Source organism: Leptodactylus fuscus, chromosome 9, assembly GCF_031893055.1.
Source record: "Leptodactylus fuscus isolate aLepFus1 chromosome 9, aLepFus1.hap2, whole genome shotgun sequence".
In the NCBI taxonomy this organism is placed as follows: Eukaryota; Metazoa; Chordata; class Amphibia; order Anura; family Leptodactylidae; genus Leptodactylus; species Leptodactylus fuscus.
The window spans coordinates 46614814-46758992 of record NC_134273.1 but is presented as its reverse complement, the minus strand read 5'-3'; the positions used below and the strand labels follow the sequence as shown (position 1 = coordinate 46758992).

The window sequence follows — 144179 nt, the reverse complement described above, 5'->3', positions numbered from 1 at the left end:
CATCTAATTACCTAATTACAGGCCTATAAAGCCTCTCAAGACTTCAGTCCTGGGCAGTTCCTGGGGGAGAGTGGTGGAGCCAGGTGTTATGTCAGTCCAGGTAGCTGCAACGGGGCTAAGGGATAGCAGTAGGGAATCTCGCCCTGCACTACTCCCACTAGCTATCCCGGTCCCTGCCTCACGGGTGTGGGTCGGCTGTACTCAGGCTAAGCCTGACCCCGACAGCTCCTCTCTCACTGATTCCGTAGGCCTAGAGGGAAGTGGGAGAAGGAATGCCCTATAAGACCTCTAGGGACTGGAGACTAAAGGGGGTCACCCCTAACGAACAAGTGAAGCTGCTACTGACAGGGACTGACAAGGGTGTGCACTGACTAACAACACAAGCAGCACACAGGAAACATGTGAGAAAGGATTCCCCCAAACCAATATGGGAAGGAACCTTACACTAGGAAACAAACACAGGGAAACTGAGTAGAAATCAAAGGATAAGGCAATTCACTCACACAGTCAATTATACACAGAGGGAGGATTGGTGAACACAGAAGGGAAAACACACAAACCAACTCGTTCACCCAAACCTCCCAAAAACCAACCACGGAACTTCCTCTGTCCCAGAACACCACCTACTCCTCCTGCTAAGGCCTAGCTCTGTAAAAGCGACACTCAGCACAGAACCATGGGAGGCATGGGTTTAAATACAGCGTAGAGACCACTCCTCCCAGGTGCAAATGGGAGGACAGACTAATCAACCAGGAGATAAAGCTGCCTACCATCAGTGCACACGTGCAAGTCAGAAGGTGTGCACCAATACTCACGACAGGACAACCCCGCAGCGCCAGGATGCCACCCCAGACACTGCGCAGCCAAAAACTCCCCAGGTAAGAAAAATAGAAATTAAAGAACCTAAATACTCCTAACACCAGGTCCTGTCCATCCAAACTGATATCTGGTGAGACCAGTGGGTGCTCCACAGCTTCTGTTTCGTTGGTTCTTGTCCGTGGGACTGAAGCAAGCCACACGTATAGGTAGAGTTCCTTTGTGTAGTTAGTCGCCCAGCCGGGCAGGTATTTGTGTTTCCTATTTTGCCTGAAGGAAAAGCCTGTTTATTTTGTTTGCCAACACCTTTAAATTATTTTGTTGCAAAATAAACACACAGGGCTAAACCCTGTTGAACCTGATTTTTGGTTTCTGTCTCTGACTGTCTGGGTCCGCTGCTGCTACCGCTAAGCCTACCTCCCCCACAATGGCTATCTTAAAGGGGTTTTCTGGGCACATTTTTTTTTAAAGGTTTGTTAGTGCTATTAATACGTTAATAAATGCACCCGTATATCTTTAGTAGTGTTTTGAGTGATTTCTGGGTGTCTCTGGGAGCTCATGTCATCTGCTGCATTTGTTTATTTGGTTCAGCTTCCTGCTATGTAACTTCCACACTACCTCCCTCTCACCTAACTCCCCCCTTCCTATCTCCCTCCCTCCCATACATTCCCTCCCTGTCTATCTAGCTATCCCATCTACTACTAGACCTTCTCTACCAACTCAGCCCAACCCCGACCCCATTAAATCATTACCTCTCTTCCCTTCAGTCTTCCTCCTGCAAGATGGCCCCTCCTTCTTTTTTGAGTCTTCCATTGCAGGCTATTTTCACAGCGCTGCTCTGTGCTCTGCAGCCGACGATCCACCTCTGCGGACCAGTGCAAGAGAGGTGGATTATCAGACACAGAGCAGCACTGGGTCTATAACAAGTGTCGGCAGTAAAAAAAAACAGGAGGAGCCATCCCACAGGAAGAAGCCTGGAAGGAAGAGAGGTAAGTACAATGGGGTGGATGAGGAAGGGGGATAGTAGTGACGTTCTGTTTGCAGAAATGGGGAAACGGATCATTACCGGATAACCAGTAAATGTCATGTGATTGCCTCAGGGATATGGTTAAGTATAAATTTTTTGATAAAGTATGTTATTTAGAAAGTAGGAGGGGGGAGGGTGTTTAGATTCGTGTAGGAATTAGCTTTTATCCCAGACAGCCCATTTTACCATTTTCTATGGCTCATTGCTGAATACATTTTTGAGTTTTTTAGTTTGTGCGCTTTTGAAAGTGGTGACAATTTTTTAGTTCAGGGTATTCATATAATCTTTGTGTCATTTAAATTTTTGCTTTTCTTTTTTATATCCAGGTAAATGTTAAAAGGATGGTGGGGTATGTCTGTTTTTAATACACTGCTAGAAGTAGTAATTATTATTTATCTATATTTGGTAAAATGTGATGATAATCTGATAGCTGTGGTGGTCATACACATCAGATTTAACAGTGGATGCTATTAAGATGTATCTTCACGTTTCTTCATTTATTTATTTATTTTCAGTGGACATATTCTGGTACACATTATAGCTAGCGTTATCAGTTAAACTGTATACACTTCTATTTAACTTTTTAATATACTGGTGTTTTATTCTTGTGCTAGGCAATTAGAGAGATTTCCTGTAACATATGTTCACCTTGCTATAACACGAGTCAGTTACATGTTTCCAAAAGTAATATACATCAGACCTGTGCAAGCAAATCAAACAAAACATAGTAGTTAAAGCAAATGACACAGTAAAACAGGATAAGATAAAATATATTGAGCTCTGCCAATTTGATAAGATACAAACATAATGTCAAAGTGCCAACATATTATAAATCTCAAACATATTAGGATTATCACCTTTATGAAATATTTAACTGCAACTTCTTTTTTAAGGCATACGTTAAAGTGAATGGCTAACCATAAAACACATGAACTGGTCAGGTCAACCAAAGTGAGAGATGCTCATAGTAAACAGTAGACATGAGTGAACCTCTGAAAATTCATTTAGTTTCAGAGTTCAGGTGGATCAATCCAAAGATTAGTTTCAGGTCTAATAACACCACCGAGCAACTGTGACACCAAAATGGTGTTGGTATTGAAGGAAATAATGGCATGTATTCTTGTGTTATATATTTATTATGCCAACATAAGTGGTATTACAGTAAGGAATAATGTGATGGACAAGACCGCAGGACATGTCTGGCTGAGTGGTGATAGCTGTGACAACATGAGTGGCAGTACAGTATGGAGTAATGTGATGGATCAGGCCGCAAGACATGTCTAGATGAGTGGTGGCAATGGTGGTATCTGTGGAAACATGAGTGGCAACACAGTATGGAATAAACATTTTCTTAGGTCCAGATACTGTACTGGCTTCTAACGCTGCTTCCTTCCTCCTGCTACCTGTAGCTGTGGCACTAGTTGAGGTGGTGGAGTACTGAGTGAGTGAGGACTCCTGGGAAGATATGTGACTGGCACTGGCAATGACCTACTAAAAGCTGCAATATGCTAGGTTTAGAAATTACCCTAATATAGCAATTTTGCCTCCCTTTGGGAGTCAGGGAAGAATTTCCCCATTTTGGTTATATAGTGATTTTCTGAAAGCATGGTGATCCAGTACTCACCCCTCTGCTTCATACTAATAATGCGGCATTGATTCTTGCACCTTGACCTGTCACGAAGTCCACAATGACACCCCAGGAAATGATGCCAACACCTCTGTAATGCAACTGGGAAAGCAGGGGAAGCATGCCTGGGGGCATCTAACACGCCCAAGTCCCAGGATTACCCCACTATCACAGCCTATCAACTAGACACTTTCCAAACTCAATAGAACATCTATGAAAGTGGAAAAATACTTGGAAACCTTCTTTCCTCTACATTTATATGGACAGAAACACAAATTGAAACCTAAAGAAACATTAGCATGCGCTCATCACAATCCCTGACTTGATAGCTGCGTTAAGCAGGGTGCAGGATACAACGCAGACCAGGCCCGAGCACCAGGAACAGGTGTTACAAGGGCTAGTGGATATTGCTTCCAGCTGCTTTTCCACCAGCCAGTCAGCCACTAACCGCAGTCGTGTTCATAGCCAAGAGTCTGCCCCTCCTTCCTCCCAACATGCCCAATCTTCCCAGCAGAGTCATCCCACCCTTAATAATAATAAATAATTGTTATTTATATAGCGCCAACATATTCCATAGTGCTGTACAATTTGTAGGGTTCAAATACAGACAGAAAGATACATTACAAATAAAATCATTTCACACAATGGGACTGAGGGCCCTGCTCGCAAGAGCTTACAATCTATGAGGTAGAGGGGGTGACACAAGAGGTAGCAGGGGCGGCATTGCTTATACAGAGGTCAGACCCTTTTGTAATTGAGGTGACTATAATTACACAAACATAAGACTTTATGAGCCGTCGACAGTCGTGTCCTTTAACATGTGGATGGAGCTTGGACCTATGGAGTTAGCATGAGATGACATCATATCATGTGGGGAAATGTGGGAGCGGGGACAGAGGAGGATTAAGGGTTTACGTTAAAGAAAAAATATATCCTTGTACCGTGTTAGCCAGTGGATATGAAATGAAAGAAATTTTTTGAGAGAAGTCCTCAGTAGTTGATACCTTTTTTAATGGCTAACTTAAAAAGTTTTTTGATGACATATCCAGCTTTCGAGACTCTATAGAGGTCTCTTCATCAGGATGGTATAACACAATTTCTGAAGGTAGGCATATATATATACACAGAGAAATGGAGTGTTTGATGCAAAATAGATGGAGAACAGAACACAATGTAAAAAAAACAGTAAAAAAACATACATATCAGTTCACAGGAAAGTTCTCTGGGTTTATAGCTTCTTTGATCAGTGATGTGTTGTCTAGTGGTTGTAAAACGTCATAAAACCCTGGGCCGTCATATACCCTGGTCATAAAACCACTTTCCAGATCCCCCTCTCCTGTGCTACAGACAGCCACCAAACCTCAGGAATATGATTATTATCAGCTCACTGTCACCTCCAACTAACAAAGAAACATTTCCATGTGGAAATAAGAGGTGCAAGACCTGCCCGCACATACTGACTACGGACAAAATAAAGATACAGGCCTATCTTAACATATGTTTGGTAGCTCTCTCTTACTAACTTTGGACCTTCAATTATTCTGTACTCTGGCTATACTGATAGCTCTACCTGTGTTACATATCTTGTATATGTCAATAACTTTATCCCATACAGTGTTTCTATTTCGGTCAGCTTTGTTTATGACCTGGTATATGTATTGGCACTTGCCATCTATCCATTCATCTTCCTGTATGGTTCACATATATATACTGCATTGCCTATGCACATAGGTGGTTCACCTCTCCACACCTTCAAATTTGTTTGACTTGTTGCTAGAATAATGATATTATAGCTTCTAGTAGGGAAGAGAGAGAGAGATATACATTTATATTCTTGCTATGTGTGTCTCTTTAGTACCTCTTTAGACTGTATATGCCAATATTTATAACATTCTTATTATGTTTGGTGTATGTCCTTATACGTGAGGAAGATGACTTATATTAGGCCAATTTTTGATGTTTACCTATCCATTGTACTCTATTTACCCTGGCTTAGCCGACTCCCCCTTTGTCTGATGGTATGGTGACTATTCACTGTTATTTTATATTGTCCTATTGTCCTATGTGTATGTATTTATTAATACATTAATTTATATTTTGTGGCAATCCTGTATTAGAGTATTCTTTTTCCGTTCATTTTGTTTATTTGTTCTAATATGGATTTAAGAATACAAGTATTGACTTGACCTTACAGAGGGAACTATACGACACTACTATGTTTTCGTTCCTTTGATACCATGTTTGTTGTTTATGTATTCATTCTTACTGTGATCTTCACAGAATCACATGGATCTGGTCCCATGGATCTGAAAGCAAGAGAGCGTTCGTGGTTAACGTGTTTGGATACCTTGTTTGGTGATAGCTCTTCTGCCATCAGTAATGTTGGATCAGGTAGTACACAGGAGCTACAAACTAAGATTAAAAATAGTCTCCATAAACACACCAAAATTTGGTGGAATAAGGCATTTTTGGAAAAGTATCTTAAGAAAAATCTAATCCCTAGAGGACTTAGGGTCCAGGTGTTCCCTTCATTCCCCATCGAGAGTACTGATTTTACCACCAAATGGGAATTGGCATACAATGAATGTTCCTTTAAATTCATGCAGCTTCTGTGCTAGTCTCATGTCGCTGGGCCAGTTATCAGACGTGGTGATTAAGCCCGCTGATAAAGGTGGAAATGTGGTGATCTGGCCCAGCGACATGTACGAGGCGGAAGCTTTTAGACAATTGAAGTTACCAGGACATTATAGACGTTTAACTTTCAATCCTTTGATTTCATATAGTATGGAACTCCCAAAATAAATTATCACGAGAGAACTTTATAAGTCCCTATTGGTAGAAGAACCAACTATTCCAACTCTGTACCTGCTTCCAAAATTTCACAAGAACACGGAGATGCCACCTGGTCGCCCTATAAATGCAGGTACTAATGGCCTGTTTGATAACGTTTGTAAATTTATTGATTTCCACCTCAAAACACTTCTAGAGACATTGCCGTCATATCTTAGGGACACGGGGGATCTGTTGAGGCATATCGATGATCTGCCGCTGAATGATGACTCCACGTTAGTCACTTGCGACGTGGAGTCATTATATACCAGCATTAGACATGAAGATGAACTTAGGGCCGTCAAATTTTTCCTCGACACTAGTAGCTTACCATCCTCTATGGGACAGCTACTGTTCACGCTCTTGGAATTTATTTTAACTAAATTATTAATAATTTTTTCGTTTTCAAAGGGTCCTTCTACCTATAGCTTGCGCCCCCTCGTATGCTAATCTGTTCCTGGGGCTGTGGGAGAGGGACCCCGCCCTGGACGATCGGGGGTCGGAGATGGGCCGCATCCTCTTTTGGATGTGGTACATTGACGACATCCTGATCATCTGGCGTGGTACTGAGCAGCAGCTGTCCCTATTCATAGAGGATCTTAATCACAATGATAGGAACATTCATCTGATATTTAAGCATAGCCATTCACACATCAACTTTCTCGATGTTGGTATATATTGTAACTCTAATCATGTCTTACAGAGCGAGGTATATCGTAAGGACATGTCTGTTAACTCCCTCCTCCATGCGACATCCTCACATCTGACACAGACCATTAATTCCATCTCCGTGGGTCAACTCTTACGAATTAGGCGTATCTGCTCGTCTGATGAAATATTTGATCATCATGCACGGGATCTAAAAGATCGGTTTCATTCCAGGAATTATAGTCGCCGTACTATTAACAAGGCATACACCAGGGCCAAATCAACACCTAGACAATTCCTGATTCATCTGACGGATTGCCCAACTCGAAAAATGAGCCAACAAGATACGGTACGTTTTATAACCACTTATTATTCACATTGGCAACTAATGTGTAGTGCCTTAAATAAGTTCTGGCCCATTTTACTTGGTGATCCAGGAATTGAGCGATGTATTACTCCTTCTGCGAGTATTGGTGCTCGCAGGGGTAGAAATTTGTGTGATTGCCTAGTTAGAAGTTTGTAAGACCCTAAAAGACCTGGGTTATTCGGGTCATATGAACCTAAATGGGGATGTTTCACCTGTAATAGGTGTGTGGCATGTCCTAATATCCTTAGAACAACACATTTCGTCTCGGCTGATGGTAAAAGGACGTTTCAAATTCGCCAACATATAACATGCACATCAAGATATGTGGTATACTACGCCACATGTCCCTGTTCCCTCATTTACCTTGGCCTTACGTCAAGGGAATTGAAAGTCAGGGTGAGGGAGCATAGTAGGGACATTAGAGCGACAGTAGACACTCACCCTGAATTTCTTGACTCCTCAAAGCCGATTGCTAAGCATTTCGCCCTTTACCACAATAGTGACCCTACGGGGTCCCTAGTGAGAGGTATTGATCTGATTCCATCTAATATACGGGGAGGGAATATGAAACGCCGTTTGGCACATTGTAAGGCCCGTTGGATCTGGACCCTGGGTACTCTTTCCCCCCAGGGCCTCAATGAGTCCCTTAATTATGGGGTATTTCTTTAGCTCCTGTGTTACTTCCTGATCTTAGTAACTCCTGTGTGGTGTTGGGTTTTGTGTCTGACGGAGTTATTTTAATGGGTCGTTGTGATTGTGTTTATTTTGCTGTTCTGTCATTTCTAATTTGTTTTGTATTTTTCTAGCCTCCCTGTTGAGTAACCACCTATATTTTTAAGAGATCATGGGCTGCCCTCCCGGATTTTGTACTGTTGCAGCTCTATTCTATTGTTTAGGTGACATCCTGAAAGAAAGAAGTTGATGCCATGAAGCATAAAAGACGACAACTATGTCATTATCAATATTATCTTTATTCATTATGGCAATGAATTTCACTAAATGATCAGTGAATGTACTTATTACCAGCACCATTCCTATTGAACCAGTGAGCATTGATGTTGGTTTTGTATGTATTTATTGATACTATAAATCTTGATTCTTTAATAGGTACTTTTCACACACTCTTTTTTTTATTTTTTTTAAATTTATTTCAATACATATAGTGGTGCACTATGTACAATTATATATGCAATATATTCCTCTTTTTCTGTCTCCCCTTTTATTTCTTTCTCTTCTTCTTTCTATCAATTATTTATTAATGATCATTAATTATTATGTATTATCCTCACGATTTAGTTCTAATTATTCATTCCCTTTTTCCATGCACTTTTATGTATGTTTCTCATACTTATATATCTACACCTTTATGGTTTTCATTCATGTAACTTTATGATCTTAGGGAATTTTTCTATTCAGTCACATAATTAAAACTTTTCATTTGATTGCATCTGTTACTATAGTTCCTTATGTACATCCTAATTGGGTTTGGTTTCTATGCTCATGGTCCTGGCATACGTAGTTTCTGTTCGTGGTCATCATTCTATGTTGCGGCCGGTATACTCACTTTCTCTTGCACGTTCGTTGTTATTTGGTTACCTGGTGACTTAATGTCACCGTGATGCCGCGGACCGCGACACTAAGGCTGGAGCATCCTGTTGTATCGAGTTGCTTCAGTGCGTCTATTCATAGGGACGCTTCCTAATATATGACGTTGTACATTGTGGGCGGGCGGCCGGCCGGCAGGCACATCACATGTTGTTCCACATGTGATTTCGTGCTGGTTTTCCATTGGCGGGGAGTCCTGTTATTATGTCTCGTCATTGTTACTGACATCATCCCCGGAAGACGGTTTAAACGCGCTTCGGGAACAGGGGGATGCCAGTGACCGTAAGGGTATCACGCTGCAACTCTATTATGGGTAGGTTATACATGGATTAATCTCCTTATACTCTATTTATACAGGTCTATCTTTACATATGTTTGGTAGCTCTCTAACTTCAGACCTGCAGTTATTTTGTACTCTGGCTATATCTGATAGCTCTACCTGTGTGTTACGGTTCTGTGTATATATATAAAATAATATTTTTAACTACAGAACCGCTAGGCTGCAAAACACTGCAGTGAGGTCCACAGGCCTAGATGGGCGGCTGTATGTCTGAATGCAGACTACCAGTTAACTTCACTGGCAGAAATGTTAGTGCGGTTCAGGCTACCAAGGGTTAACCGTCACCATTGGTCAGCAACACAAAAAGACTCCCTTTAACACCCAGGAGCTACAACACAAATAGACAGATTACATAGGCTATTCTGATTCCCACTGGCTGAGCCAAGGAATCCTAACTAGATCCCTAAGCTGCTCCTGCCTTTCACTGGAACCTAGCCATAACCTCCTATCTCAAGTATCTTTGTCAAAGTGTGAGCATCGGGCGGGCGTCGGCTCACACTATATAAAGGCTAGTCCCTGCCCAACAGGGGCGGTGGCCATGACGTCACCGATCATGCTCAGTATGGGCAAAATGGGACTTAGCCTCTGAGCGGCTCCAAAATGTCTGAGCATGCTCAGTGGGCCGAAAGCTGGACTTAGACTCCAGACTCCCTGCTGCATGATGCCGAGGGTTGGATTGGCCTGCAGGTGGCGCTGTGCGCCGGAACGGAAACCTGCGGGACCCGATCCTAACAATGTGTTACATATCTTGTATATGTTAATAACTTTATCCCATACAGTGTTTCTATTTCGGTCAGCTTTGTTTATGACCTGGTATATGTATTGGCACTTGCCATCTATCCATTCATCTTCCTGTATGGTTCACATATATATACTGCATTACCTACGCACATAGGTGGTTCACCTCTCCACACCTTCAAATTTGTTTTTGTTGCTGGAATAATGATAATATTGCTCCTAGTAGGGATGAGAGAGATATATACATTTATATTCTTGCTATGTGTGTCTCTTTAGTACCTCTTTAGACTGTATATAACAATATTTACAACATTCTTATTATGCTTGGTGTATGTCCTTATACATGAAAAAGATGACTTACAGTGTTGGCCAAAAGTATTGGCACCCCTGCAGTTCTGTCAGATAATACTTTTTTTCTTCCAGAAAATGATTGCAAGCACAAACTCTTTGGTATTAATATCTTCATTTATTTTGCTTGCAATGAAAAAACACAAAAGAGAATGAAAAAAAGGTCAAATCATTGATCATTTTACACAAAATTCCAAAAATGGGCCGGACAAAAGTATTGGCACCCTCAGCCTAATACTTGGTAGCACAACCTTTAGACAAAATAACTGCGAACAACCGCTTCCGGTAATCAATGAGTTTCTTATAAGGCTCTGCTGGAATTTTAGACCATTCTTCTTTGGCAAACTGCTCCAGGTCCCTGAGATTTGAAGGGTGCCTTCTCCAAACTGCCATCAAGAGATCTTTCCACAGGTGTTCTATGGGATTCAGGTCTGGACTCATTGCTGCCACTTTAGAAGTCTCCAGTGCTTTCTCTCAGACCATTTTCTAGTGTTTTTTGAAGTGTGTTTTGGGTCATTGTCCTGCTGGAAGACCCATGACCTCTGAGGGAGTCCCAGCTTTCTCACACTGGGCCCTATATTATGCTGCAAAATTTGTTGGTAGTCTTCAGACTTCATAATGCCATGCACACAGTCAAGCAGTCCAGTGCCAGAGGCAGCAAAGTAACCCCAAAACATCAGGGAACCTCAGCCATGTTTGACTGTAGGAACTGTGTTCTTTTCTTTAAAGGCCTCTTTTTTTTTTTTTTTTCCCTGTAAACTCTAAGTTGATGCCTTTTCCCAAAAAGCTCTACTTTTGTCTCATCTGACCAGAGAACATTCCTCCAAAACGTTTTTGGCTTTCTCAGGTAAGTTTTGGCAAACTCCAGCCTGGCTTTTTCATGTCTCTGGGTAAGAAGTGGGGTCTTCCTGGGTATCCTACCATACAGTCCCTTTTCATTCAGACGCCGACGGATAGTACGGGTTGACACCGTTATACCCTCGGACTGCAGGGCAGCTTGAACTTGTTTGGATGTTAGTCGAGGTTCTTTACCCACCATCCGCACAATCTTACGATGAAATCTCTCGTAAATTTTTCTTTTCCGTCCACATCTAGGGAGGTTAGACACAGTGCCATGGGCTTTAAACTTCTTGATGACACTGCACACGGTAGACACAGGAACATTCAGGTCTTTGGAGATGGACTTGTAGCCTTGAGATTGCTCATGCATCCTCACAATTTTGCTTCTCAATTCCTCAGACAGTTCTTTGGTCTTCTTTCTTTTCTCCATGATCAATGTGGTACACACAAGGACACAGGACAGAGGTTGAATCAACTTTAATCCAGTTCAACTGGCTGCAAGTGTGATTTAGTTATTGCCACCACCTGTTAGGTGCCTCCGATAAGTAACAGGTGCTGTTAATTACACAAATTAGAGAAGCATCACATGATTTTTCAAACAGTGCCAATACTTTTGTCCACCCCCTTTTTTATGTTTCCTGTGGTATTATATCAAATTTGGCTTTTTGACAATTCTTTTTGTGGTTTTCCATTGAAGACAAATTAAATGAAGATAATAATACCAAAGAATTTGTGCTTGCAATTATTTTCTGGAAGAAAATGAGTATTATCTAACAGAATTGCAGGGGTGCCAATACTTTTGGCCAACACTGTATATTAGGCCAATTTTTGATGTTTACCTATCCATTGAACTCTATTTAACCCTGGATTAGCCGACTCCCGCTTTGTCTAATACATTAATTTATATTTTGTGGTAATCCTGTATTTGAGTATTCTTTTGCCATTCATTTTGTTTATTTGTTCTAATATGGATTTAAGAATACAAGTATTGACTTGACCTTACAGAAGGAACTATACGACACTACTATGTTTTTGTTCCTTTGATACCATGTTTGTTGTTTATGTATCTCATCTCCCTGCCCAAGATTCCTGGCAGGGGTTCTCACAAAGCCTCCTCCTCCGCCATAACATTGACCCCAGCTGTGAGCTGGAAACGCTGCAGTACTGGTGTGTGGAGTACTGGTGTGTGGAGACGTCAGCAAGTCGTGCTGAAGCTCATCAGCTTGGCCGACACAAAACACACTGCCCCCGATGTGAGGGATGCCATCCTAGAGGAGACTGCAATGTGTTGTTCGCTGATGCACCTGGGCTCAGGCTTGTTTGATTGTGATAATGGCCAAAACCTGGAAGCGGCTCTGGAGCTTGCCAGACTCAAACACGGTCCATGCCTGGCCCACGTTTTCAACTTGGTGGTGCCAACGTTTTTAAAAGCTTACACCAATGTTCACGAGCTACTGATGAAAGAGTGGCCACTTCTGTAAGTCTACAGTAGCTGCTGCTAGCCGGAAAACCCTCCAGCTACACCTACATCTGCCTGAAGCACCGGCTGTTGTGCGAGGTCACTACACGCTGAAACCCTAGATACCATATGTTGAGCAGGGTGTGTGAGCAGCAGAGACCATTAATGGAGTTACATCTCCAAAACCCAAGGATTCATCAAAGTCAGCTCCCTCAGTTTCTCAACCGTGAATGTCCATGGATGGCAGACTTATGTGAAATCCTCTATGAAAGTCTAAATACTTTGAAACCTTGTTTCCTCAACATTAGTATGGACAGAAACAAAAATTTAAAGTAAAAGAAACATTAGTATGAACCCCTTTAAATCACGTTGCCCATGACAACCACACATGGCATAGGAAATAAGAAATCCAAAAGCCCCCACCCTTAACTGTCATTGTGTGTGTGTGTGTGTGTGAGTGAGATGTGGTAAGACCTTAAAAAATTCACTTTTGTGGCCCTTAACGTGAGCCCGTCAAAATTAAGTTAGAGTCCTTTAAGCTGAGCTACCATCAGAGATTGAGGCACTTGAGGTGACTTCAGCCCTTTACCAGCACAAAATTGGTATACAATCCATCAGTTTGTGAAGTCACTCATTCCTGTATACTGTCATACGGAATATAGGACCTAATATACGCTCAATATATCTAGCCTCTGTGTATGCCAAAAAAACCCAAAACATTTGTATACATCACATAATGCGTAAGACTAGCTCTAAGGGACGTGGACGAGGACATGCCCAGGGGAAAGGAAATGCAGCTGGAGAGCAAGGTTGCGGTCAAGCTACAGCTAGAGGCATGTCCAGAGGCACGGGACAGTTGCTTCACAGAAGCCAGGTCAGAGCCAGCAAGGCCCAAGATTTTCCCTGTACTAGCCACTCATCCAAAACTTGCCCAATGTTGGCACCTCCCTCGATGTTGTGTAAATTTTGCAACGTATGCGTGGAGGACAAACTGAGTGCGTTTTGCACACTGAGCAACTCAAAACTAAATAGGGGCTCTGAGAAAAGCAACCTGACCACCTCAGCCATGCGCTGTCATTTGTAAGGCAAGCACTGGGCTCAGTGGGAGAGAGAAAACGCAGGACATCTTCGCCTGGCGTTGCCGACACTGTCTCTTCCACTGTATTCAGTGCTGGTGCTGCAGTCCAGAGCACCAGCCTGGACACCTCCATATCTGCCTCTGACACTTTGGGGAGTTCACCCTCATCCACCCCTTTTCCTGCCTCTGCTCCTTTTGCCTGCACCATCATGCGCCTCTTCCCAATAAATCTCCATCTCCCAGGTGTTTGATCACAGGCAGAAGTACAGCACAACCCACCCACATGCCCAAGCCTTCAACGGCCTCATCTCAAAACTGCTGGCCCTGGAGATGTTGGCGTTTATGCTAGTGGAGACTCAGGACATCCGTGACCTGATGGCAGCTGCGGCACCTCGCTATGCTGCCCCTAGCCGTCACTACTTCTCTTGGTGTTCCGTCCCCGCCTTGTGCCAGCACGTGTCCCATAACATCAGTCGGGCCCTGAGTTCCGTGCTTTGCTCTAAGGTCCACTTGACCACCAACGCATAGACAAGCGCATGCAGTCAGGGACACTGCTTCTCTATAATGACAGGCTCCTCTCCCAGCCCAAAATTCATGATACGGGTTCTCAGAAAGACTGCTGCTCCGCTGCAACATCGACCTCACTTGCGAGCTGTAAACGCTGCAGCACTGGCGTGTGGAGACGTTAGCAGGTCGTGCTGAATCTCAGCTTGGCTGACAGAAAAAACACTGCCCCTGAGGTGCGGAATGCCATCCTAGATGAAACGGCAATGTCTTTCTTGCCGATGCACCTGGGCCCAGGCATGGTCGTGTGTGATAATGGCCGGAACCTGGTAGCGGCTCTGGACCTTGCCAGACTCAAACACGGTCCACGTTTTCAACTTGTTGGTGCAAAAGTTTTTAAAAACCTACCCCATTGTGCCTGATATATTAGTGAAAGTGCAGCCATTTTCGTAAGTCTAAAGTAGCCGCTGCTAGCCAGAAAACATTCAGAGCACACTCCTGTCATCTTCTCACTGTTGGATGATGGAGGAAGAGGAGAAGGATGAAGTGGCATTTGATGTCACTTTCCCACATGAGGCTAGAGGGGAAAGTTCAGTGCATCCCATTGCTTCAGCGCGGATGGTGTGAAGGGGAGTTGAAAGTGGAGGAAATGAAGAGTGACCCTTCCAGTGGGGGCAGCAAAGTCATGCCAAGTAACACCCTGGCACACATGGCTGACTTCATGTTGGGCTGCTTTTCCAGAGACAAAGGCATTGTTCACATCAAGGAGAGTAACCAATACTGGATTTTTGCAATCCTCGACCACGGTATTAAAATAACACCTCGTCTTTTGTTCTGGTAGGGGAGAGGAACAATCGCATAAATGATGGTGCAGAATATGATGGAAATGTTTCAGTCAACCCTCGCTGGCGGCAGAGAGGCGATTTCCTCAAAGAGGCTAACAACTGCCATCCAGTCCACAACCACCTGGGCAACACTCTCCAAGGTGCGGGACACATTAATGTCCCCCCCCCCCCCCCCGGCCAAACTACTGCCAATGAGGGGCCTAGTGTCACCAGGAGGGAAAAGTATATGCGCATGTTGCGTGAGTACCTGGCCAATCACAGCCCTGTTCTCTCCGATTCCTCTGCGCCTTACACGTATTGGGTGTAGAAGTTGGACCTGTGGCCCTTGGGGTGAGTGGAGACTTCCCCCAGCTGAGGCGAGTACTCCCCCCAGTTAGCTTTTTTTTTTTTTTGGGGGGGGGGTGATCCAGTTAGCATTTTTGGTGGCATAGAGTGTACACAATGAACCCCAACTGTCACTTGCTGAGCCACTCTTCTACTTATAACTTCATGATAGAACCTGCGTGTCTATGCTTTCTATAATGTTCTTATTTTCTTTTCCCCGCATGTTATATTCTACTGTTGTTTTATTCCATTTAAAAATTCAATAAAACCTGATTACACTTATTTCATACGTATAATTTTCATCTTCTTTACGTTGCAATCAAACTTTAATTACCCTTTAATTTTTTTTTTCAGGTTTAAGGTTACAAGTCAAGCAGTCATTTTCCAAATTTTACAATTCCGAAGAGGTCTTGAAATGCCTCTCTAATAGAAACTCCATAAACCAAGCCCATTCTCAAAACTTCACTCCTGAAAGAATTCAAAGCAGCATTAAGAAAGTTTCTTAACCCTTTCAACATTTCACAGCAATTAATAAAATTGGAGGTAAAATTTGCACTTTTCAATTTCTGTTACTAATATATTCTTTTAACCCTAGAATTTGCACATTCATAAGGGGTTAATAGAGAAAATATATTCCAGAATCTGTTATGTAATTTCTCCCTAGCATGAAATGATCCCACATGTGGATGTAAATTGATGAATAGGGCACACTGTAGCGTCCAGAATGGAAGGAGCACTATTGGGATTCTGGGGGGGGGGGGGGGGTCAGATTTTGCTGGTTGCATTTGTAGAGCACTGCCCAGCCTAGGCTATATTTGACATCGTTCATGTGTGTATGAGTGTATATGGTGTGGTCTTAATTGACTGTTTGTTCTGGTTGGTGATTAGGGATAGTTATGGGGGATACAACTATCTTCCCTCAAGTTTAGTGGCTGTCTGGGATTATCTGCTCCTCATCCTGAGCAGCTTTGTGTGTGTGCATGCTTGCTGGTATGTGGGAATTGTCTAGTATTAAAACTCCGGGAGGTGGATTATGCAGTAGTTACTGTTTACCCTGGTGCTACATTCATTACCGTTTCCCAAATGGTCAATAACTTTGGATACATTGTTCAACTAGCTTACCAATCACCTTCCTAGTTTTTTGCCCTGTTTTAAAGGCTGGCCAGTATCAGTCTAGTCTTTTACTTTTTAAAGTATATCCATAAAAGGTATTTTTTAAGTGTACTATTTATTTTGGGAATTTTTTAGCTCCTTAGACTTCTATGGAGCTGCAAAATTCACAGCTTGGTGCACAAAGAAGTCTATGCAACCGCCAAATCCATGGCCCAGAGGCCCGTGAAAAATACTTTAGTGTGCAAGCAACCTTACTGAGCAGCATTTTTGGTCAGGTGAAAACTGCCTGATTGTCATTATTGCTGACTATATAGGGAGCTTTCATCACTGAAGCTGCTGAGGTAAAGTGAAAGTTGAGCTCTGATTGGTTACTGTGGGCAACTACACAAGTCTGCCTGTGAGGCGGTTTTCATTACTGAGGAGTCAGCTCCTTCAGGTCATAGTATAGTAGTCCATTCACACGGAGGAAAATGGTGAGGAATTTGGTGTGGAATTTCAGCACTGAAAAAAAAGCCTCCCATTGACTTCAATGGTTTCTTTTTCTGCTAGAACTGAGTTTTTGGTGAGGATTTTGGCAAGGAAAAAATCCGCTTCAGGAATTAAGAAATGTTTTTTTGAAGCGGTTTTTGGAGCATTTTTTGTTTTTTTGTTTTTTTTCCTTCAGCACAACGCATGGACCTTGAAAAAAAAACACTAGCGTTTTTTTCCGTGCGGTTTTTGCCAATTCTGCACCCAAATCTGCAACGTTTACGCCACCCATTGACTGCATTGGTTTTTGCACGTGGAATATGCCTGAAGGAAGCTTTTTTTTTCCGCAAGTGGAGAAATAAAGCAAGTGGTACCCATAGAACTCTATGGGGAGGCGTTTTTTTCATGTGGATTTTGACGCGGATTCAGTGTCAAAATCAGTGCCAAAAAAGGAATGGCACTGTATTTACCACTGAATTTTCAGCTAGTGGAAAATTACGCGAGTGGAAAAAAAACTAACCAAATCCATTGAAATCAACGGGAGGCTTTTTTTTCAGCTCTGAAAATTTAGCACCAAATACAGCGTCATTTTCCTCCGTGTGAATGGACCCTAATACTGTGTGAGGGCTGCTCTATATTTACTATTCATCCTATTATATCTCTTATCAGTGTCAGGTGTTGCTTTGAAGCAACATGCCCTTCAATTTTAAGTGTCTGCAATTCCCAATGCGTCTTGCATTTGCTATGACTTTAAAGGATGGGCCGAAAACGCAGCACTAAAGCGATGTGGGAACAACTGCGACGTGAACACATCACGGTTCTTCCCGCAGCACTTAGAACAGAAAGTTCACTGAGTTTTCCTCCACTGACTTTCTGTTACAATTATATCTACGTGAACGCCACTGGCGTTTCCATAGATATAACTGACATGCTGCAATTTTCAAAACTGCAACGGTTTTGGAAATCGCAGCTTTTTCTGTAAAGTGGGGATGGGATTCACATGGGGCCCCGGCCTAAGGGTAAGTTCACACTGGGTTTTTTGGTCAGGATTTTGAGGCCGTATCCGTCTCAAAATCCAGACCATAAAGACAGCACCCATTGAAATCAATGGGAGCCGGTCAGTTCCTTTTTTGGGAGCCGTTTTGTTCCGGCTCCCGGTGAAAGAAGTGAGATAGTCATTCTTCAGTCCGTTTCGCCTCGCAGCATCCGCCTGAAGACACTCCCTCCCAACTAGGTTCATTCATTTGGGCCTAATCTGGAGCGGAGTGCGCAACTGGATGCTGCTGCACTGCACCAGCATCCAGTCGCAGCTACCCGTATTTTGGACCGCCTCAGTTTCCGGTCCAAAAAACCCAGTATGAACTTATCCTAAACAAAGCACAAGGTCAATCACTTAAAGTAGCTGGCATTAATTTGGAGAGCCCATGTTTTTCACATGGACAGTTGTATGTTGCTTGCTCTTGACTGGATAACCCCAAAAATCTTTTCATATACAGGTATGCACCTGAAGGTAAAACCAGAAACATTGTTTACCAAAAAGCCCTACAATAGATACTTGTGTAACTGTAATTTAATGTTACTCTTTGTTACGGTTCTGTGTGTATATATAAAAATAATGTTTTTTCAGCTACAGAACCACCAGACTGCAGGACACTGCAGTAAGGTCCAGATCGGCGGCCACGTGCCAGTACCAGGCAGCAGTGTGTCTGAACAGGGAGTAACACACATGCACCAGTTAACTTTACTAAGTGAATGTGTTAGGGCAGCTACAATGTGAACAGGCTGCGACAAGGTTTGTACCAGTTGACTTCACTGGGACAATAGCTGTGTTTGTGCAGCTGCTGTGTGAACAGGCTGCAATGGAAATTACTCCAGTTAACCTCACTGCGTAAAAGGTTTGTGCAGCTACCATGTGAATAAACGGCAATGGAGATTTACACCAGTTGACCTCACTGGGTAAATGGGTTTGTGCAGCTACCATGTGAATAAACGGCAATGGAGATTTACACCAGTTGACCTCACTGGGTAAATGGGTTTGTGCAGCTACTGTGTGAATAGGCTGCAACAAAGGCTGTCAGGGGTTAAACGTCACCCCTGTCAGCAACACAAATGGCTCCGCACAGCTTGGAGCTACAACACAAGCAGACAGTGACAGATAGGCTAGCTAAGAGACCAAACCTGCTGGAAGCCCCACCGGCTGGTACAGAGTCCACTGCACCGAACCGTAGTGTACAGGTGCCAGTTCAGGACTTAAAGGTATAGACCTTTAAGTCCTGAACTGGCAGCTGTACACTACGGTTCGGTGCAGTGGACTCTGTACCAGCCGGTGGGGCTTCCAGCAGGTTTACTAACAGTGCCAGATGGCAGCTAAGGTAACCTCACACAGAGGCCTAACAACCTGCCTAGCTACTGTAAACAGCCTGGAACTTCTGTCATAACCTCCTGTCTCAAGTGTGTGTTTAAGAAAAAGTGTGAGCACTGGGCGGGCGTCGGCTCACACTATATAAAGGCTAGTCCCCGCCCAACAGGGCGGCGGTGGTCATGACCTCACCGATCATGCTCAGTGTAGGCAAAATGGGACTTAGCCTCTGAGCGGCTCCAAAAGGTCTGAGTGGGCCGAAAGCTGGACTTAGACTCCAGTCGCCTCACTGCATAAGGGCGAGAGTCAGACTGACCCGCAGGTGGCGCTGTGGGCCGGGACGGAAACCTGCGAGACCCGATCCTAACACTCTTTTATCTGTGAACTACTTATAGATTACACTGGAGGGAGGGGGGAAGGGTTGCACTATGTTGTTAATTGAGTGTAAATGTTTGTGTGAGGGGCATAAAATATAATTTTTGATAAAAAAACATTGTTCAAAAAATAGTTGTAATAGTTTATACTACATAATATGTATTGAATATGTAAAATCAATAAAAAGGTTGAAATTAAAGAAAAAGTTGTTCACATCAATGTTACGACAAATTAGTAAAATCCAAAAATAATAAAAATTTAAAGTGTAAGAAAAAGATTTACTGTAGCTCTGAAAATGTCAATTTCAGTGTGACACTGAAAGTTTTACTTTAGATAGCATAACCAAGTTAACATATTTTACGCAAGCGAAGCCGCGGGTATTCGACTAGTATTTCATATACAGTACAGACCAAAAGTTTGGACACACCTTCTCATTCAAAGAGTTTTCTGTATTTTCATGACTATGAAAATTGTAGATTCACACTGAAGGCATCAAAACTATGAATTAACACATGTGGAATTATATACTTAACAAAAAAGTGTGAAACAACTGAAAATATGTCTTATATTCTAGGTTCTTCAAAGTAGCCACCTTTTGCTTTGATTACTGCTTTGCACACTCTTGATGAGCTTCAAGAGGTAGCCACCTGAAATGGTCTTCCAACAGTCTTGAAGGAGTTCCCAGAGATTCTTAGCACTTGTTGGCCTTTTTGCCTTCACTCTGCGGTCCAGCTCACCCCAAACCATCTTGATTGGGTTCAGGTCTGGTGACTGTGGAGGCCAGAAAAATAAATGATGGTCCAACTAAATGAAAACCAGATGGAATAGCATGCCGCTGCAAGATGCTATGGTAGCCATGCTGGTTCAGTATGCCTTCAATTTTGAATAAATCCCCAACGGTGTCACCAGCAAAGCATCCCCACACCATCACACCTCCTCCTCCATGCTTCACGGTGGGAACCAGGCATGTAGAGTCCATCCGTTCACCTTTTCTGCATTGCACAAAGACACAGTGGTTGGAACCAAAGATCTCAAATTTGGACTCATCAGACCAAAGCACAGATTTCCACTGGTCTAATGTCCATTCCTTGTGTTCTTTAGCCCAAACAAGTCTCTTCTGCTTGTTGCCTGTCCTTAGCAGTGGTTTTCTAGCAGCTATTTTACCATGAAGGCCTGCTGCGCAAAGTCTCCTCTTAAAGGGGTATTCCCATCTACATAATTATTTTTTAATTTGTAGATGATTAAAAGTTAAACATTTTTGCAAATGTAACTAATGAAAAATTCTGCAGAGTTTTAAAGATTTTCTCTAACTTTCTTAGTGGTGAGAGTCTGTTATCTTGTTCGGTTGCCATGGATACGACCACCAATGCAGAAACTTTCTAAGGTCAGAAAATCAGCCATGATTTCTTTATTGTGGCCGGGATATCTTCTGATACATGTAGTGTCCCTGCCTGATAACCCGGGTACAATAAGAAAATCATAGCTGTGTTCCTGACAAGTCCCAGACCATAGAAAGTTTCTGCATTAGTGGTCGTAACCAATGGCAACCGATCGAGACAACTGACTGTCACCACTAAGAAAGTTAGAGAAAATCTTTACAACTCTGCAGAATTTTTACTTATATTTGCAAAAATGTTTAACTTTTAATTATCTACAAATATAGATATGATTATGTACATGGGAATACCCCTTTAACAGTTGTTGTAGAGATGTGTCTGCTGCTAGATCTCATTGTGTGGCATTGACCTGGTCTCTAATCTGAGCTGCTGTTAACCTGCGATTTCTGAGGCTGGTGACTCGGATGAACTTGTCCTCCGCAGCAGAGGTGTCTCTTGGTCTTCCTTTCCTGGGGCGGTCCTCATGTGAGCCAGTTTCTTTGTAGCGCTTGATGGTTTTTGCAACTGCACTTGGGGACACTTTCATAGTTTTCCCAATTTTTCGAACTGACTGACCTTCATTTCTTAAAGTAATGATGCCCTATCGTTTTTCTTTACTTAGCTGCTTTTTTCTTGCCATAATACAAATTCTAACAGTCTATTCAGTAGGACTATCAGCTGTGTATCCACCTGACTTCTGTACAACACAACTGATGGACCCAACCCCAATTATAAGGCAAGGAATCCCACTTATTAAACCTGACAGGGCACACCTGTGAAGTGAAAACCATTTCCGGTGACTACCTCTTGAAGCTCTAGCTTTGAAGAACCTAGAATATAAGACATATTTTCAGTTGTTTCACACTTTTTTTGTTAAGTATATAATTCCACATGTGTTAATCTACAATTTTCATAGTCATGAAAATACAGAAAACTCTTTGAATGAGAAGGTGTGTCCAAACTTTTGGTCTGTAATGTACTAAAACCAAATTAATTACTCATATATGAGTGCACTTTATGACGCAAATGTCCTGTGTACAACTAGGTAACAGTCTATCGTCATAACCCAATAAATTGTTTCCCACGGCCTGCATTCACTTCCTTAATTATCTGATAAAGAAGTTCCTCTCTTTTCTTATCACCACTGAGCAAATATAGAGCACTGGTGGCAGATATGTGAGACATAATAAAAGTAGGACATATCTGCTAAATTAACTCAAGTGATTTACTGATATATCTTGTTATGCCAGAGTCCTAACATTAAAAATAAATAGTCATAAACACCATTCATAGAACATATGCCACTCTTTCTTATCTACCCTGTACTAGATTAAAGAGTTTTCTCATGAGAATAACCACATTTAAATTTGCAGACAATAAAAAAAATATTGCAAATAGAATTAATTACAATTTTCACAGAGTTTTAAAGATTTTTATCTAACCATCTTAGTGATTGGTTGTTAATGGATATGACTATGAATACAGAAATCATCTTAGTAGTAACAGTCTTTTTTCTTGCTTGGTTTCCAGTGGATACAACTATGAATGCAGAATCTTTTTATTATCTGGTATTTCTCAGAAACCCAGACAGTACAAGCATGAAAAGATAACCTGGCCGCAATGGGAAAATTATGAGTTTCTGACTAACGCCAGACCATAGAAAGTTCCTACATTCATGATTGTATCCACTGGCAACCAAACAAGAAAAAAGACTACTAAGGGCTCGTTCACATCTCCGCCCGGGACTCCATTCTGCAGATTTCAGTTTCCTGCACAAAACAGGGCAGGAGACGGAAACCTGCAGGCATCTTTCAAACCCATTCATTTGAATGGGTTTGAAAAGTGTCTGGCTGTGAGCGCCGGTGAGCGTTTTATGCTCTCCGCAGCGAAACCGTTTTTTTAAACTGGATACAGAGTCGGACATGCAGTATTCTGTGTCCGGTAAAAAAAAAAAAAAAAACGGTTTTGCAGCGGAGCGCATAATACGCTCACCGGCGCTCACGGCCGGGCCCGGCATGACAGGTTTCTGTCTTCTGTCTGCAGAAGATGGAAACCTCAGAACGGAGACCAGACGCTGGTGTGAACCCAGCGTCAGATGGTTAGAGAAAATTTGATAACAAATTTCAAACAAATGTAACCCCTTATGATAATGTTTTGCATTTTACTTTTGCGTTCACTGTGCATTAAAAACTGTATGGCAGCTTCATTCAGCAGGTCATTACGATTATGGTGATACCATATTTATAATGGTGTTTATCATGTTGTACCGCTTTATAAAACATCACTTTTTGAAAATCATCCATTTTTCTGGAGTCAATGTATTCTGATGCCTATTACTTTTTTTTTACTGTACTGTTGACAAAGATATGTCAGGGTTTTTTATTTGCATGGCAAGTTGTACTTTTTATTGGTACCAATGTATGGTGTGTATGACTTTCTGATCACTTTTTATTATTATTGTTATTATTTGGGGAAAGCAAAATGACCAAAATATGTTAATTTAATTTGGTTTTATACATACAGGATAATTAATGCTATTTTTGGATAGTGCGGACTGTGAGAGAGTGAAGGGTGTAGTCTGGGAAGACAGGTATGTCCCAGCCAGGCAGCTAAAGGGGGTTTGGTAAAGACCCCCACCAGGGAGGTCAGCTGGGTAATCAAGGCCTGATACAGTCTGTGTGTGAAGACTGGGAAGTGTGGCACCACAGTGACAGAGCTGACCTGTTCAGACTGAACATACAAAGCAGGTACTGTGCCACCCGCTGTTGTTGCCAAGGTGGGAGTCTGGTAGCCAGGCTTCTGTATAGACAGGGAAAAGTTTGCTTGTGTTTAGTTCTCAGCTGAGAAGGTTTTTGTTTTGTTTATTTCTGCCTGCAAGTGAATAAAGCCTGAACCTGTGTGCAACTCAGTGTCTGTGTCCCTGTTTCCTGCACTGCTACCGAGCATCTACCTGAGCGGTTCCCCACAGGACTTACCGTATTTTACGGACTATAAGACGCACCCAGGTTTTAGAGGAGAAAAATAGGGAAAAAAAATTTTCAGGCAAAAAATGGTAAAATATTTAATATATGGGAGTTGTAGTTTTGGAACAGCTGCAAGGCCACATTGACAGGTGACCCTGCAGCTGTACAGGGATGTATAGGGCGTTTTTTTTGTGGGGCCAGGTGTAGACCGGGCATTTTCAGACACAGGGATACCTAATGTATATGTTTCACAGTAATGTTATACTTTTATATGTATTCTAGGGAAAGGAGGTGAACTTTTATTTATTTTATTTTTTATTATATTTTTTTTTAAGTGTTTTTTTTTTTTTTTTACTATTTTAATATCCCCCGCCTAGGGGGCTTGAACCTGCAATCATTTGATTGCAAGTCCCATAGACGGCAATACAAGTGTATTGCCGTCTATGGGAGATTCTATACATTACTATCGCGGAGGGTCATAGACCAGCCGCGATAGTAATATATATCTATGACAGGCCTGGGAGCCTTCATTAGGCTCCCGGCTGTCATCGGAACAGGTCGGCTCCTGCGGCCTCGCCGTGCAGGAGCCGGCCTGCATCACTAAAGGTATGAGGCCGGGGGGGGGGGGGGGGGGGGCTAACTAACTGTCGGGACCTGCGGAGGAGCAGTGGGTTTGCAGCATGGCCGTGCTACTGCCACCGCTGTTTTTCTTCAGCGGCAGTAGCGCGGCAATCCGCAGGCCCCGGCAGCTAAGACAGTCCCCGGCATCTGCTGTAATAGGCCGGCGGATGCCGGGGAGTGTCTTAGCTGCCGGGGCCTGCAGTATTGTCACACTCCTGCCGCTGAAGAAAACCAGCGGTGGCAGTAGCGCGGCAATCTGCAGGCCCCGGCAGCTAAGACACTCCCCGGCATCCGCCGGTCTATTACAGCAGATGCCGGGGACTGTCTTAGCTGCCGGGGCCTGCGGATTGCCGCGTTACTGCCGCTGAAGAAAACCAGCGGTGGCAGTAGCGCGGCCATGCTGCAAACCCACATTCAGACTATAAGACGCACCCTCATTTTCCTCCGAAATTTGGGGGGAAAAAAGTGCGTCTTATAGTCCGAAAAATACGGTATATGTTTGACAAATAGATAACATGAACAAAATAAATAAATGTAAAGGTGGACTTTTTATTATTTGTTTATTTTTTTGTGCTTTTACCATGTACTTGTGTGTTTTTTCACTTTTTACATGTCCCAGAAGGAGACTTGAAGCTAGGATCTCAGATCCCCAGTGCAATGTCCTTCAATACATAGTATTGCAGAACATTGCACAGGAGTTCCTTTTGGAGCTACGCTTAGGCAGTCAGGAGGCAATAGCCCAGCCTACTGGCTGCCATTGTAATCCCTTGTTGTTTCTGCAGGGCGTCCAATGCTGACACCCTGAAATTTCTGCCATAAATCCATAATATTTGAGCAGACATACGTTAGTGAGACCTTAAGGGATTTTCATGGCTGGGCCGTATTAATATCCTAAAAAATAAACATCCTGCATTGGCTCTCATATCCATTTCAGACCATTCCCATTGACCTCTCCACTTCCTTCTTCAAGATGCTGCAGAATATGTTCACTAGATTTGTATGGGCTTTCAAGCTGCCCAGGATTGCCAGGACTACTCAATTCTGATTTAAAGCCCAGGGAAGATAAGCGGTCCCAAGTAGCCATATTCTCTGTCCACATTTTGGCCTGGCATCACTTCAAACTTTTCAAACTATGGGTAATACTAGAATCCCATTTGTCCCAAAGCCCTCTTGACACCCTCCCATGGTTACTTAACCAACCTCTTCCTCTCTACATTAACTTACATCACCCAAGAGACATTAGGGACTTGCAAAACTTAATTTAAAAAAGTCAAACTTTTCACTCCAGACGGCCCATTAACACTGCTCTTCCCCAACCTGGATTTCTCCCCAGCCCCATTATCCCAATCCCAATTTACGAACCAGACACCCCACAACTTTTAACAACTGCTCTCCCAATTTACACTCAAATTATATAAAGATTTGATCTTACCATCATGCCACTCAGCGTCCACTAATTGGCAAAATCTCCAACTGACTCACCTCTACTGTACAATAAGATCAGGGACAAACATCACCTACATAGATCGCTATCTCCCTTTGAAATGCTGTACACCACTACCAGCCCTTCAACCAAAATGATATCCACAATCCCTTTTACTGCCGTCTTCACTAGGAGATGAGAGGAAGAACTGGGAACATCCTCCTCCACAGCCCAATGGTATGCAGCTTTTAAATTATGCCATAAGCTCTCCATCTCATATCAAGCACAAGAAACAAACTACAAAATACTCTCCAGAAGGTACAGAGTCCCAAAAAATCTCTACACTTCATGTTCCCGAACTCTACTGACCCAGGAGGGAGATGTAGCCAACTGAAGGGAACAATGTCCCATATTTGGTGGGGATACTCAGTTCTCCACCCTTTCTGATCTAATGTTATTGAGATCACGCATCAAATCACTGGTGTTCAACTAGACGACAACGCTGCCACCCTACTCCTCTTCCCTCGCAAAATAAACAAACACCTCTGCTGCCTCATTGCCTTCCTGCTGATTGCTGCCCGCCATAGGCGTAGCAGAGGGGAGGGGGCACTGACACTGGGTCTGCATGAAACTGATGCAGTTAAAATGCATAGTAGAGGAGGAAGCCTCTCACTTCCTTCTCTGCTAGTAAGTAGCTCATAAGCCACAATAGGCTTGTGGCCCATGAGCTGCCCTAAGATGTCTGCATCCTGCTGCAGACGTTGGCGCAATGACATCATTGTCCTGTGCCAGAACGTCCTGGTGCTCTCTAGTGAGCAGCAGCAGAAGTTCCTCCCCCGGGGATTGGAGGTAGGTGAATATCATGTCTGTTTATTTATTTTTACACACTTGGGGCATTATATAGAGGGTGGGATAATACATATAAGGGGGCATTCACACTGAGTAACGCCAGCGTGTATCACAGCCGTACACGCCGGCGTTACAGCAGGACTGCCGAACACTTCCCATTCATTTCTATGGGAGCCGGCAAGCGAGCGCTCCCCATAGAAATGAATGGGCTGCTTCTTTCACTGCGAGCAGTCCCATTGAAGTGAATGGGAAGTGCCGGCGTATACGGCAAGCTCTGCTCATGCCGAGCCGTACACGCCGGCACTTCCCATTCACTTCAATGGGACTGCTCGCAGTGAAAGAAGCAGCCCATTCATTTCTATGGGGAGCGCTCGTATGCCGGCTCCCATAGAAATGAGTGGAGCTGCTTTATACGCCGCTTATTCTGAATGTGTTTTACGTTCAGAATAAGCTTCAGGAAACGTAGTGTGAATGCACCCTAAGAGTGAAACTGGGGGCTTTATATAGAAAAAAGGGCCTTTTGGTATTAGGGGGCCTTAATAAAAGGGGGGTATATTTTTTTTAAAAAAGGGCAGTGGGGTCAGTATGAATTAAGGGGCATTGGGGCAGCATTAAAGGGGTTTCCCAGGATATAATAAATTTTATTGGTAAGCACTGCTAAGCTTTAAAGGGGTTCAGGCAAAAATGGAAAAACCCTTTTAAAGTTTAGATCTGCTGGGGGCAGTGAAAAAAAATGCATATTTATCTTTCTCCATGGCTCCAGCAGAGTATTCCAGCGTTGATTGGCCTCAGTGGTCACATGAAATAATAATAGTGCCCCTCAATGAATAATGACAATAATTAATAATGTCCTGTGTACCCCCTTAAATTATTAATGCCTGAGTGCCACCTAAAATTAAATGGGTTGTCCGGGATAACCACATTTTTAATATGAGAAGGTGAAAAGAAAAAAACATATTCATCTGTTCCAGGTGCTCCAGTGTTTTAGTCTAGTGCAGAGGTTCTCAAACTTATTTTGTCTACCGCCCACTTCGAGAATTAATTATTTTCTAGCGCCCCCCCCAAATTTTTTTACTTTACTACATCTTAAGAATCATAATCGCAGTCATTATGTTAATAATTAAATTATGTGTGTCATGTGAAAATAAGACTTTCTGATGAGGGTAATGTAAAACACCATTTTGTAATATTAGGAAAACTTTTATTCATGTTATTAAAACAAACATTTCAATTTTAATTTTAAAACTAAGATGGCGCTAGATGGCGTTACACGAGGAAACGTGCGTTAAGCGTAAAGGAGCGGTAAAGTTTGTGTTAAAAGCAAAAAAAACTATTTTAAATGGGTAGCCTCATGAAGCTTGATCTGCCTTCTAAGCTGCCTAAAAATCTTCTTTCTTCCTGTTTGCTTGCGTCAATTAGCCCCACCCCCAAATTAGCGTGTAGCTCCGCCCACCACATAGCGTGATCCTATGGGATGACTGAAGGGCCTGTGATGTCATCAAAAGGTCCTGTAGACTTGGATTTACCTTGTACGGAGTTTCCTAAAGGACCTGGCTCCTCTGCCCACTAGCAGCCTGCTCTATATAATAAAGCTTTATCCTAGTGAACAGAGAGACCAGGTCCTTTAGCCCAGTAGGATTTAGACTGCTTTATATAAGAAAGCAGCACTTATTCCACACACACCCCTCTATCTCACAGCAGGGAGCTAGGTGATGTGTATGTGATGTGTATGTGTGGTGCAGACACAGGCTGGCTCCGTACACTCAGCCCCCCCCCCTCTCTCCCCCCACACAGCAGGGAGCTACGTCATGTGGCTCCCTCAGCAATGAGCAGGGGGCCAGGTGCTAGTGTCCATAATGAAGTGAATAAAGTAAGATAGTGGACAAACAAAGCAGTTTTGCTGAAGCAGTGTATTTAGGAAAAGTCTTAAATCCACATTAACAAGCAGTATAGATATGATCCTTGTGATGGGACAACCCCTTTAAATTAGCCATCGCCCCCCTAAACCGCTTCAACGCCCCCCAATCTTCTCTGTGCCCTTTACTGCCCCCCTATAGGCCTCCAGCGCCCACAAGGGGGCGTTATCGCCCACTTTGAGAAAGACTGGTCTAGTGAAAGTCCCCACTGTACTGTGATGTCCTGCGTCTCTTTCCTTAAGCCGTTCAATGACCATAGCGGTCACGTGCAGCAGGGACATCCACGGGAAGAAAACCTGGAGTAGCAGGACCAGACCATGCTGGGAAACACCAAAGCATGGGGAACAGGTGAGTATGTTTTTTTTTTTTCACCTTCCCCAGCCTCATAATAAAAAGTGGTTATCCCACACAACCCTTTTAATTTTAGGTGGCACTAATGATTTCAGGGGGGTACACAGGATATTATGAATTCGGGTCATTATTCATAGAGGGGCACTATTATTTAAAGGTGGCATGCAGGGGTATTATTCATTTCATGGGGATTTTTAGATGACAAATTTTATAACTGGGGTAGCAGCATGATGGGGACTTTGTGTAGGTGAGAACAATATGGAAACTTTACAGAGAGAAGTCACAGCTGGAAGAAGTGGTCATGGCGGTGCAGATGGGAGATGAGGATTATGAATGATCACAGTGAATGACGTCACCTGTAAGTCACTACATGTTCTTGTACTGTATTTACTTAAATGGTCATTACAGATCAGTGTAGAGAGGGTATATATCACTATACAGTCATTGTATAATGATGATATCGGTATACCTGGGTTGGGGGCCCACTTAGACATGTTCATCCCCCACCGCTCCCTGTGTTGACCCCTTAGCTACACCTCTGCTGCCTGCAAAGTCATTCCTAGACTGTGGAAAAGTTCTTCCAATCCCACAATACGCAACTGGATCCAGGAGATCCTTATCATTCGTCATATGAATGTCCACACACATCAGACCTGGCAATTATGAAATGTGTTCCGAAACGCCTCAGTTTTTTATGCATTTCTCTAAAAACTCTCTTACACCACTGACAACCTCCCGATCCTACCCATCCCCTATATCTTGTACATACAGTACTTATGTGTTCATGTATTTCCTAGATTTGAGTGCTCCTGCTGCGTCACGACTGTTACTATTTGGCTTGTAAGATTTCATCATTACACCACTTTTTTTTCTTTTACTTAATGTATGAAAAAAACTTTCAATGAAGGCATAATGTAAAGAATGCTTTCAAAAATAGAAGTGTTATAGTTTATTTAAAATTTCCGTGGCCATTTTCTTGTGGCCGCTTACCCCATTTTACTGTTCAAGGAGCCATAAGAAAATGGCAGCTTACACCAGTTTACTATGTAAGTGGCCACAGGAAAATTACCGCAAGAATGCGCAGTTGGCTCTGCTCAAGGCCCAACGGCAAAGCCGACTGCGCACGCCTAGAAGTTTGAAGCCAGCGCCGGAAGAAGACACAGGGAGAGGCCGTTCCAGGTGAAGATAGAGGCGGCGCTGGAGAGTTCTCTCGCAGCATTGGGGACGCCTCCAGTGCTGCGAGATAACTTATTTGCATACAGAAGAAAAATGGGATTTCTATCGAACGGTGGCGCGAGGAAGACATCTAAACTTAGGACAAGAATAGCCTTTCTTAAGACTATTCCTACGTGTTAGGGAAAAGAAATAGCATTTTAATGATAGAATCCCTTTAACCCCTTAACGACCGGCCCATAGTAAAATTACGTCGGCACTTGCAGGTCCTTCCTGACTGCCCTATAGTAAAATTACGTCGGGCAGTCAGGGAAGGATTACCTGTCAGTGTCAACGTAATTGGATGGGATTTTAGCTGTATCTAACAGCTAATGCCCCATTCCATAACCCCCCATCAGAGGGGTCTCCGATCGGGGGGGTTTTAACCCCTTCAGTTCCGTGATCAAACATGATCACGGAACTGAAGCGGTTCCGTGACGGTGCCGGCCGAATCGGCACCCCCTGCGGCGAGATCGGGGGGTGCCGATGTCTCTAACATGGAGCCTGGGGTCTGGCCAGTGACCCCAAGCTCCAAGAGACTCCCAATACCTGGTTGATCCTGCCCGGATTAAGAGGAAGTCAGACGCAGGCAGCCCCTGCGTCTGACTTCCTCCAGACGCTGCAAGATACTGACAGCTGTGTCCTGCAGCGTCTAATAGAGAATTAGTGATGCTTTTATCAAAGCTAATTACTAATCCAAGTGTCCTAAAGTAAAAAGTGTAAAAGTAAAAAAAAAAAAAAAGTGAAAAATAAATAAAGTGTCTGATAAAAATGAATAAACTTATAAAGCCTCAAAATTCCCTTTTTTCTATAGAAAATCAATTATATTAAAAAAAACCTAAAAGTTAATAAAAACAATACATATTTGGTATCGTCGCGTCCGTAACAATCTGAACAATAAAACTGCAACAATATTTAATGTATACGGTGAATGTCAGAAAAAAAACCCGGAAAAAACCCGCCGGAAGTAGTGATTTTTCGCCATCTCACCTTACAAAATATGCTATAAAAAGTGATCAAAAAGTCATAATCACCGCACAACAGTACCAATAAAAAGCGCACATTGTCCCGCAAAAAATAAGCCCTCAACCAACACTGTCAACCAAAAAATAAAAATGTTACGCCTCTCAGAAGATGGCGATACAAAAAACACTGATTTATGTCCCTAAATGTGTTTTTATTCTACAGAATTAGTATCGCATAAAAAAATAATATAAATGAGGTATCACCGTAATCGCACCGACCCGCAGAATAAAGGTCACATGTTGCTTATAATGTACGCTACATGGCAAAAAATTTAAAAGGTAGAATGCAATGCCAGAATTGATTTTTCTTTAAAAAATCCAGCAAAAAAGAGTTAATAAAATGTATTCAATAAGTTGTAGGCACCCAAAAATGGTGTCATTACAAAATGCATCTCATCCCGCAAACAACAAGCCCTTATATGGCCACGTCACCAGAAAAATAAAGAAAATATACCATCTAGCAATGTGAAGACAAAACCCCCAAAAATCGCCAAATCATTAGAACACAACTGACTGCGGCAGGAAGAGAATATATAAGCTGTGCGAGCGGATATCAGGGGACACCCCAGATTTAGAGCTTACGAGGGAAAAGACACCAGAAGTGACCCCCAGAGTAACTCCCCCAATCATGGGACATAGTAGGGAATTTGGTGTTTGCAATGTCCTCCGCACAGCTTATATATTCCCCTTCGCCATCCGTTGTGCAGTCACGTCTGGGATACTAATACTCACTACACCCCCTGATACATTCTTTGAGGGGTGCAGTTTTCAAAATGGGGTCACTCCTTTGGGGAATCCAGTTTTCTGGTACGTTATAGGATCTACAAACATGACATGGCGTTCAGATACCAAACATCTGAATCTGTACTCTAAAAGTCGCATAGCGCTCCTTCCCTTCTGCTCCCTGCTGTATACCCCAACTGCAGATTATGCCCCATGTATGACACTGGTGTACCCGGGATAATGTATGTAATGTCATATGTGGGTATAAACTGATATTAGGGCACAGCCGGACACAGAAGGGAAGAAGGGTTATTGGGTTTTTGGAGCACAGACAGTTTGGTTTTTGGATGCCATGACACTTTTGCAGAGCTGAAGCGCCAGTAAAGTGGGATCCCCTGATATGAGACCTTATTTTGGAAACTACACCCCTGAAGGATTTCTCCAGGGGTACAGACAGCATTTTGACCCCCAAGTGTTGCTATAACTTATTATCCATAAATGAATACGAAGCTGATTGTGAAAGGTGAAAATGACAATTTTTCCAAGAATCCGTCATTTCAGTGCCTAATATGTTGTGCCCGACTTGTATCAGAGATGAATGCTCTGAAAGCTGTTGTGCCCAGGATACCCGCTTAACAGTTTTTGGAGTGTGTATCTCTGCTGACATAAGTTAGGCACAACATATCAGATACTGAAATGGCGAATCTCTGGAAAACTTCATTTTTAACTTCTCATTATCAGCTGCAATTTCATTTCTGGAAACCAAATAAATGCAACACTCAAGGGTTAAAAATGCTCGCTATGCCACTTGATAAATCCCATCAGTGGGCTAGTGTCCAAAATGGGGTGACATGTCTGCAGATTCCACTTTATTGGCAATTCAGGGGCTTTGCAAAAGTGGCATGACGTCCAAAAACCAAACTGTGCTCCAAAAACCAAAACAGCGCTCCTTCCCTTCTGTGCCTGGCTGTGCCCAAACAGCCTTTCTACCCACATATACTAGTGAAAATAGATTTTGCTGCACACACTGTTTTGTGATCAAAGGAATATAGAGATTTATTTTACAATATAGTTAACGCCTTTTGACACAATGCAAAATATTGGCATAGAAAGACAGGCTAGATCAATTGGATATGACGTTTCAGTCCTTAGACCTTCATCAGACGCGATCTAGTGTGGTAGCAGGATCAGTATAAGTGTCAAGGCATGCCTTGACACTTATACTGATCCTGCTACCACACTAGATCGCGTCTGATGAAGGTCTAAGGACTGAAACGTCATATCCAATTGATCTAGCCTGTCTTTCTATGCCAATATTTTGCATTGTGTCAAAAGGCGTTAACTATATTGTAAAATAAATCTCTATATTCCTTTGATCACAAAACAGTGTGTGCAGCAAAATCTATTTTCACTAGTATATTTGGGTCGAAGGACCTTTTTTCGCTAGCACCACATATAATTTTAGAGTGTGCGGTACCATTGACTTTTTTACTTTCTACCCACATATGGCATTAAGTCCGTTATCCGGGGTACACCAGTGTCATACATGTGGGCATACACCGCCATTTGGGTACACAGCAGGGCGCAGATGTGAAGGAGAGATATGTGCTTTTGGAGTGCAGATTTAGATCGTTGGTTTTTGGACACCATGTCATATTTGCTGAGACCCTAAAATTTCCCCTACAAAATGGGGTCACTTCTTGGCGAATTCCAGTTTACTGTCAACTCCAGGGCTCTGCAAAAACAACAAGGCGCCCCGAAAGTCCCTCTAACTCTGTACCCCAATAGCTAAAAAGCGCAGTGCTCCTTCCCTTCTGTGCCCTGCTGTGTGCCCAAGCAGCAGTTTACACCCACATATATAATTTTTTGCCCCTCGTGATGGCCCCTTAATAGTTTTAGGAGTGCAGGTCTCTGACAACACAAAGTGGGGGCAACGTATTGGGCACCGAAATGGCAGATTTCTTTAACCCCTTCCCGACATGCGCCGTAATAGTACGGCGCATGTCGGGTCTGTAACTATGGCGACCGCCCGGGAGCCGGGTGGCCGCCATAGCCGCCGGGTGTCTACTGCTTTAAGCAGTAGACAACCAGCTCTAATGCCTCCGATCGGTCCCCGGACCGATCGGAGGCATTAACCCCTCCGGCGCCGCGGGCAAAGGCGCTGGAGGCGCCATTTTCCCGGCGGCACATGGGCGCCGCCATTTTGGCCGGGATCGCCGGCTCCTGGAGCATGCTCCAGGGCTGACGTCCCGTTGCCATGACAGCCGGGAGCCTTGTACAGGCTCCCAGGCTTGTCTGCAAAGCCTCTCTTTTGCAGGCTGGTCTATGCAGCCTGCAAAAGAAAGGATGCTTTTTTGCAATTCATTGCAATGCATTAGCATTGTAATGCATTGCATTAGTGATCAGACCCCCTGGGGTTCAACACCCCTAGGGGGTCTAATAAATGCAAAAAAATAATTAACAAAAAAGGTAAAAAAAATATAAAAAAATATAAAAAGAATTAAAAGTTCAAATCACCCCCCTTTCCCTAGAACACATATAAAAGTAGTTAAAAACTGTGAAACATATACATGTTAGGTATCCCCGCATCCGAAATTGCCCGCTCTACAAATCTATAAAAATATTTTTCCTGTTCGGTAAACATCGTAGCGGGAAAAATAGTCGAAAGTGCCAAACCGCCGTTTTTTCACTGTTTTGATTCTGATAAAAATTTGAATAAAAAGTGATCAAAGCAATAACATTTCCCGAAAATGGTAGAACTAAAAAGTACACCCGACCCCGCAAAAAAAGACGCCCTATGCATCCCCGTAAACTTACGTATAAAAAAGTTACGGCTGTCGGAATATGGCGACTTTTAGAAAAAAAAAATTTTAACACCATTTTGGAATTTTTTTTAGGGGTCAAAATGTAAATAAAAGCAGACAAATTTGGTATCCCTGGAACCGTACCGAAACACAGAATATAGGGGACATGTCATTTTGGCTGCACAGTGAACGCCGTAAAACCAAAGCCTGTAACAAAGTCGCAGAAATGCATTTTTCCTTCAAATCCACCCCATTCTGAATTTTTTTCCTGCTTCCCAGTACATTATATAGAATAATTAATGGTAGCATCATGAAGAAAAATTTGTCCCGCAAAAATTAAGACCTCATATGGCTCTGGGAGCGGAGAAATAAAAAAGTTATGGGGTTTAGAAGGAGGGGAGTCAAAAACGAAAAACGAAAATCAAAAAATGCCATCGGCGGGAAGGGGTTAAAAATTTAAATTTTCATTTTGTACATTAATTTTTGGGAAGCATTTTTAGGCTCAAAATGATAATACCCCTTGATAAATTCCTTGATGGGTGTAGTTTTTAAAATGGGGTCACATTTGAGGGGTTTCCATTGTATTGGTACTTTAGGGGCTCTGCAAATACGACATGGCACCTGAAAACTATTCCAGTCACATCTGCCCTCCAAAAGCCAAATAGCGCTCTTCCCATTCTGAGCCCCACCATGTCCCCATACAGCAGATTATGGCCACATATGGGGTATTGCCGTGTTTAGGAGAAATTGTGTAACAAACTGTGGGGGGCTTTCTCTCCTTTAAACCTTATGAAAATGAAAACTTTGGGGATAAAGGGACATTTTAGTAATTTTTAACCTACACATCCCTAAAGTTAGTAAAATCTGTGAAACGGCTATAGGGTCAAAATGTTCACTATACCCCTCAATGAATACCTTAAGGGGTCTAGTTTATAAAATGGAGTCATTTATGGGGGTTTTCAATTGTTTTGGTATCTCAAATCTTGTTTGAATGTGCAATGGGCCTAAAATATCTGCAAGCAAAATTTGTGTCTTGAAATCCAGTTGGTGCTCCCTTCTTTTTGGGCCCTGCTGTGCGTCCGTACATAGGATTAAGGCCACAAAGTGTACATTTTTGAACACGGGAGAAATGGGGCCATCTATTTTGGGGTGTTTTTCTTCATTTTCATGTGTTATGTGCAAAAAAACCTGCCTTTAAAATTACTCTTTTGTGTAAAAAATATGAGAATTTTTTGTTTGACACAAATTCTTTTAAAACCTATGGGGTCAAAATACTCACTATACCCCTCAATGAATACCTCAAGGGGTCTAGTTTATAAAATGGTGTCATTTTTTGGGGTTTTCAATTATTTTGGTAAGTGAAATCTTGTTTGAATGTGCAATGGGCCTAAAATATCTGCAAGCAAAATTTGTGTTTTGAAATCCAATTGGCCCTCCCGACCTCTTGGGCCCTACTATATGTGCATACATAGGACTAAGGCCACAAAATGGACATTTTTTAACACGGGAGAAGTGGGGTGATATATTTTGGGGTGCGTTTCTTCTTTTTGATGTGTTGTGTGCAAAAAAACTGGCTTTAAAATGACACGTGAAGAAAATGAAAATAATTTTTTTCATCATTTGTAATAATTCTTGCAAAACAATATTTGTTTGATCAAAATACTCACTATACCCCTCAAAGAATACCTGAAGGGGTCTAGTTTTCCAAATTGGGTCATTTAATGGGAGGTTCTGTCATTATGCCACCTATTCCTGTCTGCAAACAGAGCTTGGTACAGGAAAAAATGACAAACTCAAAATTTCCAAAATTTGCTTATAAACTTGATAAACTTGTAAGTTGTCTAAGTTACTCAAATATGCTAAAATTATTTCAAATATGCTTGAAACACAAAAGGAACATTTTGAAATATATAACTACTAACTTTTTGCCCTGTGTTATTGTGCATATGTGAGATATCGCAGCTAAAAATGGAAAACATTGAAACCTTTTCAAAATTTTCAGCATTTGCGAGTTTTTAAATAAATTTACGCAAGTTATATCAGTCTAATTTTACCTTCTCAGTAAAGTACAACAGGTCACGAAAAAACAATATCAGAATCGCTTGGATGCGCTATACTGTTACAGAATTATTCACTGATAAAGTCACACAGGGCAAATCTCCAAAATTTGGCTTGGTCATTAAGATCCAAAACAGGCTGGTCACTAAGGGGTTAAAAGAATACCTGAGCATAGGGAAAACAATGTATCAAATATGACATTGTGGATATTCCACATCAGACTATAAAAGGATGCAAAAAGAACCTAGATTCAGAAATATAAAACTATCGCATGATAGAACCACGGCAGAGGGTACTAACAGTGATAGGCACCTATAAAGCCACCGTAAGGAAGGGAAGGAGGCAACTATGTATAGGAACCCATCATGCAGGTCCCACAAAAGGGGGTTACAAAGACAAACACACGGGGTGGCGGGAGGGAACGGAGACAAACAAGGACACAGAAAGTAGAAACAAAAAGGTATAAGGGGAATGGGGTGATTTTTTAATGTTGCAATTTAGGTTTGATTTGTCCATCTCAAAACTGTGAAAATTGCTCCGGCTATCGGAGGTGCTAAATTTCCGGAAATCCTTGGCAGTGAAAGGGTTAATATTCAATAAAAATATATATGGGAAAAATATTGACAAAGAATAAACAAAAGTATAAATGGGAAGACTTGGAAGGTCTATATACCGTATTTTTCGGACTATAAGACGCACTTTTTTCCCCCAAAATTTCGGAGGAAAATGAGGGTGCGTCTTATAGTCTGAATGTGGGTTTGCAGCATGGCCGCGCTACTGCCACCACTGGTTTTCTTCAGCGGCAGGAGCGTGACAATCTGCAGGCCCCGGCAGCTAAGACAGTCCCCGGCATCTGCTGTAATAGACCGGCGGATGCCGGGGAGTGTCTTAGCTGCCGGGGCCTGCAGATTGCCGCGCTACTGCCACCGCTGGTTTTCTTCAGCGGCAGGAGCGTGACAATCTGCAGGCCCCGGCAGCTAAGACACTCCCCGGCATCCGCCGGTCTATTACAGCAGATGCCGGGGACTGTCTTAGCTCCCGGGGCCTGCAGATTGCCACGCTCCTGCCGCTGAAGAAAACCAGCGGTGGCAGTAGCGCGGCCATGCTGCAAATCCGCTCCTCCTCCGCAGGTCCCAGCAGTTTAAAGTTAGCACCAGGGCCGGTCCCCACCGGCCCCATACCTTTAGTGATGCAGGCCGGCTCCTGCACGGCGAGGCTGCAGGAGCCGACCTGTTCCGATGACAGCCGGGAGCCTAATGAAGGCTCCCAGGCCTGTCATAGATATATATTACTATCGCGGCTGGTCTATGACCCTCCGCGATAGTAATCTATAGAATCTCCCATAGACGGCAATACACTTGTATTGCCGTCTATGGGACTTGCAATCAAATGATTGCAGGTTCAAGCCCCCTAGGCGGGGGATAATAAAATAGTAAAAAAAAAAAAACACTTAAAAAATATATAATAAAAAATAAAATAAATAAAAGTTCACCTCCTTTCCCTAGAATACATATAAAAGTATAACATTACTGTGAAACATACACATTAGGTATCCCTGTGTCTGAAAATGCCCAGTCTACTAATATTTTTATGTACAGTGAACGTCAAAATCAAAAGTGCTAAACCGCCGGGTTTTTCTCTCTGTTTTGCCTCTGAATTAAATAAAAGGTGATCTAAGCAATAATCATTTCCCAAAATGGTGTATCTAAAAAGTACAGCTGGCCCCGCAAAAAAAAACGCCCTATACATCCCCGTACAGCTGCAGGGTCACCTGTCAATGTGGCCTTGCAGCTGTTCCAAAACTACAACTCCCATATATTAAATATTTTACCATTTTTTGCCTGAAAATTTTTTTCCCCTATTTTTCTCCTCTAAAACCTGGGTGTGTCTTATAGTCCAGTGCGTCTTATAGTTCGAAAAATACGGTAAGTACCAATACGTGATAATCAAGGAAAAGGTATACAATAAATATCAAAGTATGCAAAATACATGTGTAGGTAAAATGAAGAAAGTGATACTGAGCTTCAGGAAAACATCTACCAACGTGTCTAGTAACACAAGGAATGCCATTGCCCCGGGGCAGGAGACAACTAGTAGTCCAGAATTAAAAGTATTGGTCATGCACCTGAATCAGGTACTCGGTCTCTATGGTGTTTTCTGGGTCTATGGTGGGGTCTGGACAGTTGGATCATCAGTAGAGCACCAGGCAGGGAGAATGCAATCCGGGATGGCTTCCAGGTGCAGCCCCAAGGCAGACAGGAAGGCCAGTATATGACTTGATGTGTCAGGGTGAGAAGGTGGGCCTCCCAGTGGACCTGTAGACGTGATTTTGAAAAAGGATGGGCCTATATGTAGCGACTACCGTTCCGCCAAGCTGTGTATATACTACCGTTCCGCCAAGACTGTGATGTAGCTGCCAGCGGACACCCAGGAGATGTAGCAGAGAAAGGCATGCCATTTTGGCATCTCTTTCTTATCGTCCCTGCATGCTGGAGCCACTGAGAAATTTGTGCAGGGACTGACAGTGAGACGCTGCTGGGGGAGCTGAAGAAGACATGAGGAGCCCCTTTTGCCCATCTTGGGGAGGCAGTGAAGATCTGAACAGCAGTGTCAAAAAAAGAGAAATCTAAGTGCAATAAGTAAAGCTGCTTACCGTCTATGTCTAATATCCAATCAGTAATAAAATAACCATCTATTTAGAAATAAATATAATTACTTTTACCTGTGAGAAAATTCTGTGCAGACCTTTCCTAGTAACAAGGTCTGAACAGCAAATTAGCTAGAAGGGAGACACCTAGTGGCAGGAACTTTAGAGAGGTTTCAGGCATAAAACAGCAACAAGTTATTAATTAACGTGAATTACATGTTGGCGCAGAGTCTCAAGCTTTATTGAAAGAGCCTACATAATTTTTGAAAAGTTAGTGACCATTGACGTTACCTAGTGTCCTGCAAAGGTGTCGCTATAGTTTTGCCCCTTCTTTGACTTCTATTTATGTTCCAGAATTTTGAAAAATATACTGTCCCTTTGATGCTATGCCCTGGCATCTCTTGACTTATCTGGCTTACCTGAATCACTGAATAAATACTACAGCAAGTAGTAACCCCATGTTTTTCTTGCAGCGAATCCCAGATTCCTGAGGGTTAAAAGGTGAATTCAAGGGAACCACTTAGACAACACTCATAGGAGTAGCCCCAAATAAATTCTGTTCATTGACAATGGGGAAGATTTACTAAAATAGTCTAAAAGCAAAACTACCAATAGCAACCAATGACAATGCAGCTTTCATTTTGTATTCTGCTCATGTGAACTGAACGCTGCATTGTGATTGGTTGCTATGGGTAGCTAAAAAAGCATTGCTTTTAAACCATTTTAATAAATCCACCCCATTGAGTCCACACTCACTGCATTACACATATCGCTACTTTACAATATATGTTTTATTACTTAGATTTATATAAAAATAAATATAAATATTGTGACTTACAAATTGTATTAAAATATCTGTACATCAAACTCTAATGTCATCTCAAGTAGTTTCAAAGGTCGAGATGGAAATCTAAAAGGTGAAAGTCTTCTTCCAATGGGATGCTATTTTCATCAAGCATAAACTGGCTTCTTATGGTGAAGACAAAAGATTCTCCAGTCTGTGCTAACAGTGAGTGACACAGATCTGCTACAATTGTCCCATATGTTACATCTGTACAGCTAGGGAAAACTTTGGGTAATAGGTTGGGAGCAATATTTAAAAACATTTTTTCCAAGATATCTGGTGTTACTTGGACGCATACACAACAGTCGTCACTCATAACCACCATTTGTGCTAACCTGTAAAAAAGTCTCACTTGGTTGAAGGGTAGGCACACATAACACTGCTCATACACATTGTTTTCATCAATATTCAGCTCTCGTTTGCATTTCCCACAACCTGGATATATAATATCAGACAGGGACTTTCGAATATCAGAAATCAAAGTCTCATGGCTAATTATTATTTTGCGCTTGTCTGGGATATGAAATTCCATCTGCAAAATTCTACCTTTAACTTCAATTTCACCTGAATACCTATTTTCAATCATGGCGAAAAGACTCATCTGCTTTACAGATGATATATTATACATCTTCCGAAAATCTATAGCTCTTTGGTCATCATGAAACAAGCATTCACAGGATGACCATGGGGTAGTGTGTAATTCCAGATCCCCTGAAATGAAGTTCTTCTTACAGAATAGGTATTTGAAGATCCAAATATGATCTATTTTATGTTGGATCTGATCGCACCATGAAACGCAACTTCCCCACAGTACTAATGCACTTGTTTGTCCTTTAAATTGTTCAACAGCCAGAATGATTTTATTTTGCTGCAGCCCCTTAAAGTTATATGTGGATTCCTTAAGAATTGAAATGCTGTTCACCTTCAAATATGAATGCACCAATAATTCTGGTTGAAGGTCAGAAAGGCTTGTGAACTGTATAAGGTCTAGCGTCTGGGGCCGTCGTGGAGCAAGTTCAACTAAGTAATAATGCTTTTTATGAATGTAGTCTAGTAACTCCTGTACAGCAGTACCCGCTACAGTATGAGAACAGTCTCTTGAGTGCAGTGTAGAACAGCTTCCAAGAGTAACTAATTTACTCCCAAAGCTAGACTGAAGCAACATGTCTCCCCTCCACCTATCTTCACAAACAGATACATTGGTCAGTACAATTATGTCACCAGGAAGCAAGGTTAAACTCCAAAATGCTGCCGCTCTCCACATCAACACTTCACGTTTAATCTCTGACTGGTCAATGACAACAATGGTTGCTAAAGGAAGAGTAGAGCCAATACTGAGCCCACTTTTGACTTTGATTTCTTTTATATGACAAGGCTGCAACACGACTACCATGATATTATATGCTTTCTTTTTGCCTGAACAATGCTTCAAAAGAGTCAACGACTTTTCAAGAGTTTGCTGCGGATGTTTAACCGATTCATTCATGGTACACTTCACTGGTGAATGTTTAGATTTTTTCGATTGCTGCTTATGTTTAAAAGATGGGGAGGAATTGGAGAAGGCTTTCTTTCTTTTGCTGCTTGAACTCTCAAGATAATCCTCAGTATCAGTTATTTCTGCAGCCGATTCACTTTTGATTCTTAACAAACCGCTTTCACTTTCTTGGGATTTGAGTGACGTTTTGTCAAGCACTTCATCTGGTGTGTCTGTGAAGAGATCAGAAGAGCAGCTAAAACCCTCCTGAGATGAAGATTCTGTGACGTCCAAGTGAGTTTGAAATTCTACTGTACCAAATGCAGGATGACAGGCGGCTTTCGTTCTATCATTCTCTGCACTTTGTACAGCAAGTTGACTAGATGTCAAAACAGTAAGAAACTCGGTTTCAGCAGATATGGAATCGCAGGCATCACTTATGATCACATCAGCATCTTGGGCCTCTCCGTTGTATTGGTTATCACTTATGATCACATCAGCATCTTGGGCCTCTCCGTTGTATTGGTTATCACTTATGATCACATCAGCATCTTGGGCCTCTCCGTTGTATTGGTTATGGTTATCACTTATGATCACATCAGCATCTTGGGCCTCTCCGTTGTATTGGTTATGATCAGCGCTCTCCCTTCCTATGGGCTCATGTGTTATATAGCAGAGTTCAGTGCTAGAAACCAACTCTGACATGACTCCTATTATATCAGTGCCCATTTTCTGACCAAACTCACTCTCTTGCCTGCAAGTTCTGCCAGATGAATAATGGCCATCACATACTGAGTCTCCATGCTTGGTATGTTCATTATGTCCTCCATCAGGTATTGGATGGTTTCTGTGGCTCTGAAGAGACGCACCTTGTGTATTAGGAGCAAAGAGAATGTCTTCCCAAAGTTCTGTGCGACATTCTGTAAGTGACCTGTCTATACCACAAGGCAGAGCTGGAGCTATAATGGGAGCTCCGATAAACACATGAATCACACCTTTACTGCACATCTCTTCCAACTGCATGGATAAACAACCGCTTATGTCCGCGGTCACAACTACTAGCTTCCAAAGCCGGTATGCGTACCAAGCCTCATTGTGAAAACAAGCCAAACCGGAAGTAAATCAGTCTTCCGGAACTGTTATTTTGCTAGTTTTATCGGGTGGAAAAAGCTTCCACTGAGAACAATCGCACTGTTTATTCATAACGGTGCCGGTAAAACGTCTCATAATGTAATATTAACATAATGTGCTGCGCTCCGCTGCGTCTGTCATGCGTTAGGAACGTGCCGAGCGCATGCGCAGTAGATCAGTGTCTGTTACCAGGGTAACAGAGTCGTTTCTGGCGTACGACGGGTTGTCTACAGCAGAAGCTCTTTAGCGGATTCTCCATAGTGCTGTCCTATCGGTTTCATCTCCGGGAGAGGCAAAATGGTGAGACATACCAGTAATGGGGGTGCTGTAGGTGCTAGGATCTGTCTGTGGATGTTACTAGATTGCAGGTTGTACTATAGCCTGCATTGTGGGGGATAAAACATGTAGTGTGGTGGGAACTGATAGTACAGTCTGCCCAGGTCTGGAGACCCCGGGTGTACTGTACCAGACAACATTGGACTTGGGGCTCCATGTAGTGTGCCCACCTCAGAAAGTTATCACATTATAAATGTACGTAAAAACCCCTGTATTATACGGAACTCCCCCTGTATTATACGGAACTCCCCCTGTATTATACGGAACTCCCCCTGTATTATACGGAACTCCCCCTGTATTATACGGAACTCCCCCTGTATTATACGGAACTCCCCTGTATTATACGGAACTCCCCCTGTATTATACGGAACTCCCCCTGTATTATACGGAACTCCCCCTGTATTATACGGAACTCCCCCTGTATTATACGGAACTCCCCCTGTATTATACGGAACTCCCCCTGTATTATACGGAACTCCCCCTGTATTATACGGAACTCCCCCTGTATTATATGGAACTCCCCCTGTATTATATGGAACTCCCACTGTATTATATGGAACTCCCACTGTATTATACGGAACTCCCCCTGTATTATACGGAACTCCCCCTGTATTATACGGAACTCCCCCTGTATTATACGGAACTCCCCCTGTATTATACGGAACTCCCCCTGTATTATACGGAACTCCCCCTGTATTATACGGAACTCCCCCTGTATTATACGGAACTCCCCCTGTATTATACGGAACTCCCTCTGTATTATACGGAACTCCCCCTGTATTATACGGAACTCCCCCTGTATTATACGGAACTCCCCCTGTATTATACGGAACTCCCCCTGTATTATATGGAACTCCTTTCTGTACATTTGTGATCAACTGATCAGTCCAGCTGTTCATATAAATCCCTGATCTTACTGAGGGAAGTTACAGACGGGATGCTAATAAGGCTTTGACTTTTCCTATATGAACTACCTTAGACTATTAATACTTTAAGGCCAGGGCCCCACTTGGCACTAATGCCGTGGTTTTTCCACTGTGGAAAAAACGCAGCATTTTACAGTCACAGCAAAGTGTTCAGATTTTCTCCAGTGTTTCTTCAGCATCAATGATGTATGTCTGCAAAAACACAGTGTGCCATCAGTGTGTGATCCTAGTTTGCGGATCCACCAAAAAAGAAAACCAAAACCCACATTGGAGACATCCTTAGCTTGTCAGCGAAAACATACGGCAGACTGATGACACACAGAGTATATCAGTGTGCCATCCTAGGTTTTTAGTCTCCAATAGGCTTCTATGGACGAATCTGAAACACCGAACACAGAATAGGACCTGTTCTATATTATGCGGCACAGACTCTCGGCCCACACACTGATCAGTGGAAATCACCGTCGTGTGCATGTGCCCATAGAACTTAATGGGTCTGTGTGTGTGTCGATGATCCCCCTCAGCTCCGCTTGAGGAGAACTCTGTTGACTTCTGGCTTCCTTCATAGTTCTCGTTGTTTGCGACAAATTAGATTTTCTTTTTCCCGACATGTTTAAAATTGGAAAACTGCCAATTTGGATTAACCCCTTAGAGACACAGCCCAAAAGTGACTTAAGGACCAGGCCTCTTTTTTCAAATCTGACATGTGTCACTTTAAATGGCGATAACTTTGAGACGCTTTAACTTACACAAGTGATTCTGAGATTGTTTTTTCGTAACACATTGTACTTCATGTCAGTAGTAAATTTTCGTCGATATGTTTTGTCTTTAATTATGAAAAAATAGGAAATTTGGTGAAAATTTTGAAAAAAATGCAGTTTTCAAACTTTGAAATTGCAAGCCTTTCAAATAGAAAGTCATACTACCCAAATTTTTTCATAAATATAATTAACCATGTCTCTGATTTATGTAGCAATCAAATTTTAAGCACCCTTTCATTTTTTTCAGATATTATAAGGCTTACAAGTCAAGCAGTAATTTTCCAAATTTTCAAGAAAATTTCTAAAACACATTTTTCAAGGGACCAGTTCAGTTCTGAAGGGAACTTGAAAGGCCTCTCTAATAAAACCCCCCAAAAGTCACCCCATTCTAAAAACTGCACTCCTGAAAGAATCCAAAACAGCAGTTAGAAAGTTTCTTAACCCTTTCAGCATTTCACAACAATTAAAACAAAATGGAGGTCAAATTTACATTTTTCAATTTCTGTCACTAATATATTCATTTAGCCCTAGAATTTACACATTTACTAAGGTTTAAAGGAGAAACTGCACCCCACATTTTGTTACACAATTTCTCCCGAACACGACAATACCCCATATGTGCTGGTACCCTAATGTACGGGCACACGGTCACTCTCAGAGCAGATGGAGCACTAATTGGATTTTGTAGGTCAGATTTTGCTAGAATATTTTTCAGGCGCCATGCCCCGATTGCAAAGCCCCCAAGGTGCCAAAACAGTGGAAAACCCCAAAATGTCACCCCATTTTGGAAACTAGACCCCTCAAGGAATTTATCAAGGGGTATAGTGAGCACTTGGACCCTACAGGTGTTTCACAGATTTTTTTACCATTGAGATGTGAAAATGAAAAATTACTTTTTTTTATAATAAAATGTCACTGTAGCCCCAAATTTTTCATCTTCACAAAGGGTTAAAGGAGAAACTGCACCCCACATTTTGTTACACAATTTCTCCTGAACACGACAATACCCCATATGTGCTGGTACCCTAATGTACGGGCACACGGTCGCTCTCAGAGCGGATGGAGCGCTAATTGGATTTTGTAGGCCAGATTTTACTAGAATACTTTTCAGGCACCATGTCCCTTTTGCAGAGCCCCCAATGTGCCAAAACAGTGGAAACCCCCAAAATGTCACCCCATTTTGGAAACTATACCCCTCAAGGAATTTACCAAGGGGTTTAGTGAGCCCTTTGACCCTACAGGAGTGTAACAGAATTGGCCCAACAAAAGGAAAAGTGACATTTTTTGCTATAAAATGTAGCTTTAACCCCAAATTATGCATTTCCACAACGGGTTAAAAAAGAAAATGCACCCCACAAATTGTCAAGCACTTTGCCCCAACTACAGAAATGCCCCTTATGTGGATGTAAAGTGATGTATGGGCATACTGTAAAGTCCAGAGCGGAAGGATCGCTATTGGGATTTTGGAGGGCAAATTTAGCTGAAATCTGTTTCAGGCACCATGTTGCATTTGGAGAGCCCCTGAAGTGCTAGAACAGTGGAACCCCCCCCCCCCCCCAAAACGACCCCATTTTGAAAAATAGACCCCTCAAGGAATTTATCAAGGGGTTTAGTGAGCACTTGGACCCTACAGGTGTTTCACAGATTTTTTTACCATTGAGATGTGAAAATGAAAAATTACTTTTTTTCCAATAAATCATCCATTTAGCGCCATATTTTTAATTTTTGCAAGTAGTTAGAGAATTAAGAGCCCCCCACAGTTTGTTACACAATTTCCCCTGAACACGGCAATACCCCATATGGGATCATAATCTGCTGTATGGGTACATGTTGGGGCTCAGAATGGAAAGAGCGCTATTTGGATTTTGGAGGGCATATATTGCTGGAATAGTTTTGAGGTGCCATGTCGCATTTGCTGAGCCCCTAAAGTATCAATACAGTGGAAACCCCTCAAAAGTGACCCCATTTTAGAATCTACACCCGTCAAGGAATGTATCAAGTGGTATTATGATTTTGAGACTAAAAATGCTTCCCAAAAATTGAAATTTTTAAAGAAATATGCCATTTTGGTATCCAATGCATTGCACCCACTTTGTGTTGTCAGAGACCTGCACTCCTAAAACTATTAAGTGGGCCTTCACGAGGGGCAAAAAAATTATATATGTGGGTATAAACTGCTGCTTGGGTGCACAGCAGGGCTCAGAAGCGAAGGAGCACTGCGCTTTTTAGCTTTTGGGGTACAGATTTAGAGGGACTTTCTGGGCGCCATGTTGTTTTTGCAGAGCCCTGGAGGTGCCAGTAAACTGGAATTCCCCAAGAAGTGACCCCATTTTGTAGGGGAAATTTTAGAGTCTCTGCAAAAGTGCCATGGCATCCAAAAACCAAACCGTCTAAGTCTGTGCTCCAAAAACCAAATAACCTTCTTCCCTTCTGTGTCTGGCTGGGCCCTAATATCAGTTTATACCCACATATGACATTACATATGTTATCCCGGGTACACCAGTGTCATATATGTGCCCTGATATCAGTTTATACTCACATATGACATTACCCCGGTTACACCAGTGTCATACATGTGGCATACACTGCAGTTTGGGCGCACAGCAGGGGGCAGAAGGGAAGGAGCGCGATGCGGCTTTTGGAGCACAGATTCAGATGTTTGGTATCTAGACGCCATGTCATGTTTGTAGAGCCTGTAAGGTACCAGAAAAGTGGATTCCCCAAAGGAGTGAGCGCAGTTTGAAAACTGCACCCCTAAAAGAATTTATCAGGGGGTGTAGTGAGTATTAGTATCCCGGACGTGACTGCACAGCGGATGGCGAAGAGGGAATGTATAAGCGGTGCGGAGGACATTGCAGACACTAAATTCCCTACTGTACCCCCAGTAGCTCCTATGATTGGGGAAGTCACACTGGGGTCACTTTGGGGGTCACTTTTGGTATATTTTCCCTCATAAGCTGTAAATCTGGGGTGTCCGCTGATATTCGCTCGCACAGCTTATACATTCCCTGCCTGCCGCACCCAGTTGTGTTCTAATGATTTGGCGATTTTGCGTGATTTTGTCTTCACATTGGTAAAGGCTATATTTTCTTTATTTTTCTGCTGACGTGGCCATATAAGGGCTTGTTGTTTGCGGGATGCGATGTATTTTGTAATGACACCATCTTGGGGTGCCTAAAACTTACTGATTACATTTTATTAACTCTTTTTTTGCTGGATTTAAAAGAGAAAAAATCAATTCTGGTATTGAGTTTTACCTTTTACATTTTTCGCCATGCAGCGTACAGTATAAGTAACATGTGACCTTTATTCTGCGGGTCGGTACGGTTACGGCGATACCTCATTTATGTTATTTTTTTATGCGATACTAAGTCTGCAGAACAAAAACACATTTGGGGACATAAATCAGTGATTTTTGCATCGCCATCTTCTGAGAGGCGTAACATTTTTATTTTTCGCTTGACAGTGTTGGTTGAGGGCTTATTTTTTGCGGGACAACCTGTGCATTTTATTGGTACTATTTTGGGGTGCATATGACTTTTTGATCACTTTTTATAGCACATTTTGTAAGGTGAGATGGCGAAAAATCACTACTTCCGGCGGGTTTTTTCCGTTATTTTTTACCGCCGTTCACTGTGTACATTAAATATTGTTTCAGTTTTGTTGTACAGGTTGTTACGGACGCGACAATACCAAATATGTATTGTTTTTATTAATTTTTTGTGGTTTTTTTTACATAATTCATTTTTTATAGAAAAAAGGGATTTTTGGGACTTTATAACTTTATTAATTGTTTTCAAATACTTTATTTTTTTTTTTACACTTTTTTTTTACTTGTTCTTGTGTCCCTATGGGACACATGGATCAGTGATGATTGCATCACTGATTCTCTACTATGGAATGAGACACAGGCTGCAGTGACAGCCTGCACGTGTCTCACTCGAGAAACAGGAAGTGAGCTGTGCGGACGGCACAGACTCACTTCCAGAAGACGCCGGGAGCACCAGGTAAGTAAGTGAGTGCTCAGGGCTGTCTGGGGTCACTAACCAGACCCCAGACTACGTACTACAGATACCGGCACCCACCGATCTCGCCGCGGGGGGGGGGGGAGAGATCGCGGCACCCTTTGTTTGCGGTGGTCATGTTTGACCATCGCAATCAAAGGGTTAAAACCTCCGATCGGTAAAAGTACCGACCGGAGGTTATGGAAAAGGGTGATAGCTGTCAGTAACAGCCATCACCCAGTTCCGATTCCGCCCGCTCAGCTAGTGAGCGGGCGGAATCACCATGACGTACAATTACTTCATGGTGCGCGAAGTACCTCGCGTCCATGACGTAATAGTACGTCAAAGGTCGCTAAGGGGTTAAAGGTGTTTTCCCATTTTTCAGTGTGTCAGCACTGCCTGGAGCAGATCAGATAATATGCAAATGTGTGTACACAATATACTGAGGGTTAGCTGTGTGTTTACAGAGATAACAGACCTGGCTTTATCAGTACCTGAGATAAGCTGCCGCCTAGAGCAATGTAATATAGTATGTGAACATAAATTCATAACAGTCGTGAAGCCATGTAGTCTATGTGTTAAATGAGCTTACAAACTATCTGTTTACCAAATTTCATCCAAATCCGTTCAGCCTTTTTTGTGTGATTGAAGAACAAACACACAAACATCCAAACTTTCACATCTTTAATATTAGTAGGATGTATAGATACTAAATAAGTCTCTTTTCATTTTCAGATGTTATCAAGGGCAAAACCTGCCGTCGGCAGTGATCTACAGCAAGCTGATAAAAACAAAAAAAAGGGAAAGAAAGTTCCCAAACTGGATGAGTTGCTAACCCAACGGGACTTTACTGGAGCAATAACACTATTGGAGGTAGGGTCCTACTCATTTTAACGTACATTCTCATCACCTTTTCTGAATGTGTTTAGCAAATCTGTTTAACAGACCACTAATAACTAAAAGAAGGGGTCAGTTTAAGTCTGTTTTTATCGCACACAAAAATATAGCCTGCTATGTTCTGCGTCTGATAAAAAACTATAGGACAACAGTTGATCAGTTTTTTTACACCTGATCTCTGTCATCTGTTTACATCTTTTCATAGTGGATCCCTTAAACTGACCCGCTAAACAGAGTCTGAAAACGTGTTGTGAATACACCCACACCTATTTTATCTTTGACTTTATTTTAACATCGTGCAACAGAGTACTTCATGAACTTTTAAAGCATAAGTTTTGATTCATATGACTCTTCAGGTCAGGCTGTTGTGTAAGTGTGTGTACATGAGGAGTAAAACCTAGTAGTTTTCTCCTTTGCTTACTATATCTGGAATTTGTAGTTCTCTGTGAAATTGTGGATGGAGGCTAGCTTTTTTATAATGCACACAGTAAGTAAAGTAGAATCTGTATCATTACCATCTCTCTCTCACTCAGAAACAACCTGGACCATGCAGGACATATAGAGAGAAGTACTGAATGTACTATGAATAAAGTGCATTTTTTGTCGTAGAAAGTTCAAGCATCACCCTGGACCTAGCTTTCATCTCATACCTCTTGCACATCCTGCTCATTTCTCCTTCCTCCCCTCTTGATAGACTTTTATCATGTTCAGATGATTATTTTCAAGAAGTAAAAGCTTGTAATCATCACTCTGAATCTACTGAATGTAGCTAACAGATATCTGCCAATATGTCTTATGGTTATGGTCATTGGACAAAACAAATGCAGTATATGCAGCATCTACTAGATGGAGCTTTTTTTAAACCATAGAATTAACATGTTACATATACATACAATATATTTATATATTGCCAACATATTCCGCAGCAGTGTACAATTTGTAGGGTTAAAGTACAGACAGAAATAGTTACTTCACACAATGGGACAGAGGGCCCTGCTTGCAATCTATGAGGTAGAGGGGTGACACAAGAGGTAGCAGGGGCAGCATTGCTTATACAGTGGTCAGACAATTTTGTAATAGAGGTTACTGTCATTACACAAACATAAAACTGTATGAGCCGTCACCAGTTGTGTCCTTTTCTGTGCAGAATGATGCCTGGACATATAAAGTTAGTCTGAAATGGTATCCTATCATGTGGGGTAATGTGGGAGCAGGAACAGAGGAGGGTATTAAGGTTTTCATTATAGTGACTGGTGGCCATATTGGGAGAGGAGATTGAGGAGATGGGGATAGAGAGGACTGTAGAATGTCTGAGAGGTGCTGGGTGTTAATAGCACGCAAATTCCTATTTGTATGATTGGTAGATGTATCCTGTGAAGGGGAGAGAGCACCGATGGTGAGAGATAGAAGGTTATGATCAGAGAGCGGCAGACAAGAGTAAATTTAGAAACTGTGAGGAGGCAATGGAAGATAAGATCAATTGTGTTGCCATCTACATGTTTAACCGAAGAGGAACGTTGTGAAAGACCAAAAAAAGTGGTTAATTGAAATAAATTGTGAGGCATCTGGGGAGACAGGGGTGTCAATAGGGATGTTAAAGTCACCCATGATGAGGGTAGGAATTTCACTGGATTAAAAAGAGGGGAAGCAAAGAAGCGAAGTGGTCCAGAAATAGGTAGGGTGAGCCAGGCGGACGGTAGATCATGGCTACATGTAAGGAGAGTGGGCGGAAAAGCCTGATAGCATGGACAAATTCAAATGAGGGGAATGTGAGTGAGGGTACCGGTGGAATGATCTGAAAAATGCACAGTGGCGACAGAAGTAACACTACTCCACCACCCTGCCTGTTGTCAGGCCTAGAGGTGTGTGAGAATTGTAGGCCATCATGAGACAGAGCAGCAGGGGAGGCCGTATCTGACTGCTGGATCCAAGTTTTAGTAAGGGTGAGCAGGCTGAGGGATTTTCTGAGGATAAGTCATTAATATATTCTAGTTTGTTACACAATGAGTGGGCATTCCAGAGAGAACGTTTAAAAGAGACAGCGGAAAGATGAGGAGAAGGAACATGGTAAATATTGATGAGGTTTGTAGGCCTTCTATGTGTGCAGGAAGAGGAAAAGTTAGTGAAATAAGAAGGGCCAAGGTTTGGAGAGATGTCCCCAGCAGCTAGGAGGAGTAAAATGGACAGACAGAAGGTGGTTCAGTGATTTATGTGGGCGCTTATGTTTGGTTTCACTGCTAAAAGAAGTAAAGGAATTGGGGTGGTTAAAGAGAGTCAAAAGTGTGTAAGAGGTGTACATGGGAGAAGCAAGAAGAGAGGGACTGACAAGGATAGTGTGCACTGGTGGTAAAGATGGAGGAGTGGTCTGTAAGGAAGACAATTGCTAAGATAGTTAGTGACAGTGCAGCTCCATGATACCATGTGTTTAAAGGGATTCTATACTGGTTTTAAACTAGTAGCAAGTAGGTATAGCCTTTATAAAGACTATTCATCTCTTACCTTTATCTTTAAGGTTGGCGCTGCTGTTTTTGAGTTTTTCTTTTTTTTCTTTAGATTAGATAATATGCAGATTCTTCTACAGAATGGGCTGTTATCTGTGTGTTTACATAGAGAGATTATCAGCAATCTCCAATTAGCTGAAGCTAATGAGGAGTGAGTGAGTGGAGGAGTGAGAGGAGTGAGTGAGTAATGTCACTTGTCATATAGGTCTGTGGTTATAGCAACGCTGTGTAAACAGTAGGAGGAATAAATTCACATACCAGGCAAACAAAGCAGAATTTCTAAAGCAGTATATTTAGAAAAAGGCTTCAATTTACATAAGCTACCAGTATAGATAGGATCCTTGAGATGGGACAACCCCTTTAAGTGCCATATGTAAGTGCACTTTGGTTAAGATGGATGCTGCATAAGAAAATGCCCCCATGCATTGGAAATGTTTCATATGTACAAACTGTGACACATAAGGAGACTGGGCTATGTTGATACAAGTACACACTGTCCAGAAACAACCATAAAATCAAAAAACTGACACTAAGTACAGATAAGAACACATGGAAGTGCAAAAATGCAGCCTGGATGAAATGCTAAGATAATCAGCAATTCAGTTCAGTAATCAGTAAGAGTTGAGTGGAATAGAAGATCATATACCATATAATGTTACAGAAGGAGTTGAAGGGAGATGCACAACAGCAGGCAGAGTTGGGTGGAATAGAAGATCATATACCTGTATCCAGGGGTGAACCTGCCCCTTTCGCCGCCCAAGGCAAACGACAGAAAGCCGCCAGAAAGCGCTGCTCCAGCAGCCTCCCCAATTCACCGCTCGGAGCTAAGCCAGTCCAGGACAGCTTGTCCTGGACTGGCTTAGGTAAGCAAAAATACCGCCCTCCCTGGGGCCCTGGCATAGCGCTGCCTGAAGCGATCGGTTCAGGTCGCCTCATGGGAGGTGCGGCGCTGCCTGTATCATGAGAAGAAGAGTGAAGGTCATAATCATGCCACGTGTAAGTGCACTTTGGTTAAAGGGGCTCTATCATTGGAAAAAGTCATTTTTAACGAATCACATACTTTAGAAAGGCTATTCCACACTTACCTTTTGTATGTAAATTGCCTCAGTAGATTTTGAATAAGTCCTTTTATATTCATATGCTAATTAGCCTCTCCATACACCCTGGAAGTCTCTTCATGCACTGTCTTCTGTATATACAGCACAGGCTGCTGCTGACTCCTCCCTGCTCTCATACATAGCCACAGCAGGGAGAGGAGAGCTGGCTGACAACTTCTTGTACACAGGGAGAAGTTAATTAGCATATGGGTAAAAACAGACTTATTCAAACACTGCTGAGGCGATTAACATACAAAAGGTACGTGTGAAATAGCATTTCTAAAGGCTGTGCAAGGATATGATTAATGACTTTTGCCAATGATAGAGCCCTGGTTAAGATAAATGCTGCATATAAAACATCTTAAGTCTACTGTTTATATAATTGTTGTTCTTATTATATATCCTCACTACAGAATATGTTGGTGCTATTTAAATAAATATCATTATCATTGTATAGATCACTCTGTGGGGCTGTACAGTTGAAAGTCAGACATCTCTTAAACATGAATTTGTATGCACTTTTCTTCATAGTTTAAACGCCATGTTGGAGAGAGTGAAGATGACACAGATTTGTGGATTGGGTACTGTTCATTTCATCTGGGTGACTACAAGAAAGCTCTGGAGGTAAGGCATGCCCAGTCCACTAATGCAGAGTTTAATTAATAACATTTTGCAAATGATAATAGATATCTTAATAAGAAAATATCATGATAGTTACACAGTTACATAGTAGATGAGGTTGGATAAAGACATGAGTCTACAATCCCCTATAGTGTTGATCCAGAGGAAGGCAAAAAAAACCATGAGGATTATGCCAATTGCCCCATTTCAGGGGAGGTCAAAATACCTGTTGAGAGGTGCAGAAGTCTCATTGACAGTTACAGGAATTGTTTGATTGCAGAGATCGCCTCCAAAGGTTGTGTAACAAAATATTAAGTTAAAGAGGACCTTTCATGTCCCCGGGCACATGCGGTGTAAGACACCGCTAGAAAGCAAACAGTGCACTGAAATCGGCTTTCCCGTTCTGTGCCACCGCTGAAGAGCTATTAGTGCCGTTACCATAGCTCTGTCTGTCAGGAACGCTCTTCCTCACAGTAGCGTCTATTGTGATGTACTGTGAGAGGGGGTGTTCCTTACTGCCCAACCATGACCCTAAGTGGTGCGGAATGCCTCCCCTACTCCTGATAGTACTCATCCATAGACTAGTAATGGGGGGGGGGGCATTCCATGGTTGAAAAGCAATGTCTGCCATTCATTTATTCGTTTTCATAGAATTTTTATTCATTATTACTTTTGTCAGATATTTCTGTGACCATTGTGGGTTTTTCTTTCATTAAACGAGGGATTCCAATAATTTTGTACACGTGTATATGTGTAGCTCTGTGTGTATGTGTAGCTCTGTTAAAGAACTGGTATTATATCCCAGTTCTTTAACATGAGTGAGGCTGAAATACAGTGTCCATGTAAAGGCACATATTTATTTCCATACTTTTTAGATCTTTGGTTATTCAGTTATACTCCTTTTGATTGATCGAGTAGCAATGGAGTAATGACATTCACACTTAAATAAAATATTTAAAATAAAATTCAATAATGTTTTAAAAACAATACTAAAGAAAAAAAAGGAGAAATAAACTATGATACACATATAGTTCAGAATCTCTCTACAATAAATTGCACAACATATGATTTTCTGAAGTCACATAAAGTGAATGGAGAGATGTGAATGGAGTCCCATTCTTAGACTAACAGAACAGTCACTTTATACATTTTTCTATGTAACTAAAGAAGTTCTCCTACAATTTAAATGTTACATTTTTACTGTTAGTACACACTAAATTAATCAACCTTTGCTTTTTAAAGGTGCTTTATCATTGGGAGAACTCATTTTTAACTAAAAATATACTTATATAGCCTTTAGAAAGGCTATTCCACACATACCTTTTGTATGTTAATCACCTCAGTCATTTTTGAATGAGCCTGCTTTTATGCATGCTAATTAGCCTCCAGCGTGCACCTGGAAGTCTCAGTGAGCACTGTCTGCTGTGTGTGTGAGAACAGGGAAGGCTGATGGGTCATTAACAGCAGCCACCTCTCTGCTCTCACACACACAGCAGATAGTGTTCACTGGGACTTCCGGTGCTCGTTGCTGGCTGATTAGCCTATGAATAAAAGCGAGCTCAAAAATGACTGAGGGGATTAACATACAAAAAGTACGAATGGAATAGCCTTTCTAAAGGCTATGCAAGTATGTGCCTAGTTAAAAATGAGTTTTCCCAATGATAGAGCCCCTTTAATCATTATAGAAGTGCCTGGATATTACAGTAAAATATTTCTTGTGATCCCAATGTTGTCCTTTACATTTGCTCTCAGAATATCCACCTAACGTGGTACATGGATGGTGGAGTGCATTATAGTGCATTATGGTGCTGGCCATACAAGCTTCTAACATAGAAATGTCATATTTAATTAGGGGACAATCCCTTGTCAGGGCTTGTTCACATCTGCACCCGGTCTCCGTTCATGCAGGTTTTTGTTTCCTGCACAAAACAGAGCAGGAGACGGAAACCTTCAGGAGTCTCTCTCACCCATTCATTTGAATGGGTTTGAAAGATGTCCGGCCGTGAGTGCCCGTGAGCGTTTTATGCTTTCCGCCGCGAAACAGTTTTTTTGTTAAATCGGACACAGAGTCGGACATACAGTACTCTGTGTCCAATTTTAAAAAAACTGGTTTCACGGCGGAGAGCATAAAACGCTCACGGGCACTCACAGCCGGGCCCGGTCTGACTGCTTTCCATCTTCTGCATGCAGAAGACGGAAAGCTGAGAATGGACTCCGGGCGCTAGTGTGAACCTAGCGTCAGAAGTCAAACCTGTCATTACATGCAAACAGTTGAAAACTGCTTCTATAGAATGATAAAACCTGCCTCATGACTTGTTATAATACATTTAACATTTGTCATTTACTAGGTGTTCAAGCATGTGAGCCAACAGGATGGATGTAATCCTGATGTTTGGGTGAACTTAGCTTGTACATACTTTTTTTTGGGAATGTATAAAGAAGCTGAGGAGGCTGCCAATAAAGGTAAGGGAGATAAAACACTTTATGAAAGGTGAAAAGGTATAAAAATGGGCTCTCTAACAGTCCCACCTGTTACTAGGTAGCAATCCATGGGGGTGTTATTTTCATCCTTTTATGTGCTCTTCTTGTGGCATGTGCCTTTTTTCTTGATAATTTCCATGAGCCTAATTTACTTTAAAGGTGCACAATGTGTAATAAATCTTTGTATAAATTCTCCTCAAGATGAAAATATGATTCCACTGGTGCGTTTGGTATTTTGTGTCATTGGACACTGGAGCGGACACTGGTATCCACAGCATCTCATAAATGCTCTATGTGGTTGAGGTTAGGCGAGTGGGCAGGCCATTCGAGGGTTGTGAGGTCACTGGTGTGTTCATTAAGCCAAGTCCCGTGCCACCAACGAGCAATGACATGTTGCATTGTCCTGTTGGTACACAGCATCCCCATCAGGGAACTTGAACACCAGAAAGGGGTCTGCAATAAGTTGCACGTATCAAACATTGGTCATTGATTTTTGCACCTGGACAATGGGGCCCAATTGCAACCATGTGAACACGGATAAGACCATGACGGAGCCATCTCCACCTGGACACGCCCTGTTGGGATGCAGGATCAATGGTGCATGGGGCATATGTCACAGTCTCACATGCCCATTGGCTCTGTACAACTGGAACGGTGATTCATCAGACCATGCCACATGCCGCCCCTGTTCCATGGTCCAATGACGATGGTGGCGGGCCCTTGCCAGTCTTCGAGCTCTGTGTTGCAGCATCAGCAAAGGGACATGGGTCGGGCGTCAACTGTTGAAGCCTATGAGGAGTTCTTGGCGCACAGTCCTGGTGGAAATAGGGTCCTGGCGCCCCACATTGAAATTGGCGGCAATTTGACCCACAGTAGACCGTCGAGAGCCCTATACAACTCTGCGGAGGTAATGTGACGTCCGCTCATTGAACACTTGTGGTCGACGGGTGGGTTTACGTGGCTTCCAATATTGTCTTGTCCACCCGAGACACCGTCAACCTCGGAAACCCAAATTCCCAGGTAATCTGCAAAATACTATGCCCAATGCGTCTTGCACTGATTATCATCCCACATTCAAAGTCACTTAACTTGTGACGTGCTGCCATGTCTACGAGACAAGTGTCTGCATCAGACTGCTGATATATCCTGGCGACACTACCGCCATAGGCCGCATTGCGTCACACTGCTTGAGCGTCATATCCGACACTGGGACATGCCTTCCCGTGACTTTTGGCCACTGAGTGTAGTATTCTTCTATGTACTGATGAAGGACATACTCTCCTTAACAGTTTTCTGCAGATGAGGGTCTGGTTTGACTTACATTCTAGTTGGGTCCCAAGGCCTATTTAAAGTAATACCTTCTAAGGGTGCATTCACACGGAGTAAAGTGCCGTGTGATGTGGCACGTATACGCCGCGTGAGATTTTGCGGGCCGTATACGCTCCGATTGATTTCAATGGGAGCCGGGATCGTATACGCGGCGCTGTTTTGCGCCCGCAAAATCACGGCCGCAAAATAGCGCCACGTATACGATCCCGGCTCCCATTGAAATCAATTGGAGCGTATACGGCCCGCAAAATCTCACGAGGCATATACGTGCCACATCACGCGGCACTTTACTCCGTGTGAAAGCACCCTATCAGTTAGCACTAGAGATACAGCTTTCTTTTACTTTGAAAGAGTGATAAGTTTGTGTAGAACCCTCAACAGGAGTTTAAGTTGTCTTTTTTTCACTTGAAATAACTGAGGGATATGACTATGAGCATATTTATTGCTTTCCATGAAGTTTCTGATAGCACAGCTAATGTCAATAGTTGATTATGGTTACCCTTGTCCCTCAGTTGCAGACACTTGCTCCCTCTTTGTGATATAGAAGCCTCTGGTATCATCAAGTGCATCATTGTCTGCCTTCTGTGTATCCCTGGACCCATCTGGTAGTGCCACACAGAATATTACTGAGTATTGTAACTGGTTTCATCTCTTGTGCTTATATAGGTCAGAACAGTTACAGTCCGCTCCATCCAGTAGTCCAAAGTTAATAAGTTAGTGGCATCTTCTATATGGAGCAGTGTGCTTTGTTACCTGTAGGCTTGTGGGATAACTTCTTTTTGTGAGTAGTTCAGACAATTGGTGATTACTTGCCTTTGCCTATCACCGAACTCCAGGTGCTGCCAAAAAGGGAAACTTTTAATCTTTTCAGGTCCCAGGCGATGTTCGATTTTACCAGGGTTCTCCAAAAAAGAAGTTAAATGTTGTACATGTTAAATATATTGTACAGTACAGCTCACTGGTCAAGATTTGAGTTACTCTGCTTGGAAAAAATCTCCAGGTCACCATGTTTGTTGGCTTTTTGAATGCTAGAATTGATTTTTTTTTTTTCTGACCTCATTAGACAACTTCTTATAACTGCTCTTAAAGTAGTATAACCACAAAAAAATCATCATATTATTATATAAAAGTACTTTGGAGAATCTAGTTTTTGCTCATGTTACATAACCATGTATGTGCCGTCCTATCTGGTGGAGCATGTGCAGTCCATGAATCATTTCTGTTAGGAGTCATGGCCAGGGCAGCAGTTAGGAGCACACGGAGCAAGGAGCACCTGTTATTGGTGAAGCAGACCGTCACATGCTCCATGGTACTCCCATTTTGGCCACTGTAACCTGAAAATATAATGGCACTATGGGGGTGCAGATGTTCAAAGAGAGGGCACACAGGAGGTGGGTGAAGTCACAGTTACTGTGCAGATGGATTATCCACATTGTATGTTGAGAAAACTCTTTTAATATTCTATGACAGAATCACCTTGGGTCCTGTTCACATGATGAAATCTGCTGCTAATTTTCAGGCAAATTCTGCCCCAAAAATCAGTGACAGATCCCGCCCTGTTTCTGCCTCCCGTTGTTTTTTAATAAGAGACAGAAATCAGAGCAGGCCACAGAAAAAAATAAGTGTCTTGCATGGTCTTGCCATGGATTGGATGGCTGATTCAGACACAGGGTCCGCGGCTTGAGTCAGTCAGCTGATTAGGCCAATTCTTCTAGGGCCTAATCCATGCTGGAAAGTCACGATAGAATGCCAGTGCCCTGCCGTGGCATCCCTCCAGGCTGGAGAATGAAGAGGAATACAATTTGAAGCATGAAAGATCCCTTAAAGCATAACTAAAAAAAAATATATATATATATCATACTTGCCTTTCCTTGGTGCTGCGATGCCTCCTAGTGCGGTCCAGTGCTGTTGGTACATTGTTCTCTACCAGCGGAAGTCACAACTGCAAGTGACCGCTGAGTCCAATCAGCAGCCTAAGCGAAGGACACATGATGTCACTACCTGTGATGTCCTGCAGTCACTTCCTGATAACTCTGAGGCCAATGAGCAGCTTCAGGAGAAGGGATCACAGCCGGCGACAAGTTTCACTTCAAGAACACATCCCAGCAGAATGACTAGACTGCGCTGGGAGGGCACCAAATACAGGTGAGTAGGTTTTTTTTTTATTATAAATTTGGTCACCTCACTGGGATTCTGTCTACTGTCGTCCCCCTCTCCTTCCCCACGCGATGTCAACAAGAAGAGGGGTCTGCAGTTGCCTCTGGTTGTTCGATATGAATGAAGCAGTGGTGCAAATGCTTGACCACATATCTGTTCACTAGTATAGGACTGCCAAAGATCAACAACCCAAAATTCCAATAAAAGTGAATGGTTTGGTGTGGACCATGCACACAGCTGTGGCACTCGAGAGCACTAGAGAGTCCATGATTGCTGAGAGTCTCAGACGTTGAATCTTCAGCCTGAGTGGGCATTTACATGGAATAAAGTGGCTCTGATTCTGCTACGATAACTCGCAGCAGAATCAGCGCAGATAAAAACCTTCCCATTGAGTTCAATGTGTTCTGTGCGGAAGACGGAACCCATTGAACGCAATGGGAGTCTTTTTATCAGCGCTGATTCTGCCACGAGTTATCGTGGCAGAATCAGGGCCACTTTACTCCGTGTGAATGCCCCCTGACAGGGTTTCTGAGGCACTGAGGCTTTAGCTGCTCTAATACCAGAAAGCGGTGGATCGCACATTTCTTCTCAGCTACTCCACCATCTTCTGATATTAGTGTAACTATGGAGAGTACCTCAAAAATACAAAATCTGAACATAAAGGAACGGAGATAAGCCCTGCCCCCTACTTCACACCCCATCCCTTTAGTAAGAGGATGTAGATATGTTTTAGGGCAGGTACCTTGACATTTTATGTTAAGTTTAATTTTTTTGTCCAGTTTCTTGATATCTTTAATATTGTTCATGAAAATACAAATGCAGTCCTGTGTAAGTATTTATTGTCGTTCCTTTCCTTTGTTCTACTATATCATTTGTTCTATTACAGTAATTCATTTTAATTTTTGTTTGCAATTATTTTTCAGCTCCTAAAAGCCACCTGCAGAATCGCTTGCTTTTCCACTTAGCTCATAAGGTATTAAATCTAGTTGTATTTTTATTTTATTATAGTCTACCACTCCATCCTTTTCCAACTCTCTCATTCCTTGGCATCACAAACTTGGCTCTACCCTGGATTTCCCAGTACCTCACCAACCAATAGATGCTTACACTTTACATCCTCTTTTTGCCTTCTTTCTTGGTGTCCCTTAAAGGGGTCTGAGACTGAATTACTTTTGAAACTGTCCCGGAATAAACCTGTGATGTGACTTACTGATCACAAGTTCTTTTATCACCAGCACCGATGCCTTGTTTCCCCAGGTAGTATATATAGCAGTCCTGGATAGGTTGGTCACATGACCTTCCATCAGCAGCCTCCACTGAATAGCAGTAGCATCGGTGTGGCACTACTTCTGTGCCAATTTTCCTAGCGGTGCTAGTGCTATTTAGGCTGCTGATTTGATGTTTAGTTACTTTTTGAAGCCAGTCACAGCCAGTCCGTGACTGTAAATCTCTAAGGGGCCTTTCACATCACATTATACGGGTCTGGCTGACTGATACATTTTTATAGCAATGTGTCAGTCAGCAGACTCATTGCATCCAATTAAAAATAAAACATTCCGTTATGTATGCCCCTGTCCGTTATTTCAAATGAACAGAAACGCATGTACTACCATACCATGCTTTTCTGTCCTTTAATAACAACAGATCCACAACGACTTGTTTTCAATTTATTTAGTTTTGTATGTAAACGGATGCAAGTAATTTGCAGCCGCTTGAGCATTCTGTTATGGCTTGTCATTTCATCCCCTGAAGAGGGAACTCTCCCCCATTAGCCACAACTCTGCCCCTTATGTTCGTGCAGAAACTGCGCAGCAGGGTCTTGTAGGAAGGAGAAGCCAGCGGAGCTCTCCATAAGGTAAGCCCAAATTCCCCCCTCCCCAAACCCCAAAAATATTAGGAGAGTGATTCTAATAATGTGCATGACTGTGCACCTCACAAAGTGGTGCTACTCAGCACGGATGAACATACACACAGCCATGGGCGTCATCTTTACTTCAACCTTTGATATCCTGCTTGACTTACCAGGCAGTCCTTGCAATCTAGAAGTGCAGTAAGCGCTTCCATCAGTAGTGATGTAGTTTGCAACAAAATTATCAAATGTTGCTTTGATAAAGTTAACTAAGGCTGGATTCACACCATCGCTCACACTTTGTTCAGTATTCTATTCCAGAATCTGCGTGAAAAATGAGGAGAGAAAAATCCTGCAAGTACTTCGAGTGGAAACCCGGCAGACCCTATTATAGTCTATGAGGTCCATGGGTCTCTGCAGGTAACTGCTTTTTAAGCAGACTGGGTTTCCGTTTTTCAGGTCCCCAATCAGATCTGAAGAACGGGAACCCGAACACTAGGGTGAACCTAGCGTAACGTATTGAGGACAATTCTGTCACGAGGGGTTACTTGCAACATTTTTTGTGTCTTTCTACAAAGTCATATTTGGTAAATTTGGTGTACAGACAGCTAGATGGGATAACTACTGACTTCCCACCCATTTTTCAAAAGTGGAATGATTGTATAAAATTGCAAAATGTTGTAAGTTTCTGGTGCAAGTAAGCTCAAAACATTATATTATTCTACTATACAACACTTCTACAACAAAATTTGGGAGTGTAGAGCTTGATAAGTTCCCCCAAAGTGTATGTAATTCCAGGTTTTTTTTTACTTAGATCACAAAGGTAAGTGTCATTTTAACAGAAAAAAAAAATTGTTTCACTGTCTGTCTTGTAACCAAACATTTTGCGTCTTATCATAGTTCAACGATGAGAAGAAACTGATGGTCTTTCACCAGAACTTGCAGGATATTATTGAGGATCAGCTCAGCCTTGCGTCCATACACTACATGAGATCTCATTATCAAGAAGCAATAGATATCTACAAGAGAATATTATTAGAAAACAGGTAAGAGGAGCACAATGACATCATACAATCAATGTACCTAGGAATATATTATTTCTTCATTGTTTCTGGCGTATGAATCTACAGTTTTGTACCCAAATTTCTTTAGAATACTATAGAGCATCCACATCACCTACTCCTGTTCTATTTTTTTTTTTATAGCATGATATTTATAATGGTGTGCTTCAGGTTTCAATGCCATAAACAGGGTAAATTCATTGACTAAAAAGTTACTCACCAAGACAGAAATGTCAGATTACTGCAAAACTCAGCATGCAGATATATATCAGTCACATATATAAATGATTACAGATATGGTCTGATGAAACACTAACTAATAAATTCTCCTTTGTCTCTGTATATTTAGAATTTCATTGTGCTCTCATTTACAGGGATTTCCTGGCATTAAATGTCTATGTAGCTCTCTGCTACTACAAACTCGATTATTATGATGTATCCCAGGAGGTCCTTGCAGTATATTTACAACAGGTTCCTGACAGTACTATCGCTCTTAATCTGAAAGCATGTAATCACTTTCGTCTCTATAATGGAAAAGCAGCTGAAGTAAGGATTTTTCTTTACTGAAATATAAAATTAAAGAAGTATTCCAAAACATTTATCACCTTTCCTTTGTTATACAATGAAGAAGGTTAGATCTGTGGGGTCCAACACAGTGGACTCCCTTCAAACTATAGAAGTAGGAATCCCTATTCCCTGCAGATGTACATCTACATCAAGGAAGTCTGCTATTGCTCCGTTTGTAGTCTCTCACATTCATAGGAACAGCCCTGTGCAAACAGTGGAATTTCCAGCACTCTTACCCTTGGTTCACATCTGCGTTTGGTAATCCGTTCGGGGAGTCCACATGGGGACCCCCTGAACGGACTATCGAACACATTTGCAAGCGGTGTGCAGTAAAAGCACACATACCCCATAGACTATAAAGGGGTCCGTGTGCTTGCCGCTAGATCTCCGCACAAGTCATTTGGACAGAAAAGTAGATTGTGAAGTACTTTCCCTCCACATGTTCCCTGTGGAGATCTCGCAGTAAGCACACTGACCCTATTATATTCCATGTGCTTTCACTGCACACCGCTTGCAAACCCGTTCAGTAGTCCGTTCGGATTACCGACGCAGATGTGAACGAGGCCTTAATCCCTACCAATCTAACGTTTACCTGTTGTGCAGTGGTGAGCTGGAATACCCCTTTTATTTTTAAAGATTCCCTTGGGCTTGTGCATGATGGCCAATGATCAGCTAATCATGCCATACAGTTAGTTTTGGCTTACCATGGGCAAAACTTTCCAGCCTGTCCGCTTACATTTACAGACATCTCCTGTTGGCCATTGTGTAAACTTTTTAAATGATGGTCATTCAAAATAGCAAAATGTCATTTTTAGATCTCCTTTTATCTGAGTTGTTTGGGCAATTTTACTGTAGACTATCAGTGTGTGATCACTGAAGATCTGATTCCTGGGACTTAATACTGCTGACCTGCAGTCCCACCAACAGTTGCACATTTATTAGGCATCTGGGAGTTGGACTGATAGTCATTACACATAAATGTGCTATAATAAAGTCCTCATGCAAAAGTGGTTTAGTGTGCCAAACCCGCCTATTCCAGGTTTGTCTGCTCCAGGGGTATTTTAATAGTTACTGAGAGATGAGTCTACTGGTATTAAGGGACTTTTTTTGTGCTGCTCCTACTCCGTGCTCACTCTCCAGTGAAGGAGAGGGCAGTAAACTTTGCTTCATTGCACATGCGCTGCATGTAGAACACATGCACGGCGTAGCCGAAGTGCATTCATCTTGGCTTCCTATGAGAACTGTGCAAGAGCCTGGACTGCCTGGCACTCTTATTCCAGGAACTATAAAAGGCATACCCCTGGAACAGACAGACTTACTGTATGTTCATAAGAACATTCTGGGGGTTTACACTTACTGTGTATCCTTAAAAACAGCGGTGAAGCACAGAAGCATTTTATATGTAATTGTTACAGATTAGTCTAAAGCTAAGGCTACACAGAAACATGTATTATGTGACGGAAAGCCTGAGACAAGCACACACCCAAAACCATTTGTACAACTTGTCTGCGACTCGTAGATGGGTATGTGCATAGCTGTCCACACTGGTAAAGTTGCATGTGACCAGCAAAGACCCCAATATCCATAATGATTGCATGAGTTTGCGGGTATATAAACACAATGTACTGTTTAGGAGAGCTGAAATATTGATAAAATACTACTCTATGCTTTACCTACAAAACTGATTTTTTTTTTTTTGCTCTTCATTTTTTCTCTTACAGGCAGAATTAAAAAGTTTAATGGACAATACATTGACCTCATTTGAATTTGCCAAGGAGCTGATTAAACACAACCTTGTAAGCTGCTTAAGATGGAATGGCTATGGATGTCTTATACAAATTATTCATTGAAAATGAATAAAATGTTAATAATATGAACATGTCCCAATTTTGTCAGGTGGTGTTTCGTGCCGGAGAGGGCGCTTTACAGGTACTTCCACCCTTGGTTGATGTTATTCCAGAGGCACGATTGAATTTGGTAATTTACTACCTCAGGCAAGGTAACAATTTGTTAAATTACTGTTGTTTTTATTCTGGTGTGTTCCTGATATACAAAAGGCGTATGACAGAAAATTTTCTAACAGATGTAGTGCAGTGGGTCATGATCCTCAGGATAAGACACTTGTCTAAAGTGAAATCCCTCTTAAATATCACATAGATACTCACCAAAATCTATACAGCTAGGTAGATTAAATACTGTGTTTAACTTCCATCATTTTCTTTTTATTTAGATGATGTTCAAGAAGCTTTTAACTTAATCAAAGACCTGGAACCAACCACCCCACAGGTACACATGGAGGAAATCAATGTCCTTTAGAGAGTAAACATAAAAAAAAGTCTTTTATTGTTTTCCTCATAACTGACCTTCATCTTCCCTTGCTGAAATCTAAACCATTATTTCACATTATTCTCAATAATCTGATGTTTTTTTCCTTTAAAGAGGCTCTATCATTGGGAAAAGTTATTTTTAGATAAGCACATTTTTAGATAAGCACATTAGAAAGGCTATTCCACACCTACCTTATGTATGTAAATTGCCTCTGTAGTGTTTGAATAAGTCCGTTTTTATTCATATGCTAATGAATTTCGACCATGCACTGAAAGTCTCACTGTTCTATGTGTATGTAAGCAGAGGCTGCTGTGCTAATGACTCATCTCTGCTATACATACACATAGAACAGACTGTGATCACAGATACTGTCGAAGTTCATTAGCATTTGAATAACAATGGACTTGTTCAAACACTACTGAGGCGATTTACATATAAAAGGTAGGTGTAAAATAGACTTTCTAAAGGCTATGCAAGGAAGTGCTTATCTAAAAATGACTTCTCCCAATGATAGAGCCCCTTTAAGTGTTTTCAGGTTTAAAGAGATATTCCGGTAACAACGTCAATATCCAAGTTAATAAAGGATAGGGGTAACTTGCCACTCGTGGGGGTCCAATACTGGGACCTCCACTAATCACAAGAATTGGGATATTTGTATGGATCGGCTGTTTAGAAACGTACATGCTGCTCTATTCATTCCACTGAGAACTGTCAAAGTGCAGCACTTGGCCATCTTTGGCTGTTCCCAATAAAATTAATGGAGCACAAATTTTTGACCTGCTGTTTCATTCAAACCATCATGAATGGTGGTGGTCCCATAACTAGGACCACTACCGATCAGTAAGTTACCCTCTTTTCTTTGGATAGGGGTGGTAATTTATTGTCACTGGAATACCCCTTTAACTGCAAGAGCCAACACAGCACCATTTTAGTCCATACAACTGTGTTTGGTACTTCAGCTCAGACCTAGCTGAACTCTGTTACTTAATTGTGACTGTACTACAGTACCAGACACAGCCTCAGTCTTACGTTAGTTGCACACCTAGGTTCCGTTGTTCTGGGCCCTCGGAGGATCAGAATAATGGATGTACAAATCGGTAAAGTAGCAGATACATATGGAGCTTGATGAACTTCATCGTCTGGTGATTTTAGGTCGTCACTGTAATGAAGTCTCCAAACTGAGACTGATTCACATGTAAACCCAGGGTTACGGTGGTACCTAAATTAAAAATAATCCATTTCAAACAATACTACAAGTGATAATAACCCAGATATGTTTTTATTATACAGGAATACATCCTCAAGGGTGTTGTAAATGCAGCACTAGGCCAAGAATTGGGCTCGGTGAGTTCAATAAATGTACAATAACTTTTGTGTGCTTTTTCTATTGTTTACTATCCAGAGCTGTCTGAATTGACTGTGAAAGCTAATCCATTTAAATATTATAGTTATAAAACTAAAATCTGTATTAGGATATTTTATCCAATAAGACCCAACATAAACATGTTGTTAATGATTGTTTTGGGCACCAAAAATATGTACATATGTATTATATTAATATATATGTGATATGTACCTAGAATTTGTGCACTTACACACTGTGGTAAAGATATATGTAAAAATACTACACTTTATTAAAGGAAGTCTGTCACCAGATCCCATCTTGTAGACCTAGGCCCACAAATAGATTGGTTTAGGGTTATCTGAATAAACAGCACTTTGCCCTTGTGAATTTATGCCTCAGTTGCCAAGATATCACTGTTTTTGTCAATATTCAAATTAGCTCATTGGTACAGTATTCTTATTGAGGTTGTCCAGGAATTGCTTCAAAATATTTTTTTCTCCTATTTTTCCTCTAAAACCTAAGTGCATCTTATAACTAAACAGTAGTTATCTTGTATTATATGAATACTTCTTATTTACATCTAGAGAGACCATCTCAAAATTGCCCAGCAGTTCTTTCAGCTTGTCGGTGGATCAGCCAGTGAATGCGGTAAGTTGTGCATGCTCTTGAATTTGGTCTCCAATTACAGATACTTGTACCTATAAATAATTGTTTAGTGTGTTTAAAGGGTTTATTTAATAAAAAAAAAAAAACAAGTTTTAAACTAAAAGCACGTAGGAACAGCCTTTATAAAGGCTATTAATCACTAACTTTTATCTTGAAAGTCCGCGCTGCTGTTTTTGAATTTCTGTTCTTTTCTTCTTTATGCTAATTGTGCTCAGAAAGCACAGGGGGCGTTCCCCTGTGCTCTCAGCAGAAGCGTCATCCAATCAGTGTTGCCTTTCTTCTGCTCCGTCATCCATTCTTCTCCTCTTCTAACAGGAGACCACCACAAAATGGATGATGGAACAGCCGACTGCGCATGTTTTGTCGCCATTTTGCGGTGGTCTCCTGTTAGAAGAGAAGGAGAATGGACGACGGAGCAGAAGAAAGGCGGCGCTGGATGAATGACAACTCTGTGCTGAGAGTACAGGGTGAAAACCCCCTGTGCTTTCTGAGACAATTAGCATAAAGAAGAAAGAAGACAAAATTCAAAAACAGCGGTGTGGACCTTCAAGATAAAGGTAAGAGATGAAATTAAAGACAAATCTTTTCAGATAGGCCTATCACAATTCTTAATGTAAACCCTTTCGTACCGTCATTAAAATCCCCAAAATGTAACCCTCCTCTGTTCCAGCTCCCACATTACCCCACATGATATGATACCATTTCAGGCTAACTCTATATGTCCAAGCACCATCCACATGTTAAAGGACAGGACTGGTGACGGCTCAAAGTTTTATGTTTGTGTAATGACAATCACCGCTATTAGGGTCAGTTCACACGTGAAAACCGCCTAGCTTATTTGTGCGAGGTAAAAAACCTCGAGGAGTTTTTTTGACGCTGTTTTTTGCATTCCACGCGGTTTTTGACGAGGTTTTTGACGCGGTTTTCGCTAGCGGTTTTTGCTAGGGTTTTTTTTTCCTATATGTGCTATAGAAACTGCAGGCGAAAACCGCGCGGTTTTTTGCAAAAAACCGCGCGGTTTTTTACCGCGCGGTTTTCGCCTCCCATTCACTTCTATGCAATTCTTCAGGCGTTTTCCGCCTGAAGAAAGGTCATGTCGCTTCTTCAGGCGGAAAACGCTAGGAGGAAAAAAAAAGCTAGTGGTCTACATAGACCACCATGTTAAAGGAGAGGTTTTTGAAGCGAATTCCGCTGTCAAAAACCTCCCCTTTGCCCACGTGTGAACTAGCCCTTACAAAATTGTTTGGCAACTGTATAAGCAATGCCGCCCCTGCTACCTCTTGTGTCACCCCCTCTACCTCATAGATTGTAAGCTCTTGCGAGCAGGGCTCTCAGTCCCATTGTGTGAAATGACTTTTCTTGTAATACATCTTTCTGTCTGTATTTGAACCCTACTAATTGTACAGTGCTACGGAATATGTTGGCGCTATATAAATAAAATTTATTATTATTATTATTATTATTATTATTATTATTAATAGCCTTTATAAAGGCTATTTCTAAGTGCTTTTAGTTTAAAACATTTTTTTTTTAGGTGTGATCAGATTTTATTGAACTTTTTCAAATTTAGAACAGAGCAAAACAAAGAAAGGTATAACATACATAAAGAATCGGCCAAAGACCTGTTGAGGGCCACTACATAGGCATACAACAAGGTCACAACGGGAACTGGCATATCAAGAAAAAAATCAGCAAGGCCAAAACGACCACAGGAAAAGAAAAAACAAGACGAAAAACATGGAGGATACAAAAACACAGGGAAGGATGAGACACAAGAGGGACAAAAGGGAACAGAGGGCAAGCTTCAGGGGGAGGGAGGGAACTAGGGCCTCAGAGTGCCAACAGGGGGGATCCAGGAACAAGAGGGCTCATGCAAAGAGGGAGGAAAACTCAGTGGGCTCCTAGAACACGACCCATGACCGCCAGAGGGCATCAAACTTGGACGGGTCAGCAGAGTCTTCCCCGACCAAAACCTCCATCCTCCTGATAAGAAGGAACTTATGAAGCCATTCCGTCAGAGAAGGGGTCGTAGTACTATGGGGGATAACCGTCCTGGCGGCCATGAGGAAGTGACGCAGGAGGTCACCCTTTACCTCGGAGATCCTGCCTGGGATAAGATGGAGGAGAGCCAGCTGGGGAGAGGGAGCCAGAGAGTGACCACTGACTGACCTTCACATACAGTGAAAACACAGAGGACCAAAAGGCCTTGATCTCCCTGCATTCCCACCAGATGTGAAAGAAAGAGCTCACCGCAGCACCAACAAACGTCAGAAACAGCAGGGTAGAATTTGTGAAGAAGGACTGGGCAACAGTACCAGTGGGTCAGAATTTTAAAGTTTTTTTTCCTGGGAACTGCAAGGCAACGGCAGCTTGTGGACCAGTGAGAAAGAGCGGGCCCTGACAGCAGAAAATAGTCGCAAGTCTAGGTCAGAGTCCCAAGATCTAATATAAGGGGGGAGGCTCGGGGTAGCGGCTGTCGGGAGAATGTCATAGAGAAGGGAGAGGGTGTGAGTTGGAGGAAAGGGGGATGTCGGGAGTAGAAGTACCGAGCTGACTAAGGGATGGAAATGGAGTTGACCCAGCAATTGAACCTAGTCTAACGTCGTCTTTAGTGGAGCGGCAGAGGAAACAACGGGCAGATAGGTTCGATGGGAACATAGGGGTCCAGATTAGAGGGCTTAGGGGGCCAGGGATCCTGGTCAGAGAGGTGAACTTGCACACGCAATTCCAAACCAACAGGAAGTATGAGGCAAGTGGAGAAAGTTGCACTGAGGCTGGACAGTACTGAGAGGGGACCCAAGGCAGGGAGGGAAGGTGGGTAGAGAGGAGACCCACTGCTTATCCAAAGCTCTATATCGCCAGTCGAAAAGGCATAGTAAGACGGCCAAACGGGTCTGGGATACCAGCTCCTCCGCTCTTGCCAAAACATGTTTTTTAATACTAATAATACCACCATAAGGTGAACAAATAAGGTGACCTGTATATAACTACTGAGTAATAACCCCTGACAGGGAATAAAGAATGTTATAATTCACAGACTAAATAGTGCTCTCAAAAAATGCTATATTGTGAGCAAATAAGCATTCCATACAGACAGTCTGCAGAGCACCTTAATATTGCTGACCTGTCAACCCCTTTTTCCATCTTTGGACTTTTTCCATCTTTGTGTTTTGTTTATTTCTCCCTGCATTCTAAGGCCTAGTTCACATGGGGACAGAATAGCTTATTTTGGTCCTGATTTTGCCACTGGAAGCTGCATCAAAATCGGGACCAAAATACGCTTGCCGCGACTGTCAGTCACGGCTTCCCGCTCCGGAGTAGGCCCAAAATGAATGGTTCTAGACCAGAGGGTGCCACCGCGAGGCGGATGCCGCGGCTCAATGAGCTAATTTGTTGTGAGACAATCGGAGCCCCAGGGGAGGTGAGGGAACATGATAAACAGTGTTACTCACCTCTCCAGGATCTGATGTTAATCCTAGCAGACTTTGGGCCTGTATGATAATGTTCCAGATGTCACGTGGTCTGGGATATTACCATATAGGCCCAAAGCCTGTGCTAGCAGTACCATACAAGCCCAAAGCCTGTGCTAGCAGTAACAGCCTGTTACTAGAGATGAGCGAACACTAAAATGTTCGAGGTTCGAAATTCGATTCGAACAGCCGCTCACTGTTCGAGTGTTCGAATGGGTTTCGAACCCCATTATAGTCTATGGGGAACATAAACTCGTTAAGGGGGAAACCCAAATTCGTGTCTGGAGGGTCACCAAGTCCACTATGACACCCCAGGAAATGATACCAACACCCTGGAATGACACTGGGACAGCAGGGGAAGCATGTCTGGGGGCATAAAAGTCACTTTATTTCATGGAAATCCCTGTCAGTTTGCGATTTTCGCAAGCTAACTTTTCCCCATAGAAATGCATTGGCCAGTGCTGATTGGCCAGAGTACGGAACTCGACCAATCAGCGCTGGCTCTGCTGGAGGAGGCGGAGTCTAAGATAGCTCCACACCAGTCTCCATTCAGGTCCGACCTTAGACTCCGCCTCCTCCGGCAGAGCCAGCGCTGATTGGCCGAAGGCTGGCCAATGCATTCCTATGCGAATGCAGACTTAGCAGTGCTGAGTCAGTTTTGCTCAACTACACATCTGATGCACACTCGGCACTGCTACATCAGATGTAGCAATCTGATGTAGCAGAGCCGAGGGTGCACTAGAACCCCTGTGCAAACTCAGTTCACGCTAATAGAATGCATTGGCCAGCGCTGATTGGCCAATGCATTCTATTAGCCCGATGAAGTAGAGCTGAATGTGTGTGCTAAGCACACACATTCAGCACTGCTTCATCAAGCCAATACAATGCATTAGCCAGTGCTGATTGGCCAGAGTACGGAATTCGGCCAATCAGCGCTGGCCAATGCATTCTATTAGCCCGATGAAGTAGAGCTGAATGTGTGTGCTAAGCACACACATTCAGCACTGCTTCATCAAGCCAATACAATGCATTAGCCAGTGCTGATTGGCCAGAGTACGGAATTCGGCCAATCAGCGCTGGCTCTGCTGGAGGAGGCGGAGTCTAAGGTCGCTCCACACCAGTCTCCATTCAGGTCCGACCTTAGACTCCGCCTCCTCCGGCAGAGCCAGCGCTGATTGGCCGAAGGCTGGCCAATGCATTCCTATGCGAATGCAGACTTAGCAGTGCTGAGTCAGTTTTGCTCAACTACACATCTGATGCACACTCGGCACTGCTACATCAGATGTAGCAATCTGATGTAGCAGAGCCGAGGGTGCACTAGAACCCCTGTGCAAACTCAGTTCACGCTAATAGAATGCATTGGCCAGCGCTGATTGGCCAATGCATTCTATTAGCCCGATGAAGTAGAGCTGAATGTGTGTGCTAAGCACACACATTCAGCACTGCTTCATCAAGCCAATACAATGCATTAGCCAGTGCTGATTGGCCAGAGTACGGAATTCGGCCAATCAGCGCTGGCCAATGCATTCTATTAGCCCGATGAAGTAGAGCTGAATGTGTGTGCTAAGCACACACATTCAGCACTGCTTCATCAAGCCAATACAATGCATTAGCCAGTGCTGATTGGCCAGAGTACGGAATTCGGCCAATCAGCGCTGGCTCTGCTGGAGGAGGCGGAGTCTAAGGTCGCTACACACCAGTCTCCATTCAGGTCCGACCTTAGACTCCGCCTCCTCCGGCAGAGCCAGCGCTGATTGGCCGAAGGCTGGCCAATGCATTCCTATGCGAATGCAGACTTAGCAGTGCTGAGTCAGTTTTGCTCAACTACACATCTGATGCACACTCGGCACTGCTACATCAGATGTAGCAATCTGATGTAGCAGAGCCGAGGGTGCACTAGAACCCCTGTGCAAACTCAGTTCACGCTAATAGAATGCATTGGCCAGCGCTGATTGGCCAATGCATTCTATTAGCCCGATGAAGTAGAGCTGAATGTGTGTGCTAAGCACACACATTCAGCACTGCTTCATCAAGCCAATACAATGCATTAGCCAGTGCTGATTGGCCAGAGTACGGAATTCGGCCAATCAGCGCTGGCCAATGCATTCTATTAGCCCGATGAAGTAGAGCTGAATGTGTGTGCTAAGCACACACATTCAGCACTGCTTCATCAAGCCAATACAATGCATTAGCCAGTGCTGATTGGCCAGAGTACGGAATTCGGCCAATCAGCGCTGGCTCTGCTGGAGGAGGCGGAGTCTAAGGTCGCTCCACACCAGTCTCCATTCAGGTCCGACCTTAGACTCCGCCTCCTCCGGCAGAGCCAGCGCTGATTGGCCGAAGGCTGGCCAATGCATTCCTATGCGAATGCAGACTTAGCAGTGCTGAGTCAGTTTTGCTCAACTACACATCTGATGCACACTCGGCACTGCTACATCAGATGTAGCAATCTGATGTAGCAGAGCCGAGGGTGCACTAGAACCCCTGTGCAAACTCAGTTCACGCTAATAGAATGCATTGGCCAGCGCTGATTGGCCAATGCATTCTATTAGCCCGATGAAGTAGAGCTGAATGTGTGTGCTAAGCACACACATTCAGCACTGCTTCATCAAGCCAATACAATGCATTAGCCAGTGCTGATTGGCCAGAGTACGGAATTCGGCCAATCAGCGCTGGCCAATGCATTCTATTAGCCCGATGAAGTAGAGCTGAATGTGTGTGCTAAGCACACACATTCAGCACTGCTTCATCAAGCCAATACAATGCATTAGCCAGTGCTGATTGGCCAGAGTACGGAATTCGGCCAATCAGCGCTGGCTCTGCTGGAGGAGGCGGAGTCTAAGGTCGCTCCACACCAGTCTCCATTCAGGTCCGACCTTAGACTCCGCCTCCTCCGGCAGAGCCAGCGCTGATTGGCCGAAGGCTGGCCAATGCATTCCTATGCGAATGCAGACTTAGCAGTGCTGAGTCAGTTTTGCTCAACTACACATCTGATGCACACTCGGCACTGCTACATCAGATGTAGCAATCTGATGTAGCAGAGCCGAGGGTGCACTAGAACCCCTGTGCAAACTCAGTTCACGCTAATAGAATGCATTGGCCAGCGCTGATTGGCCAATGCATTCTATTAGCCCGATGAAGTAGAGCTGAATGTGTGTGCTAAGCACACACATTCAGCACTGCTTCATCAAGCCAATACAATGCATTAGCCAGTGCTGATTGGCCAGAGTACGGAATTCGGCCAATCAGCGCTGGCCAATGCATTCTATTAGCCCGATGAAGTAGAGCTGAATGTGTGTGCTAAGCACACACATTCAGCTCTACTTCATCGGGCTAATAGAATGCATTGGCCAGCGCTGATTGGCCAGAGTACGGAACTCGACCAATCAGCGCTGGCTCTGCTGGAGGAGGCGGAGTCTAAGGTCGGACCTGAATGGAGACTGGTGTGGAGCGATCTTAGACTCCGCCTCCTCCAGCAGAGCCAGCGCTGATTGGCCGAATTCCGTACTCTGGCCAATCAGCACTGGCTAATGCATTGTATTGGCGTGATGAAGCAGTGCTGAATGTGTGTGCTTAGCACACACATTCAGCTCTACTTCATCGGGCTAATAGAATGCATTGGCCAGCGCTGATTGGCCGAATTCCGTACTCTGGCCAATCAGTGCTGGCCAATGCATTCTATTAGCTTGATGAAGCAGAGTGTGCACAAGGGTTCAAGCGCACCCTCGGCTCTGATGTAGGAGAGCCGAGGGTGCACTTGAACCCTTGTGCACCCTCAGCTCTGCTACATCAGAGCCGAGGGTGCGCTTGAACCCTTGTGCACACTCTGCTTCATCAAGCTAATAGAATGCATTGGCCAGCGCTGATTGGCCAATGTATTCTATTAGCCTGATGAAGTAGAGCTGAATGTGTGTGCTAAGCACACACATTCAGCTCTACTTCATCGGGCTAATAGAATGCATTGGCCAGCGCTGATTGGCCAGAGTACGGAACTCGACCAATCAGCGCTGGCTCTGCTGGAGGAGGCGGAGTCTAAGATCGCTCCACACCAGTCTCCATTCAGGTCCGACCTTAGACTCCGCCTCCTCCAGCAGAGCCAGCGCTGATTGGCCGAATTCCGTACTCTGGCCAATCAGCACTGGCTAATGCATTGTATTGGCTTGATGAAGCAGTGCTGAATGTGTGTGCTTAGCACACACATTCAGCTCTACTTCATCGGGCTAATAGAATGCATTGGCCAATCAGCGCTGGCCAATGCATTCTATTAGCGTGAACTGAGTTTGCACAGGGGTTCTAGTGCACCCTCGGCTCTGCTACATCAGATTGCTACATCTGATGTAGCAGTGCCGAGTGTGCATCAGATGTGTAGTTGAGCAAAACTGACTCAGCACTGCTAAGTATGCATTCGCATAGGAATGCATTGGCCAGCCTTCGGCCAATCAGCGCTGGCTCTGCCGGAGGAGGCGGAGTCTAAGGTCGGACCTGAATGGAGACTGGTGTGGAGCGACCTTAGACTCCGCCTCCTCCAGCAGAGCCAGCGCTGATTGGCCGAATTCCGTACTCTGGCCAATCAGCACTGGCTAATGCATTGTATTGGCTTGATGAAGCAGTGCTGAATGTGTGTGCTTAGCACACACATTCAGCTCTACTTCATCGGGCTAATAGAATGCATTGGCCAATCAGCGCTGGCCAATGCATTCTATTAGCGTGAACTGAGTTTGCACAGGGGTTCTAGTGCACCCTCGGCTCTGCTACATCAGATTGCTACATCTGATGTAGCAGTGCCGAGTGTGCATCAGATGTGTAGTTGAGCAAAACTGACTCAGCACTGCTAAGTCTCTGCATTCGCATAGGAATGCATTGGCCAGCCTTCGGCCAATCAGCGCTGGCTCTGCCGGAGGAGGCGGAGTCTAAGGTCGGACCTGAATGGAGACTGGTGTGGAGCGATCTTAGACTCCGCCTCCTCCAGCAGAGCCAGCGCTGATTGGTCGAGTTCCGTACTCTGGCCAATCAGCGCTGGCCAATGCATTCTATTAGCCCGATGAAGTAGAGCTGAATGTGTGTGCTTAGCACACACATTCAGCTCTACTTCATCAGGCTAATAGAATACATTGGCCAATCAGCGCTGGCCAATGCATTCTATTAGCTTGATGAAGCAGAGTGTGCACAAGGGTTCAAGCGCACCCTCGGCTCTGATGTAGCAGAGCTGAGGGTGCACAAGGGTTCAAGTGCACCCTCGGCTCTCCTACATCAGAGCCGAGGGTGCGCTTGAACCCTTGTGCAGCCTCGGCTCTGCTACATCAGAGCCGAGGGTGCGCTTGAACCCTTGTGCACACTCTGCTTCATCAAGCTAATAGAATGCATTGGCCAGCACTGATTGGCCAGAGTACGGAATTCGGCCAATCAGCGCTGGCCAATGCATCCCTATGGGAAAAAGTTTATCTCACAAAAATCACAATTACACACCCGATAGAGCCCCAAAAAGTTATTTTTAATAACATTCCCCCCTAAATAAAGGTTATCCCTAGCTATCCCTGCCTGTACAGCTATCCCTGTCTCATAGTCACAAAGTTCACATTCTCATATGACCCGGATTTGAAATCCACTATTCGTCTAAAATGGAGGTCACCTGATTTCGGCAGCCAATGACTTTTTCCAATTTTTTTCAATGCCCCCAGTGTCGTAGTTCCTGTCCCACCTCCCCTGCGCTGTTATTGGTGCAAAAAAGGCGCCAGGGAAGGTGGGAGGGGAATCGAATTTTGGCGCACTTTACCACGTGGTGTTCGATTCGATTCGAACATGGCGAACACCCTGATATCCGATCGAACATGTGTTCGATAGAACACTGTTCGCTCATCTCTACCTGTTACCATACAGGCCCAAAGCCTGTGCTAGCAGTAACAGGCTATTACCACTAGCACAGGCTTTGAGCCTATATGGTAATATCCCAGACCACGTGATGTCTGGGACATTATCATACAGGCCCAAAGACTGCTAGGATTAACATCAGATCCCGCAGAGGTGAGTAACATTGTTTATTATGTTCTCTCACCTCCCCTGGGGCTCCCATTATTATACTCAGGGGTCTGAAAAGACCCCCGAGTATAATAATAGCGGTAGTGGGATCGCGGCCTGGGATCAGGCAGTGCTGCTGCCGATAGGAGAGTGGTGAAGCAGCGCAGTCTCCAGGGCCGCCCCAAGATGTTTTGGGGCGGTCCTGGAGACATCACTGCTTCACCACTCACCTATCGGCAGCAGCACTGCTCCAGTGGTCGCCCACAGGAGTTTTGCCAAAGGTGTCTTGCCGCTTGACTCGCATATAAGCCGAGGGGGGGCTTTTTCAGCACAAAAGGGGGGGCAAATACAATAGAGAGAGGCGGATGTCGGGTCTGTATTCGCATTGTGAAGGCTAGACTGGTCTATGAGCGCGCACGCAGGGCCAGCGGCATCTCGCCGCTTGGCTTTGCATATGTGACCCCGCCCACCAATGATGCAACAAAGCAGGGAGAAAGAAGATTTTAGAGCAACGAAGACTGGTGAGTATGCGACGTGGGAATACCCCTTTCATTTAATTTTTTATTAAAATAAAAACATTTGGTTTCCGGATTTTCTGTTTTTTTGGGTTTTTTTCTGAAAGATATAACTGTACAATCTGTGTAATTTTACTGTCAAAAAAGGGAACCTGACTTAAATGATTTCTCGGCAAGACAGTGTAGCTTATGACTAGGGGACAATAATGTGACTTCTGTGTTGGGCGGGATACCCTCCCTGTTGGTGAATTGATGTATTGCATTATGTAAATGAGCTGTAAAGAAAACATTTTAGTTTTAGATTCCTTACATTATTGGTTTATGATTGTCTCTTCTGTGTAATGTTTCTGCATGATAATATTATTATTTCATACTTAGATACAATACCAGGACGACAATGCATGGCCTCTTGTTTTTTTCTGCTTCGTCAGTTTGATGATGTCCTGATTTACCTTAACTCTATCAAGGTCAGTTCAGCTATATTTACTCATAGTTCCCCTTTAATTTTATGAAGAAATGTTTTTATGAGGTGCAAGCCTATTAAAGGTATGGGTTTGGAGAAATGTATACTTGGTCATTTTAATGATTTCAATACCAAACTGACAATCCAAATATTTTTCCTAATACAATTTCCTAATACAATCAAACCGTTGCTACCAAGATAGGCTAAGCCCCACATAGAGAGCCACAGCCTTGCATTTTTTTGCAAGAAAAGTACCTGCAACGGAAATGTTTCTTTAGGTATAATTGTAGCAGAAAGTCCTCAGAGGAAACCTCTGTGAACTTCATGTGAAAAGCGATACGGGCAAAAACTGTGATGCATTTACGCCACGTTTTTTCCTGCAACCTGTGGCCCGCTACATATGAGGCCTTAGCCTAAAGAGGTTTTCTGAAATATATTGGGCGGGAAAGAGGGCTGTTGCCATAATAAGAGAAAACTGATAAACAGAAAACTGTGCTGCAGAGCCAGCTACTTGAAGCCAGTATTTGGCAACAGCAGTCATGTAGAGATGAGCGAGTACTATTCAAAACGGCCGTTTCGAATAGCACGCACCCATAGGAATGAATGGAAGCAGCCGGCACGCAGACTTTGCCGGCAGCCGGCCGCTTATCCCCCATTCATTCCTATGGGTGCGTGCTATTCGAAACGGGAGTTTCGAATAGTACTCGCTCATCTCTACAGTCATGTTGTTAGTCAGGAACAGTGACCCTGAATTTCCAGATAATAATTACCGTATTTTTCGGACTATAAGACGCACTTTTTTTCCCCCAAATTTCGGAGGAAAATGAGGGTGCGTCTTATAGTCTGAATGTGGGTTTGCAGCATGGCCGCGCTTCTGCCACCGCTGGTTTTCTTCAGCGGCAGTAGCGCGGCAATCCGCAGGCCCCGGCAGCTAAGACAGTCCCCGGCATCTGCTGTAGTAGACCGGCGGATGCCGGGGAGTGTCTTAGCTGCCGGGGCCTGCAGATTGCCGCGCTACTGTCACCGCTGGTTTTCTTCAGCGGCAGGAGTGTGACAATACTGCAGGCCCCGGCAGCTAAGACACTCCCCGGCATCCGCCGGTCTATTACAGCAGATGCCGGGGACTGTCTTAGCTGCCGGGGCCTGCGGATTGCCGCGCTACTGCCGCTGAAGAAAACCAGCGGTGGCAGTAGCACGGCCATGCTGCAAACCCACTGCTCCTCCGCAGGTCCCGACAGTTAGTTAGCCCCCCCCCTCCTGGCCTCATACCTTTAGTGATGCAGGCCGGCTCCTGCACGGCGAGGCCGCAGGAGCCGACCTGTTCCGATGACAGCCGGGAGCCTAATGAAGGCTCCCAGGCTTGTCATAGATATATATTACTATCGCGGCTGGTCTATGACCCTCCGCGATAGTAATGTATAGAATCTCCCATAGACGGCAATACACTTGTATTGCCGTCTATGGGACTTGCAATCAAATGATTGCAGGTTCAAGCCCCCTAGGCGGGGGATATTAAAATAGTAAAAAAAAAAAAAACACTTAAAAAAAATATAATAAAAAATAAAATAAATAAAAGTTCACCTCCTTTCCCTAGAATACATATAAAAGTATAACATTACTGTGAAACATATACATTAGGTATCCCTGTGTCTGAAAATGCTCGGTCTACACCTGGCCCCACAAAAAAAACGCCCTATACATCCCCGTACAGCTGCAGGGTCACCTGTCAATGTGGCCTTGCAGCTGTTCCAAAACTACAACTCCCATATATTAAATATTTTACCATTTTTTGCCTGAAATTTTTTTTTCCCTATTTTTCTCCTCTAAAACCTGGGTGCGTCTTATAGTCCAGTGCGTCTTATAGTCCAAAAAATACGGTAAATAATAACTAAATATGAATATACTAGCTGAGTTATATATAAAAATAATGTTTTTTTTTATAATGTATCACTGAATAGAAAAAAAAAATCCTGTTTACTGTTTTATGTTTAAATTCAGAGTTACTTCTACAATGATGATACCTTTAACTTTAACTATGCTCAAGCGAAGGCTGCAGCTGGAAATTACAAAGAGGCTGAGGAGGTGAGTTTATAATCATCAGGGGACATGTCACACACCCAAATAAAAGAGAACCTGACGGCATACCTCTACAACGTTTCCTGTACTTATGCCACTTTTTGGGTTTTTTTTCTAGCAAACCTGATCAACTGCAAAAATTGCTGTTAGTTTTGGTACCTGATTTGTGAGCAGTCCACCGCTCCATGTCCGATACCGGGCAGTCAGTAATCCACCTACTAGTATTGGGGTCAGAAACTAATGCAGTGGTATCAGTGAAGCAAGCAGTTTCACCTTTCTGACAACCTGAAAGGCTCTCTATAACACCTTTCACATAGTAGGACTGAGCTTAAAGCCGTATACACAATACTCTACATATGTATATTAAACACGTGTTCATATGAGAAAACTACCTGATGCTCAGCATATTGATCGTTTTATTTTTGATCATTTCCATTTTAGGTATTCTTGCTCATTCAAAGTGAGAAGATTAAAAATGATTATGTTTATCTGAGTTGGCTTGCCCGATGTTGTAAGTACAAACAAACACATTCTTTTCCCTGAGGAAAACTCCTCTATTATAGGGCATGTAGACATCATACGGTAGAGACATGGGGTTTCTAGTGAACCTATGGACCCACTGCATGAAAAATGTAAAGTTGAGAAAAGCTTTCATGCTGAGGGTGAGGAGCAAACCCTTAAGATTTCTGTTTGAAAAGGTGTTGAAAAGGTGTCAGAAATATCAAGTCCAAGCAGAAGTGTTTGAACTTTTGCTTCTTTCCCTAGAAAGTAACTACAGTTCTATTATTTAATCTATCTATAAACACAAAAGATAACTGGTTTTCTAGATTACAATTGGTTCCTGATTGTCCATAAAAGATACAATAGATGTTCAGGCAAACAAGACACAGAAGTTGCTGATCTTTTACATGATAATTTTATCTGACAATTGTTAAGTCGCTATCAGGTTTTCTAAAAAGTACACAGCAATTGCACTCATTTATGTGACTGGTTTTTACATGCATGATTGATTTAACTTTGATACTTTTAAATGAATTGATCCTAAAAACGTCTGGGGCTAGATCGCCTAGATTTTAGAATTGGCATGGGGAAATCGATAGCTGTAGACTGATAATAATACAAAGAGTGCTACAATGTGGTAATGTGGGTGGTGAAAACTTTGTCATTTTTTTCTTTTTTAAGATATTATGAACAAGAAACCAAGACTGGCATGGGAACTGTATTTAAAGATGGAAACATCTGGCGAATCATTCAGTCTCCTTCAACTTATTGCCAACGACTGTTACAAAGTAAGAACATTTTTTGCTTGGAAAATAAATCATTTTTCCACATTTTAAATCATTGCATAGGTTAGACGTTAGTGCATTATTAACATCTCTAAAGTATTCTATTAAAGATCTTTCTTTTATGCTTAAACGGGTTTTATTAAAGGATTTTTCAATAAAAATACAACACAAGTAAACAAAAGATAAGTCGAGCATCAATGAAAAAGCATATAAATCAATAGGCGGGGAGGCCAAAAAAGACCCCTCATCACATAAACCAAAAATAGCTCAACGAGGAGAAGAAAAGGGAATAGGGAGGAGACAAGAAACAAACAAACAAACACCAGACAAAGACAATGAGAACACAAACAGAACCAGGACGAGAAGTGGAGGAAAGGGAAAGCAAGAAAGAAAAAAGGGAAGAAAACAGACGGCCATGTCACACTCAAGCGAAGGCAGTAGAAAAGGCAGAGGATTCCTGGAACATAATCCAAGGGCGCCATCGAAGTTCAAACTTGGAATAAGCGGGAGAATCCTCCGCCACCAAGGTCTCCATCCTCTGTATAAGAAGAAACTCCTGGAGGAACTCAAGCAGGGAGGGTGGAGTGGAGCTGCGCCAATGTCTTGGAATAACCGCCCTGGCGGCCGTAAGAAAATGTCTCAGGAGGTCCTCCTTAATCGCCAACAGCTTGCCAGGGATGACCGACAGAAGCGCCAGCTGAGGAGAAACAGTCACAGATCGCCCACTGACCGTGGAATACAGTGAAAACACTGCGTCCCAGAAAGGCCGCAGAACATCACAATCCCACCAAATGTGTAGCATGGTACCCCTAGCGGAGCCACAGCGCCAACATAAGTCCGAAACCGCAGGAAAAATCCTATGAAGAAGCACTGGACACCTATACCACCGGGACAGTATCTTAAAATTTCTCTCCTGAGCGCTACACGGGAGGGCCATCTTATGAGAAAGCAAGAAGGAACTGTCCCAATCCGCAGATGACAGACTCACAGGAAGATCGGAATTCCAGGCAGCAACATAGGAGGGGAGTCCCGCAGTGACATCCGAAAGGAGAACATCATACAACAGTGAGAGAACACGAGGGGGGGAGGTCCGTTGCCCAACAAAGGATTCTAAGGCTAAGGCCGGAGGAGAAAGGTGAGAAATAAGCGAGAACCGCTTCAAAAAGGACTGAAGTTGGGCGTATTCCAACCACGAGAGGCGTAAGTCAGGGTGAGAGCTAGATAACTGGGCAAAAGGAGGGAGCGGGGAATCGCCCGCCACCTCCTGAAGACGAGTACAATTCTCCCTTTCCCAACAGAGAAAACGATCCACTGAGCACCAAGGGGGGAACATAGGATTCTCGAAGAGAGGAGTCAAAGGGCCCGGAATACGGGCCAAGCGACCAGAAGAGCAGACCAGATCCCACACCTTCAGGAAGTGCGAGGGGAGAACGTAAAGGCCAGGGGGTTTGGGACGAAAGTGTGGTGGAATCCATGGCCAAGAGGAGAGCGAGGATGATATCAGGTCAAATTCGATGGACACCCACTGCTTGTCCTGGCGACGGAATTGCCAGTCAAACAAACAAAGCAAAACCGAAGCGCGATAATAAAGGCGCACATCCGGAAGGCCAACGCCTCCCCTGGACTTATGTCTAACAAGAGTACTAAACCCAAGTCTACTCCGAGAGGAGCCCCAAACAAACCTCCCAAACAAGGATTGTACCCTAGTCAAAAAAGTGCGTGGGAGCGGGATAGGAAGGGCCTGAAATAAATACAGAAACCAGGGGAGGATATCCATTTTAAGAGCATGAATTTGACTGAACCAGGAGGGGAGACGAGCGCCATAAGAGCGTAGATCCGTAGAGATGGTATCCAAAAGTGGAAGATAATTAAGTTGAAACAGGGAAGCAGGATCAGGGGAGATACGGATCCCTAAGTACTTGAAGGAGGAAGGCTGCCACCTAAAAGGGAAAGTCCGCGCCAGAAATTCAGCCTCAGAGGGTGGAAGTGAGACATTAAGGGCCTCACTCTTAGATAAATTAACCTTAAAATTACTAAGGGCACCAAAACGGGAAAATTCGCGCAGAATAGCCGGAAACGACACCCGCGGTTCGGAGACATAAAGCAGGAGATCGTCCGCCTATAACGCTGCTTTGATCACACGAGACCCCAAAGGTATGCCGTGAACATCTGGACAATGGCGCAACACCACCGCCAGGTGCTCCATCACCAAAGCAAAAAGCAACGGCGAGAGGGGGCAACCCTGGCGGGTACCGTTACGAACCGAAAAGGGATCCGAAATTACTCCGTTCGCACGGACACGCACCGACGCATTCCCATAGAGAGCCAAGATCTTGCCCAAAAATCCGGAGCCAACACCGATCTGCACAAGGGTCTCCCGAAGAAACCCCCAATGGATGCGATCAAACGCCTTTTCGGCATCAATCGAAAGCAAGCAAAGAGGGACTCTAGTGGAGCGGGCAACGGAAATGGCGAGAACGGTTTTGCAGACATTATCCCGCGCCTCCCGACCCGGGATAAAGCCGACCTGATCACTATGAACCAAAGCAGGCATGAAAGGAGAAAGGCGATTCGCCAACAATTTCGCATACAATTTCACGTCTATATGGATTAAGGAAATAGGCCGGTAACTCCCCGGGCACACAGGGTCCTTACCAGGCTTAGGAATCACAGTGATCAGAGCCGACAAGGATTGCGTAGAAAACGGCGACGACTCCCCCACACTATTAAACACCCGCGCCAGGTCCGGGGAAAGCAGAGAACCGAAGCATTTATAAAAACGAGCAGTAAACCCGTCTGGGCCCGGCGCCTTACCCGCAGGCGTCGCCTGAATTGCCGCTGCGACTTCTTCCGACGAGAAAGGTGTCTCAAGGGCTTCCGCGTCAGAACAGGAAAGGGAAGGGAGAGCAGTCTCCGTAACATAACGACGGATCTTATCCCGGAGCGCAAAGATCTTTCTTTTAATTGTCCATTTATAAAAAAAACTGTATATAAGTTGTAGTAGCATATTAACTGAACTTTGATAAGGACAGTGTGTATTGTAGCCACTGAAGACAAATAGCTGTAACAATCAGAGGTAGGCTTCTCAACCTGTCTCTCCGCTACCTATCATATATGTGTATGTATCATACATAGTCATTTTTATATCTAACCTATATTCAGCTGTCTCTCGTATCACTTGTTGCTAGTACTAATTGCTAACAGCCTCACTTACCTCTTCCCAGAGCATCTCTACCAGCCAGCTAGTAAGCGGGCAGAAGGGAGCTTTGCCGTTAGTGATTAGCACATGATAGTCAGGGACAACTGAATAAACCTTACATTAGATGGAAAAAATACTTTTGAACTATTCATATGGGTAAAGGAGAGGAAAAGTGGTAAGAGGTGTCTACCACTGAATGTTTGCCATATTCATTGTGTGCAGGTCACACTGAATACAAATTTTCCTTAGCTCAGTTAGGGAGCATTACTAAGGAGTTTTTCATAAACGAACATGATTATTTAATAAACTATAGTAGAAATATGTTTACAATACACTCCCTACACATTTTAAAAATGATATTGTGGCAGGGGGGGGGGGGAGGTGGCTGGCCATCCCAGGAAAACTATTTCCATTAGGTATTGTTTGCATTGTTCTATTATGTTTAATTGGGTTGTGCATAAACACATTTTTGAATTTGGGGACTGAAAATGTATTAATATATTTGTTATTTGGTACTATTATCCCCATTTTGTATTGTGTTAGCTATTTTACCTCTGTAAATTTTTGCTTCTACTATTTTTACCCTGCGGATGTCACTTACATCACTGTAGCTTTTTATGTCTTTCTTACAAACAAAAAAGCAACAAAATAAATAAATCTTTATGTCAGGCACAGGATTAGCAACATAACATACAGCCTTAACTTCAGGCAAAAAAGCAAAACAAAACCTGCTCGTCTGAGCGCTAACTAAATAGAGAATACTAACTGTACGTGTAGCTTACTACCAGCTACACGAATCAACCAAAACAATACTGTACCATAACACCAGGCTTTCATTGTTAAGACAGACCCAGCCACTTCCTCTCCTCCCAGGATCTGCTCTGAAGTGCAGGCTCTGCAGCTTTTTATGGCCCGGTAACAAGCCTATGACCCACACCAGGGCTGCAGCTTATTCAAGATCTGCCCTGGACCACACGTTAGGAATCTGGGGGAGATATACCGCGACTCGATCACTCTGCCTGCCACCTTCACACTAAATATTTATTTTATTTGGCTTTTTTTTGTGTTTTTATTTTTTAAATAATACTTATACCTCTGTGGGATGAATTCCATTTATTTGTAGGTTTTGTATATGCGGACACTTCACCGAAGTATTAGCCTTTTGTAATTATATTGTTGGGTCTTTTAGTCAATATGTGGTAATCCTTGACTATTTGACCCTTTATTGTGGTCCTAGGTTTGTATTTTGACGTGTTTTTTTACACGTGTAAAAAAAACCACATCAAAATACACGTCAAAATATACATAAAAATACACATCAAAATTCACGTGTAAAATGTCATTGAAGTCAATGGGAGTTTTATTTTTACAAGTGTATTACTTACACGTGTATTTTGCCAATATACACGCGCATTTACTCCGTGTGAAAACGCCCTTAGTGATTAGCACTAACAGCAACTTATATGTAACTAAAAATACTTTATGCATATGGATAAGGGAGAGGAAAAGCGGTTTGAGAAGTCTACCACTGAATGTTATAGTCTGCCATAATCATTGTACAGAAAATTTTCCCGTGCAACATTCAGTTAGGGAGCGTTGCTACAAGTTATTTATTAAAACGACCCAATTTTTTTTATAAATTTCATTAGAAGTATGTTTACAATACACTAACCTGCACATGTATTAAAAAATATTAAGAAATAGTACTTAAGAATTATTTAAGAATATGTTGAACTATGGCAAGCAGAAAGCGATGGTAAGCTGTATGTATGTTTAGCTGAGGAAATGTCAGGTTAAATGTAAACAATCTTCTTTTTCTTATACACAGATGGGTCAATTCTACTATGCTGCAAAGGCATTTGATGTATTGGAAAGGCTCGATCCAAGTCCTGAATACTGGGAAGGAAAGCGTGGAGCTTGTGTTGGTATCTTTCAAATGATTTTGGCAGGACGGGAACCCAAGTAAGTATCTCCTAATATGAATTGAATGAATGGCTTAACCTAAAATGTGTGAATAATAATTATAGGTAAGTGACATTATGATGAACCCTCCTTTTCAGAGGTTGTCATGTGCTTCTTTAACCCTTACCGACATCCGCCATACTATTACAGAGTCCACTCTGATTGTGGGCATTGGATATCCTCTAAAGCTAAATACTGCCAACCTATGATGTTGTATGCCGGCTCCCATGCTGACCTGTTTCTGTGACTGTGGCAGCCGTAAACCTTCTGAAGACTCTCAGGCCTGCCATAGGAATATTACTTTTGAGGCTGGTGTATGGTCAGCCTTAATAGTAATGAAAGTCCCATAGACTGCAATGCAGTTGCAATCTGATTAAATAGTAAAAAAAAAAAAAAGTTTTAAATAATATAAAAACCTAAAAATTCAAATCACCCCCCCTTTCCTTAGATTTAAAATAAATATAATTAAACCAAACTTAAAAAATTATGCATTCCCCAGTCTGAAAACACCCAGTCTACAAACATCCGAGAATATATTTCCCACCATATTTTCGACATTATCCCCACCCCAGAAAAATTTGAATAAAAATCAAAACATCTGACCTTCCCCAGAATGGTATAACTACAACGTACACCTGGCCTCACAAAAAAGTTGCCTTATGCATCCCCATTCATTCATTTTTGCAAAGTTTTGGAATGTTTTAAAGGGTTAAAAAAAACTGTATAATTTGGTATCCCCAGAATCGTATCAACCCATAGAACACAGGACTTGTCATTTTGACTGCACAGTGAATGCCATAAAAACAAAGCCCATAAGAAAATAGCACAAACGCAGTTTTTAAAAAATTTTTTCCAGCTTCTCAGTATGTCATGCTGATTATTAAAAACCATTACAGAGTACAGTTTGCCCCGCAAACATGAATTCCTCATATGGCTCTGTGAAGGGAAAAATAATAAAGTTATGGGGTTTGGAAGGTGGTGGGGAGTTAAAAATGAAAATCAAAAAATGCTTGTGGCTGGAAGGGGTTAAAGTGATTTAAATATGTATTACAGTAATCAGTGACCAGATTCTGAATATAGGAATATTTATTATTGGGGTTATTTTCTTAATACAGAGAAACTCTGAGAGAAGTGCTTCATTTGCTGAGGAGTACTGGCAGCACACAAGTTGAATACATCATCCGGATTATGAAGAAATGGGGCAAGGACAATCGTGTACCAGTTTGACCGAACACCATTTAAATTGACCAAACCATTAATTTGGCAAAATGTTATCTCAGGTTAAGTAATGAACACACAATTTCTCTTAGGTAGGGTAAGTTCACATCTGAGCTGAATTTTTCTGTTCTGTTATAGGAACAGAAAATGGAAATTCAGAAATTAATGGATCTGTTAAATAATTGAGACCAATGGATTCTGATGGATCCTATTAACAGAAATGGAATCCGTCGGTTATCTATTATGGTACCTATCAAATTGTTGGCTGAAAAAGTATACATCTATATGTGGAACCTCTGATGCAGTTGTGGACATGCACCCGAGCGTATTGCTTTCAGGAAGCAGTCTGTGCATGAGCCGTATTTCCCAGAGTGACCCCAGCCGTGTGCACAGAACTCACTTGCATAATGAGTAAGGGGGCGTTCACACTACCGTCGGTGTCCGCCAGCTAGTGTCCGCTGCTAATGTCCGTGCCAAATCTTGTGCGGACATTAGCAACGGACACTAGCTGTGTCTGTGACATTTTGCATTGATTTATATGGACATCAGGTGCATTCTTTTACAGTCCGTGCATGTCCTTGACTGTCCATTCCCAAAGATGTCCAACTTGTCAAGCGGACAGCAAAACCCGACACGTAGATTTTTGCTATCCTCTAGAAAAGTCGGACATCTTTGGGAACGGACACTTAAGGACAGGCACAGACTGTAAAAGAACGCACCCGATGTCCATTTAAATCAATGCAAAATGTCACGGACACAGCTAATGTCCGATGCTAATGTCCGCACAAGATTTTGCACGGACATTAGCAGCGGACACTAGCTGTCGGATACCGACGGTAGTGTGAACGCTCTCTTAGAATGCGCTGAGCTCCTAAACAGCCAATATAAAGTTGTCAATTATATACTTATTTTTTGTTTTGAGTTTGTACAGCAATAATATTTTATTTTTTGTATTATAGTTCATAAATACCAATAATAAAAATGTACCGTAGCTATTTGGTCAATATACTTTTGATACTGTAAAATTGTGTATTAATAATAAAATGTTACATTAAAAATGTAATTAAGATAAAAAAATTAAAGGGAACCATTCAGGCAGCGTGGGACCTTTTAAAGAAGTACTACAGATTTTTTTTTTATCCATTCATCATGTACCCCTAACATATATTTACACTCACCGGCCACTTTATTAGGTACACCATGCTAGTAACGGGTTGGACCCCCTTTTGCCTTCAGAACTGCCTCCATTCTTCGTGGCATAGATTCAACAAGGTGCTGGAAGCATTCCTCAGAGATTTTGGTCCATATTGACATGATGGCATCACACAGTTGCCGCAGATTTGTCGGCTGCACATCCATGATGCGAATCTCCCGTTCCACCACATCCCAAAGATGCTCTATTGGATTGAGATCTGGTGACTGTGGAGGCCATTGGAGTACAGTGAACTCATTGTCATGTTCAAGAAACCAGTCTGAGATGATTCCAGCTTTATGACATGGCATTGCATTATCCTGCTGAAAGTAGCCATCAGATGTTGGGTACATTGTGGTCATAAAGGGATGGACATGGTCAGCAACAATACTCAGGTAGGCTTTGGCGTTGCAACGATGCTCAATTGGTACCAAGGGGCCCAAAGAGTGCCAAGAAAATATTCCCCACACCATGACACCACCACCACCAGCCTGAACCGTTGATACAAGGCAGGATGGATCCATGCTTTCATGTTGTTGACGCCAAATTCTGACCCTACCATCCGAATGTCGCAGCAGAAATCGAGACTCATCAGACCAGGCAACATTTTTCCAATCTTCAATTGTCCAATTTCGATGAGCTTGTGCAAATTGTAGCCTCAGTTTCCTGTTCTTAGCTGAAAGGAGTGGCACCCGGTGTGGTCTTCTGCTGCTGTAGCCCATCTGCCTCAAAGTTCGACGTACTGTGCGTTCAGAGATGCTCTTCTGGCTACCTTGGTTGTAACGGGTGGCTATTTGAGTCACTGTTGCCTTTCTATCAGCTCGAACCAGTCTGGCCATTCTCCTCTGACCTCTGGCATCAACAACGCATTTCCGCCCACAGAACTGCCGCTCACTGGATGTTTTTTCTTTTTCGGACCATTCTCTGTAAACCCTAGAGATGGTTGTGCGTGAAAATCCCAGTAGATCAGCAGTTTCTGAGATACTCAGACCAGCCCTTCTGGCACCAACAACCATGCCACGTTCAGAGGCACTCAAATCACCTTTCTTCCCCATACTGATGCTCGGTTTGAACTGCAGGAGATTGTCTTGACCATGTCTACATGCCTAAATGCACTGAGTTGCCGCCATGTGATTGGCTGATTAGAAATTAAGTGTTAACGAGCAGTTGGACAGGTGTACCTAATAAAGTGGCCGGTGAGTGTATATAACTTAGTTTGTATTACCTCATTTAGTTATTCCTTTCTTAAAAAAAAAAAAAAATAGAAATCTGAGTCGTCTTCTCGCCATTTGGGTAGTGTGATCTCATGGTGACCCACTGACAATAACATGGCTTTCTGTTCCCTCAAGGGGGTCACTCTCTTAGGCAACAGACCTTTCTGTATGAATATGCATATCAAACAGCATGGATTGTACTATGCAGGCTGTCCACAGGCGGAGGGGATCAAATCTGTGTGGAAATGTTCCTGCAAGCAATGTTTCTATTCTCTTTCTCTCCCTTTTCTACTCTCATTCACTTTAATAGACAGTACGGAGGCAATCCGCCCAAAGATCAAACAGGATGCTGTTTTTTTTTTCTACTAGCTGAATTTCCAGCTGAAATCTTTGTGGCAGATTTCACTACAAAAATTATACTGTGTGACCCTGCCCTTAGGATGCAGGCAGCAAATGTGTTGTATGATACTGCCAGCTTATGAGCATGCTAGCAGTTTAGTGGTCCCAAACAGTCTGATTCTCTAACCTTAGGGGAAATCTATCAAGCTTTCACCAACTTCACCAAAATCAAGTTTTCACCAACTTTTTTGTGTTTTGTATGGCGTTTCAAATTACCTTATTGCAAAACCATTATTTAACATTAAAATACAATGCAAGATCTCCCTGCTGAGTATTGTTTTAGTAGTAGTATGTTTTAGTTTTAGTAGTGATTTGCAAATTCAGTACTTGACAAATCTTTCTTTCTAGACGTGTCCTGGAGACAAAGGTACCAAGTCAGCTAGATTAAGTCTTCATGCACATGTTGGTCTACATCAGTGGTTCTCAACCTTTCTAATGCTGTGACCCCGCAATACAGTTCCTCATGTTGCGGTGACCCCATTCAGTTTGGAACACGCGTCCATAACGGCATGTGTTCCAACTGAATAGTGCTGCTGCAGACAGTAGCGTGGCTTCTCAGTGGCTAAAGCCATCAGAAATATGTATTTTCTGATGGCTTTAGGCATACCTTGCAACTTTTGAAGATTAGAAAGAGGGAGAAAATATGCGGCGCTCTATTTCTGCTTATTAGATAAAACGACCTTAGGACAATACAAATAGCCAAAAAATTGTAATGCATAAAATGTGCTGTACAGGCAACTCTAGTCATTCTGCAGACACTAAAACTAAATCAATACACAGTGTTATACATAGCCCCTTGAGTACAAAATAAAAACAACAGCAGTGTAAAGTAATGGGGGAACACCACTACAGGTACAGTAAGTATTCTGCAGAGGGAAACAGTTGCTATGAAAGAAAATTTACAGCCAATAATGCATAGCAAGGTATGTAAAAAGTACAATGCCGACCAAATGGAGGATACACACAACACAACGTATGTTTCACCAAACTGGCTTCATCAGGTGGAGTTTTCCAAATGTTGGTGGGCTAGAACATTTAACCAGGTCTTCAGCCAATTAAATATTATCACATAGATCACATGACATGTGATCTATATGATATAGGTGTCTCAGCCCAAAACAACAGGGTCCGGATGTATTAAAGAGTTGTCAATGACTGGGATACGCCCAAAAATGGATGCATACAAAATACCAGCTGTATTTGTCCATCAAGTAGACAAGGCAACGGATGGTGGCCAGAAATTTCTATGCCTGCGTGGTCCCAAGCACCCAGTCTGACCTAGAGATGCTATATATGTGATATATATATATATATATATATATATATATATATATATATATATATATATATATATAAACCTGCCCCCAGAGTAAAATAAAAGTGTAGCATAACCAAGATCTAAATAGTCCAGCTTGAAATATTGGCCATCACACTTAAAGGGAGTCTCTCATTGGTAAAGCTAATTTTTAAGTAAACACATTTCTGAATAGCTATTCTGAAATGTGTTTACTTAAAAATTAGTTTTATCAATGAGAGACTCCCTTTAAAGTATAGCTGCATCGGATATAACAATGGAGTAGTATACATACAGCGCTATTTGGGCAGAATCTTTCTCTTTGCACAAAAACATTTATACAAAAAACTTAGACAAAAAAATTTATATACAAAAAAACTTTTATAAGAGTCACCAATAAATCCCATAAATAGTGTAATAAATAATGACAAATTTCATTTATATAAATTAAGCAATATTGCCAAATAGTGCATTTAGTGACAAATAAAAGTGCACAGTGCAAGTGCATCATAATATTTTCTATTTCTGTTATCAGATAAAACAACCTTGCACATTCACTGTTGTTTGCAATTCAATGTTATGCCTAATATACTATTATAATTATACAGTCCTATAAAAAAGTTGGGCACCCCTATTAATCTTAATCATTTTTAGTTCTAAATATTTTGGTGCATGCAGGGTTTTTCTGTCCGCTTGAGAAGTCGGACATCTTCACTTGCGGACAGGAAAGGACGGGCACGGAGTGCAAAAGAACGCACCCGATGCCCATTCAAGTGAATGACAGGTGTCACCGACACAGCTATTGTCCGCTCCTAATGTCCGTGACAGATTTTGAGCGGACACTACATGTCGGACACCGACGGTAGTGTGAACGCCCCCTAAAACAGCACAGAGCTGACATAATTCCAAAGTGCTATATGCCACTGTACGCAAATAAGTACAAGTAAACAATGCAGAAGTAGTCCACAACATGGAACGTATCAAATGAGAGTACAGTTTCTATATCAAAATAGACCATGAAATGAAACTTTATCATAGCTGACGAAGGCTGCGTGCCAAAACGCTGGGTAGTGGGTGCCTGTCCCCGGTAGGCTTGCTTTACATCCTCAACATGGGTAAGCTATGATAAAGTTTCATTTCATGGTCTATTTTGATATAGAAACTGTACTCTCATTTGATACATGTTCCATGTTCTGGACTACTTCTGCATTGTTTACTTGTACTTATTTGCGTACAGTGGCATATAACACTTTAGAATTACGTCAGCTCTGTGTTGTTTTACTATGCCACTTATACTTTAACTGTATGTCCAAAACTGAAATCGGGAAAGGTGAGGGTAAACTAGGAAGGGGTGCGCAGAGGAAGGGGAACTAGGAAGGGGAGCGCAGAGGGAAATCAGGAACAGGTACAGGGGAGGACAAATGCTCTGATGCAACAGAGTCAATCAAAGACAAGCTGGAGAGCGGTGGGGTGGGAAGAGAAAAAAAATAGGGGGCACAACCATAGGTGGGGTTGTAGAGCAAGTAAGGATACAGAGGTCATCGGGAGAGGGAAGGAAAAGGTGGACTGAATATCAGATGAATAGAAGAAGGTATCTCACAAAATCCACATCTGTTGATGGGCAGTATCATCCTGCTTCATGGAGCAATTCCTGCAGCAAGAATGTCGGGGAGGGGGGGACTCTAAGATTTCCACAGCCGGGGGGGATAACAGTGCGAGCTGTGACTAACATAAAGCCATACAAACTGCAATTTATATGTTTCCTAAATTTCCTGGGAGAGATGGAGAGGAAGAGCGGAACAGGATCATCTTCCAATGAGATATCTGAGACTGTTTCAATATGTTAGACGTCCGACAACAAAGGGCGTAGGAGAAAGCATCCCCTCGAGATGTGCGCTATTGTATCCTGGTCAGTATTGCATCTCCAGCATCAATCCGATGTGCAAGGGTAGATCTCGTGAAGGACAGAGGGGATCCTGTACCAGTGTGAGAGTATTTTGTAGTTGGTTATTTGCGACTTATAGAAGATAGAAAATTTATGGCATGCCCTGAAGGCCGAGGACCACGCATCTGGCAGGATCGCAACTCCCAACTTCCATACCCAACTCTCCATCTATAGGTCGACAGATGTTCCTCAGAGTCCTCAATCAAGAAACTCTAAACCAGTGAGATGACATGAGTCGGGGTCATGGACTGATTTTTATCCTCTGGTAGTAAGTAGAATAAATGACAGTAAGCAGAGATCTAGAAAAAAATTGTACATTTTATTATACAAAAAATAAGATTTTTTTCCTCTCAATATTGGCCAGTCCCTTTAATCTTACAGTCGTTCCCCCGAGGCCTTCAGAACTTTGTAACGCAAGGGGCCACTGCCTTGTAATATTCTTGAATAACTGGAACTTTTGATTTTTTTTATCCCACTACAGCATTTACCGTACGGGAAAAATATTTTTATAGATTTGTAGACCGGGCGTTTTTGAACACATGGATACCTAATGTATATGTCCTTCACAGTATTTAAGTAGTTTTATATGTGTTGTAGAGAAAGGAGGGTGATTTGAACTTTTATTATTTTTTTTTATATTTTTTTACTTTTATTTATTTATTTTTTTTTGCATTTATTAGACCCCCTAGGGGTCTTGAACCCCGGGGGAGCTGATCAATAATGCAATGCATTACAAAAAAACGGCATTTCTATTGCAGGCTACATAGAATAGCCTGCAATAGAAAGTATTGAATGACAGGCCTGGGAGCCTTCACAAAGCTCCTGGCTGCCATAGCAACAAGATACTGGCCTCGGAGCTTGCTTCGTGTCCCAGAGATCCCCGGCAAAATGGTGGTGCCTGCATACCACCGGTAAAATGGCACCTCGGTCAGCTGTGACCGGGGTCGCCCAGGGGATTAATGCCCATGATCAGTGCAGGCACCGATTGCGAGCATTAGCGCTGGGTGTCTGCTATATAAAACAGTAGACACCAGGTGGCTATGGTGGCCACTCGGCTCCCCAGCAGCAATTTTTAAACGCTCGGCATCTGCCGTACAAGTACTGCGAATGTTGGGAAAGGGTTAAGGACATATAAAACTCAATAATTGGCAGATAATCAAACCATGTTTAGTCTAGTACATTGAGCTGTTAGTGTCCCTTGCTAGGGGTGACTCTTATATGCATTTGCTCCCCAGATGATCACACCAGCAGTCGGAGCAGTGTATCACTCCACAGCAAAGGGAGGATGTGCTAACCAGAATGCCTCCATGTGGTTCCATTTCATTCTAGGTTTCTTGTTCATAACACCACTGTAAAGGAAGGTGATGGTGCTTGGCTGTCAACGATAGGATAAGTAAATCGCTGGAAATGGTTTGGGCAGAGACGGGTGTGTAATGAAGGTGCTACCTGTGTCTGGATGGTGGACAAGGAAACTATGGAATCTGCTAATGTGAAAATCAAACAATCCACCCTACTGGTGGACTTTCTGGAGCACGTTCACCATACAGTGTTGGCCAAAAGTATTGGCACCCCTGCAATTCTGTCAGATAATACTCGTTTTCTTCCAGAAAATGATTGCAAGCACAAACTCTTTGCTATTAATATCTTCATTTATTTTGCTTGCAATGAAAAAACACAAAAGAGAATGAAAAAAAGTCAAATCATTGATCATCTTACACAAAACTCCAAAAATGGGCCGGAGAAAAGTATTGGCCCCCTCAGCCTAATACTTGGTATCACAACCTTTAGACAAAATATCTGCGAACAATCGCTTCCAGTAACCATCAATAAGTTTCTTACAAGGCTCTGCTGGAATTTTAGACCATTCTTCTTTGGCAAACTGCTCCAGGTCCCTGAGATGTGAAGGGTGCCTTCTCCAAACTGCCATTTTGAGATCTCTCCACAGGTGTTCTATGGGATTCAGGGCTGGACTCATTGCTGGCCACTTTACAAGTCTCCAGTGCTTTCTCTCAAACCATTTTCTAGTGCCTTTTGAAGTGTGTTTTGGGTCATTGTCCTGCTGGAAGACCCATGACCTCTGAGGGAGACCCTGCTTTCTCACACTGGGCCCTACATTATGCTGCAAAATTTGTTGGTAGTCTTCAGACCGTGTTCTTTTCTTTGAAGGCCTCTTTTTTTTTTTCTTTCTTACGGCCTTTTATTTTTTTTCACACCATTCTTTCTGCAGCCAAAACTACAGGTTATCATCGGGTTGGTAACAAATTTATATAGTGTTTTTTATTATTCGAAACTTTGCATAAACTCCAACCGAAAGTGTGCTGCAAACATTGAAACAATGTGCGGCAGATGTCTCGAATTTGGAGCTGATTTTCTGGTGGATTATTTTAGGCAGAATCCACACCTTAAGGCTAAAGCCCATGTTGCAGAAATGCAGCTTTTTTTATTGCACATTTTGTTGTGTTTTTTTGAGTCAAAACCAGGAGTGGATTGACCAAAGGTAGAAGAAGTATAAGAACTTCCTATAAATTCCCTATTCCTTTTGTAGATATTCATGGCCTTGGCTCAAGAAAACACCGCAAAATCTGCAACCAAAGAAGCAGCATTTCCGCAACGAAGGGCCTCAGCCTAAAGGGGTTTTCTCATCTCAGTGTTTCAGCAGTCTGCCTACAGTCTCTTCTTTTCACTTCTGGTATTTCTCTCCCCCCTCTCCCAGCTTGCTGCACAGGCTTAAGAACAATCACATCAGATAATCTGCACATGCTTGTAGAGAAGGACTAAGCTATCTGTGTGTTTACATAGAGAGATAATAGACTTGGCTTTATCAGCAAACTGCAATTAGCTGAGCTGATTATCCTGCCAGCAAGAGCAGTGAGTGAGTGGTATCACTTGTCCTACAGTTCCGTGGTTATAGCAACACTGTGTAAATAATAGGAGGACTAAGTTCACGTAGCAGGCAAACAAAGCAGCATTTCTAATGCAATATACAGTGTTAGCCTAAAGTATTGCCACCCCTGCAATTCTGTCAGATAATACTCATTTTCCTCCAGAAAATGATTGCAATCACAAATTCTTTGGTATTATTATTGGCATTTAATTTGTCTTCAATGGAAAACCACAAAAAGAATTGTCAAAAAGCCAAATTGGATATAATTCCACACCAAACATAAAAAACGGGGTGGACAAAAGTATTGGCACTGTTTGAAAAATCATGTGATGCTTCTCTAATTTGTGTAATTAACAGCACCTGACACCTACCTGAGGCACCTAACAGGTCATGGCAATAACTAAATCACACTTGCAGCCAATTGAAATGGATTAAAGTTGACTCAACCTCTGTGCTTGTGTGTACCACATTGAGCATGGAGAAAAGGAAGAAGACCAAAGAACTGTCTGAGGACTTGAGAAGCAAAACTGTGAGGAAGCATGAGCAATCTCAAGGCTACAAGTCCATCTCCAAAGACCTGAATGTTCCTGTGTCTACCGTGCGCAGTGTCATAAAGAAGTTTAAAGCCCATGGCACTGTGGCTAATCTCCCTAGATATGGACGGAAAAGAAAAATTTACGGATTTCAACGCAAGATTGTGCGGATGGTGGGTAAAGAACCTCGACTAACATCCAAACAAATTTGAGGGAAGAGATTCTTAGTAATTCTTTTCTCCCCTCTTTCCCTTGCTGTTGGGGTTCCTCAGGGCTCGGTCCTCGGCCCCCTGCTCTTTTCTTTCTACACAGCCCCCATTGGACAAACCATCACCAGATTTGGCTTCAGGTACCATTCTTTATGCTGATGATACCCAATTATACACATCTTCCTGTGACATCACCCCTGCACTCATACAGAACACCAGTGACTGTCTTTCTGCTGTCTCTAATATCATGTCCTCACTCTATCTGAAACTAAATCTCTCTAAGACTGAACTACTGTTTCCACCATCTACTAGATCTGTTCCTGATATATCCATTGTAGTCTCAGGCCTTACTATAACTCCTAGGCAGCATGCCCACTGCCTCGGGGTTATGTTTGACGCAGACCTTTCCTCCACCCCTCATATTGAATCACTCGCATGTTCATGTTTCCTTACCAGAGATACATTAAAGACACTTATTGTCTCTCTGATTCATTCTTGCCTTGACTACTGTAACTCCTTACAAATCGGTCTTCCCCTCACTAAACTCTCCCCTCTACAATCTATTCTGAATGCAGCGGCCAGGCTCATCTATCAGGCTAGACGCTACAGCGATGCCTCTAGTCTGTGCCAGTCGTTACATTGGCTGCCTATTCATTATAGAATAAAATATAAAGTTATCACCCTCATCCACAAGGCTCTCCATAATGCTGCACCTCCCTACATTTCCTCCCTCATCTCTGTCTACCGCCCAACCCGTGTTCTCCGTTCACTCAATGACCTAACACTTACATCCTCTATTATCAGAACCTCCCATTCTCGTATACAAGACTTCTCCCGAGCTGCACCACTTCTCTGGAATGCTCTACCCCGGACAATCAGATTAACTCCCAATTTCTACAGTTTCAAACGCAAACTAAAGACACATCTTTTCAGACAGGCCTATCACAAAACTTTATAGGTCCAAGCTCCATCCACATGTTAAAGGACATGACTGTTGACGGCTCATAAAGTTTTAAGTTTGTGTAATAACCGTCACCTCTATTACAACATTGTCTGACCCCTGTATAAGCAATGCCGCCCCTGCTACCTCTTGTGTCACCCCCTCTACCTCATAGATTGTAAGCTCTTGCGAGCAGGGCCCTCAGTCCCATTGTGTGAAATGACTTTCTTTGTAATGTATCTTTCTGTCTGTATTTGAACCCTACAAATTGTACAGCGCTGCGGAATATGTCAGCGATATATAAAAATAAAATGTATTAGTATTAGTAGTAATTCTCCCCATTATTGTAAAACCCATGACTCAACTTTGGTACCTGAAGCGTTATCTATCCTATACTAGTTGTCTTGGGGTAACCCCACTGATCACTGTGAGACCCCAAGAACTCTGCCCCATCTAGTTATAGACCTTTGTACAGACAACTACAACTACTGCCTCTGCCTAAGGAGCAGCGCGGCGTCTCCGTTGTCTTGGTAACACACGCGTTATCAACGTCAGGAGGCAGCGTAATGTGTCGTCAACGCGTCCAAACGAATGCAAAACGAGGAGAGTGAGTTACGTGATGACGTCTTACTCACGCCCAAACACGGCGACCTCTGAGCGCTTGCGCCTTGGAAAGCGGCCCTGTTATTATTTATGTGGGGTCCAAGATGGCGGCGACACACAGGATAGTTAATGTAATGAAGCTGGTGGCGGCTCGCAGGACATAGGAGATTTGCCGTCACCAGCGCCCCGGCTACACGGGCTTGGAGATAAGGTAGAAGGAAAGCGGACGGTAGGCCGCCAGTTCAGTGGTCTCACGGAAGGTGCCCATCTGGGGAAAGAATGGCGGAGCCGCGCAGGGTGCCGTTCGTTAGTCTCTCACCCGTGAAGCCACGCGAGACTGTAGGGAGCTTGATAGCAGAGCAGCAGCGGAATACTGCGGCCTCGGCGGTAGTTCAGCGCTCCCAGGTAGCGAGAGCACAGCTTCCAGGTATGCAGCAGAGGCCTCCTCCACCGACCTCGCTACAACGGCCGCAGCGAGAAGCAGCCACTTCCTCCACCACGGTCAGGGAGGCCGGATCGTGTCCTGCCAAGGCCAACAGTAAAGCAGAGGAAGATAAGCCGAGATCGGAGAACACCATCAGGCTGGAGCTGACCCTCATGGACCCCACCGAGGAGAGCTGTGCAGAGTTCAGTTACCGGCTCCTGATGCAGAACGAGAAGAAGGCAGGCAACGTGCCAAGGGAAGAGGTGAGAGGCAGCACCGTGTCCATGCCACGATCCCCCATGTCCTGCTATACGTCTCATTCATCAGCTAGTGCCGGTGTGGTGTTATTAGGAGGGCATTCCCCTGGTCCCTGAGTGTGGCTGCTGTGAGAACGTGGAAATCAGTTCAGCATATGGAACTCTCTGTATGCCATGTGTGTATGCCATGCAGATCTGATGATCCTCCATTACTATATATTACTTCATAGTCAGAGGTCTGCTTCAATGAAGTTTGTTTAAAAGAATAAAACCACTTTATTGTTGGTGGAAAGTCTGCAGCATTCACAATAGTGGGTGAGAGGTTTCCAAATCACACGCTGCAAAATCTGCATGGAAATTAACCCCTGCAGATTTTGATGCGGTTTATGCTGCTTATTATAACCAAGGATTTCATCTCCTTTAATGAGCACTCTGAAATTCTTGGCAGATCTGCAGCTCAATCTGCATTTAACTTGCAGATTTTGCCATGAATTTGGTACTTTATTTTAGTTTTTTTGCTGATTTATGACTTGTGTGGATGTACCCTAAAGCTCTGTTCTCTCTGCCTTCAGAGGCTTCTATTGGAGCCTTTGTCAGTAGATTTGGTAAAATAACCATGAATGCAATCCTGTTCTTTCCAATATAATCACTAGGTCCATTAGGCATGGGTGGTATCTGCTGTATGATGGACCTAGTAGATTGTGTGAACATATCCTTAGAGCACCACATCTATTTTGTCCTAGCTAGAGAAGTATTCCAGTCTTACCCCCTTCCCCCTGTTGGAAATGAGGTGCTGTATATTGTAATGTTATTGCAGAATTTACTGACCGCTTTATTGTGTAGTTATATACTCCCCTCCATTGCACACAGTGGCCGAGATGTACTATTGTGGTTATGACTAAGTCACTGGGGTAAATATGGTGTATAAACTAGACTGCGCAGTCTAAAGATATGTCATATTCAAAGGGAGTCTATCATTGTCTAGATAGTTTTTTTTATTTTAACAAAGCATATCTTTACATAGCCTTTAGAAAGGCCATTGTAGGCATACATGTGTCTCCTTGATCCTCGCAGCCTTTTTTCAATGAAACTGGTTTTCTTCATATGCAAATGTATCTTCAGGGGGCGATATCCCTGTGCCCTGACCATCACTGCATCATCAGCCGGCCCCATTTCTCACCGCCCCTTCTTGAAAGACGATCCCTCCTTCAAGACCCCTTCTCTGCTTTCAGAGCAGCTAGGCACGTACACCACAGTGAAAAGGTGTAGGAGGAGGGATCGTCTTTCAAGAAGGGGCGGTGAGAAACTTAGGCGGCTAATGAAGCAGTGGTGCTTAGTACACAGGGATAACGCCCCCTCTGCTCCCTAAAGATTAATTTGCATATGCAGAAAACTGGTTCGAGGATTAATGGGGTATTCCCATGTCGCATACTCACCAGTCTTCATTGCTGTAAAATCTTCTGTCTTCCTGCTTTGTTGCGTCATTGGTGGGCGGGGTTACATATGCAAAGCCAGTGGCGAGATGCCGCTGGCCCTGTGTGCACACTCATATACCAGTCTAGCCTTCAAAATGTGAATACAGACCCAGCATCCGCCTCTCTCTATTACATCGGATGCCGGGTCTGTATTCGCATTGTGAAGGCTAGACTGGTCTCACCATCTATGAGCGTGCACGCAGGGCCAGCGGCATCTCGCGGCTGACTGTGCATATGTGAATACAGACCTGGCATCCGCTGTAATAGAGAGGCGGATGCCGGGGATGGTTAGACGCCGGCACAGATGCCTGCAACATCGCTATGCTCCTGCCGCTGCTGGCTTCATGCAGGGCAGGAGCATAGCGATGTTTCAGGCACCTGTACTGGTGTCTTAACCGTCCCCGGCATCCTCTTCTCTATTACAGCGGATGCCGGGTCTGTATTGACGGCCTCTCCCCCCCCAAAGGGTGAACTACCCCCCCTCCAGGCTCACTCCCGAGCACTTAGCTCCTCCTCCCTTCCCCCTGACAGCAGGCTGATACATCACTTGACTTATGACCAGATAAGTCAAGGGATGTGTCAAAAAAAATGAATAAAGTAAGATAGTGGACAAACAAAGCAGTTTTGCTGAAGCAGTGTATTTAGGAAAAGTCTTACATTCACATTAACAAGCAGTATAGATAGGATCCTTGTGATGGGACAACCCCTTTAAGGAAAGACAGGTATGCCTAGAATAGACTTTGTAAAGGCTATGTAAAGATATACTTAATTTAAAGGGGCTCTATCACTGGGAAAAGTCATTTTTAACTAATCACATCCTTGCATAGCCTTTAGAAAGTCTATTCCACACCTACCTTTAGTATGTAAATTGCCTCAGTGGTTTCTGAATAAGTCATTTTTTATTCACATTCTAATTAGACTGTTGCACAATACATCGTGCACTCCTCTCCTGTTGTTTCCTATGGGAGGCTGATGATGATGATTCAGCTTCCTGTTTGCCTCACACACATAGGAGATAATAGAAGAGAGGAGGCTGCTGGGAACTTCCTGTGCTGGCTGGAAGCTCATTAGCATATGAATAAAAACGAACTTATTCAGACACCACTGAGACAATCTACATACTAAAGGTGGGTGTGAAATAGCATTTCTAAAGGCTATGCAAGGATGTGATTAGATAAAAATGACTTTTCCCAGTGATAGAGCCCCTTTAAAAAAACAATCTAGGTAATGATAGACTCCATTTAATATCCAGGATCAGCCACTGATAAATCTGGTGATTTTTTAGTCGTTTGGGCTGGTGGGACATAACTTGAAAATAAATCTATAATTTATTTAGTAACATTACACTAAATAAGAGATTTATATCCTGAAGGGGTTGCAATTTTTACTGGATTGCCTTTTTTAAAGCTGTGTTCACATCTGTGCTGGAGTCTAATGGTCACAGAAATTGGTAGAGTGAAAAGTCCTGCATGGCGGACTCTTCTCTCATCCGCATTCAGCTTGAAAACAGCAGAGCCCAATTATAGTCAATGGCTGACTCGAACAACGGAGACCCGCACACCAAGGTGAAACGACCGTCAGTGCGGTATTTTATAGCTAAATTTACTCTTGTTTGTTTGCTTTGTCTGCCTTTTCTGTAAGTGGCCATTTCCATGTCAGGATTTTTATAGTGATGTTTGGATGGCTCTTTCACTGTCCATTAGTGATGGTCCCACTGCTTTGGGAAGCTTAGTAACATGTCCGATGATAACAACTTGTACGCTGCTGGGATTTAGAGTAACTATATAATACGGAGTTGTGTAATTTCCTAAGCCCACATGAAAGTGTCAGATGGCTAACACATCTGGTTTGTCATTGTCTAACTTGCCCTTGGCGGTATGTTCCTTTTTTTTCAGTAAATATAAATGTATACACTACCATTTATTCATGCAGTGCTTTACACTGCAGATGTAACACTATGGCTAGGGCCATTGAAGACGAATGTGCTAAAATAGAACATATACATGTAGAACATATACATGCTTGTTCTTCTGCAAGTTACTATGGCAAAGTTCAATGGATGCAGCTCACATGCATGCCGTGTTTCAGTAAATACTTACACATACGTACTTAATATTTACACATGCATTCACCAAGAAAGAATTCTTCAGCATCTTTCCTCATAATTCAGTGCTTGTGCTGTTCTTCTGTAATGTTCCCTGGAGATTTCGTTACTATTGCTCTGGTTAAGGGATGTGTCACAGTCTGGCACTTATAAAACAGTGTGAGAATGTGCAGGGACACCCCCAGTAGGTCTAGCAGCGCACCATCATCTTAAGAAAGGATTCTTCATTATGGTTATATTATGGGAAATACAGCTGTTTGCTATAGCAGACATGTCAGGAGAGGTCAGGTCTTCTTTAAGTCTCCTTCGCAGTGCTGCTGCTGTACATCATTGTGACTAATCCAGGGGTGCTCACACTTTTTCAGCATGCGAGCTACTTCTAAAATGACCAAATCAAAAGATCTACTTCTTACTTCTTGTGGGTGGGGCCTGGGCCACAGCATTGTCAGATTGACATTGGATCCCGGAGAGGTAAGTAACATTGTTTATTATTTTCTCTCACCTCCCCTGGGCCTCCGATTATTATACTCAGGGTCTGAAAAGGGTCTGAAAAGACCCCTGAATATAATAATAGTGGTAGTGGGATCGCGGCCTGGCCCGGGCCTATTCACTACCGACCGCCGCGGCCTATAGTACAAGGAGAAGGGGGGCGGCAGTGAACAGGTCCAGGGAGGTTGGTAAATAGGGGAATACTCCAGCGGCCTATTATAAAACAAACATAAAGTTCTCATACTTACTGACCTCGATGCTGCTGCTGCCGCCGCCGCATCCTTTTCTCCTGGCAGATGTCTGCGTATCAGCGTAGGTGGGGTGATGACGCTGCCTACGCTGAAACATAGACGTCTGAACCAGTGCAAGACTGGTTCAAACAAACAAACAAAAAAGTTAAAAAAAAAAAAAGTCAAGCGATCGACCAATACTTCCTTTGCGATCGACCGGTAGATCACGATCGACATATTGGACACCACTGGACTAATCCATTCTACAAGCAGGCTAAAATCTTTGACTGCATGTAACACTTTGTATGCCAATTAATGAAGATTTTTTTTTTTTTCCATTCATTATGTACCATAATTACATATCCACCAGGGTTTGTATAACCCTTGGACAAACCCATCAGATTTGGCTTGAAAAAAAGTATGTTGGTAGCTTTTCTTTAACATTAGTTATGGATTGATCTTAAATGTATCAGGTCGGAGTCACTTCCGGGTGTCACATAGTATTGCAGTTACTGATTTGTGATATGAACGTAAATGGAAAGTAACCTATAATTGTACTTTGCATTGTAGGTAAAAATTCCACCATCTAATGATCCGTTTAATGACGAAGAACGTGAAAGACTAGAAGTGGAAAGAATGGCAAAGAAATTTGAAGCGAAATATGTAAGTAGGTTTTTAGTTTTCTATTCCTGGTGCAAGCGAGTTACAGATGAAGGATCATCCATTATAGGTTTTTGCTCTTCTGTGGTGTACAAATACCTCTTTTATAATGAAACTATAAAAAGTACTCGCTTCTTCTCAAGTATAAGGTGTCAGTCTGTCTTTGTTCTCGTTGAATTTGTTCCAGGGGTGTCTGGGGGCAAATCCTATGCCATAAGCGAAGTCCAGTGTACTTTTGAAACAGCCAAAGCAACATTGTACCGCCAATGCACATATAGTTCTTTGTGGATCTAAAAGGTCCAACTTCAAGAGTAATAATTGAAAATTTTAACCCTTTCCTGCAAAATGACTTACAATGGAAAAAGTACAGAATTGTGGTATTTTCTTATAAGAGTATAAAAAAAAAGTTAATCACTAAATAATTTGTATTGCAAATATGGTGCCGATAAAAAAAAGACAGAAAATAGAATTAATTTTGCTAACAACCCCCCCCCCCCCCCCCCAAAAAAAAAAAAAAAAAGTAACCCAAAAACAAAATAGCTTCCCCAATTATAGTTACATAGTAGATGAGGTTATGGATGAAGACATCAGTCCAAAAAAGTGCCTATGCGAGTATAATTACAGGTCAAAATACATAAACCCAAATACATAAACATAATCTCAAATAATTAATTTTATTTATTGAATAAGTTAAACGCACTATTGTTAAAACATAATTAAAATTTATGAGAGGTGGAGGTCATGGCCACACCCAAGGTTCATACACATAAATATAAAGTGCAAATGTAAGGTGCTAATGTGTAAATTGTTTCTGAGGTGCCAGGATAAGATCCAAACCATATACTAATACATGAATAACAAAATTTCATCAAAGATAAAAACAACAATTATCCAAAATATATAATATAAATTTTATATATATTTCTCAAAATAATAGAACAATAACGAATTGTACCAGAAGCATATATGTCACATAAGTTAATATGTAAGGGGCGTACCTAGCACAGCATGGAAATACCGGTATATTATGTATACAAGAAAGTGCCTGTATAATACATGGAAAGTAATGGCGAGTATAAAAGGCAGCAAATTATAGACTGTTTAATCTACGCTGTACCATGGACTTAATACACAAAAAGTACCAAACATCATAACTATGAAGTGGATAACTACCCAGAATGAAGCTGCAACCTGCTTCTGCAGCCCCAACATGTGTTTCTCCCCTTGCTTCGTCATGTGACAAAGAAAAATAATGCAATGTTCTTAAGGCCAAAGATTCCTTAAATATGCAGGGTACTTTGTAATGCTCTGCAACTTTTTTTCATATTTTCCTTTCTTGCCTTCCAAATTTCATAACTTTTCTGTCAACATAGCTATGAGAGATCCTTATTGTTTAAGTGACAAGTTGTACTTTTATTTGGCACTATTTTCGGGTACATTTTGATTAGCTTTTATTAATATTTTTGGGAGGTCCATGTGAAAAAGCCACAATTTTACCATGTTTTGCATTTTGTTCCTATGAAGTTCACTCTACATTAAAAATTAATGATGGGTTATTACAATTATAGCATTGTCATATTTACCATATTTTTCTGACTATAAGACGCACTTTCCCCCCCGAAATTTGGAAGGAAAATGGGGGTGCGTCTTATAGTCCGAATGTGGACTATAAGGGGGGAGGAGAAGTGGAATAGCAAGCATCGCCACACTCCTGCTGCTGTTGGCTTCCTGCAGCGGCAGGAGTGTGGCAATACTGCGGGCCCTAGTAGCTAAAACCCTCCCCGACATTCACCGTTCTATTACAGCGGATGCCGGGTTTGTAAAGCCAATGGCTGCTGCTCTACTGCAGAGCAGTCGCCATACCAACCGGGTAACGTACAGCAGAGATGCTGGAGCTAATGTCCGCGGTCAGAGTCTTCTCTGATCATGGGCATTAGTATTAAAGTCTAAAGTTTAAAAATCTCCCCCGGGGCTGCTACCCACCAGCCCCATACCTTTAAAATTGCAGGCCAGCTCCTGTGCGGTGTGGTCGCAGGAGCCGACCTGTTCCTAGGACAGCCGGTAACCTAATGAAGGCTCCCAGGCCTGTCATAACAACATACTATTGTGGCTGGTCTATGTATAGAATCTCCCATAGACAGCAATACACTTGTATTGCCGTCTATGGTACTTGCAGTCAATTGATTGCAGGTTCAAAGCCCCCTAGGGGGGGAGCTAATAAAATAGTAAAAAAAAAAAAGTTTAAAAAAATAAAATAAATAAAACTTCTAAATCACCCCCTTTCTCTAGAATACATATAAAAGTAGAAAATTACTGTGAAACGTACATATTAGGTATCCCTGTGTCCCAAAATGCCCAGACTACTTTTTTTTTTTTTTCCTGTACGGTGACTGTCAAAATCAAAAGTGCCAAACCGCCGTGTTTTTTTTCACCGTCTTGCCTCTCATTTAAATCAAAGATGATTTAAGCAATAGACAGTTCCCAAAATGGTAGAACTAAAAAGTACACCTGACCCCGCAAAAAAAAAAAACGCTCTATGCATCCCCGTACAGCTGCAGGGTCACCTGTCAATGTAGTACTACTCCCAAATATTAAATATTTTATCATTTTTTGCTTTAAAAATGTTTTCTCTATTTTCTTCCTCTAAAACTTAGGTGCATCTAATAGTCCAAAAAATACGTTATATTGGTTTTATTCTGTTTATAGAGTTAATTTATAAATCGGCATTTTTCGAAAATGAACACGTTTTCTAGGGTCACCTTATTTTGTCGCCTATAACTTTTCTTTTTTTTTTTTTTTTTTTTTTTTAACTGTTTTGTTGGCAGAGATATGTTAAGCTATGGCAACTAAAAATGTGAAACGGTCCGAATTATATGGGGTTGCAGGTGTGTCAGTACGTTGTCAGCTGCATGTTATGAGTAATGCCCACAGTACGTCATAGTATAGGATCGGTGTAAGAAAAAAAAAATTCTGTTCTGCTCATAAAACATTGAATCTCTGGTTAAAAGATAAAAAATGTATTGATTGTAAACTAGAAGTACCATGCCCTTCTAGAATGTATCTGGTCCTGAAGGGATCTTGCTAGGGGCTAAAGCATCCAGTACCTTTGGCCCAATGACTCATGGCTACCACTTCCCACATTGTTTCTAGGGCTAGGTAAGTTCTTTTCCAGTACTTGTGAATATGTATTACTTACTTGCTTATGCTCCATACTTGCTTTGTGAGTAAGCAGCTTGTAACTGGTGTGATGCTTGCTGTCACTTTGCAGTTCTCCAGAGTTTTGGGAAAGGATTATAGTAACTAGTGTCCGCTGACTCTTCAACCCAGCTCCGGAAAAAGTGGCAATTTATTTATTTTCTTTGCTTACAGGGTGTGAAAGGTCACCGCCACCGGAAGGATCGTATGCAGGATCTTATTGACATAGGTTATGGCTATGATGAGACAGATCCCTTTATTGATAATTCTGAGGCAGTAAGTGTGTTCTAGGAAAACTTTTTTTTATTTTTATTTTTTTGTATGTGTGCAAGAAATGAGACAAACATAGGTGGCCATTCATTCCCTCAAAACTTGAGTTGAAGCAGAATACAGTAGTGATGCATCGGCAAAGCTCTGCATGCCGAAAATGTACTGTTAAGCACAAGGGAGTTTTTTGTATTTTTTTTTTTCTTAACTTTTTTCAAAAACTGATATTTGCCTTGTTTGAGGATAGCATAAGCTGGAGACTTCCATTCAGAGGTTGCTTTCAGAGTACTGCTGAAGTATACATTTGACTCTTGCATTCAACCTCTTGCTTATGGACAGCCATACAATGCACTTCGCTTCACTGCAGTGGAAGTGAAATATACTTTAGATTTTGTCTGTTTTAATACAATCAAAATATAGTACTCTAATTTCAGGAAAAAAACAATGGACTGCATCTAAACAAACGTTTTTTTTTTCTCCTTCTCCTCACTTTTAGTATGATGAATTGGTTCCAGCTTCATTGACTACAAAATATGGGGGGTTTTATATCAACACTGGAACTCTGCAGTTTCGTCAAGCTTCAGATTCTGAAAATGAAGATTTTGTTGAAAGCAAAAAACACAAATCATCGAAAGTAAGTAGGCAGTTATTCCCCTTTCCCATCCATCATACATTTAAAAAAAAAAGAAAAAAACAATTGTGCTATTCCTCTTATCCTTCGTGAATATTTCTAAATAGATGAACAATTGGATGTTAGCATTTCCTTTGTCAAAAGGTTGTGTCCCCACAAATCTTTGTTTTGGTACCGTGTTAGCCAGTGGTTATAAAATATAGAAAACCAAAAAACTTTGCAAGTCTTCAGTAGGTGATACCTTTTTTAATGGCTAACTCATAATGATGACAGAATGACGTTTCGAAGCTTCCTCTGAGCTTCTTTTTCAGATATAACTAAAATCCCCACAATCTGGCGCTCTGAGCACAAATTAGGGAATGTCAGACATGGTAGGGACAACAACATCAACGGGTAAGTTATTCGTCAATTTATTCATACATGGCTTTATAAGAGAGAAGCTCCAAAATATAGTTTATTGGCAGTGTGGCTTTTTGAGAGTTAGGGTTGGTTCACACTAGCGCTTGTATTCCGTCCGGAAGGAGTCTGCATGGACACCCCCTGGACGGAATACAATCTCAATTTGAAGTGATGTGCTGTCAAAGCACACGGACCCCATAGACTATAATGGGCTCCGTGTGCTTGCCACGCACTGCCCGCTCAAATCGACTTCTTCCGGATGGAATACAAGCGCTAGTGTGAACCAACCCTTACTGTGTTCCACATGGGAAAAAAAAAACCCCACAAACAACAAAGCCTCAGCACTATACACTCATTTATTACAATTGGAGTGGCTGATGCACTTTTTCTTTTTTTTTTTTTAAATTTGTGTCCAGCTTGTCAAGACACGCACACACTCTTAAATAAGTACAAAAAATGGAGTGCACTGAGCGGATCGCCAATTAAAGTGGATATACCACGACTAGATGTACGACCAGGTTACTATGAGCGGCAGTTCTATTCACGTCCCCTAGGACAGGGGAGTGGCAAAGTAAAACAATAAACCAGTTTGGGTAAAACCCAAAAAAATATATAGAAAACTGCGCTGAACCTATATCTGTCAATATTGACAGGCACAGGATTGAGCACTGCAGACCTGCCTACCTTTGGACCACAGGTTCAACTTTGCTCTTACCTTGTATCACTTGACAAAGGGGGTGGTTACCCCGAAACGCTGGCATATCAGCGTCGTGTGTATTTTTATTTAGTGTCTTCAATAAAAACCTGTTTTTTACCGATATAGGTTCAGCGCAGTTTTCTATATATTTTTTTGGGTTTTACCCAAACTGGTTTATTGTTTTACGCACACACTCTGTCAGACAACCAGCTGGGTTCACAACTGCATTTGGGGATTCTGCCCCCCCCCCCTTCCCCCACTTTCAACTTGAAAACGTTTTATGAAGTGTGGCTTTAATGACACAAAGTTGGCACAACGTTTTGGTAAATTGAAACTACCATTTTATTTAACCCCTAGGTGCACCACATTGTAACTGTATGTCGTGGAGAGTGACCCTCAGTGTTTAATCACAGGACGTACTGGGGAAATAGTAGGGAATTTGGTGATCCCATTGTCCTCTACACAGCTTACATATTCACTCTTCACCATCCGCTGTGCATTCCTGCCTGGGATACTATTGCTCACTACACCCCCTATTAAATTCTTTTAGGGGTGCAGTATTTACAATGGGGTCACTCCTTAGGGGATTCCACATTTCTGGTACTTTAGAGACTCTGCAAACATGACATGGCGTCCAGATACCAAACATCTAAATCTGCGCCCTACTGTGTGCGCAAACCTCAGTTTACACCCACATGTGAGGTATTTCTGTGCTCGGGAGAAATTGTATAACAAACTGTAATGTGCATTTTCTCCTTTAACCCCTTGTTAATGTGTTAATTTTAGGACTAAATGAATGTATTTAACAAAAAAAAAAAATCTAAGTTTTGCCTTCATATTATTTTAATTCCCGTGAAATGCTTAAAAGTATAATAAAATTCCCATATACTGTTTTGAATTATTTGAGTGGGAAGTTTAGAAAATGGGGTGATTTATGGGGGGTTTCTAATATAAAGGCCTTTCAAAGCCCCTTTGTAACTGAATTATTCCCTTAAAAATTTTTTTTGTAAATTCTCTTGAAAAATCCTGTTAGACTATAAGCCTTAAAACGTCCACAAAAATTAAAGGAATGTTTAAAATTTGTCAACATAAGGCAGAGATATGGTAAATTATGTTTATTAACGAATTTGGGTGGTATAACTATGAAAATTGCTTTTTTTTTTTTTTTTTTGTCAAAATTTTCACCAAATTTCCTATTTTTTCATCAATAAACATATTGACCCAAATTTGCAACAAACATGGAGTAAAATGTGTCACAAAAAATGCCCACAAAATCTCCTGGAAACGTTAAACCGTTCCAAAGTTATCACTGCATAAAGTGTCGCGTGTCATATTTGAAAAATGGGGCTGTGTCATAAAGTCCAAAACTGGCTGAGGCACCAAGGGGTTAAAGGGGTTCTCCAGGGCTAAGGAAATGTAACTGAAGGCAGGAAATGCTTTTTATATAAGTGAATAAACATAAGAGTACCTTTTTATGTGTATTTGGTTCATTTTTACCGTTCCTCATATTCTCAGGCTCTGCCGTACCTGTTTATGGAAGTGTCAGCACTTTCCAGTCAGCCCTTCCCAATATCTGCCCACTCCACCTCCTAGTAGTATTTCTTTCATGCCCAGTACACACCCTCTGATGTACTCCCAAATCTATGCATCTACTTTACTACCAGCCTGTCAGTTTTTTTTCACTCCAGTGTACTGAGTTACAGTGAGAAAGAAAATGATGCAATAGTATTCCACGACATTCGGGTGCTGTCTCTGAGTTTCATCTGTTTTTCACAGATTCATTACTAGATGATACTGGGAAGGGGACTAGCTTTTTCTTGTAGCCACCACCTTCTAGATTATATTTTAATAGAATACCCCTGATGCCTCAAGATGTGCAAGTCACAACAAGGATAGCAGTTGATTTTCCTGGGAGTGGCTTATCTGGACATTTTTATTTATCAGTTTTGTTCTATTTTAGGTATCCAAGTTGAAAGATGATGATCGGTCACTTAAGAAGCGTAAAAGGAAAGAAGACCCAGGGGAGAAGGAAAAACCATCAAGAAAACTGAAAGTCTCAAAATCAATGGGGTACATGGAACTTCTGTTTGACTCCTCTTTATACTCTAAACAACATGTTATAGCGAATATTTCATCTCTTTGCCTCTCCCTTTTACCTTTAAATGATCTAGAACATATTGTTTTTAAATATCATGAAAGGTTTCAATTAATGGACAGAAAACTGGTTTCACACATAAATTTGGAGATGAGCGTGAGGAGGTCTTCTGTCTCAGATTCCTCTCCAAATTCTGTCCCTGTGGCTTTGCCTTTCTGCTGTAGGCTTGCTCGCTAGTTGGCCTCAGACTTATTACTGTGAGGCTCACGCTGTCGGTTCAGTGGCGAGATCTCGCATGGCTCTTCTTTTTTTAAATGCCCTGAAAAAGACGTACCTATCTGTGCATTTCGTTGAAGACAATGGGATACGGGATACAGCTTCTTACCAGAGTTTGTAGCTGGTTTTGAGGTGGAGTGCACCTCAAAATTTAGCGCCAAATTCTTCCATGTGAATGGCCCTAAGGGCTTATATTTTCTTTTCTAATAGACTTTTTGTAACTTTAAAGGTAATAACCTTTATTTGCTGAAATTGGAATATATCCCCTATAATTTCCTGACCTATGCCTGTTTCTGTTTCTCAAAGATTCTGCCAAGATTGACACTTATCAATACAATGGAAGATAAGTGTGATTCAAATGGAGCTCTATACTTGGCTATCTTTTGCAGCCCCTTAGAGTTTGTATGGAGTAGCAGTGCGCATGTTCAGCTGCATGTAAAAGTTAGGCATACTTGTGACCAGTGGGGCCATAACTGCTGGAATCTATATATCGGTCATAAGTTTCAAACTTTAGACCAGAAGAGCTAGATTATGTAAGTTCTTCTATTTAACCCCCAACTGTTTTCCCAAGTTCTGCTGTAGTTTAGCCCAAGCAGAAATCAGGGGCAGTGTATACTCCAACATTGTAGCAATACAGATTAAAAGGCTGCCATAGCAAAAACAAGCCCTCAGCCACATCAGCAGGAAAATAAAAATGCTATGGATCTTGGAATGTAGTGACATAATTTTAAATTTTAATGTTTTTTTTTTCTATTAAGACAAAAGTTTTTATTGTTCAAAAGTAGTAAAACATAGCAAACTATACACATCTTGTATTGTTAAAATAATAGTGACTAAAAATGAAGGTACCGTACATATTTTTTTATACTACAGTACGAATATTCCTGTTTGTATAATGTGAAGGTCCACAATTTCCCATTATACTTTGAATCAACTCTTCACGGTTTTCTAGATCTTTGCTGCTGTGATACATGGTTTACTTCTGATGGATAAAGATCAGTCCATGGTCGTGTGCTGGCCATACGGCTGCACAGCTTATTACAGTCACCACACAGTAATTGGCTCTACTTTGTAATGAGCCTTGGGCTGAATTGTATCCACTGGAGGTGAACCAAGAATGACAGCAAGCAGAGAGCTAGAAACATGAGAGGAATTGATAAAGAAAGTATATTGGAAAATGATCTAATCTTTCCTTTTACAAAGAGTAACATTTATTTGCTGAAACTGGACAAATCCTTTTAAGATTCCTCCTGTTTGCAGGACAGAATATGTCAACGTCTACCAGTCCCACGCTGAAAAAAGTGAAGGCTACCCCTCAGTATGTCTGCGCTACAAATTCTGAGCGGGTGTTGTCTGCTTCAAAAATGGTTCTACTGGTAGAGACCGCATAGTTGTATGTAAAGTGGGGCTTGTTGGAGATTTTTAATTTACACCTGTTTCTTTTAGGGTTGTTGCTTTTAATGCACACAAGCCTGACAAAAAGAAGAAGAAGCTGTACAAAGACTCCATGGCTCTTGCTGCAATGCTTCAGAAATTTCAGAAGGAGAAAGATGCAATGCGAAAAACTGAAATCAAACAGAACCCACCAACTGTAACAGTAGTCTCAACCCCTCCTAAATCCATCACCGCTCCTGTTTCCAATGATTTATCGGATCTCACTCTTGCTAATGACCCTGTCCTTGCCATCTTTGGAGGTGGTAGTGAGCGAGAGCTTTTACAGGAGGCAGAGTGTGCCCTTGAAATGCTTGGAGATTTTGACTTTGATAAACTATTGGATTCGGCCTCCAATGACAGTCCTGCAGTTTCAGATCAGGGTGAGAATGGCAACATTGTACAGTCAACAAATCCAACCCAGATGCAGACACCAAAACAAATCCCACCTCTTCCTGACGGTCTTCCAGCTCAGCTGGAAAAAAGAATTGAAGATCTGCGGGTGGTAAGTGTTTAAGACACTGCGTTATGTAAGAATTTGATTATGTAAGTGTTTTCGTTTTCATCATTATGTTACTCTGTTTTTCCCTAGGCAGCGAAAATGTTTGATGAAGAAGGCCGTAAGAAGTTTTTCACTCAAGAAATGAATAACATTTTGTTAGAGTATGTAAATTTTTATTCATTTATATATATATTTTTTAACAGTGCATAGTTAAAGTGTACCTGAGCATGTTTAATAAGTAGCAGTCTGCCCCTCCCCTATCCATTATAACTAGTTAGGTTTGTATACATGTAATTCTTATAGGATTATCTATACAAGAGAAAGCACATCGGGATCAGGAACTCCGAACTGCAAAGGCATGACACAAGAAAAGAACAATCTAATAGATTTTTGTGAATTAACAAATAGAACACTGTTTTTGAAAGCATTCTTACTTTGCAGCATTTTTTTCCCATACTTGCCTAAAACTTTTTCTCACCTCTGTATACTTATTAGTGGTAAGGCCAGCTATTCTTCTTTTAAAGTGTAGCTAAAGTTTCGGTCAACTTTTGATTCCTGGCAGTTGTCAATCTATTTTGTAACATACTTTATTAACACATTTTGGATCCTTTCTATGAAATCCTCCATTTTTCACTCTCTCCCTTGCTTCGGTATTAGGAGCTGTTCCTGCCTCTCACTGAATGTTACGGTTTACTGGAGGGTAGTGCAGAGTAGTGTAATATGTATAGAAAATGAAGGGAGGGTCACTTCAATATTATAAAACGTACTAACTTACTTTTTGGTGTGATACGAAAAAGTAGATTCTCTACTAAGACTGCAGTGCTATCTAAATTATTTCCAGAGTTGAAAACACAGATTGGAATTTTTTTTTTTAATCATATATTATACATATACACTCACCGGCCACTTTATTAGGTACACCTGTCCAACTGCTCGTTAACACTTAATTTCTAATCAGCCAATCACATGGCGGCAACTCAGTGCATTTAGGCATGTAGACATGGTCAAGACAATCTCCTGCAGTTCAAACCGAGCATCAGTATGGGGAAGAAAGGTGATTTGAGTGCCTTTGAACGTGGCATGGTTGTTGGTGCCAGAAGGGCTGGTCTGAGTATTTCAGAAACTGCTGATCTACTGGGATTTTCACGCACAACCATCTCTAGGGTTTACAGAGAATGGTCCGAAAAAGAAAAAACATCCAGTGAGTGGCAGTTCTGTGGGCGGAAATGCGTTGTTAATGCCAGAGGTCAAAGGAGAATGGCCAGACTGGTTCGAGCTGATAGAAAGGCAACAGTGACTCAAATAGCCACCCGTTACAACCAAGGTAGCCAGAAGAGCATCTCTGAACGCACAGTACGTCGAACTTTGAGGCAGATGGGCTACAGCAGCAGAAGACCACACCGGGTGCCATTCCTTTCAGCTAAGAATAGGAAACTGAGGCCACAATTTGCACAAGCTCATCAAAATTGGACAATTGAAGATTGGAAAAACGTTGCCTGGTCTGATGAGTCTCGATTTCTGCTGCGACATTCGGATGGTAGGGTCAGAATTTGGCATCAACAACATGAAAGCATGGATCCATCCTGCCTTGTATCAACGGTTCAGGCTGGTGGTGGTGGTGTCATGGTGTGGGGAATATTTTCTTGGCACTCTTTGGGCCCCTTGGTACCAATTGAGCATCGTTGCAACGCCAAAGCCTACCTGAGTATTGTTGCTGACCATGTCCATCCCTTTATAACCACAATGTACCCAACATCTGATGGCTACTTTCAGCAGGATAATGCGCCATGTCATAAAGCTGGAATCATCTCAGACTGGTTTCTTGAACATGACAATGAGTTCACTGTACTCCAATGGCCTCCACAGTCACCAGATCTCAATCCAATAGAGCATCTTTGGGATGTGGTGGAACGGGAGATTCGCATCATGGATGTGCAGCCGACAAATCTGCGGCAACTGTGTGATGCCATCATGTCAATATGGACCAAAATCTCTGAGGAATGCTTCCAGCACCTTGTTGAATCTATGCCACGAACAATTGAGGCAGTTCTGAAGGCAAAAGGGGGTCCAACCCGTTACTAGCATGGTGTACCTAATAAAGTGGCCGGTGAGTGTACATATCCTAATCCCGACTGTGTGTTTAACTATTGATATCTCTGGAAATAAATTTAAATAGCATTGGTCCCTAGCGTTAGTGTCACAGAAGAGAATATCCTCTTTCATGTGACTCAAAAAGCAAGTTTGTATGTTTTATAATGTCCGAGATATAACTGTTTGAAGTGACCTTCCCCTATCCTCACTTTCTCTACATGTTACGCAGCCCAGTACTCCTGTATACAGTAACATTAAAGGGAATTTCCCATCTCACGGTTTCAACAGCTTTGCCTGTTGTCTCTTCTCACTTCCTGTATTTCTCCACCACCTTGCTGAACAGGACACTGAAGTATCACAATATTTATGCAGATCAGATAATATGCATATGCTTGGAGGACTCAATGTTATCTGTGTGTTTACATATCAGCAAACTTCAATTAGCTAAACTGATTGTCCTGCTAGCAAAGCTGTAGATAACAGTGAGAGCAGTGAGTGAGGTCACTTGTCCTGTCACACAAGTCCGTGGTTATGGTAAGGCTGTGTAAACAATGGAAGGAATAAGTTCACATAGCAGGCAAACAAAGCAGCATTTCTAAAACTTGAAAGTGAAAAAAATCAGGATTTTACAGAAAAGATCCAAAATTTGTTAATAAAGTATATTACAAAACATATTAGACACATTTACTGCCAGGAAATCAAAAGTTGTCTGAAAGATTACTTAAGCTTTAAAGTATACAAAATATGCATTATTGAGTTTTGTCAGGAGATGCCACTGATAGATTTCTGAGTGGAGATGTTGGAGCACTGTACCCTTTTGTTTTCTGCATTGGAGATATTGTGATACCAGTTTTGATTATAGTCCTATTGCAGCCTGAATATTGCAGTTTCTGCTTTGCAGCCCCTTTTGTTCTTTAATCTATGGAGGTTACAGCATTTGCACATACAACCGAAAGCATCAAAAGCTCACTAACTGAGAATCCTGTACCGGATTCCCCATTAGTGAGCGATCTGGGCCACATGATAAATGTCCTTGGCGGACCGCGTGTAATCCGCGGGACGTAGTTTGAGGACCCCTGCCTTAATCTGAAGTATACAAATAAGAGATACAGTAGTTGCTGGCCGCTTAGTAGAGAGTATTATCACTAGCCCTACTGACAGTCCAAACACGTGCTACTTTGGGATCACCCTGAATTTACACCTGGGTTTCAGTGTGTGCTGTTCAGAAGTGGAAAGAAAGTAGGATATAAGTATATGCATACTTATCTTTGTAGCCTTTAGGAATCTATTAGCTCACTGGCTGAGACCACCTACCCTTTCTTAAACTGAAATCCTGGCTTGAGTTAAATACTTTCTGCTTATGGGTAGAGCAGATTAGGCAGAAATGGGCGTAAGCCTTTTCAAGAAATGGCTGCCAATTATTACACATTTCTTAATGAGGAAATTAAGGGAAGGGTCTCTCCTTTCCTCTATGCCTCTTAGTACTTGCTACAAAACTGGTTTGGAAATTTGGGATGTTTTGAACTATCTGGGCCATAGCTATCTCTCCTTTTTGTGCTGCTTATTACTTGGCATTTTTTCTTTTGTATTTGAAATACCTATAAATCAAAATGTTTGTTTGAAGTTATAGTAGTTTTCTGGCCCTAAAAAGGATTTTTCACACTGACCTCTCCAAATAATAGATCATCTACTATTTGATCTGTGGGGTCCAACATGTGGACCCTGCTCAGATCAGCTGTTCTGACAGTCTCCAGAAGTTGCAGCAGTGGGATTAGGAGCAAGTGCAGTGGCTTCTATTCACATAATATGAACGACATTGGTATTCCCCATAACAAACGGTTTATAGTGGACAGGCCTCTACTGTTACCTAAATGTAACCTCTATTGTTACTTAAATAGAAATAGCTGCACTGTCTCCACTTTAACTGTTGTGACTCAGGTAATACCTGTTTCATTTCCATTCTGCAGCAAAGTCTGTTGGATTCACTTTTTGGCACTGTGATGTTGAAAATCGGAGTGAAAATCAGTGACACATTTGACATGCTTTGTATACTGCTGCATGCCCACAAAGATTTTGTCTGGTTTTAACACCCCATCCTCAACCTATTTTTATTTATGTAATTTATTTATTTATTTGTATATAATTTGCTAAAGTTCTGTAATACTTGAGTAGTTTGTTGTGAACCTAAATTGCAAAGTGACTGAATTCTATAAAGAATGCACATTCTGTAATATGGATATGTAAATTGATTGTGAACCTGCAGAAATTCATTAATCTGAACCCTAGTCATTTTCTGACAGCATTGAGTTACAGCTGCAAGAACTCGGCCCAGCAAATAGAAATGGAGTTTATGGTTATATTGAAGCATTTGTACCATGCACTAAGGATACTCTTGTCAAACGACTTAAGAAACTACACCTTCACATCCAGGTATTTGTATGCACTTTATATTTCTCTATCTTGTTTAATGATGTTGAAAATCTTGTAGTGCGCCACTTGTGTATTACTGAATTACACTATGTGACCAAAAGTATCCAGGCACTTGGCTGAAAATGGCTTACAAGTTCGTGGCGCCCTTCATCGGTAATGCTGGAATTCAATATGGTGTTAGCCTACACTTAGCCTTGATGACAGCTTCCACTCTCGCAGGCATACGTTCAATCAGGTGCTGGAAGGTTTCTTGGGGAATGGCAGCCCATTCTTCAGGAGTTCTGCACTGAGGAGAGGTATCGATGTAGGTCGGTCAGGCCTGGCACGAAGTCGGCGTTCCAAAACATCCCAAAGGTGTTCTATAGGATTCAAGTCAGGACTCTGTGCAGGCCAGTCCATTACAGAGATGTTATTGTCGTGTAACCACTCCGCCACAGGCCGCACAGTATGAACAGGTGTTCGATCGTGTTGAAAGATGCAATCGCCATCCCCGAATTGCTCTTCAACAGTGGGAAGCAAGAAGGTGTTTAAAACTTCAATGTAGGCCTGTGCTGTGATAGTGCCACGCGAAACAAGGGGTGCAAGCCCCCTCCATGAAAAACACGACCACACCATAACACCACCGCCTCCGAATTTTACTGTTGGCACTACACATGCTGGCAGATGACGTTCACCGGGCATTTGCCATACCCACACCCTGCCATCGGATCGCCACATTGTGTACCGTGATTCGTCACTCCACACAATGTTTTTCCACTGTTCAATCGTCCAATGCTTACGCTCCTTACACCAAGCGAGGCGTCGTTTGGCATTGACCTGTGTGATGTGTGGCACCCAATCACCTGACCACATTCGAAGTCCTTGAATTCCGTGGAGCGCCCCATTCTGCTCTCTCACAATGTCTACTGAGGTCGCTGATATGGAGTTCCTGGCAGTAGGTGGCAGCACAATGCACCTAATATGAAAAACGTTTGGTTTTGGGGGGTGTCTGGATACTTTTGATCACATAGTGTATATATAATACACTCTGGAATTTTACTAGGCTAGAATCGCGACACACAATAGACTGAGTGGGAAAACAATTAAGACCTTTTACAGGCTTTTGCAAAATGTTTACTTTGAAAGAATTTAACACATTTGTGTTTATAGTACATGTGTCTCTGAGGCCCCATTTATACATGCGCTTGAGTCATTCTGTTCCCCTATTTGCATGAAATGTGCAGAGAGAAAAGACCTGTAAGCAGCACTATTCTCTCTACATTCTTTGTGCAGAAACCACATGGACTCCATTATAGCCTATGGTGTCTGCCAGTTTCCTAAGGTAATAGCTTCTTTATGGGGATAGTTTTCCAAGCGGACTCCCCGAATGCAAGTGTGAACCAGGCCTGAGAGGAAATCCAGGAGATTTTCTTACAGATGTGGTTAATTGATTTCAGATTATTAGAATTATTATAGTCTAACACAGTTTTTTCAGCTAACACCAGAAACTGCAAAAGGTTTTTTCTGGATTTTGTGACTGATGATCTATTCTTGGGCCGGGTCATCAATATCAAATTAGTTGAGATCTGGCACTCCCATCAGTTAGCTCATATCAGCAGCTGCTGCACTTCTTACAGACCCTTCCATCCAGTGCTCTGCTTGCATTTGGAACTGTGTACTTCTGGCCTTGTGCACTATGTTTTTGACAGTGTCACCATTGCTGATATTGAGACTCCACCCATTTGGTATTCACCTATCCTAGGATCCTTAGGATAGACCATCACTATTGGATTAGTGAGTTTCCTTTAAGCTATTGGCAGTATTCTATAAACGTGTGATGTTTTGTGGGTTTTTTTTGTTGTTGCAACAAAATGCTCCTCATGGGTTGTTGCAGTATTTATAAAGAAAATGAAAACTTTAAACTTTCTTTTTTATTTTAAGGATGACCGCCTGAAAGAGCCACTGCTAAAACTAAAAACCGCTATCAGTAATGTAATGCCAGGCCAGTTGAACAGATACCAAGAGGATTGTCAAGCACATAATCAAGCTAGAAATGCCAAGTAAGTATATGAACCATTTTATAATCCTAGATTGGTCTGTTTTTGTCAGAGACAAATAGCCGGGGTGGTAGCAACCACAGCCATGATGGGACAAATTGCGCCCTTCAGAAGTGAATAGGATGACATTCATTCTGAAGTGCACGATTTGTCCTATCACGGCTGTGGGTGGTACCACCCCGGCTATTTGTCTCTGATCTGACATCTCCACACCACGTCAAGGACGAAGATGCTGCCACCCTTGATTGGTTCCTTTATATGCTCGATTGTGGTTTTGAGCTTTTATATCTACTTACATCTAACCATGATAAAAAACCTAGCACATAAGAGGGAAAAACTAAATATAGTTTTGAGACACATAGTGTGTTCCCAAAGTAGGGTCCTACATCCAAAATCATGTCTATACCACAAACTAATAGACAAAAAACAAAGAAATAGGTATACAGACACTCAAAATAGTGAGGTCAAAAATAGACCAAAACTCGTAATAGGAATATACAAACTTTAATAGTATCACATTAAAAAGTTATACAAAATATATGATGCAAGTAACACACAGATAAATGTACAAAAAAGAGAGCACAGCAAAGAGACCAATACTGCCCAGGATAGTTATTAAATGTAGATAAACGTGAGTGGTAAACAGGATATATATATATATATATACCACATGAACCAGCAAGGTAAGCTAAAGCATAAGGCCAGATTATACATATGCTACCAGAAGGAGCCAAATATATCCTATGGTATATATAGTGCAAAGTGCAATAAGGCAAACACACAATTAAGCTAAAAGTATGTGAGCATTGAGTACTTTTAGACAAGAAAAAAAATGGCCACTAAGTAGATTGTAAAAGACTTAATAAACGGCAGCAGAGGTTACACAGCATGTCTATCATATTAATGAATGGAAGTACAGCTTACCCATGATATAACCCACGTAAGTAGAAGTAGAGGGGCAATAGAAGAAACCGCCGGCTCGCACCCGACGCGCACGTTTCGGCACGCCTGCCTTCGTCTGCCTTAGAAGGCATGCGTGCCGAAACGTGCGCGTCGGGTGCAAGCCACAATGGCACACCCTGTATTATCGGATCCATTACTGGGTTGTGGTAGGAATCTGTGCAGACATTTCAATTAGTGTAATGCAGCAGAACAAGGTCAGTGACTTTGGCGTTGTGGAACATCAGATTTCGATAAAACCGAATTCCTGCTTAGTTTATAAAATGAATTAAAGAGGATCTTTTATGTTATCGGAGATGGACAATATATAGGAAGATGACATATTTGCCAGTATTCACCTGGGTGCCAGGGATGTCGGTGCTGTTAGTTTTGGCATCAATATCCCACCTTTGTCAGAAGGGCAGGCCTTTACAGCTCATTTCCGGGCTTTGAAGAAAGAAACCAACCCCCACCCTCAGTATATACTCTTCCATACAACTGTTCAAAGTGACTCTTCTCCCCCCCCCCCCTCATTTTCTTCATTTTACATAAGCCTGTACTCCGTACACAGTGAGAAGCAGGGTACTGCACACAATAGTAAAGTAAGGTGAGCATAAAGAAGTGCAGGATTTCGCGGAAAGGAAACAATTTAATGACAAATGGTGCCAGAAAATTGAAAGTTACTTGAAAGTTTAGTTATGCTTTTAATTTACTTTTATTTTTTTTTTGTACTTTTATTAGGTGACCCCACAGCACTGCACTTTGTTAACAAATACAGATTTTAAATGTTTACGTTGGATTGATTTTTGACTTCTTTTATCTACAGGCATCAAGCTGAAGATGATCGTAACCCTTCAGAGGAGGAAGATGAAGAAAAGCCTGGAAAGAGAGTTATGGGCCCAAGGAAAAAGTTCTTCTGGGATGAGACAATAAGGTAATATGATGTTACATTACAAACTCCTGGAACTCCTATATAGCAATGTGCATTAACATGCGGTCTTTTTCTATCAAATACCTATTTCATGTAGGAACTTACTATGTAATCTAGTAAAAATTAAACTGGGATGCTATGAACTTGAACCCAATAAAACTCAGTCTGCAGAAGATTACCTGAAGAACTTTATGGAAACTGAAGTAAAACCATTGTGGCCCAAGGGTTGGATGCAGTCCAGGTAAGATGTAGTAGTTTTACTGCATGTTCATTGCGAGATTTTATGACTTAACCGTTTACGACGTTTTCAAATTTTCTTTTAATAGAATGCTTTTTAAGGAGAGTCGCAGCGTACATAATCACCTCACTTCTGCTCCGTAAGTATATACAACTATAAGAAGGTTGAGGGCAGGAGCTACATTTACAGCTATTTGTGTTAGGTCCAAGTTGCCAACAGTTTTCTCTGGGATTCAAATGTTAGCATAGGCTCCTATTTTCTACATAAAGTTAGTAATTTTTTAAACTAGTGGTGTAATGTGTTTTTAGTGTGGTAAAGCCTATATAATAGTTCGTTGAAATTTATCTTTAATTCATGTGAACAGATGTTTAAACTAGACATTTGCTTCATGCTAGTAGTCTGTGTCATAGTAGTATGCGTGCTAATAAAACACTTATCTGATTTATATGGGATTACTGAGTGTTATAGATAAACTTAGCAATTTAATTTATCTATTTTTCTTGTAGAGCAAAGAAGAAAGTTATTTTGGTTCCAAAACCCAAAGTTAAGGTATTAATTCTTGTTTATCATTTACAGTTCTTGTTTAGATACATTTTATTCTACCCAAATGGTAGATATGCCCTTGGTGTATTATGCCAATGTATTGAGCATTTTACATTCTGTTATGTACCATATTTTTCGGACTATAAAATGCACTTTTTTGCCCCCAATTTTGGGAGCAAAGTGTGTGTGTGGGGGGGAGGTTAATTGTCGACTGCCATAGCTAATGGGTCTTTGCTGTAATGTACAGTAGAGTCCTGGAGCTAATGCCCATGATCAAAGTGGGTTACTGTTGTATTGCAGTCTGTGGGACTGATTGCTAGTTCAAAACCCTTTGGGTGGGCCTAATAAAATAGTAACAAAAAACCCCACCTTTCCCTAGAATACATATAAAGGTAGAAAATTACTGTGAAACATGTACACATTAGGTATCCCTGTGTCTGAAAAAGCCCAGTCTACGCACTTATATATAAATATTTTCTTCCGAAGGGTGAACATTGTAGACGTTTTTTCCTTTTTTTTTCTCCTCGCTGTTTCACCGATGATAAACATTTGAATAAAAAGTGATCAAAAAAATACATTCCCCAAAATAGTGTAACTAAAAAGAACATCTGGCCCCTCAAAAGAGATGCCCTATGCAGCTCTGTACACAGAATTAAATTAAAAAAAAAAAAAAAAAGTTATGGGTGTTATAGTATGGTGACTAGAGAAAAAATAATTTTTTTTGCAAAGTTTTTGATTTTTAAGGGGTGAAAAATGAAAATATAACTATATAAATTTGGTATCCCCAGAATCATACAGAATAATAGAGTACAGGTGACATGTCAGGGCTCGTTTACATCTGCGCCCGGGAGTCCGTTCTGCAGGTTTCCGTTTCCTGCACAAAACTGGGCAGGAGACAGAAACCTGCAGGCATCTTTCAAACCCATTCAATTGAATGGGTTTGAAAGGTGTCTGGCCGTGAGCGCCAGTGAGCGTTTTATGCTCTCCGCGGCAAAACTGTTTTTTTTTTTTTTTTTTTTTTTTTTTTTTTTAACCGGACACAGAGTCAGACATGCAGTACTCTGTCTAAGTTTAAACAAAACAAACAAACAAAAAAAAAAAACGGTTTCGCCACGGAGAGCATAAAACTCTCACCGGCGCTGCATGCAGAAGATGGAAATCTGAGAACGGAGTGCTGAACGCTGGTGTGAACCCAGCGTCATTTTGCATGCACCTTGAACAAAGCCCATAAGAAAGTCATTCAAATACACTTTCTCCAATACCACCCCATTCAGAATTTTATTTTTTTATACAGTTTTCAAGTAAATTGTACATAATTGTAAATGGTACTGTTATGAAGAATAATTCATCCCATAAACATTAAGCCCTCATATGGCTCGGTGAATGGAAAAAAAAAAAAAGTTATGGGGTTTGGAATGCAGGTAGCTAAAAACAAAAATTAAAAAATGCCCCGAGTAGGAAGGGGTTAATATTAACATAGATAGGCAAACTTATTTTACCACATTTTGTGCTTCAAAGTTTTTTTTGTCTCCCTCCCCCCAAAACCTAGATGCGTCTTATGGTGTGTCTTATAGTCCAAAAAATACAGTTTATTAAATACATTTACATGCATTTAATGATTGAGGTTGTGGTTAACCCTCCATATGTAAACACTACAGTGACAGAAATGTAATTGATCCTCAGTGCATTACTCCACCTGTTGTATGCAAAATATATTACTAAAAATTGTCATTTAATTGCATTTTATTATAGAATGTTTGTGTTTTTTTTTCCTTTTATAGGAACTGAGTCCTAAAAAAGAACAGAAGGTTACCACACCTCTCCCTACTGTGTCTCGTACGCCTTCACTAAATGCTACAACCATCGGAGGTCCTGCTAGCTCAACTTGCTCTGAGACTATTTGCCTGGACGACTCTTTAGATGAACAGTTATCTTTCAAAACTCCTTCACTAGATTCAATCTCTGACGTTCTCGCTGTTCTAAACAATGGATCTGGACCCTCATCCAGTTCTCACACAGAAACCCCAACTTCCCGGCCAAAAGTTAACCTGAGAGAAGAAAAGCTAGCTTCTATTATGAGCAAATTGCCATTGGGTGGTCCTAAAAAGGCTGATACTCCTCAGCATACCACTAGTCTCATTGCAGGCCACTCAACCCTTGTACCAAAGAAGCCCCAGGATCATGCAACAGCCCATTCAACAGTGGTGTCTGGGCTTATTGCAGGTTCTTCCATTCAGAATCCCAAAGTGTCATTGGAACCACTGCCGGCTAAGCTGCTTCAGCAAGGATTGCAAAGGTCTTTGCAAGCTGAGGTATCATCATCCTCTACACCTGCTAAAATGAAAGCATCATCTGCTTCTCAGCCTAAAACAGCATGTGCTTCTTCCTCATCACCATCTTCCACTTCAATGTCATTGACGTCCTCTTCACATGCCCATGTTTCTTCCTCTTCATCACAAGTACAAAACTCTTCTTTGCAGACAGTCAAGGTCAATCCACCCATTCAACAAAACTATGTTACTCCTTTACAAGCTACAATAAGCAAATCTCATACTAACCCTGTTGTGCGCCTGACCAGCAGTCCTCAGATCTCCTCCACCTCACCCATTATCAAGACTCCTGAAAAACCAGTTGGTTACCGACCACCTTCGTCACCTTCTGCAGGGAGCAGTCAGCATACACCAATATCTCGAACAGCTGCATCTTCTACCTCTAGTAACTTAATGTCAAAAAATGTTGGCTCTCACAGTTCAAACCCAGGTTTTAAGTCCCCTTTTACCATGGCTCCTTCACCCAAACCAACCACTTCTCCCAGTTCTTCCAGTTCATGTACTTCTGTCCCCCAGAGTACTGCACATCATAAACTGGCAAGTGGAATGAACATTGGACGTCCTTCACCCACTGTTAGCCCAATACCTTCTGCTCGAGGCACAACGGTTCTTCAGGGTGTGAGAAACCCTTCTGCACTTCCCAAGATACCAAGCTCCTCTCCCAAATTAGTGTCGCCTGTTATCAGGCCACCAAGCTCCTCTCCAAAAATATCTATTTCCTCTCCAATACAGTCTCCTGTTCCTTCTCCCAAATTGTCCAGTCCATCTCCAAAACTACAAAGCCAATCTCCAAAACCACCTATCCACCCTATAAAACCCCCAAACCCATCTCCTAAGTCTTTAAACTCTACACACCCTGGGCCTATTAAAACCACAATTCCCAGCTCTGTTTTAAATGTGCCTATCAGCAGAGCCAATCAAAATGCAAATGTTTCAAATAGGACTATTTCCGGGGGAACCGGGAGCGGAGCGCTGGGTGCTACTAAACAGCCAATGCCTCACAGACAACCATCTGCCTCAGGTTCTCCTGTTGGAGCAGCTACTGTACAGGTGAGAAGGAAAAATCATTGTCAGAAAATTAATGCTATTTCACATCATTTCTTCTATAAATTCTGATGGAATATATGTTTTTTCTGCAGTAACTGCAACTGTCGCAGATCTATTATGGTTCGCACTATAGTGTGATATTAAATACATGAAAACTAAAGGAATTCATGTGGAGTTAAACAGAATTGTTAAACTTCAATTCTTAAACTTAGATTCTTCACTGTAGTCCCTGTTTAGTTTTGACAGTGTTGCAAACTTTTGGCAATCTCTAAGGTTTGGTTTACATCAGCGCCAGAGTCTCTGAGACTTACCGTATATACTCGAGTATAAGCTGACTTTTTCAGCACAGTTTTTATGCTGAAAAAGCCCCCCTCGGCTTATACTTGAGTCAGGGTCCACGGAGCACAGAGATTATGCAAGGACCTGCATAAATTAAACGAAGGGGGAGGTCCTTTAGTGCTACTGCTCTGTGATTGGCTTGTCATGTAGGTCACGTGACTGTGATGTCATCAAAGATCCTGTAGCCACTAGAATGTAACATCTGCAGATAAGTCAGTGGTGGCCATTATGTGCAGGATTCATTGTGTCTTAGGGCTAGTTCACACGTGAACAAAGGGGCGGATTTCGCTTCAAAATCCACCCCTTTACAATAGAGATCCATCTAGATTGCTTTTTTTCTGCTAACAGAAAAAAAGAAGCGACATGACCTTTCTTCAGGCGGAAGCAGCGGCGCGCTGAGCCGCGGCTTTCGCCTAGCGGCAGCACCCTCCGGTTTCGGCTCATTCATTTGAGCCAGCTACAGAGGGGAAAGCTGCGACCGCGATGGTTGTGGCAGGCGGGTTTTGACCGGAGAGTGACGCAGCTCCCGCGTCACTCTCTGTGTCAAAATCCGCCCCCACCGCCCATGTGTGAACGAGCCCTTATAGAAGATGTCTGTCGTATCGAGGAGAGGAAGCTAAAGTGAAAGTAAAACACACAGATATCTGCTGGAGTTACTATTCCTAGTAATTTCAGGCATTTGGGGTTATTAATTTAGTTTCAGTAACTCCATGTGCCTCAGCAGTTTAACCCCATTATGTCCCTCATATTAACCCTGTTTGCCCCATATAAGGCTTATTAACATGGGAGTACTAATAAAGGACCTTCATTATGAAGATACCTAATTACCTCCTTATGTCCCACATATCAGTAACTCTTATGTGAGGCACATTAGGGGTTAATGTGAGGGACATGATTGGATTAACTGCTATTACTATGAAGCACATGGAGTTACTAAGCTGTAATGCAGATGACCAGACTTTTTATCTGCAATGATGGATTCCCCCTTCCCCCAGGCTTATACTCGAGTCAATAAGTTTTCCCAGTTTTTTTGTGGTAAAATTAGGGGATTTGGCTTATATTCGGGTCAGCTTGTACTCCAGTATATACGGGAATTATTTCAATTAAGAGTTGTGAAATACATTCATTCAGATGTTAAAGTCAAATTTTAGATTTTTTTTTTGTTCTGTCTTCCATGTCTTTGACACGCAAAAAAAAGCTTTTACATGTGTGGTTTCCACTATGAAGCATGGAGGAGTAGGTATGATGGTGTCCAAAATTGCTACAACAAGATTTTGCACCAACAATGGAATCCCATCTGGTTTGCCCTTAGTTGGGACCATCATTTGTTATAAACAGGACAATGACCTTGAACTCTCCTCCAGTCTTTGTAAAGGCTTTTTGACCAAGAAGAGAATGATGAATTGCTTTGTCAGATGGCATGGCCTTAGTTATCACCTGATTGAAATGATTTGGGATGGGTTGGACTAAAGGGTGAAGAAAAGTCAGGCAACATGTCCTTAAGGGTCCATTCACATGGAGGAAGTTGGCGCTGATTGTGGTGCGGAATCCACGTCAGAATCTGCACTGAAAAAAAGACTCCCATTGACTTCAATTGGTTTTATTTGCCGCGCGGAACCCATTGAAATCAATGGGGGGAAAAAAAAGCCTCCCATTGATTTCAATGGGTTCCGCGTGGAAAACGGAACCCATTGAAGTAAATGGAAGTCTTTTTTTTTTTTTTTTTTTTTTTTTTTTGAGCTGATTCTGTCGCGTATTCAGCAGCAGCTTCCTCCGTGTGAATGGACCCTAGCACCCCATGGTGCTCTTTCAAGACTTCTGGAAAAAAAACCAAAAAACATTCCAACATTCCAGGTGATTACCTGATAAAGCTGATTAAGAGAATGCTTAGAGCATGCAAATCTATCATCAAAGCAAAAAGGGACTACTTTATAGAATCTTAAAATCTTAAAGGTATTCTAGTTTGTTCACTGATTAATTCATATGTGTTCCTTCATAGTTTTCATATCTTCAATATGAGTGAAAAGGTGTGTCCAAAGTTTTGACCGAGTTAGGAAATATATCATGAATTAATACTAAAGTACAAATAATTGTTGAACACATTCTGTGTCTTATATTTAAATCACGTTGTTTTGCTTGTATAGGATGTCGGAATAACAATGGAGATCCCGTATTTTTAGGTTTGGGGTTTTCCTTTTCAGCTACAGGAAAAAAGTGTTATGCTCTGCTCCTACTGATCCCACCTGAAACTCCCAATAGAAATTTTTATGAGGCAGAAGAAAAATCTTTGAAGAGATTTTTTTAATTTATTTATATATTTAAAACACTGTGGGATTTCTGTGAAAAATAGGCAATTTATTTTTGCCTTAGTCTTTTCCACAGGTGTTTTTTTTTTTCTTTTTTTTTCCCCTCTAGCGATTAGCTGAGTGGGGATTTACCCAAAAAACAAATATCTCATTAATATCATTGGGGGACACCGATCATAGTGTTCCTTGATGAGTTCAACAAGAAAGGTATTTTACTTTTACAAAAGTCAAGTTTTTCTTTGATTGAAAAGAACTCTGTGAACTTAGTGCATATTCACATAACTCTGCAGTGCAAAAGTTCTTTTTTGTTTTCCTGGATATGTATACTCAAGAGTAATTGGTTTTCACTACTTCTAGATATATAGATTGCAGGAGTTATGACCATGGTGGGGAAATGGCAAGTTCTGTATTTTAACAGATTGGTCACAAGGGCTGTTAAAATAGCTTGCATGTGAATAGATCCATGTTAATGTTGTGGCTAGCACACAACCAGACAACCCTGTCGTCTGAATAAGCATTTAGTGTTTAGTATTTTTCTATATGTTTTCTGTCAGAAATTAACAGTGCTGAGAAGTATAGATTACAACTTGCTGCTGTCTGCACTAGGACATCTCTGACTGTGTCTTTGTTTCTGTCTAGCGTTTTCTGTTCCTGGTATTTATCCAAATCCTTTCATCCATCCCAAAGATATACAAGCCCTTTTATTCTTCATGCAAATTTGGCTATGCTAGCCAAGTGGCTGGTAACACTGGTTTCTCTGTAGATTAGATAGGATTAGGATTTGGTTTATAGGATTGGATTTGAATAATCAAAACCCCTCTCTTAAAATACTTCTCATAATATTTTTGCAATTTCTCCCTAATTTTGAGTGAAACATACCTGTTTTTTTGTTCTTCTAAGGGCCTTTACAATGGTGGTCTATGTAGACCACCGGGCTTTTTTTTTCCCGCTAGTGGTGGGCTGCCGCTAGCGGAGAAAAAAAGACATGCCCTTTCTTCAGGCGGAATCCGCGCGGCTTCCGCCCCCGGCAGCTCCCTCCTATGTCGGCTCATTCATTTGAGCCGACAGCGGAGGGGAAAACCGCGATGGTCGTGGCAGGCGGGTTTTGACAAGAGAGAGACGTGGCTCACCGTGCCTCTCTCGGTGTCAAAACCCGCGCGGGTTGAACTGACCCTAAGAGGCAGAGTTGTGCCACATTTTGAAGTGAGCTAGATTTAAGATGGTCCATACTACTACTACGAAAGAGTTTTTTGTAGTTTTAGAATGTGCAAAGTGTGATAAAGTGCATAAGGGACATAAAAAGATGCAACAGCAGAAATGAGAATGGGCAGTGAAGGCAACGCACTAATCGTGGTACAAAATTACCAGTAATCCTGAACAACAAAAAAAAAAAAAAATCTTATAGGATAGTGAGTTAAAAAGGTATATATAACCAAGAACAAAAGCGAAATGAGGGTATAAGCAGTGCTGTGATGTATGAATCAGGTTGGAAGGATCCCTCCTGGAAGGAGAAAAAGAGATCTGGTCCCTTCCACAATATGGTAGGCCTGAAACGTTGGACCTAACACACTATTGGGACCACACCTTTATACAAATGTGTATGGGTATCCACAATGATGGCTATAGTCTTTTCATGGCGTATGATCAAGTCTATACGGCCAATGACATCTGATAAAGAAAGGCTTGGTTTTCTCCAATTAAAAGCTGTATGAATCCTAGCTGCCATTAGAATATATTAGAAAAGTTTGAAAGATGCGTATTTAAAATTAGGTGGTTTAAGGCCAAGTAAGAAAACCGGTTCGTTATTGGTAGAAATTGTCCCAAGAGTCATCGTGCCATCCAATGGATGAATAACCAGAAGTGACAGACCATGGGGCAAGTCCACAATGAATGAAGGGTGTCACCAATAAGGGCTAGTTCATATGGGCACAGAGGGGGCGGATTATGGAGCGGATTCCACGCCATAATCTGCCCCCTCACAATGGTGGTCTATGGAGACCGCTAGCGTTCTTTTTTTTTTTTTTCCGCTAGCAGCATGTTGCGAGCTGCCCTTTCTTCAGGCGGATTCCACGTCTCGTTGAGCCGCGGTGTCTGCCTCACGGCTGCAACCTCCGGAGTCAGACCATTCATTTGAGCCTACTTCGGAGGGGAAAGCTGCGACAGTTGTGGCAGGCGAATTTTGGCCTGAGCGTGACGCGGCCCCCCACATCAGTCTCTGTGCCTAAATCCACGCTTCCGCTCCCCTTGTGAACGGGGCCTAACATTACAACCTCGGAAACAGAGTGGTGAGACCATGGGATAAATATTTTGTAGTCTGGAGGAGGGACTATTAAGTTCTATGGAGGATATTTAGAGAGGGTTTCATAAGAGTGACTTGGCAACTGCCTTTACTTGGGAAGTGTTACAGCGGCCTCTAGGTCTTGTTCCCAGGCATAAAGTCTAATTTTTGTACCACTGGCAGAGCGTTCAGTTCACTATTAAAGAAAGAGAAACTCTCACCCTATTGTGAAAGTAATATCAGAGTTGTGTGGTGAATGCAGAAAGTGAGAGTCCTGACAAGTTTGAAAAGCCTCAGAGACCGCCGATCACAAAGAAAATCTTTTAGAATTCACTAGGTGAGCCACAGTTAAAAAGCACCTTAAGGCTAGGGCCCATGTTGTTGAAACGCAACAGGAAAAAAATGCTGCATTTTACAGTACCAGCAAAGTGAGTGAGAATTTGCTTAATGTCATCCACATGATGCGGAGAATCTGCATTTTAGAAAAATTCAGCATGTTAATTTTAGCTGCGAAAACATGATGGGTTTTCTCTGTAGATTTAATAACCACAAAGAAAAATTCTTTCCAGCAGTATACTCCAAAGACCCATGGCCTAGAATTGATTGCAGTTATAACTACATCTAGGTACATTTATGAAGTATGGTGTTACTAACTTGAGGTGACACGCGCTTACATTCAAGCATCACAAGGTGTTAGGATTTCAGATGTTATTATCCTTAGTGATGGGAGCCAATTGGTTTGACTTGTTTATATGATGTGAAATTATTTTGACTTTTGACATTGGATTGTTTATACTCTTAAAATATGTTCAGCTTTTACTGGAAACCACTGGATTGTGTATCTAACCAGTTTGGAGACTTGGATTCCAAATGAGTAACCAACTGTAATTTAACTTTTGACTTTGTATCTGTAGTACGTTTTGTTTTAGAATTTTGCAGGTATTTTAATGGGAAATGTACCATTTCTTTTACAGTCTGCTGCAGCATCTCTCCTTGCAAATACGGCACCGTTGACGCTCATGACATCTCCACTATCTGTAACAAATCCAAATGTGACAACAACTCCTCTTAGTCCATTTGGCATGCTGGGCGGACTGGTACCGGTCACCATGCCTTTCCAGTTTCCTTTGGAGCTGCTTAACTTTGGGAGTGACACTGCTGGTGCAGTTACATCACCAGGTTCTACCTCAGCAGCTTTCCACCACAATCTCACACAGAGTAAGAATTTTGTTGCTCATCTCTAGCATTTTTTATTTTTGTATGTGCAATAGAAGGTTCATGGAGCCCTCAGACTAGAGAGATCCATGAAAAATAGGACACGTTCTTGGTAAATAGTGAAGGGAAACAGCCAACAGTATAATATTCCTGGAAAACCCCTGTAGAAATCTTTTCATATTTTGTTTGTGCAGCTTGTGCTATAGTATTTGGCGCAGGTTATAGCAACATAAAATGTCTCTTATTCTGTGTTTTCTGTGATATGGTATATGGGACTATGTATGTCTCTTGTTTGCCCATGCAGTGGCATACATCAGAGTTTTCTTTCATAACTTGGGAAATGCCTTAAAAGGGTTGTCCCATCACAAGGATCCTATCTATACTGATAGTTTATGTGGATTTAAGACTTTTCCTAAATGCATTGCTTTATCAAAACTTCTTTGTTTGGCCGCTATCTTAATTTATTCACTTCATTGTTTACACCTTGTTTCTATGGCCCTTGGGATTATCTGCTCATTTGTCAAGTGATGTAGCTGCCTGCTCTCAGAGGGGAAGGGAGGGGCTGGGAGCAGCTCTGAGCTGATTGTGTCTTTTAAGTGGCAGAGCTTCTCAGATAGGGGAGGTGAGAGCTCGGGGATTTCTGAGCTCTTATCAGTCGATTTAATTGAATTTGGCAAGAGTGTTTTACCCTGGTGAATTAGTGCTTCTGTCGCTGAGAGAGCTCTGTTTTTGTCAATGTGCACATAAACTCTCTTGACCACCGCAGGTGTTGCTGCTTACCACTTTGGAGCAACAGCAGTGCCCTCATTGCTCCACAGCTGACATATTGACAAAAGCCCCAATCTCTCAGCAATGGCGGCACTGATTCCAAATTGAAATTCAGTTTCATTAGGGGTGCAAAGTAAATCTTCTCCTCAGGTTTATAATAAAGTGACCAGTCAGTGTGTGTTTCTATACAGTTAAAGTAGAACTTGAATATCCTACCTACAGTGTGAATATTACTTGTCTGTCTCTAGTGGGTCTATTACACTTTACTCCATGTCTTTAGTAGTGCTTTTTAATCTTTAATAAATCATATACAATAGCAGATTTTTTTTCCCTCCCCTTTCTCTCAGATTTACTAAAAGGATTACAGACCACCCCTACGCACACGCCTACCATCTCTCACTCCGCTTTGCCTCCACACTTGCAACAAGGGTACACAGGTAATGGAGGAAGTTACTGAATATTTTTTTTCATTATCATTAAAATGTAGGCATTTTGTAATAAAAGCAGGGTCATTAACAAAATTTGCAATCTCTATTTGTAAGGTAGATAGGAAGAACGGCCTGCTCATTTTAAGGTAGTTTGAAGCAAACAATAGATGACGACATAACCTATTCTGTGATGATATATTGAAGTATGGCAGTGGCACAACCATTGTATACACAGTATTTATTACTATATATTCCATTGCAGTAAAGAAAGAAAAAAACATTCCATCCCCTATTTTGTTTTTTAAAGTGGCCCATACACTGCAGATCAACATCTAAAAATGTTTTTTGACAGATTAGTCAAACAAAGGTGTTAAAATGGGTTATGTGCTTGTCTGTAGTAGTCATTTTACAAAAAGTATACTTCTGACTTGATCACCCGGCGCCTGCACCAGTTGACCCAACCACCAGATGCTACTGTACTGAATTCATGCAATAATTGCGGAGCTGCAGCCCTGTCCATATATAGTAGTACCTGAATACTGCAGTTCTGTGCAGGAGCTTCCAGAGGTGATCAGTGCGAAGTCAGGGTCTCTGACACCTATCAATCAGAAGCTGATGGCCTGTTATACATATGTCATCACTATGGAAATCGTAAGGGAGTCGGGAAAATCTCTTTGACTAAGGTAGAAGGTGGCACGTTTTTGCAAATAAAATTTAAGTTTTGGTTTTTTTGCACATGCATTTTTTGCATCGTTTTTTCAGCAGTATGGGGATGAGAATGAATAAAATCTTTCATTTTGTTGGGACTGTAAAAATTCAGAAGTTTATTTGCTCTGCATTTCTACAATAGCCAAAAATGCTGTGCTTCCACAGTGTTTAGCCTTCTCCTTAGAGACCATGACCAGGATCATATTTACAATCGTAACCAGCTGAAGTGTTGCTTTATCTATCTTACCCCATTTTCCGTATGCTACTGAATGTTTCGGCAGTGTTTACAGCTAGTTGCATAGGTTAGACCACCTCTTTTATCTTAGCTGCAGTGATCGGCCATATGATCAGTCCCTCTTCCTTGCCAGCTTTACTATCTCCTCTTCACCATCTGTTATCTCTGGATTTATTGTACTTACAGTGTCTGGGGTGGGCTTGAGCTGTAAATCATCCAGGCAAAGACCACCCAGCAACTTGTCACTGAAACCTGGAGGTGGAGGGAAGAAGAGATAGGAGAGTAGGTGGAACCCTGAGATGGGAACACCCCTTTAGTAAGTAGGACGATACTTTATATGTACCCCAAATTGAAGTAATCTAAAGATACAACTCATTCCCTGAGGAATAGTCTAAAAATAAGGAAACTTGGGCTTTGGCAAATCCGGGAGATGAAAAATAAACATGCCACATGCTGAAGTCTAAAATGGGAACAAAAGGTTATGCCTGTAAGGGGTTAAATAAATCCTAGCACTCCTTTAATAAATCTGCAACTTTATTAAGTTTCCTTGTAACAGATTAACAGTCACCGTAGAAGCAGGCCACTTGCCTATGCCAGGCCCTTCTCCGTGTCTCAATTGTCATGAAATGTATCATGAAGTAAGCTGTCTTGAGTTTGCAAAGTACTTTCTGCAATTTTTTTTTCTTTTCAGCTTTGCAAAGGGTTCACTTGGGTGTATTTTTTACTGTTGCCCTGTGTCTGATAGCTGTTTAGAATCACAATTGAAAGTATAGGGTTTTCGTTTATAAGACACAGTAGTAGCTTCTTTTGCAATGTCTTATTGTAAGCATAAGAAACCTTTTAATATGTTTATTCTTTTAAGATGCAGGTCAAAGTAAAGGGGACTCTAAAATGCAACGTAAAAACCCATGATGGCTGAACAACGGACAAGCTGATATAAAATTTATTCTTCTGGTTGGCTTGGACAGACCTCGAGGAAAGTGCTTGACCGTCAGGATGAGCTGCCGTGAGCTGTCAATGTTTACATTAATCCTAAGCACTGTGGAAAAGCGGAACGAACCCCTGATCAAAGCAAGAGGAAGAAGGCAGCAAGAGACTGTTCATGAGCATGGCTATAAGATGGTGCTATCAAGCCACACAAGGATTTCTTCTAGGGCGAGGGATAGACGGGGCAGAGGTTTCCCTCTGTAACCTTAAATCACTGGGCTAAATGATTGTTTTATATTTATTTTTCTTGCAGGTATCATAGAGCATAAACCACATGAAGTGGATATGTTTGCATTCCATTCTATATTACTGAGATTTGCAGAACAAGGTTACTGGGAAATCGTAGTTGCAAATAAAATGCAGAACACAGTTTTTGCCCACTGTCAAGAAACTTATATTGTGAAATTTCACAGATCATTATTTAATTCAAGTGGGACTTTTTTTCCAGATGGTCTATAAGCATAATTAATTGCCTTATTTTTTATTTAACAGTTAGAACTTTTAAAAGTCACGTAGGATTAAAGCTTTTTAAAAATTCTTGCACAAAGGTTCAAAATGATACTGTCTTGGGAAGTTGAAATTTTGCTCCTGTTTTTTATAGTAGATACATTTTGTGGGGGAGCATTTAAAGGAAATCATGAGACTCATAGTAAAATTCGCTATGAATATCCTAGTCATACATCCGGCTTTCATAAAGACATACTAAAGGCATCAACAAGGTGGTGCAAGTGGAACTGTAATGCTGGTTGCAAGCATTTCAAGATAAAAGTATTAAGTGAAAAAAAATCATTAAAATATACTGTTTCCACCAGTGTTTACTACTTGAAAAGATTTTCTATTTTATTTCTATGAATATTTATAACAATTTGGTTGATATTGCACAAAAAAAAGAAAAAAAAATGAAAAGGTTACCGGTTAAGTCTGTTGAGAATGAATTATGTTAATGCTAAGTGGGGTTTTTTTTATTTATTTTTTCTATGTATTGTATATTATTTTGCACATCGTGTGTAACTAATCCTTAAACGGCTCCTCCATTGTTTCTCCTCTACCCAACCTTCAGAGTGAAGGTGCAGCAATGCAACTGTGTGGTGGGCAATACATGACTCCCAGCAGGTATCCTGAATAAATCCTGTTCTAGTAAATAGGATATTTTGATGATGCTTACCTCCCATTGCATGGTTTCCTAGTACTGACCATCATTCAGTTGTACTTGTCTACGCCCAAACTAAAGATTGGACGCTTGTGTAACAATGGACGAGGTTGGCAGTCTGCTTTAAAGATTTGCCCAAAGGCTGGAAATAGTGTATTAAAAAAAAAAACAAAAACCCTAACATCTTACAGGTAATTCATTGCAATGGTGGTAGCCAGGTCTCAACTGTTACCAGTCCTTCAGGATGTCCTTTTTGACCGCAGGGTACTGGTGCAGGCAATAAGTGTTCTTACCAGTGATCTTCACATAAATTATGTGTCTGGCTGACCTCAGCAGTTGTCTGTGTACAAGATGCTGCTGGGGCTAGTGATTGGCGTAGGTAGTAGTGAAGACTGGACTGCTACCACTGGAACCACAACCTGTAAAAGGAGAGGTAAAGCGTAACTAGATGTTTCAAACGAGTTTTGTTATTTTAACAGCATTTGTCATTAATAAATTTTGTAATATACTTTAACTTATTTTAGCTCCTTTTATATGAAATTGTGCTTTTTCTTTTTATTCTATCCTTTTGTTTCTCTATTGAGAGCGGTACCATGCTTCTCGCTGTGTACAGTGTACATGCTTGTGTGTAACCCAGAGAGTATGAGGGTGAGGGAGGGTAACTTTGCAGTTCTACCTGTATTATTTCCTGAGACTTCACTGGGTTGATATGTATACACAGCTGCATATAGTATCCCAATCCTGACTGTTATTTACAGTTCTCTGGTTAAAAATAGATTAAATTTCCATTACACACACAAGTCAGTATACTGTACATCAGGCATGTCAAACATGCGGCCCTTTACAGGCATATCTGCGGCCCACACAAAAGTCTCAAACTTTGTCTCTAAACTTTAGAGACAAAGTTTGAGACTTTTGTGCAGGCCGCAGATGTACAAGGAAAGTGAGCGGTGGATTGGGGCGGCCCTGCTGGACGCAGCGCTGCTCCAGCAGCCGCCCCTCACCCTTCGCGGAGAGCAGGTCTCCCTGCCTGCTCCGCTCCGCCCCCTCCGCTCCTCCCCACACCCCGGGTGACGTGGCCACGTAATCAGGCCCGCACCCGACGTGTGCCTGCGTCCTACGCGGTCTCACAAGACCGCTGTGCAGGCTGAAGAGCAGAAGCAGGTAAGCTTCTCCTGAAGAAATTGTGATTTTTCAAGTATTTAACCCCTATCCTACAGATAGGGGATAAATACTAGATTTATGATGATGATGGGGGGGGGGTTGGGGTGCTGGGGGAGGGGGGCTTTTTGATGTCTGTCTGGCCCTTCCTTGGGCTTGAGGACTGTTTTGTTTTTTGTTTTTTTTCCCAAATCTTGCTCAGGGTGCCTGCGATTGCCGGTAAAATGGCACCTCAGTTAAAGCTTGTGCCTGAGGACTGTTTTTTTTCCCACCCACCTTGTAATTCTTTCTTGAGGGTTAATTGGAGCATTACAGTCTGTAGTGCTCCTATTAACCCACAAGTGCAAGAATTGCAAGTGGGTGGGAAAAAACAGTCCTCAGGCCCAAGCTTTAACTGAGGTGCCATTTTACCGGCAATCGCAGGCACCCGGAGCAAGATTTGGGGCCTGCGTGCATTTTTATGGCAGCTGGTAGCCTTGTGAGGCTCCAGCCTGTCATTCTATACTTTTCTATTGTAGGCTACTCTAGCCTGCAATAGAAATGCCGGATTTTTGCGATGCATTGTATTAGTGATCAGTCCCCTAGGCCCTAGCCATTAGCTGCTGTGTGCGGCCCTCGCAACAACCTCTTGTTACTCCATGTGGCCCTCAGGGTACCCTGAGTTTGACATGCCTTCTGTACACAGTGAGAAGCCATGAACAGCTCTCAATAGAGAAGCAAGGGCAAGAATAAAGAAATGCCAGATTTCAGAGACATTTGGTAATAAGGTAGTTTACAAACTTTTATTATGGCACAGATCCTGCCAAAAAAACCAAAGCATCTTGAATGTTTAGCTACACTTTGTTTTCTTTTTAATTTACACTATTTCCAGTTAGACAAACTATCATTAGAATCCCTTTTTCTACAAAGACCACATCAGAATAGCCTTCATAAAGGCTATTCTTCTCCTACCTTTATTTATGTAGATTGTGAGCTCCATATAGGAATCACAATGTACATTTTTTTTCCTATCAGTATGTCTTTGTGTTTGCGTGGATTTCCTCCCATTATACAGAGAAAACATACAAACTCTTTGCAGATGTTGTTCCTGGCGGGATTTGAACCCAGGACTCCAGCGATGCAAGGCTGCAGTGCTAACCATTGATCCACTGTGTTGCCCCATCTCCTACCTTTATTATTCTCATCCACGCCGCTGTTTCTGTGAAGTTTTTCTTCTGTATGCAAGCGAGTCTGCAGAAAGCACAGAAGGGTGTCCCCTGTGCTCTCCGAAGACTCTCCAGTGATGCCTCTGTGTTCTTCTCCCAATGCTTTTTCACTGCGTCATCAAATGGCAGAGTCAACTGCGCATGTCAGTTCAGCCATTTTCCTGTGGCCGAATGGATGCTCATGTAAGAGGCCACAGGAAAATGACTGAACGGAAATGCGCAGGCAAACAGTTGTCGGGAGAAGACGACAGAGGCGTTGCTGGAGTCTTCACAGAGCATAGGGATGCTCCTTGTGCTTTCTGAAGACTCATTTGCATATGGAAGAAATATGACAATTCACAGAAACTGCTGGTGCGGATCAGAATAATAAAGGTAGGAGAAGAATAGTCATTATAAAGGCTATTCCGACGTGGTCTTTGTAGAAAAAGGGATTATAATGATAGAATCCTTTTAAGGCTGCACTTCGATTGCTCTAATATGACTCCCTATTGACTCCAAATATCCTATATCCACGGATTTTGTGTAACAAATATTTCCCTGACTGGATCTAATCTTTGTTAGCACTACACAAGGCTCATGTACATAGTCATATTACTGCAGCTGATCCCACCAGCTTTTATCATGGCTGAATTTGAGAGTCCATATTACAGACACAAAATACAGTTTAGTATATTTAGGGCTTGTTCACACGGGGGGCGGATTTTGGCACCGAGAGTGACGCGGGGAGCCGCGTCTCTCTCGGGTCAAAACCCTCCTGCCACAGCGGTCGTGGCTTCTCCCTCCAGGGTCGGCTCAAATGAATGGGCTGACCCCGGAGGTTGCTGCCCGAAGAAAGGGCAGCTCGCTTCTTTTTTCCCGCTAGCAGCATGATGAACGCTAGTGGTCTCCATAGACCACCATTGTATGGAGGCTGATTTTGAGGCGAAATCCACTGTCAAAATCCGCCTCCTTGCCCCCCGTGTGAACTAGCCCTTACAAAGCATTGGACTGCTTTTTACATGGCTCTAATACAGATGTAACACCTGGGCCTCTTCATAAGAATCAGAGTATTGCAGTTATAATATGGATGCAAAAATGCACCTGTGATAAGTGGTCTTACAGTGCCTTGCAAAAGTATTCACACACCTTGAACTTTTTCACATTGTCACCTTATAGCCACAAACCTAAATATATTTTATTGAGACTTAAGTGATAGAGCAATACAAAGTAGCAGATAAATGTGAAGTGGTACGAAAATGATATATGGCTTTCACAATTTTAATTCAAATGAAAATCTCAAGTGTGATGTGTAAAAGTATTCACCCCCCCCCCATATAAATACTTTGTAGAGCCACCTTTTGCTGCAATTTCACCTGCAAGTCTTTGCACATCTAGAGACTGAGATCTGACCAGCTTCCCTGTCCCTGCTGAAGAAAAGCATTCCGACAGCATGTGTAGCCACCACTATGTTTCACACATGGTGTGTTCAGGGTGATGAGCAGTTTTCCTTTTCCGCCACACATAGAACTGTGCATTTAGGCCAAAAAGTCGAACTTTGGCCTCATCTGACCAGAGCACCTTCTTCCATGTGTTTGCGGTGTCCCCTACGTGGCTTGTGGCAAACTGCAAACGGCACTTCTTATATCTTTCTTGAAACAATGGTTTTCTTCTTGCCATTCTTCCATAAAGGTCAGATTTATGGAGTGCATGACTTATAGTTGTCCTGTGGACAGATTCTCCCACCTGAGCTGTGGATACCTGCAGCTCCTCCAGAGTGACCATGTGCCTCTTGGCTGCTTTTCTGACCAGTGCTCTCCTTGTTCAATCTGTCAGTTTAAGTGGACGGCCATGATTTTGCAGGTTTGCAGTTGTAGAATACTTTTTCCATTTTTGACTGATGGATTGAACAGTGCTCCTTGCAATGCTCAAAGCTTGGGAGATGTTTTTTTTATAAGCTAACCCTGCTTTCAACTTCTCCACAACTTTATCTCTGATCTGTCTGATGTGTTCCTTGGTCTTCAAAATGCTGTTTGTTCACTAGTATTCTCTAATGAACTGGAGGCCTTCACAGAACAGGTGTATTTATAATAAGACGAAATTACACACAGCTGGACTCTATTAATTCAGTGACTTCTAAAGGCAGTTGATTACAATGGATTTTATTTAGGGTTATCTGAGTACAGGAGGCTGAATACTTTGGCACTTTTCAGATTTTTATTTGATTAAAATTTTGAAAACCATGTGTCATTTTCCTTCCACTTCACATTTATCTGCTACTTTGTGTTGGACTATCAATTAAAATCTCAATAAAATACATTTAAGTTTGTGGTTGTAAGTAGAGATGAGCGAACAGTAAAATGTTCGAGGTTCGATATTCGTTTCGAGTAGCCCAATATTCGACTACTCGAATCGAATATCGAACCCTATTATAGTCTATGGGGGGAAAATGCTCGTTTCAGGGGTAGGCAGCATTCGATCAAATTATACTTACCAAGTCCACGAGTGAGGGTCGGGCTGGATCCTCCGTGCAGTCTTCTCCTTGCGGCATCTTCCGGCTCTTCTTTCACTCTGCCAGGCATCGGGCCTGGGCAGAGCCGGCTGCGCATGCCCACACTACAAGCGGAAATGCGCAGTCGGCTCTGCCTAGGCCCGATGCCTGGCAGAGTGAATGAAGAGCCGGAAGACGCCGCGGGGAAGCTGCACGGAGAAGACTTCTAAAGGTAGGAGAAGAACCAGCGTTGATTGGCCGACTGTATAGCATTCAGCCAATCAATGCTGGTTCTGAATCAAACTCTTACATTCGAACAGCGAGTGGTACTTGATCGAGTACGAGTATTTCGAATACCGTAGTATTCGATCGAATACCTACTCTATCAAGTACTACTCACTCATCTCTAGTTGTAAGGTGATGAGGTTGTAAAAAAGTTCAAGGGGTATGATCACTTTTGCAAGGCACTACAGTTCTAATTTGGACTGTAATATGGATTTTATTTTTTGTTTGGTAAAATACATAAATGAACTTACAATAATGGCAATATATTTAACTATTTCTGGCACCTTACAGAACAGAAAACCACCTGACCTCCGCAATACCTTTACAGTATAGATCTTCATCAAATTTGCCAATTACAATAAAATCAAATGACCTGGGCAACAAATTTTCAACTATTTTAAAGCTCTGTAACTTTTTGTTTAGCTCTTAGAGTCATTAGGATTTTTATACAAAGCTTTGTATTTTAGGCTTCCCATATGAACCTATATGTGATATTTTAGGTTTTAATTTATTCAAACTAAAAGATACCAGAATTGTAATCTGGGGAGTCATATTTATTGAGGTTCCTCAAAAATTTGAAGTTTCGGCAACCTCTAATTCAATAAATGTATACCACAGGTTGGTAGAAATTTAAAGAATAGGCTTTATCTTCTAAAATCTTGCTACCTTCTTCTACTCGGAAGCAGTAGTATGGCACCTATGTATTTTACCACATTTGTGTCATTGCTTAACTTTTTTTTCTTCATATATTTTTAATGGAAAATGTAAATAATTTACTGTAATACATGATTTGTTATTTTATAGCCGGCCAAGCAGAGCTATGCCTGGTTCAGGATGGTTAACTGGAGCAAACTCATTTTCCAGTTGAGGTCTAGCAGACAACCATAGTCATTTTGGACTATTAAGTGAATTAATTCTGCTGCTATGGCTCAGATCATCTTACCCAATTAGAAAATATTTTTAATAACTAAATTTTCACCTCGTCAAATTTTGTCTCAATTTAATTTTGTATTATTTATAGAGTGGCCATTATCTAAAGGTACAAGATGACAAACTGAAATTGTAAGGCTTTGTTCACATAGCGGACTTTAAAAATTGTATTTTTCCTTACCATCTTGGTAAAAAAAAAAAAAACACTAGTCTATGCTGTGAGAATTTAGGTTAATTCCTGAAATAGTACTTTGTTAAATTTGTTAGCTAGCAAAGTATATAATCTCTTGGATAAGTCAAAAGGAATGAGGTCTTATTTGCATGACAGATGTTAAAACTGCTGTTGAAATTCAGTTTTTAATGACGTTTAACACCGCTTCCATTCCGTTCTTGATTTCCGAGTTTTGGGGTTTTTTTTGTTTTCCTCTTCTGTAGAGAGAAAAGACTTCAGAAGAGATGAGATTTGGAGTATATTGAGCTGTTCCTAACTGATTCATTCCTTTTCCTAAATAATGTAATGTGATATCTGA

General features: G+C 42.1%; 3 protein-coding genes across 4 annotated transcripts; 2 read left to right on the top strand and 1 right to left on the bottom strand.

Moving 5' to 3' along the window:
* Nucleotides 1-40539: 40539 nt before the first annotated feature.
* SHLD2 (shieldin complex subunit 2) lies at nucleotides 40540-43039 on the bottom strand. Its single transcript, XM_075287368.1, has one exon. It carries the CDS (start codon nucleotides 43017-43019, stop codon nucleotides 40569-40571), a length of 2451 nt encoding a protein of 816 aa, XP_075143469.1. The 5' UTR covers nucleotides 43020-43039; the 3' UTR covers nucleotides 40540-40568.
* A 329-nt stretch (nucleotides 43040-43368) lies between these two features.
* Nucleotides 43369-88662, top strand: IFT56 (intraflagellar transport 56). The gene is made up of 18 exons (XM_075286338.1): nucleotides 43369-43427; nucleotides 49890-50027; nucleotides 54181-54273; nucleotides 56619-56733; nucleotides 61161-61210; nucleotides 62987-63132; nucleotides 63522-63693; nucleotides 65436-65510; nucleotides 65611-65713; nucleotides 65945-66000; nucleotides 67333-67386; nucleotides 67972-68035; nucleotides 78432-78520; nucleotides 80515-80598; nucleotides 81034-81103; nucleotides 81775-81881; nucleotides 86906-87039; nucleotides 88155-88662. The coding sequence occupies exons 1-18, from the start codon at nucleotides 43425-43427 to the stop codon at nucleotides 88264-88266; spliced, it is 1665 nt and encodes a 554-aa protein (XP_075142439.1). The 5' UTR covers nucleotides 43369-43424; the 3' UTR covers nucleotides 88267-88662.
* A 10829-nt stretch (nucleotides 88663-99491) lies between these two features.
* On the top strand, nucleotides 99492-137360 carry UBN2 (ubinuclein 2). Of its 2 annotated transcripts, XM_075286324.1 has the most exons (17): nucleotides 99493-100157; nucleotides 105020-105112; nucleotides 108479-108580; nucleotides 109068-109205; nucleotides 112259-112368; nucleotides 114116-114605; nucleotides 114693-114763; nucleotides 118994-119123; nucleotides 121044-121162; nucleotides 122925-123032; nucleotides 123127-123270; nucleotides 123356-123406; nucleotides 123774-123816; nucleotides 125592-127190; nucleotides 133085-133328; nucleotides 134441-134530; nucleotides 136327-137359. In XM_075286324.1, the coding sequence occupies exons 1-17, from the start codon at nucleotides 99750-99752 to the stop codon at nucleotides 136374-136376; spliced, it is 3990 nt and encodes a 1329-aa protein (XP_075142425.1). In that variant the 5' UTR covers nucleotides 99493-99749; the 3' UTR covers nucleotides 136377-137359. The 2 variants fall into 2 exon arrangements, with proteins under 2 accessions (XP_075142427.1, XP_075142425.1); XM_075286326.1 differs by lacking the exon at nucleotides 108479-108580 and having other exon boundaries at nucleotides 99492-100157; nucleotides 136327-137360.
* Nucleotides 137361-144179: the final 6819 nt, after the last annotated feature.

Coding starts and splice junctions, on each gene's coding strand:
- SHLD2 (XM_075287368.1), bottom strand. CDS start 43,019: ATGCAGTTGGAAGAGATGTGCAGTAAAGGTGTGATTCATGTGTTTATC.
- IFT56 (XM_075286338.1), top strand. Junction 61,211..62,986: donor TTTTCCACTTAGCTCATAAG/GTATTAAATCTA, acceptor GTCTTATCATAG/TTCAACGATGAGAAGAAACT. Junction 67,387..67,971: donor TAGGCCAAGAATTGGGCTCG/GTGAGTTCAATA, acceptor ATTTACATCTAG/AGAGACCATCTCAAAATTGC.
- UBN2 (XM_075286324.1), top strand. CDS start 99,750: ATGGCGGAGCCGCGCAGGGTGCCGTTCGTTAGTCTCTCACCCGTGAAG. Junction 108,581..109,067: donor TTATTGATAATTCTGAGGCA/GTAAGTGTGTTC, acceptor CCTCACTTTTAG/TATGATGAATTGGTTCCAGC. Junction 134,531..136,326: donor CTTGCAACAAGGGTACACAG/GTAATGGAGGAA, acceptor TATTCTTTTAAG/ATGCAGGTCAAAGTAAAGGG.